This window comes from Pholcus phalangioides, unplaced genomic scaffold (genome assembly GCF_987345545.1).
Source record: "Pholcus phalangioides strain wild (caught in Gottingen) unplaced genomic scaffold, Ppha-v1.0 ptg000015l_1, whole genome shotgun sequence".
Taxonomy (NCBI): Eukaryota; Metazoa; Arthropoda; class Arachnida; order Araneae; family Pholcidae; genus Pholcus; species Pholcus phalangioides.
In genome coordinates this window covers 38,983,517-39,118,842 of record NW_028301608.1, presented here as the reverse complement: position 1 = coordinate 39,118,842, position 135,326 = coordinate 38,983,517, and the positions used below count along the sequence as shown (strand labels likewise).

General features: G+C 33.8%; 2 protein-coding genes and 1 long non-coding RNA gene across 4 annotated transcripts; 1 reads left to right on the top strand and 2 right to left on the bottom strand.

The window, feature by feature from the left end:
- Positions 1-9,069: 9,069 nt before the first annotated feature.
- LOC149075987 (uncharacterized) lies at positions 9,070-15,193 on the bottom strand. Its single transcript, XM_089245479.1, has 6 exons — positions 15,112-15,193; positions 14,588-14,651; positions 13,517-13,683; positions 12,662-12,764; positions 10,145-10,297; positions 9,070-9,371 (listed from the first exon to the last, which is right to left on the bottom strand). Exons 2-6 carry the CDS (start codon positions 14,646-14,648, stop codon positions 9,283-9,285), a joined length of 573 nt encoding a protein of 190 aa, XP_089101605.1. The 5' UTR covers positions 14,649-14,651; positions 15,112-15,193; the 3' UTR covers positions 9,070-9,282.
- Positions 15,194-25,821: 10,628 nt separating this feature from the next.
- Positions 25,822-27,067, top strand: LOC149075986 (uncharacterized). The gene is made up of 4 exons (XR_016194199.1): positions 25,822-25,885; positions 26,390-26,441; positions 26,803-26,843; positions 26,992-27,067. It is a non-coding gene; the product is annotated as an uncharacterized LOC149075986 (long non-coding RNA).
- A 5,725-nt stretch (positions 27,068-32,792) lies between these two features.
- LOC149075985 (uncharacterized) lies at positions 32,793-106,324 on the bottom strand. 2 transcript variants are annotated; one of them, XM_089243505.1, is made up of 36 exons: positions 106,269-106,324; positions 103,416-103,491; positions 99,451-99,561; positions 96,425-96,613; positions 80,181-80,264; positions 79,794-79,861; positions 78,957-79,122; positions 76,634-76,834; positions 75,525-75,619; positions 74,436-74,532; positions 71,780-71,946; positions 71,117-71,237; positions 70,261-70,391; positions 69,252-69,503; positions 68,883-69,010; positions 67,578-67,741; positions 67,090-67,332; positions 64,915-65,236; positions 64,271-64,440; positions 61,836-62,015; positions 57,493-57,689; positions 54,280-54,455; positions 53,747-53,932; positions 50,382-50,623; positions 49,813-50,092; positions 47,856-48,190; positions 46,632-46,752; positions 44,769-44,932; positions 43,087-43,266; positions 42,248-42,388; positions 40,127-40,266; positions 36,956-37,085; positions 35,737-35,937; positions 35,506-35,637; positions 35,130-35,309; positions 32,793-33,824 (listed from the first exon to the last, which is right to left on the bottom strand). In XM_089243505.1, the coding sequence occupies exons 2-36, from the start codon at positions 103,443-103,445 to the stop codon at positions 33,516-33,518; spliced, it is 6,033 nt and encodes a 2,010-aa protein (XP_089099631.1). In that variant the 5' UTR covers positions 103,446-103,491; positions 106,269-106,324; the 3' UTR covers positions 32,793-33,515. The 2 variants fall into 2 exon arrangements, with proteins under 2 accessions (XP_089099631.1, XP_089099633.1); XM_089243507.1 differs by lacking the exons at positions 96,425-96,613; positions 99,451-99,561; positions 103,416-103,491; positions 106,269-106,324 and adding an exon at positions 85,498-85,779.
- Between the last annotated feature and the right edge of the window lie 29,002 nt (positions 106,325-135,326).

Below are 135,326 nucleotides of genomic sequence, written 5' to 3'. Positions count from 1 at the left end.
ACATATATAACAGCTGTTGCAAAATTTTACAATTTAATTGCAAATTGTTGTGTATGTTTATAAAATGATTATGCAGAAATATTTTTTTTTAATCTATTTATATTGCATTGCTGTTAGCAGTTGTTGACGTCTGATGAATTTGCCTGGAAGAGTTATGTCTTATACGTGTGAAGGTGCCTTGTTCTTATACTATTTGTTGGTCGTTTGTGAGCAGTTGCAATCATGTGCTTGCCAGTGCCTTGAATTTTGATGTGCTTGCAATGATTCGTATGAATAATTACTTTGTTGAATTCTCATCTGTATTATTACTACTAACATGGGAATCAATCTTTGTTCGATGACAATAATTCCATTATTATGAATGTAGAGGTTTTGCTTGAGTATCGTATAAAAACTACAAAGCATCACTGCTAAAAATTATTAAATCAACAATGAATTGTTTTTGATAGCCATCTATTTTGTAATCTGATGTATATTGCTTCACAATTAGCATGGTTAACTCAAAGAATTATAAATTAAAATAAAAAAGTTGTTTCTGGGTTTCACCCATCAAGGTATAAAAGTTGATAATAGCTTACTAAAATTAGAGCAGTTTTGAATTTCATACAAGTACTGTAAAATTCAATATAGTATACAGGGTGGATGCTATAGATCACCTAATAATTATTACGCACACACGATTCCTTGTGAAAAACTAATATGGAAAAGTATTTTTCGTTTTTAGGATCCAATGAATATTAAGGGAGTTGAAAGTTTGGAATTTTTGTAATGGTCAGTTTTATGCACCAAACACCCAATGAAAAAAAAATTTCTCTCCATGCTGCGGGTTGTCGCTAATTTAAAATGAACTGAAATATTCAATCCTATTAGAAGCAATGAATTGTTTAGTTCTTTTCTTTCACGATTGTCACTTTTTCCTCATCGTGTAGAGTGACGTTAACCTTGTTATTACATGCTACCTTTGCCCCACTATATTGGCAAATTTATCACCATATTTGTAGTGTGTTAGCCTAACAAACTCTACTGGGAAAATTGTTTCCCCAAAATCACTTTTTTTGCCAAAATTTTTTTTTTTTCTGTGCTGTTAAATAAAATTTTTTTGAGGGAAAGGGGGGAAGAAAAAACTGGTTTGTACAGCTTTAGCTTTCTTGATTACTCTCAGGGTTACAGCACCTCTATCAGCTTAAAAAAGCTGAGTTATACATTTGATGCATGTTCAATGAATTTGGCAGGATTTAAAAGTGGCACTATAACTCCATAATTATTAGTCAAATCAAAAACTGAACATTTTTCCATAGTAGTTTCTCACAAGGAATCTTGCGTAATTATTGGGTGGTTGATACAATTCACCCCTCTTATGCAGGGTGAATACTATCATATTAAATAAATGTATGCATCTTTTAATGCATTGCAATTTTTTATATTCAGTAGACTCTCGCTAATCCAGCACATATCAGACCAGGTTGTGCCAGATTACTGGAAGTAACTATCAATTACTAAAGTAACTCAATCACTAAATTAATTGAAAAAGCTTAATGTAAATAATAAACTTCTGCACACAGACATGCAGTGAACATGTTTTCCTCTTCAATGCTTGAAGAAAGCCCACCTGAAAACGGGGCATTATTGGGCTGGCCGGATTATCAAGAGTCTGATGTATATTTTAAATATTAGAATTTAGAAATTTTGTTGATTATATATATTTTTATTCAAATTCTATTACTTGAATGTGTGTGTATGCGTATAAGCACTCTGTGTGCAGGAGTCTGTGCAACCAAAATTTGGGTCCGTTTTCCGGACCCTTCGCAAAATGCAAATTAATGAAATAAATTTGGTCTTTTATTTCTTTTGCGATTAATCAACTAGATTATTTTGCTTCTGACAAAATTGCTTATTTTCATAAAATTAATGACCCCTTTCACAAAAACAGGACCCTATAAAAAAAAAAGTCTGGACAGATCCCTATTGTGTGTATAACACTTTCAAAAACTAAGTGCCTTTAAATCTTAGACATGATTATCAAGTATTATTTTAAAAGTTTTGTTGATGAATTCTCTTCAAAATCAAAAGTTAGTCTGATTTTGTGTGTTTAATGAATCAAACTGGAAATTTTATGAGGATATCAAAATATTTGTTGGTATTGTTGTTATACTTTTTACATGAACTCAAATTTTAAATGGAAGTTAATTATTAGTTTTCATGGCTAATTCAAAAACTTTTTTTTCTCCGTTCCCTTTTTCTTTATGTGGCTGAGTATTGATGACCTTATACTAAGCAGTGGCAAAGACAAAGGAATGTTGTCATTCCAAATTGATGCATATAGCTATATAAAATAAACTCTTAAAAAAATATTATTTGAAGCGGGGATGCACTACCTTTTCCATTCTGCAGGCAAGATATGTGATATAAATATCTCTTGCTGGCTAGAAACTGCTGTATCTTTGTGTTGTGTGTATGGATACTATTCTCTTAGAAATACCTTTCATGCGCCGGATAGAACATCTTGGTGTGTTGCATTTGGTCTGTGGGTGAGAGGTTCTGCACCCCTGATTTAGAGGTTTGTACCCCACCATAAAATATGCTTGCATATAGTTTTCAATTTTGAGTATTTGTTTTTCAAGTTTTCCAAATACATGCGACGGTCTTGTGCGATTTTTTGATCAAATTATTATGCGTATGAATTTAAATAGTTACGCATGAAAAAAATTTTCTTTTGTTGCATTTAAGTGTTTTGTGTTTGTATTTTCATCGAAAAATTGACTGATTGTAGTTAGTCATCCTGAGCCAAAAATTTCATTTTTCCTTCTCATATATGCATATCTTTTTTTTAGTATCACAATGTATAATCTACGTTTAACAATGTATGGAATCTTGTAGCTGTTTTATATTTGTTGTAGTTTGTGCATCACATATTTTAGTTGCATATCATATATATATAAAACGCATACATATGTGTTTGTAGCAGTCAGTTTTTTTTTCGTTTTGTGGCAATATTATTTTTTTCTTGATACGAGCACAACATGCATGTTGGTTATGCTGAATATGTGTTCAATTGTATAATTATTTTTTATTGTATACATGATATATCTTATTTTTTTTATTATTATTTGTGCAATTGGGATTGTATTGGTTAAAACATTCTGTGAGTCTCATGCGAGAAACTATTCCTTAAAGGTTTCTTTAGTATGCTGTGGAATTTTGATGGCTTTCTTCAGTTTGGGAGTTGAAACACAATTTCTAAAGTTGTTTGCCATTCAATTTTTGGTGTTACTGAAATGCTTTTCATCATAGATTGTAAGTTCCACAGTCTGCTGTCACAATCAAATTTTTGATTCAGAAGACTGAAAATATAACCTTTACTCCAATTTTCAATATATTTTTGTTACATATCACAGATACCATCATTAATTCTGTAGAAAGTTTTATATCCATTTGTAGTGTGCCCTTGTAAATGAGGCTGCAAATGGTATGTTCTCAAAGTTATTTTGTTGAAACGATAAGGTAGAATGCGTATCCAGTTGGTGAGAATCTTATCAAGTTTACTGTGAAGTCAGTAGTTGAAATTGACAGCCTTAAATTTAAGAAATGACTTCAATTTACCTTCGCTGTGCATGCTTTTCATTAAATAGAAAGCCCTTGTATCCATATACAGGGTGATTTAAAACTCATGATCATTAAGGACTGATAGAACAAATCTAAACTAGAATTTTTGTCATACAATGCATGGTTGCAACACATAAAACACTGGTTTTGTTAATTATAGCCATTTCTATTGTAGGTTGCAGAAGGGATGGCTGGTTTCAGGAAATGCATGCAGCAGATGGGAGTGTTTTTGAAACCCAAAGACCACTGGGAATGTTTTTTTGACAAGACATGTGCTAGATCCAGAAACAGTGCGAGTGATCATACCAGTGTCTACACAAAACAGATTCCTTTGTTCTTCCCATGCAGTCTTTGGGCTTCCAAAGCATTTCTGTTCATAGCACCATACATGAAACACATTTTTGCCTTTTCTTGTTTCGTGAAACAAAACATCCCTTCTGCAATCTATGATAGAAATAATAAGTGACAAAAACCAACTCTCTATAATTTCTGACAGCGCAGTCTAGTGGTTCATTGCTTGCGGTACAGCCATGAATTGTTTGACAAAAATTGGTTAACTTAATTTGTATGACATGTTCACATCCTTTCATGTAAGCTCTGTCTTGGAAGTTATATAACTTTATACAGAGCACGTGATATTCACGTCAGCAGAATTAAAGGCCCCAGTTACAAAAGGACATGAATATCGTATAATACAAAATTTAAGTGCTGGGTCTATGCATAGAGTATTTAAATGAGAGTTGATTTGGTTAAGATGCATAATATCACTCCTTAACGTTTTGTCCATAATTACCCTGTATATTTTGTCTTTATGACTGAAATAAATAGAGCTTCTTAGTGTAAACAGAGATGATATGCACCCACCTGTACATAAGGTACAAAACATGCATTCTTCTAACACCATCAATACATTAGGACCACACACACACATTCCGACATGTACCAATTGATTAGAAATTCCACAGAGGGAATGCTTACAAAGTGCATGTATGGGTTAAGTAGTAGTAGTAATATACATAAGGCCATTATATGATCTATATTTTATAGGCCAATTATTTTTTTTATATTATTTGGCTATCTTGCCTTGATTTGTCAATTTTTAGAGAAAACTACATTATTTCAATATGAATTTTGTATCTATAAAATATCCCTCTTTTTGTATATGTGACCACCTTTCTCATATTAGCATGGAGGCAAAAAGCAGTGTGCTAATTTTGAGTCAAGTATGACCAGGGCCCGGATGGTGATTACATCTGCATTCTTTTTTCTCACTGTTAGGGTATTTTCACACTTTTAAATTTTTTGACAATGGAAAGGATTGAAAAAAAATGAATACTGATTGCATTGAAGCACTTATAAAAAAATGTGCCTCAATTTCTTGGAAAATAAAAGATGCTTTTTGGCTTCCTAGCCATAAGCATACACAGGATTGTCTCAGGAGTGGGGTTCATTTTTAGATTTTTACTGCAAACACACCTTTTCCCAGTCAGATTAATCAAGGGCCTCTCTAGTGAAAAAACAAAGAATCATCTCGGGCACCGAGACCTGTCAGCCCTAATGCCAGTGTTCCTAACCAATTCATGAATTATAATTTCTTTATCAGAAAATTTATTTTTGATCAAATCTAACTGTTGAGAAAAAAAAAATTGATTTCGATGCTGTCAAAACTTTCTCAACTAGTTTTTCAAGAGAACTTTTTATTATTTTGATGGTACTTTTTCAAGTTTTCACGGTAACAACATCTGGGCTTGACTTTATATGCCTCAAATTTTTGTATTATTAAAAACTTTGAAACATGGGTGAAAAATTGTGGCTATATGAAACTACCAAAAAATGTGTATATTCTGCTTTGGCGTCAAAATTAAAGGCTTATAAATATACAATTCTGCTATTTTATTCAGCAGACATTCTATCACAATGGTGCAAATTGTATCATTTTTTTTAAAATTATGTTCCTTTCGAGAGCTTTAGTAGCTGAAACAGTATTAAATAAAAATCACCTTATGGGGGGGGGGAAAGTTCCTCTTTATATCATTTGTTTCCAAACTGCGTTTTCAGCATGTTTCTGAAAATGCAATTCATGTTTATATGCAAGATAATTTGATAAAGTATAGTAATTGAACCCCTTTGTTTGTTTTGCATTCAAATAAAAGACATCAAGGTATATTCAGGGACCATTTTATTAAGCAAGAGACCTTTCCATTTACTTTTGGTGACAATTTGTGGCCAAATTGTTTCCCACATTTAATGTGTTTGCTAGTAAATTGGATCTTAAATATTTTGTTTATATGTATACACACCCATTATGCTTGAGCTGTTCAAGAAATATATGCATATATTATTTTGTATTTTACTGTTTATTTGTACTTGTTTAATAAAGAGCATTTGTTAAAAAAATATTCTAGTGACAAAAAAATTATCGAAAGCATAATCTTGAATGTGTTGATTTTTAAAAAATGCTGTATTTGTTGGAATTAAGTGGTTCACAATTTTCTTCCACTAGTTACAATTAATCTGACACAATGCATCACGAACAAGCTTTTGAATTAGAGGTGATTTTTCTCAGCCACAACGCATTGAACATAATTTCTGGATATTGATTTGGAAAGAAAAGTTAGCTAGCCTCTACAGAGAATGACAGTTTTCTTGCAATAAGACATAACGGTTAGGTCCCTGGTTGGAGACTAACAAACCATTCTTTGCGAGTTCATCTTGATATTAATGAACCAGAAAGTATCTGTTGTGGGCTAAAAATTTCCTATTGCTAAAGTCAAGAGGAGCTGCAATTACTTGGCATGTAAAAAAGAAATAGTCTTGATACTTTAATGTTCCGGATAGTCCAAGAGGTGCTAGAATTTTTCCAAAATCCATTTTTTGCCAAGCACAAATTGTTTACATCGCAAGAAAAATAGGACAAAAGGAATCTCACTTGAAAGGAGGTCTTGATCACCCGATCCCTTTAAAATATCGGTCCCTGTCAGCTTCACTTAACCAGAGATCTTGGCAGCTGTGTAATGAAATAAACCATTGAATGAAAAGCTAAATATGTAGGAGTAAGAACCCCCAACGCACACAAAGCTGTTTTCTATTTTTTTTTTTGGATAATTCAAGGTGGTGGTATGTTGCACCTTGTATTAATGGCCATATTCACAGACAGTTTAAACTACAATCTCAGGTTAAAGGATTAACAATCGACAGCGGATTGGTTAAAATCCCTTATTTAACCAATCTGTTTTCACCTTCAATTATAGTTTAAACTGGTCAGTGAATAAGGCCATTAGACTCCATTGTATATTGGTTAGGGGGGGGGGGGTTTCAACTACCAGCAAAACTTTTCTTTATGAAAGTTTTTCTGCATGGATGTCCCGTCTTTCAAAAACTTTGAGGCAGACGTGCCAACTTTTGGAATCCGGAGATTCTCCCGAAGGGGGGCACGGCACTAAGACTAAATGGGAAAAAAAGTTTTTTTAAATTAAAAAAGTTACATTGCCCCTGAGCAGAATATAAATCCATGTGTCTTGTCATGCAGAATAGAGAAATCACATCTACATATTGTTCATAAAACATAAGTGTTTCCTTTCGTGGATTCTCTATCAGTGATTGATAACCTTGGGTATATGAACTCTTAAAAGCTTTATATGGCTTTTAAAGTTTTATATTTTCTTTCTGAAGACATATTTAATCAGAGGAGAAACAATTAAAAAATTTCAAAATACAAAGCTGCTGGCAAATAAACTTGTGTTTACCACACTGCTGTTAATGGAATACAATAACGATTATACAGGAATTTCAGCAACCAAGGGCTTCCCCCGATAAATGATTGCCGATAAACGCTACGTAAACAGTCACGTTTTTGCCAGTTGCTTCAATGTAGTCACCAACATTTTTTTTTACGACTGCTCCATGGAAATGACCACGAATGTCCTCTATGGGTGTTTTTCCTAACGACAATGGCAGTCATTGACGTCACGGCGTGAAATCTAATTTTCTGCCAAAATCCAGAGAGTTGACAGGGCTGCTTAGAGGTTTTTGACAAATAGTGAAAGCTGATTTAAAATGTTTTGATAAATTCAAAATTATGGTCGCCGATATGTTAAGTGCAATATATATTCGAAAAAGTGATACACATATACAAAAATGCCACTATCCAGAAATCTCTCATTTGATATTTTACGTATAGGTAAAATTTAAGAAATGAAAAAAAGATGAGTAGAGCAAATTTTTTACACCTTACCCCAATTTATGGTTCGATACTATAGGGTTTTTACTTGTCAAACTAGTGGTCGACAGAAGAAAAATTAATGCCCAAGTGGCAAAGATGCTTCTTCCACTATGAAGGTTACCATCAAGGTCCATGGGTTTGAATCAGGGCATAGAACATCAGAAGCAAGTTCTTTACCTACTGAGCCTAGGGCAACCTCCGATAGACGGAGCCTTTATTTCCCACCCAACTTCACTGGTTGAAAATTGCCATATGGCGATATATGACCGGAGTTGGTGTGCGGTGTAGAAGAAAAATTAATTCCCATTCATAAGCATAGATACCTAATGCCTGAATAGGAAGAGATTATAAATTTTTTTTTACACCCTATAAAACAGACTTGAAAAACTTAGAAATAATTTACACCTAGAACAGCATGGCATACAACCCTGATAATTCCCCAAAACAAAACGAGCTTTCTTCCCAAATATTTCAAAAATTAAACCCAATTGCTGGAAAATCATTTATTCATTAAATTTACTTTTACTAATGTGCTTACAGAAAGACATTGACTTGGTCGAAGGGGGTGCAGAGAAGAGCGACCTATGCTCTTGGCACACAGGACTTAAACTATGTATAAAGAGAGACTTGATTTTAAAATGTTTACATTAGAAGAGTGCAGGTGTCTGGGAATATGATCAAAGTATAAAATTTTCAATGAGATAGAAAGAAATGGACTCACGAATTATAATACAGTCAATCAACTGGTTCAATAAGGGACACCAGTATCTATTGTTAAGGGACAATTCCAGGTTGCTGTCTTGTAGGGAGTTTTTCCCTAATAGGGTTATGAATAAATGGAACAGCTCACCTCTGGGGGTCACGAACTTGAGACGATTGGCACATCTAAAAAGGAATACGATAAACATAATGGGATGAATCAAGAAGCTATCCATATTTAGATGAGACCCATAATTTTTTTTATAGGCAGTAATGTATATTTATATTATGATTTTTTATTGCTGTATTTGATTTTATATATATTTAACAACTATATTTTTTTCAGCCGCCTCGTTGGGCACTGTCTGCTGCGATATTTGTATAATTGTAGTCAAACCATTTCGTAAGTGCTTCCCAAAGTAGACTTTTTACACAGTTATCAGAAATAATCCCAAGATAAACTTCCTGGTATTTTCATATGCTTTTAGAAAAAAAATTTTCTAGGTTAAATGTGAATAAGAACGTCTCAATCAATATTTTTTTTTCAATCAAAAAATCATTTAATACATTTCATTCCAAAAACGCAATTGAAAATCAAAGTATCTTTAAAGCAACAATTTTTTAAGTAAAATCAGAAATAAACTAAAACCAAAAGAATAATATTAAAAAAAGCAGAAGACACAAAGAAAAATCAAAATACATATATGTCGGTGAGAAGATTCATTGTGTCCCTCCTTGTCTGTAAATTACTTGATTCTTCAAATGTCATCTGGAGGCAACGGTACATCGAGTAATTCCTCATTTATAGGCTGTATAACCAGTTCAAACTCTGGTGAAATCATAAAAGCTATAAAAGGGGAAAAAATATTTGCAGCTATTGAATTGAAAATACGTCTTACCAAAATCAAATACAGGCTTCCCTCGTTTTAAGAGATTAATTGGTCTTGCAAAATAATTACATCAGACAAAATCATGTAAAGTAAGTTGAATTTAATATGGTAAAGATGGTTGGTTATCTTCAATAGGGGGAATGAGAGAATTGAATCCAATAGCAAAGGAACCTTTTTCAAATGAATTAATTATCCAAACTTATGAATAAATCCTGAGAATATAGTCAATATGAATAAATGAAATTAATACTTTTTCCATTTTCACTATTACATATCCTCAGCTTTTCTTATACATGGGTTGCTTTCGTCTATAACTCTTAATATCTTGATGCAAATTTGACCGAATGTCATTGCCACTGCTTCTGAAAAAATGATAATCCTTTATCTTTTCTATGCCAATTTTCCTGTCTCTCAGGAACTTGTACCTATTTGCATTCATATGGGACCAAGAGGGGGCAGACTTGCTGATAAGAATTAATACCAAGGGTTGAAGATTTAAAAAAAACAAATTTGCCAATAGTGAAAAACATTCATATCAGAATAGCTTCTAAAATTCACGAATAAACAAAATAATTTTGAAATATGCATTTACATGTGAAATTCAAAAAGGAATTTTCACAAAAAGTTTGAAAATAGGCAAAAAAGACATTCATAGTATTTTGCCTGAACTTCCAGGCTGTAATGAAATAACAATAAGAAAGTGTTTAATGATTAAGATAAGTAAGCTCACAGTCAAAAAGATCTTCATAATCAATCGGTGAAGAGTCTGGAATATCACTCTGTATGTTTCGCGACTCCATCTTATTTGGAACGCAATGCATTATGTATATGTAATCATCTTTAGTAAGCCTGTCACTTTTGGGAATGATTCCTTCAAAATCATCTATATAACAAGAAAACAAAATATGTGATGTGTAAAAGTGGTACTAGACATTTTCTTTCAGATATTCTGCATATAATGGAAAAAATTAAAGCTCTTGCGAAATTCACTTAGATTCATAACATATTAATACACAAAGATCTGCCCTTCCCGAATACAATGCAGATTTAATTCTCGGTTGAATTTGTGTAAAAAAAGGGGGATAGTATCGTAATTAAACTAAGTAATCAAATTTATTCATTTCCAACAGATTTAGATTCAAATTTAATTTCCAGCTAATGTGCTGCTATATTTAATTTCAAGTAGAATTATTTTGATAAAGATATCATTTGGAGGTGCTGCAAGAAGTAAGAGTAATAAATGGCGTAAATAATGTTGACAATGGTCTAGAGCAGTGGTTCTCGACCTTTGGAAGCCAGCGGCCTGGTTGAGTAATTTTTTGAGTGGAAGGCGCGATCATACACACGACTAATGGAAAATAAGAGAAAATGAAACAGTGAATCATTTAAGGAAACATTTATTTTCTGGATATTATGCCGAGATGAACTTCGGAAAGAAAAGTCATCTTGCATACCGGGCAAGCATGCTATCATCTACACCACTGGAGACACAATCCTACCTTTCCTTAGTGAATCATTTGCTGCCCTGGTTTGACTGATGGTAGCGCTCGGTACTAGGCCATGGTGCAGCAGTTTAGAAACACTGGTCTAGAGCAGGGGAGCACAAATGTGGCTTGGCAAGGGATTCCATCACGTCAGCGAAAGTTATTCTGGTAAAAAAATACCAATGCACACATGATAAAAAAGAAAATACCTAGTCTGACCATATTTCTTTCATAAAAATAAGAGATGCCAGTTACAGCAGAAAAATTATCAAAGACAAGTAAATTTGCCAAGTACCACTAAAATTTCTGAAAAATTGCCTATGACTGGAAATAAAGGGCTGCTGCAAGTCTGGATGGGTAAAAATATAATTCACCAAAAATTTACAAAAAACATGTCTGACAAATATGTTGAAAAAAATTATGAAATGCAAATAAAATTGATTTACAGCAATACCTCTGCTAAGAAAGATGATTCATTCCAGAACAGTGTTCATTAGCCCAAACACGATTTCCTGTAGGTTTCTACAAAAAACTTTAATTCGTTCCAGGTACTGCCCAAAATTCAAAAGGTAAGTTTTTAAAACACAAAGGAGCATTATAGAAAGACAAAAATTGACCAGAAACTAAAATGAACAGCTTCAAAATTGAATAAATAAGAATTTACAATAAGATGAAATACTGAACATTTTCTTTATTTAACACTACACAACCAACTAAAGCTGGCAACTACCAATTATATGAAGATGAAATCCAGACCCCATTCAATTTGATGCCGAGTCTCAGACTGAAAGAATGCAGGCTCTGAAAACACAGGCTCCCTATTTTTTTTTTTAATGTATTTTCTATCACAGCTGGATATTTCCAATTCATGAAATACAGTAGTTCAGAAAGAAGTGGATGTAGAAAGATTCAGAGTTTAACACAAGCTTATTGGGCTCAAGTGATAGCAATTTTGGTGATGATTGGCAGTAAAATTTAGTTTATGACTAGGCTGTTTTATGTTGGTGTGTGCACCAATATTAAAAAAAAAAGTTGATTAGCCGAGGCAGAAAAATCGCAAAATCTTCATTAGCCAAAACATTGTATTTGTATAAGCCGAGATATCACTGCATCACTAAAATTTCTAAAAAATATTCCATTCGCAAAAAATGATAGATATTGCAAGTCAAAATGTGACTAATAAAAAAAACTTCATTTGACAAATAGATGCTGCGAGATGAATATATTTATACAACTATTTGTAATAACTTGAGTTATAATTGCTATTATATGATTTGTAAATCATGAAAATAAAATCTTAATTCTTGACTTCAACTAAGCCTTGTCAAAAATAGGAAAAAGAATGGGGCATTTTACAGCCAAAAAATTATGGGAATGTCCCGTAAAAATACAGGTCATATGATCACTCATTATATACAAGTTTCTGGCCTGCGAGAAGCAAAAACGTATATCTGGCCCAGGTGGCAAAGGTTGTGCGCCCACTATAGTCTAGAGAACTTATTTTCAAGCTCAAGGGTCCCTAGAACATGAATATTATTTCAAACTTTTCGTGAAAGAGGACAGAAATGCTGATTTAGAACAATTCTGAAATGTCCCTGGTCCCAAGATTTAAATACTTCCTCACTACCCGTGTCTAGATTCTGTAATGCAATCTTAAATATTAACACCTACAATTACAGTGTTCAACACTGCCTATAACAAATGATTATGCATAATATTCATAAACTATTCTTGAAAGATTATAAAATTAAATCAAAACTCACCTTCAGGTTCAGGGTAGATATGCATTTCTTCAATATCTGAATACTCTCCATCACTTCCAGCATCAACAGAACTGGTACGCTGGCTCTTTGATGACCTACTCACCTATATATAAAAGAATATATATTCACAAGAAAGCTCATCGCTTCACAACGAAAACTAAAGGTCAACCACTGCAACAAATAACATTGTTTAAGTACTTGGGGAGCTAGATAATGGATGATAGCTACCGCAGCAATGACAAGATCTGGAATTGCTCTTGCTGAATGCAAATTCTGCAATAAACAAGGATTGCTAACAAACAAAAACTTACTGATAAAACTACCGAAACACCTTATTAGAGTATATGCGTGTCTATAACACCATATGGATCAGAGACCTGGACCATAAACAAGAGATACAAAATGACAAAGTAATGGAGGTGCATGGAACACATAAGCTGGTCATTGAAAAAGTCAAATTCACAAGTATTAACAGTTTGGAGAAAATTACCAAATCCTGGAAGAGATTAAAGATGCCTACCCTGGTTGAGACATTTTCTCTGGCACGGTGGATTGCTGCAAGATGTGATGGAAAGCAGGATTCAAGGGGAAAGGTCCAGTCACCTGAATCTCAACACTACCAAATGATGCAGAATGTACTAGTTACAACCAGCTAAAGAACAAAGCTCAAGACAGATGAGCAGTGGCTGCTCAACACGGAGGCAAACCAGTCTCAGGACTGATTTACCATTGATAATATATTCAAAGTGATAGTAAATGAATGACGAACTGATAATAAATAAATATTTGAAGTGATTTAGTGAGCAAAAAATAACTTGTGAGCAAACTCGACATAAATAACTAAGGTTTACATACCCTCTTTTTAGGTGTCAGTGCTTTAAATATAGGCTTCTTGAAAGCATCTGATACAAAGCCTCGTCTTGAATCAGTCTCATTACTACGAGCTTTGAGAGCAGTGTGTCTACCCCTACCAAGTATCTGCTTTCTCAACTCTTCGCCAAGCATACCAGATGGCGTTGAAGCTAGTAATAGAAAATAACGGGAACAGGTGAAAACTCAGATTTCATCCCATGGGAAGACATAACATAACGCATCAAAGTAAAGAATTTTTTAAGGGGAGTAATCCAGATTGTTTTCTCTATAGCCTTCCAACACAATCAAATTACAAAGCTTGTGTAAATAAATATATTTTTTATTTCAGTGAGTTGCAGCAGAATCAAGTGAAGAGTATGGCTGTACCAGACTGCAAAATATAAACCCGGCTAACTAATTTCCAATTTCATCGCCCTTCTTCAATTCTAATTTTTTTGACTCGTCCCTAAAATTTGACTCGGAGGGTCTGGTTCCCACCACCCCAAAATGCGAGAAAATTACTGATAAAAAGATGGCCAAATCTATTGTTCCACCTTTGGGGGTCCCTCCCTGCAAAAAAAAATTTGGGCTATGGGTTTGCTTGCCACACCGAGTTATGGCCTGCTAAGCCACCCTATAAATACGAATCTGCCTACATGGACGTTCGAACGTCTATATCGAAAAAATATTCTATTAAACAAAAGAAATGATCTAGAGGCCTGCCAGCTTCTCTTGTAGTAAGGATAATACAGAAATATTCTCGCACTGGGCCTTAAAATACTCAAGCCTGGTCATGTCAGCCCCCCCAAGGATGGGGGCTGACAGGCCCTGGGACAGTCACTACCATTTTTTTTGTTTTTTATGCTATAAACTCAATATAGAAAGGGCCTGTGGGAAGTCTGCCTTCCCCAAAAATCCCATAATAGGAGCCCTGCTCCAGGAAGTTTGGGGGGGGGGGGGGGATAATGAGCCTAGCTACACAAGTCGGAGTTAACTCATTACTTTACTATTCAATTTCCTTCTAGAAAAATCGTCTAATTAAATGATAATTAGACAAAAGTTGGACACACATACCAGATTTAGAGGTTCTTGTTGGATTTTCTTGAAAACTAGACAAATTTCTAGTCAGAGGCATGATCTAAAAAAAAAACCGTTGAAAATATAAATGAAATTACATGAACGTTATACATTGAACGTTATAGAGACGAAAAAAAGGCAACATATTGATAATAATTTAATAAAAACAAGATAAATACCTAAAATTTACCTATAGTTTAATAATTCATCGTACAAGTTAAATTAGCACTGATGTATCAGGGGAGCAAATTCAAATTAGCTTCAAAAAATAATTTGAAGCAAATTAATAATGTACGCAGTGCCGTCTTAAGGCATGGGCCCACCCGGGCACGGCCCGTGGGCCTAAAGAGAAAAGGGGGCTTCACAAAAATGGGATCTGGTTGAGATTTTCGAAAATTTGCCTACTAGGGCCTCAGAAAAATCATTTGGCCCGGGGGGGGGGCCATGATGCTCTCAAGACGGCCCTGAATGTACGCATATGACTAATGTACGAGAATATAAAAAAGCAAATCCACATTTACCAAAGGTTTGTCTCTCAACAGCAACGAAAACAGCGCAAGGAAATGAGAAACGGGACCATTTAATAAACGCGCCAATAAATAGATCAAAATTTACGATCTGTGTTGCCAGATCATAATCCAAAAAGCAGTTCATAAATAAATAAATTTACCTTACAGGAAGACTAGCGGTAAAAATAAAAAGCTTCTAAATAATGACCATTAAAAACTTTTTTCCAGAAATACTGACCATATTTTCTTGAGAAAAATGCGGGAAATCACGAAAAAAATAGTTGTCATCAGAAATGATGGGGGGGGGGGGGGAAGATAAAGTTGTCACAATCATTGCTGAATCATCGAAAGGGGGAAAGGAAGCACGATTACTAATTCCTATGGATTAAAATTAGGCTGACCTACGCTTACTTTATTTCTTCGAAGAAAAATACGAGAAATCAATATCCCAAATACGCGGGAAATTATTAATTACAAAAATGATGCCAAAGGTGAATGAATTCACATAAAATTACCGAAAACGCGCCCATCATGGAAAATGAAGCATTACCACGCAAATTCATTGCATGCTGTTTTTTAAGCAGGCATTACGCTGTAAAAGCTGTCTGATAAAACGGTGGGTAACTCTGACAAAAAAATGGGGCACCCCCGGGTCCAAACACCTATTTGGGAACCGCTGGTGTAGTCAGTAGGATAGTGACCATTATTCCACAAGTTACTCGTTGGATAGGGGCCGTTCAAGTATTACGTAAGCAAATTTTTAGCCATTTTTGACCCCCCCCCCCCACCGTCAGCAAAACACTGACCCCCCTCTCCCCCTTGTCAGCAAAATTTCGTCATCAGCTCTGCCCCTCTGAATCCTAACTCATATTTTCATAAAGAGTGGTTGATGACGTAAGCATTATCCAAACCCCCCTCCCCCCCCCCTTGTCATCAAAAGTCAGCAAATCGGAACCCTCCTCCCTCATCGATGATGACGTAATACCTGAACGGCCCCATACCAGCAGTGGTTAAAATCAATTTAATTTGTTTTCACTCCTTTTCATTGATCATTTTTGTCGCACCACGGTCATTTTCTGCACGCGAGGGCTAATTAGACCGGAACCTACAATTTATTGCCGATTCCAAACGGCAGGCTTGGTTTTTTTTCCTACTCATCGAGAGGTTGGTGCGCTAACCCCTCGATGGGGGAACTCCCTGCGGTAGAAATTTTTTTCTGCGGTCAAGTCGCCGTTTTTTGTTGTGCCCCAGTGTCAGGAAAGTTTTCTGACAAAGACGAACCGGGTATCGAAATCGCGACACCTCTAAACATCCTTTGGTACTTTAGGCGAGCATCTTATCAACCTGGGCAACCGCACCTGCCGAAGCCTGGTGTCGAGTTAATATATACACAAAGGCAACAACAGACAAATTGCTCAACGAAGCCGCTGAAAAAAGATGTCTTTAAAAATACGGATGTCAAATGTAACCAAAATACAACAATCCAATTTATAAAAACATCCTTTAGTACTTTAGGCGAATATCTTATCGATCAGGTAACCGCGCTCCTCACTCCTTTTCGTCGAATTTCTTAAAAATGCCAAATCGATCCTTTCAGGCAATATGATTTTTGTGTAAATTATGGTTCGTCTAATTTAAAAAAAAATAGTATTCTAGCGACGTGGCCAAGAAGAATTAACTACAGACACAGCCCTCTACCCCCCCCCCCCCGTAAAAAAATATTGCATACACTTTAAATTTGAAAAACAAAAGCGCATTGCATAATTGTTTCATAAATTTTTTTCTTGTTATATGCTGGTATTACTCACACTTTGTGCGTAGACATTTCTTTAATGAGCCCCCTGAATTGAGAATTATGTAGATGTAAAAATTTAGTTTCTTTCCTAAATTTTTGAAATCCTTGTTTTTCAAAAATCATATTGCGGGACAGGCCCGTCATTTGAGGGGTCGGGGGGGGGGGGCTTTTGTAATACACTAAAAAATGGTATATATATACACAAATATATATATAAAATTATAAATACATTGAGAAAACATGTTCTTTGTTCCCCCTCCCCCTCCTGGAAAAAGTTAAAATGACGGCCCTATGTGGGAGTTACCGTCAGTGTTCGCCAATACACATCTAGATGCGTGATTCACGCATCAAAATTCAATTTTACTCTTCCAAATTTCGTTGAGTGAAAATACCCGTTCACATTCTATGTAGTTTTTCATAGTAGTTATTTCCCCCTCATAGTTTCGTGTGTTCTGCCGCTGTGGTGGTCGAGTGGTTATAGTGACGGACTCGCGATGCGAGGATCCGGGTTCGAACCCCACAGTGGTGGTCGGCTGAAGTTGGTTTTCTGTGGTTCCCAACTTCAAGGCGAAAATGCGAGCCGATCTCCCCGTTAAAAAGTCTCGCCACAGAGAGCAACAGTCCTACAACGATAAATCATTCAATCATAACACTTCACTCATAGTTAGAAAAACTGGTGGCAGATGGCAGCACTACACATAACAAGCATTACAGAGAAACAACAAAACTTCACGTCAGGTTTCACTACACGTACACGCACATTCCCGCATGTACCGATTCGTTGGGGGGTTCCGCGGGGCGGGGGGGGGGATGCATGTGTGGTGTAGTAGTAGTAGGTAGGGCCTCCAAAAAAATGGTTCGGGGATGAATGATGTTCTTAAGTCAGCCACCTCGTTGGGCAATTTGCCTGTTGTGGCGTTGTATTTGTATAAGAAAACAATTATTCCCCCCCCCCCTCTTTTTACAAAAGTACTTCTTAAAATTTTGTAAAGAAGTGACATTACTCTTTAAAATTATATTTTCGGATAACACTTTCTACCATATACGAGTTACTCGGGCAACGCGTTATCATCATCGATTTTAACCGCTAGCTCTAGAGGGTTCGCGGCAGTGCCGTCAATTAACACATGGGTCTAACTGGGCATTGCACGGAGGCCTCAAGAAAATAAGAACTGGCTAAAAATTTTGAGAGTAAGCCTGTTAATTGATAGGCAGGCATTTCTTTCCAGAAGGGGGCCTCAGAAAAATCACTTTGCCCGAGTGCCCATGATGTTCTTAAGATGCCCCTGGTTTATAAATCCCGTCTTCATCTCTGGTCTGAGACTACGCATCTTAAATAAAACTATGGAATGAAGAGTAATGAATACAGAACTTTACATTAAAACTCATTGATTTTCTCGGAAACCAGATCGAGATATCAAAAGCACTAGATCTGGAAAATAAAAGAAACAGAAACATATATAGGGACGTACGATTTTCCATTAATATTTCTTCATCATAACCACGGTCACGAGAAAAAAATATTAACTATCTTAGGAGACTCGATCCATCGTTTCAGTCCATTTGTAAGACGAAGAAGAAGCGAACGAGCACTATATCCATTCCTTTCTTTTTGCAGAGTAAACACAGAGGACAGCGGCTCTTGTAGTTTTTAACTCAATCAAGATGGTCACGCAACTCCTCGAGATTGTTATTCATCAACGAGAACGTTATTATAGTCTATCTCAGTTCTGATGTCGACTGAGCTCTATTAGCAAGGAGTTGCACACTTCAATACCAATAATAAACCGCAAGGTATGTTACCGTTTAGGGTGAGTATTTGTTGTACTTGATATTTAAGATTAATTGATGAATTTTATAATTCTGAATGTAAATACTGCATGTACACTTCCCCACTTTTTATTGAAAGAATTTTTCAAGACGTATTTTAGGGAATGGAGTATTTTAGAAAGTATTGTTTTTGGCAATGAAGAATCTTTTTATTTTACATTTACACTGTGGCTCCCAGCGTATAATCCACAGACACAAATCTCGTTATTTTCTGGCGAAATATTATCGTATAGTTCGTAGCTGCGTATAATCCGCATGTAAAAATATTTCGTTCATGAACAATGAAATCTTAAGAAATGTAAGAGGTTGCTTGTCACGTTTCATGTAGAAAAAAAAGATATTTCAGACCCGTCATCATTTGGAGGAGGGGGGGGGGGCCGCTTCCCCTGACTTTAAAAAATACAATAGAAATAGGCAAACAAGGTGAATATACATATATATATATTTCACATTGATTGTCCATTTCTATTATATTGGAAAAAGTTGAAATGACGGGCCTGCGATATTTTTACTCTTATCTATTCACCCGGCCGCGGTAGCCCAGGTCGATAAAATACTCGCCTAAAGTACCAAAGGATGTTTAGAGGTGTCGTGAGTTCGATACCAGGTTCGTCCATGCCAATAACTTCCCTGACAAAGGGGACACCGAGTTTACTCTTTTTCCGTTAAAAATTAAAAAGGAGGGGGAACGCCAAAATGAATACTGGCGCTGGACGAGCAACAGTGTAAAATTTCGTTTCTAGTTGCTGCCTATATTGTTCATAGCTGCAGAAAGGGTATCGGAATTGTTTTAGGTCTGTGGGTCGCTTACGTAGGAGATTTGCATTTCTGAATTATGGGTTGCTTTACCCCGTGATACAAAATAATATGGGTGCTCGAGCATCAATTTCACACCCAGGCTACTGAATCAAGCTGGTATAGGATATCCCAAGCTACTACACTAAACGAAACCTTGAAAGCACCCACTTTTTCTGATTCTTTGTAGATATTGTAAAAAAAATGTGTTTTATGTGCCGGTATGTGAAAGCGAAATTCATTATTTTTTAGTACATCTCTGCATCGCATTTATTTAATGCCAAAAAAATATCTAATGTGTTTAGAATGTTAATTCCTTCATCGTTGGTAAATCGTTATGTTTGGTTAATCACTAGAAACCATAACCGACAGGACGTAAACGTCACGCACATTCATGCGAAGAATTAAGTTATTTATCATTATAGCAATTATGTTCTGAAAATTTTTTGTCGTCATGGTTTTTTCTTGTTTTTGAAACGGAAACAAGTATATTACAGAAATATCTTGAAAAATAAAGTATATCATTGAATGTGTGTGGACATTTTTCTTCTACTAAGGATAAAGATACGGTACCATTCGAGAGGTCTCTGAATAATGCTGAATATTTAACGTGAAATATTTCCAATAGATTTTCTACATTCTTATACCAAAAATCTGACATAAATCATGAAATCATTTGATCACGGAATTTGAACGATTTCATTGAAAGTGAATCGGGAACTATTAAGCTATTAAGTTAACTATTAAGCTATTCAGCTTTAGTTTGTTTCTCTTTTGAACTGAATTATAGCCTAATTATTCAGACATTTAATTAATTTTTCAGTTTCGTACAAAGGTATGACAAAGGAGAACAAATCGATTTCGATCGTGAGTTCTTTAATGGAGTTCTGTACTCGACCCAGACCGGAAAGGCAAGCCAGCGAAGAGGTCGGGCTTCTTTTCCTCAAGCCCTCGTGGCTTTCGGAAGCATTTTACGCCGCGTGGCCGAACTTCTGTTTGAAGAGCTTGATACGCGCGTGTGTGTCCATCTTTTGCTTCTGCGGATTCACTTTTCAGACTTGGGTCTTTCTGACTTTCTACCTGAAGTATCCGACCGTCGTCGACGTACAAGTGAAGAGGCCGGAAGAGATGGAGCTGCCGGCCGTCACGTTTTGTAGGAGGTAAGGAAAACATCAAAAGATATTTTCGCATGTAACCGTATCATCCTTATATCTTACCTTAACTTTTTGAAGCTTGAATTCAGATTAAGATTGATTTCCATAGTTTTTTTCCGTTTATTTCCCTTCTGATCCTTTAGTTTAGAGCAGTGTTTGTCAATACGCATCTAGATGCGCGATTCACGCATCAAAATTCAATTTTACTCTTCCAAATTTCGTTGAAGAGTGAAAATACCCTTCAAATTATAGATAGTTTTTTCATAATAGTTATGTCTCACTGATAGGAAAAAAACACCCCTCTTTTTACAAAAATACCCCTTATAATTTTGGAAAGGAGTGAAATTACTATTCAAAATTATATTTTCGGATAACACTGGTTCACAGATATCAATCGAAAAATTCATAAAAAATATTTTCTTGCATGTTTCCTGAACTTCCCACGCCGATACAAACAACATTAAAATTAGAAAAAAAATTTTTACTCTTGCTTAAAAATAAGTGATTTAAAAAAAATTCAAATTTATAACAGAAATGATAAAATATGAATGTTTTTTGAATTAATTTTGGAATCTCACTTCTTCAGGAAGAAAAAAATCGAGCTCTTTTTCACATGAACAAAAAAAGTTTTTTTGAAATAGGGGCCGTTCAAGTATTACGTCATCATCGATGGGAGGGGGATTTCCGATTTGCTGACTTTTGATGACAAGGGGGGAGGGGGGGTTTGGATTTTGCTTACGTCATCAACCACTCTTTATGAAAATATGAAATGTTTTTAACAGCATCTTACTCGGTGCACCAAAAACGGGAAAACCTTTTGATAGTTTGTGGGCACTTGAAGTGACATCCCCCCCATTGATAAGTGCCCTACAGAGCCACTTTAGTGATCTTTAAATTTTTCGCGGATCCAAGTGATCTGGAAATGTGTCCGGGCCGCTTAAGTGATCTGGAACTGTGCCACGCATCACTCAAGTGATACATAATTATATACCGCGGATCACTTAAATAATCTGAGAATATGCCACGGGTAACTTGAGTGATGTAGAACCGCACTGGGGGCCACTTAAGTGCTCTAAAACTACGTCACACATGTCACTCAAGGGATCTCTAAATGTGTCACGGATTGCTTAAGTGTTCTGGAACTGTGTCCCGGGTTATTCAAGTGATCATTAAGTCGTTTAAGTGTTGATGTGATCATTGTTCACATCTGAAAATGTGCCACGGGCCGTATAAATGTTCTGGAATTGTACCACGGGACACTTAAGCGATCTGTAGATGTGCCGCTTAGTTCATTTTTGTTCAGGCAAAAAAGCAATAAAAATGCTTAAAATAGGCGTTAAAAAAAAGGCATTTATAATTAATTGAAGAAAGAAAAAATAACTAAAAGAAAGATATATTAGAAGCTAAAAATTGGTTGCATTCTTCCGTCTACTGTTTCAGTTGTAGTTTACTTGTATTATAATAAATTTATTATAAATTGGTTCCATGCAAAAAATGAAGTATTTGTGGTTCCCCAGGATTAGGTCGATTCCACGGCCACCGTTATCAGACACGGAGCTTGTAGAGAATATGATCGTGGGGCTCCTTCGAGTTACGAACAATTCTCATTTATATTGTTAGTATATTATTTGGAATATTTAAAGTAAATATTAAAGTAATATGTAAAAAACTTAACTCTCTCTCGTTTTTTAAAAATTATATTAATACATATGCGGGACTCCTTCAAGCGCCGAGCCAGTGTGGTTACACCTATCGTCACCTTTGAGGGCGACTCTGCTCAATTTAATAGAATACAGAATATGTTTCTAAAAAACAAATAGCCGTGGTTGTTTGAGGTAAAAAAAAAATCAATTCAACATGGGCCCAAAGCCAGACCCTTGTCAGATCCTACCCGACCCTGGGTAAGACACGGCAACCTCTTGAGACAGTAATTGATCCGCTACCCATATAAAATGCAGCTCAATGGGTGAGCAAGGAATGTCATGTGAAACGTGTGGAGAAACAAACTTCTCATCGTCTGAAACAAAAACATTCATGTTTAATACCATCCGCCAAAAGCTAAGTTGCTAAGTAAATGCATGGCAACATCAAGTTTTCTATCTCTCAGGCGCATTCACCCATTCGCGTTTAAATGAGGCTGGATTATTAATGTATAATTCGCGTGAGGGTGGGGGCTTGTGCTTTCTGATAATAACCAATCTTAGTTGAGATTTTAAAAAGCGCAATATTCGTCTGAAGTTCCCAACGCTCAAAGTATCTAAGTTCTACATAATATGGCCTCAGAAATTCACGAATAAACTTTAAAAAAAATGTCAAAATAGGCATTTATGGCCGGAAAAGTTCAAAAAAGGCATTTTCGCTAAAAACGTTTGAATATAGGCAAAAAAAAAAAAAAAAGAAGAAGAAACAGCATTTATATATGGCATTTTGCCCGAATTTCCAGGCTCTAATTATGACCATTAATATGGACATTTTTATCACTTATTCACTATAAAAAAAAATTTTTCACCGCAAGATGGATTTTAATTCACTGCATAGAGAGAGATTTGCAGTAGTTCCCTCCCCCCCCCCCCCCCCCCACTCTATTTATCTTCCACACTGATTCTTACACAATTGAGATAATTGGTAATTCCGCCTACTAGTGGCACATTTTTTTGGTGTCCCGTATTTTCATGTATTTAGGATCAAAATATTCCATATTTTTCCTCGGAGTAGTGCATCAGCTGCCTTGTAAATCTCTTGCTACTCGATCGAAAAGTGAATTTCTAATAACACAAAACTAGCATAGTAATTTTGAATAAAATTTTGCAACATATTCTTGAGTCGTTTTAACGAACTGTTGAGAGCATTTGTACATCGTTTCAGGGTGGAGGACACCGGTGATGAATGCGGAGAATGTCAGGACAATTTTTGCTGTGGGATAAATGTACGTGGAACACATTGTTTTGCTACTACTCAACCGTGCATACACCTCGTACACATTCATAAACGGAATTTACTTCTTTTCTTTTTGCTGAATTTCATCGAGATGTCCTGCTCCTGTATGTAAAGAAGTTAAATATATGCTTTCACATTTTTAGGTAAATCGCAATCATAAAAATCATGAAAGAGACAGCCCGTGGAAATCACTGCTTCTGTCCTGCGAGACGTATTCCAAAGGTGAAACTCGTAACTGCAGGTATGAAATATTAGTGTCTAGTGACAAGCACTTGGTGCTTTTAATCCTTAGAAATCTGTAAATATGAAAAACAGAGGCTTTTTTTTCAATTAAGGTCCACGAATATATCGTTGATGACTGTCCCCGACGAATCTGGCTTGAATATTGATTGCTACACGCTATTTTCTAAAATGAACTCTTTAGAAATCTCTTCGTTAGAAATTCCTAAACGTAAGCCCTTTTCTTTAGTATTTTGTCACTTAGTATATTCTTTAGTATGATCCTGTCCCTTAGTATGATCCTGGCTGTCTGATTCATCGCATGAAAAAGCAATATGTAGTTCTTTTAATCCGTTCTGTCTCTCTAATTCACTTTTACAATGCTTGTGCCCGGAAGGTAAAAAGATGCTTCTGCAGATAACTCTCAACCTCGGAATAGACCGCAACAGAAACACCTCTGATTACGAAACATCTGCGTTGACACCTTCAGCCCAAATCGCCATCCATTCTCCTTACACGATGATCAATCCATTCAAAGATGGCTTTGAAGTTAACCCAGCACGGCTATACCTACTACAGCTATCACTGGTAAATTAAATTTAAAAACATTGCTCAAAGGGAAACTATGTTTTCATGTCCCAAAATAAATTTTATTGACCATAATTCACTTAAATACGAGTTGACCTTTGTTCATTTCTAGAAAGAGAAGAATCTTTTGAAACCTCCTTACGATACAAACTGCACGGACTACAGGAAACTCTGGCTAGAACGAGGAGGTAGCGGGCCGCTCTCACATCAGGTACCCCCCAAAAAATTAATCTGGTTTATATCGTTTCATCTTAACGAATCGTTATCAATATTTTTCCTTTTACAATAACATATTAATCTTGTCTGTCTCCTGTAGATGTGCATGGAACTATGCATATTGAACTTGACGCTGCAAAAGTACAACTGCACGTTGGAGGAAATCTTGTATCCGCACGGTATAGCTAAGATATGTACGAATGGTATGAGTGTAGCAAGTAAAAAACAAATTAAATTTTTCAAACAAGACAAAGGGGGAAAAAAATAACGGGATTAGCTGATTTTAACATGGACGAAAACTAACTTACAATCGAACTTCGATTTAACGAATCAGATAATACCGACATTTTCATTCGTTAAATCGAGGGAAATAATTTCATATCAGAGTTGAAATTAACAAAAATGTGCGCACACGGACTTCTAAAAAAAATCGTTGTATCGAAGTCTGTCACATCGGGTTCTGAGTGTGATTGCCATTTTTTTCGACAATGTATTTTAATCACATGTAGAAGCGGCTCCAGACAGCACCGCCTATTGAAGGCGATCTTTTAAAGAAGGTGTTGCTCAGCCCGGTGGCATAAGTTGCTCTAATCTTATGCCGCCGGGCTGCCGAAGTATCGCGTACTGCCCCGTAAAGATGACCCTAGTGCAGTGGTTCTTAAACGTTCGACATCCGCGGCTCCCTTTCCCAATTCATGGTTTATCTGCCGCTTCCCATAGTTTGCTAGACATTTTCCCATACAAAAGAACCACTTTAACGCATAAAGAGGTACACAAGTCAATATTTCTAGCTCGTCGTAATGCCCCTGACAAAGGTTAGTGACGACTCTAGAAGCCGTGACGCACACTTTGAGAAACACTGTCCTAAGTGAGATGCTGATAGGTTTTCAGCTTAGGCGGATCTTAGATTCAGCTTTTTAGAGCTTAAGGCCCCCAGCACTTTGGCTTACTGTACAAAAACAAAGAAGTTACACCATTCGACTGCACTCCCCCCCCCCCCCAAAAAAAAAACAATAAAATATAAAGAAATTAATATTATCTCATATTATTAGTTATTGCGCTCTAAAATACGGGAGAAATTTACTAGAGGCGAAACTGAATTAAGATTAAAAACTAAACTAAAATTAAAATGATTTTTTCCTGCAGTTTTCAAGTTAATTTTGAAGATTATGTATAAATTTTCCTCAGGCATGAAAAAGCTGAACGAGGAAAATTTCTCAGGATGCCATTTATCTTGCTCCGAAGAATGCAAGTGAGTTTCATTATTTTTAACAACATATTAAAATTAATAAATTATGTCATCATTAAATTTTTAAAATCAATACAGTGTGTTTATTATAAATATATATATTTTTTGATTTCACAAACTTTTTTTCATCAGTTATACTACGACAGTACTGAACCCCACATGCACCTCGTCCATGTTCCTCTGCAGAACTTCTAACAAATTGGTACATGTTGGAATGTGCGTGTTACAAAACTAACGTGAAGTTTATTTCTGTGTAATGTTTGTTATAGTGCTACCATCTGCTACATATTTTTCGAACTATGAGTGAACTTTAATGATTGAATATTTGTACTACTGTACGCTGAAATCAAGCATTTCGAATAGGAAATACTTTGAGGTTTCGGATAAGAATAGCACTTTTGCGCTATAGGCGTCGTAATTTAAGTGTATGAAAAATTACATAAAGTTTTATTTTTTTTTACAGAATGCGTAATTATATTTTAATTAAATAATTTTTTATTTATCCAGGCTAACCATTTATGAGTATGAGATACAACAACGCAATATGAATGCTCGAATGGTAAGTCCGAATGAAATTTTCAATTTTAAGCCATGCTTTTAGATTTAAAAAACAAAAAATATTAAGTAAAAACAAAATTTTGTCACCTTAACAAAAAACAAGTTTCATTCATTAAAAAACTTGGTTTTTTACGCTTCTCTCTAGAATGGGGGCTCTCTGGTTTACAAACTTATAGTAAAGAAAACGGCTAGATATTCATGCGCACTAGAATTAGATTAATATAAATGCATCAGAACAGGTTTATATACTCAGCATTCATAGATTACGCCTCAAGCTTTCAAAACTGAATTAATGTTTCGAAATTATCTTTGATAAGAATTTTACATATTTGATTTACTTACCTTGTTTCACTTTATTTTAGTTCAAGAAATTACTCGGCAAACTTCATAATAGTAGTTACATGTAAGTTATTTTGAATTTTTCTTCACTTATACGAGTATAATCTAATAAAGTATACGCTGAAAAGATTTAGTTTTTAAATTGAATATTATCAACCAATCAAGAAGCAGAAAACTGTATTTCATTATTAATTTCATTTTCATTATTTAAGGAACAGAACAGCAGTTCTTCAATTTTACTTGAAGCGTCCAGAAATTCTCACTTTTACATACCGCCCGCAATTTCAGGCAAGTTGATAACAAAGTTTCTGAGATAAATATGATTTATTTGTGCAAAATCGAAATTTTACTCTCGAAAAAAAAAATCGCATTGAAATTGACTGGCTTTAAAAGAAGAGATCCCATAGCTTAATCCTAGAGGTTGCCCAAAGAACAAGCATTGCTAGAGTTGGCATTCCTTTCAGCGTCTGAAACTAACCTCGGTAATTTTGGATGTTTTTGCGGGGGAGTTCCAACGAGTGGAAGTTACGGGTGGGACATGTCGGGACTATAGGTTTTGGACGTTTCAGTACTTCTGAACGAAAATTGGTTGCTTGCAGCGACATATTGAGGCTAATACTTCAACATACACAAACTCCGATCATATCACCATACAACAATTTACTACTGACCGAGTACGGGACGTTCAAATCGTGAAAATGACGAGAGAAATGTTTTTTATTACACAAAAAAATAGTGAAATTTGCGTAAAATATTTTTCAACAAACCACATTAAAATCTGTTTGCTAGTTATTTTTCTATTGCGATTTTTATAATTAAAAAATCGTGGCCGTCTACAGGAAATATTATTTGCATTTCTAATTTTTTCCGTACTTGTTTTTCGTCCTCCAAAATGTCCCTTGTGAACCACATTTCATTCAATTACTCTAAATTTTACGCACTTGTTTCTACTGACCTATTTGAGATAACTAAGCATCCATTTTTAAATCCACCAATATTTACTGCTAAAAATATAAATTGTTAAAAGGCCAAAAAAATTGTCGTTTGTTACGACTATTTCATGAATGTTTTTTCTCACATACCGTTCGACACATCATAAAACGCATGCTTACAAATGTTTGCGTGTATCTTTGGAAGTGTAAAAAATATGAATGAATTTCATCAAATTAGGAAAAGCAGGGAACAAATATAGCTCATTTCAGTTTTGCAGTTGTTTTCCAATAAATTATTCATTAAACATAAAAAATGTTCCAAATAATTTGATTAGATTCACCAAAATGCATTTTATTGTGTGTTTGTGTTTACGCTATTTAAAAACACATTAGCTGAAAAAATTAAAGAAATGTAATCTTAATTTTGAACTCTTGCCTTGCCCTTAACTAATGCTGCTCTTCAATAGAGCGACAAAGGCCTTGTAATGTCTATTGTAAACACGAATGTTATAAATTGTTTCTACAGAGTAACCTATTATATTTTGTATATATTTTTTTAGTTCTTCGAAACATTCAGTTACATCGGCGGACTTCTTGGCATATGGCTGGGAGTGTCATTCGTGGCACTTCTCGACTTTTTCGAAGCTGGCGCCAATGTGATGGTACGTGTTCGTCAGAAGCTTTCTGCCATGAAACGACAGCTTCAACGCTCTCAGAGTCAAGAAACATGAAATGATTTCATCATTAACAGTTACAAAAGAGATTCGAAAGACAGACATAAAAATGTCTCTCTTATTTGCTTTTTTTTTTTGACAAAAACTTGATGAAAGAAAATTCGTGGTATTTACGGAAAACACAGATTTTATCGGCATCCCAGTTTGTAAAAAATAATAAAAGTAGTTTAAATTGTTGCCATCATTGGATGTGAGATGCGGATCTCATATGTAGGTTTATAGAATTTCATAAACATAATTTGTATATGTGCATATATTCTTTTTCTTGTCAGACTACACAACTGTGTAGGTTACAGAACCTCGATTATCTGTGCGTGGATTGACTGGGAAGCGGATTAACCGTGCTCGGGAAATTTCAATTTTATGTTTGGCTCTTTTCTATCCGTGCTGCTATAGTTGTTTTTGTATTAGATATGTAAGATTTTATTGAAGGTTTGTCATGAAAACAAATATTTCCATTTCGTAGAACTGGATTCCTTTACAGGACCGTGCCCCCTCCCATTCTTAGAACTGCTCTCTCATGTCAATGCGTTGAAAGGATAGTCCCCAAATGCACACATAAGAACCGGACATTGTCCTGGGGCGATTGGCACTTAAAAATTTACAGCCAATTGCAGGAAATGCCAAGTTAGTCGAAATGTATTGCTTTTTTGAAACTGAAAGACAAGACACAAGAATGGTGTAACTACGGGTGTGGTCATGTGACCGTATGGCTTATTGCCTATACGAGCGCTATTTCGTTTGTCAATCTCATTCGTACATTTTATAACTGCACAGAATGACAGACAGGAAAAGGATAACCGTGCCTTTCGGTTATCCGTGATCACCTTCCCAACATTTAGCCCAGGTAATTGAGGTTCCACTGCGTTCCTGCCATCAATGAAAGCCAGTATTTTAGTGTGTGGTGTGGCTCATTCAATAACTGCAATTTTTTTTTTGATTTTTTCGCACGGATATTAATATATTCAGTAGATAATCATTTTAAATAGGTAAAAAAGCACACACACTTTCTTTTCAATTCTTTTTTTACTCCAGGCGGTTTAACCGTGTTTTTTTGGTTATCTGCGATTACCTTCCCCAACATTAGCCGGGATAATCGAGATTTCAATGTACTTAATTTGTAACCACTTTGAATTTAAATGGATGACTACTTGGTTACCCAGGGTACGAGACAAACTTCTCAAATGATCAAAAAATGGTTTTTTTTTTTTAAAATCCTGTAAAAGAACATTAATATTGGTGGTGGGAGAATGACAAAAAAGCTACAAGAAATGGAATAAAATGTAGATGTAGATAGCAATGTAGATTCAGCAATGAAAAATATGATACACATGAGAATAAAAGTAATTTTTTATTTTCCTAAAACCAGAACATCAATGAAATACATAAAATATACATTTTCTTGCTTCAATGACTAGGGACGGAAGTATTTAAAGCATGAAGTCATATACTACCATGAAGGTAGTAAGCTTCTGCTTTTTTTAAGGCATGGTGGACAGCTCTTGCTACGAACCGGGAAAATATATAAAGGAATAAAATTGAGGAACATATAAGGGAAACAAGAGAAAAAAATTGAGAAACAAACATGAAAGGAACTTTTGCTGTTATATATTAATTTAAACTTTATTGATTATAAAAAAATAAACAGCTGAAAAATAATTCAAATTCACTAATTTATTTTGGTCAATAGGTCTAATATAAATATGCAGTATGCATTTCCAACTGTTCTCACCACACAATAAATATGGAGATAATTAAAAGGTTTAGTTAAGTATCCCTAATTTTTAAAAAAGATATTAAAAATAATTTCCAAAATATTGATTATTACGAGATTTTTTTAAATTTTGAACCTTTTGAATATTTTTCTCAACACAAAATTTAAAAATTGTCACAAAAAACTTACTGGAAATCATATTAATGATAAAAAATATCTCTTCAATGAAATATCTCTCCAATACCGCATTTATAAAAGGCACATTATAAGTTAGTTAAAGCTTGAAAAATTAACTGAAAAGGAGCACAAACAATAAAAAATTGTGGTTTATACGTATGGGATCAGAGGGTAATCAAATTTTTTTAAATATAAAAAAAATGTACAAAATTCAACGATAGATGGCACCGACATGCAATACAGTGAAACCTGCACGAAATGAAATGTTGGGACTGCAAAGAGACTGAAATATTGTTTTAAACAAATTTCCATTTTATAAAGGCACAAATCAAAGCACTAATCATTAAATAGACTAAATTTTGACTCTGTTTAAGATAGGTTTCCATCTCATACAGTGTCTGTCTTAGACAGGTTTCACTGTATATGAAGATTATGCAAATCAGGCTGCTGGCACAGAAGGAAGAGTGCACAATCTCCTCTGAATATTGTATGTCAAGAGCATCTTCCATTAAAAGGAATAGAGATCAAAAGATATACCCTGTCCGTGAGGACAATGTGTAGCAATTGCCATATTGTGATGTTGCCTAGATATCTCTCAATTTATCAGCATCTTTCATTGTCTTTTAGAATTGTTTTTTATTTAAAAAATTCTGATGTGTATCTGATCCCATTCGTGCAAACTACAATTTTTTTTTAAAATCATTTGTTCATTTTCAATTAATTTCCAAAGTTTTAATTAACTATTATGTACCTTGTATAAGAAAATATATGGTATATTTTTTGTACACAAGTCAAAAATTTCATCACAAATAGCAAAATGCAATGATTAAAAAAAGAATCACATTAAAATTAAAAAACAAAACTGAAAATAAAATAGGTTGAGCTGTTCAACATACTTTATTATACATTTTCATACACATCTCAACGTTGTTCTAACACATAGAACAGGGCCAATGTGTAATCTTTGTGCTCATAAAAATCACATCTAATTTTTATTTTTTTGCAACTACTGTCATGTCTCACAAAAATTATAGGCCACTGTATTCACACATTTATTTACATAGACAAAAATAAAATTGTAAAAATATAAATATTTTGATGTAGATATAAGGTCAATTTTTGTGTGCAGTTTCAGTTTTTAGTGTGCAAAAGACATGTAAACTTTGTAAAAAAAAACGAAAAAATAAGGCACTAATAACATTTCTGTGAATTATATTACAACATTCATAACAATACTAATTAGGCAAATTTTCAAAGTAATTTGGGTGCATTCGAAATTATTTTTTTAAAAGTGAAAAAAACTTAAAGTACATAAAAAGGCAATATTTTTGTACAAAAGATATGTATCAAACAAAAAAAATCTGATAAAAGTTATGGCAATAAAAGAAATGTTATACAGGGTATCCTGTAAGTGCTAATCCAGTCTTTATCTCTTCAACTGTCTGTCGTAGATGTATCATTCAGAATTAAAAAATGCTCAAAAGGCATTCAAAAATGACCTTGTACCGGTTTTGAGAGTGAAAATGCAGAGTGTAACAAAATTAAAAAAAATCCAAATTTTTAAATTGTCTACCTGTTTTTTAACTTCCAATTAGAAAGTTGTTGCCCTGTCTCTCCCTGGGCCAACAAAAAGAATTCAAAGTTTATAAGTGTAATTCATTGAGACATTCAAATTCAAAAATTGAAGAAAAGTTGGAAAAGGACAGCATAAATGAGGGAAAAAGTCTGTTGGTTTTTTCTGTTCTTTCATAACCTTTTCCCAATTTTTGAATTCAAATATTTCAGCAAATATTGCACTTAGAAACATGAAATTTTTTCTATTGGTTTCAGGAGATAAAAGAAACGATTTTCTAATTGGAAGTTACAGACCCAGGGGGACTATATAAAAATTTAATTCTTCATTTTGAGGCACGCTGTATTTTCATTCTCAAAACTTCTACAATTCTTGAACATTTCGTAAATTGGAATCATATCTCTACGACGAACGGTTGATGAGATAAAAACCATATTAGCACTTACAAGACACCCTGTATGTATAAAAGTTCTTATTCAAATATTTTTTCCTTAAAACTATTTACGATGGTGCAAAAGTGAGATGAATTTCACAATAAATATACACAAACAGAAAATAAATCATCAAATACAATAATACTGTATCCTGAAGAACTTTTCAGTAAAAATTGGCGTTAAATTTTTGTAATTTATGCAGGACATTAAAAGTTTTTAGCATGAGGGTTCAGCTGTTCCCATAAATTCAGTGTGTAAGTTTCCATTATTTTTCTTGGTAGGCTAATAACCAAGTTTAATTTTTGATTGACTGCTCTTCACTACTTTCATTTTTTTTGAGAAAAATTTAACATTTTGCAAACCTTTAAAAAAGCAAATTTCTAAATTAAAAAAAAAAAAAGCTTAAAACTACATATAACCATTTTCTGGATAAAAATTAAAAAACCATAGCTGGTAATCAATTCTTTGATGAATTTCCCCTACAATAAAATTATTCAGATAAAAATTTGTACTTTCTAGAATAAGGCCAAAAGATAAAAACATTGAACACTCCTTAAAAACTGACCAAGCAAAAACAATCTCGTATAATTTTCTTAAAATAATACACAATAATCATTTATACACATGCAAAAACTATTTTCTTATCTAAAAAAATAATTTCACATCAAGAATCACTCATAAATTGAATTACAACTCAAATATGCAACTAAATTGTTCGTTTAACTGCATTAATTTTTTTTAAAGCCCACATCAGGGTATGAAACGAGAATGCATTCAGAAATTATGCAGGTGTATTGAACACTTCATAGAACATTCCTCTAATTTCATAAGTTTCATGAAGTGATGTTGAAGATAAATGTTCACTCACAGGTCAGATTGTGACATTCTGATGTATGTTTAAAATGAATATTTTTTCAATATAAGTTATTTTCATTTTGAAGTTGAAAAAATGCTTTGAGAAGGTCGAGCAACAAATATTTACAATAAAAAAAATTTACCACCTGAAGAGACAAAATAGTCACAAAGACTATTTGTTAATTTCCATAATGATCAAAAATGCTTCGATAAAATAATAAGTAAATGATGCTGAAAGTCACACCAATAATGCCACAAATGGAAAGGGAAAAAATAAAATCACAGTTAATAAAATAAGAACCTAATGAATTTGTTTGCTAGGAATGGAAGTTCTTGTCCAACCTCCTCCTGGCTTGGGATGCAGATGTAGATGAAGATGGTCTCTGGTTTGGTGAATTTGACTTTGGCGGGCTTTTTGGCGACTTTGAGAGAACAAGAGGACTTGTTGGCCAATTTCTCTTGCTCAACTGTGATGCTACTTTCTCTGTTTCGGTATGAATATCTAATGCACTGCGAGACATCTTATGTGAACCATCACTAAGAATATTTAAAGCATTTTGTAGACTAGATGAGGCAGTACGAGATGGGATATGCTTAGTAACCAACTGTGACTGAAGGGAGGATATCTGTCATGAAAGTGAATAAAAACGATTAGGAGAAATACAGAAATTTAGTTGAACAAAGAAAATAAACAATTGCTTCAAATGGGATGAAGAGGTACAAAGCTTAACTGCTGTATAGTCAGACAGACAAAACGATCAACATAAATTAAAAAATTGATAGAGAGCAAGCACTGTTGCCTAGCATGCATTTGCACTACTGGAACAGCAACTTTCTCAGAGGAAAGTGAGGGTGAAAATGAGATTAATAATAAAATTAATTTTATAACTTATTTAACATAAATATACAATAACACACAGATTATACAGGAAACTACAGATAAAATATATAGTAGTTTTGAAGCCAGGACAAGAGAAAACCAACAACTCAAGTTAACTATAGAGAGGCGGAGGAAATCACACAAAGAAAAAAAAAAAATACACACTACAAGATAATATCATCAACATAAGATAACATGTTACTGAAATTACAACAAATTCTATAACTAGAAAAAAAAAGCTTGAAGACACAATACTCCATGCTGGAGCTGACTGCAAAATAACATAGCTGCCAACTTTGGAGGATAAGAATTAGGGAGGTTTTTGGGCAGATCCAATTCAGTACGAAATAAAAAGTATGAATAAAATAAAATTCCGTACGAATATAAAAGGAATTTTTGTAAAAAAAATGTAGGAATTTTTTATTACTAGGATTTTCTTCTTTGCAAAAAACGTGAAATTGTGCAAGATACTACAGAGTAATGTCAAGTCACCAACCAGTGGATTAAATTATATGGACAAGGTGCATGTTTGGTTTAGTAGTGGATTAAACTATGGGCATGTCATTACTACTCTCAAATCAAATCAAGCCAACAACAGCAAAAAAAAAAAAAAAAAAAAAAAAAAAAAAAAATCACCATTGGGCCTGAAACAGGACATATGGTCAAAGCAGGAACAAGTGCTCTAGACAGGTTTGGATGTCAAAAGGCTGAACTGATGCTCGCTGGGTTGAATGGTGAATTTTGCGTTTTCGCCTACCAAAAATAATATTTTTTCCCCGATATGATGCAATGGAGACAATTTACATTAAGCTTATGACATTATTTTGGAAATTAGAAATGAAACCACTTTTTTTCCAGGTAAATTCCTTGGGAATAATTTTATCCCCCCAAAAGTTTGGATTTTTTTATACAATCACGGTCAAAATGTGGGAGATATAAGAATTTTTAAATCTGGAAAATGGAGTAGAAATTTGGGTGCTTCCCAGAAAATCTGGGAGACTTGGTAGCTATGAAATATGCCGTAAGCAATGTTTTGTATAGTATTACTTACTCTTTGTTCTAAGGAAGCAACTTTATTTCGATGGATCTTTTCTTTAGTTTCCAACATCTCTTCCATCTGTTTGTGAGTTGACTTCAATCTCTCCAATTCAAGCTTCAATTCAAACTTTTGACGCTTGTCTAAATCTTTCAATCTCTCTAAATGACGTTGTTCAGTTTCTGCAAGTTGAGCCTGAAAATATTTTATAACTAGTATATTTAATGTTTCACTGAGTACAAATAGATTCTGAATAAAAGTTTAAAAAAAGGTAAATACTACAGCAGGATGTTACATATCTGATTAGCAATTATATATGTGCATGTGTTAATAAAAAATTAAATAAAACAAATACATGGAACAATATCAATATAAAAGAACACTTAATAACCTGTAAATTCTGTACTTTGCGCATCAGTTGCTGATTTTCAATTTCCATCCCAGAGAGAGATTTCCCTAATGCAGTTCGCTCAAGCACAGATCTGGTTGCAAGCTCTTCGGTTTTTTGTCTCTCTCTTTCAACCTAATAAGAATATATGTAAAATATTTAGAGAGAAACATCTCTAATTGCAAAAGTTTTTTCACATCTGGTTTGTAGTGTTGAATCGAATAAAGTACACACCTTATCGAGAGCTTTCTTAAGGATACCAATTTCTGTATCAGCTTTAATTTTCATTTTTTCAGCATGAGTTCGCATCTCATCATTTTTCACCATACCCATCCTCAGTACAGTAAGCTGCTCTTCTAACACAATTTTTTCTCGTTCCAGTTCTTTCATGCGATCCCTGGTTTTCTTTTCTAAACCTTCACTGCAAGATATTGCCTTAAACAACGAAAACAAGATAATAATATAATACTCTACTATCTAGATAATGCCTTAAAAATGAAGCAGTGGACAAAAAATGAAATGAAAGGATATATAGTTAAACCCCTTTTATATCTCACTCCTTTCATGGTTTGTATACTATTATTTATATTCATACATATCACATTTAACTTCATGTCCAATATCTGAAAATATTTTGTAGATTAAAAGACTTTGGAAATCGATAGAAAAATTGACTTTGTTCTGGTAATACTGTTCTCCTGAAGATGCCAACTATTTCATACCATGCACCACCCAGGCTCTATCGACTACTGTTTTGTGAGCTGAATGAAATTCTTGAACAGGCCAAATCAGCCAAAAAGCTAGTGTTATAAGTGACCTTATTACTTTTCCTATGACATTTAAGTACAGATGCGTACAGTGTAGGTTACTATAGTCTTCCTCAAAAAAATTTTTTTGTAATATTTCCTAAATTTGTAAATAGTTTTCAAGTAATAGAATATAATTTAAATGGCAGGGGTTCATAATGTGTTGTTCTCTATGGACCCCTTATGTCACTAAAACGAAAGCTAAAGATTCCTTTAGAGGAAACTGCTTTTTTCATGGAATGTTTCTAAGGACCCTGTGGTTAAGAACCCCTACTTTATTGCATATGTAAGAGATCCAATACACAATAGATAAAAAATTATTTTCAAACTGGTCCTAATCTCTTGATTAGCCAGATTCTAACCTGCTTGAGACCCTTGATCACTGAAGTGGGGGATGGCGGAATTATATTATAGGAAATAATTATATTATATTAAACTATTTTCTTTGACAATTAATTGATCTGCTGGGAGCTATAAAGACAAAACTTGAAAAAAAAAGTTCATGCAACTATGCAAGAGGTTTTCAAACTGAGGCATGCCTCTCTTTGGAAGAGCAGAAGCTTCATGAGGAAGGCACAAAAAATTCCAAGTTATTAAAAGCACTTAATGGAATGCAAAATATCTACCAAAAAACATCATAAACATACCGTTTGAGATTTCATGAGCTTCAAGTCCATATCAGATATTTTCAATTCAAAACTATGAATTTGCTTGCGTAGATCACTAATTTGTTCATTATATGTTTGGTTTTTTTGCTTCAATTCATGATTATTTTTCCTGAAAAGAAAAATTGACATAAGAAAAAATTATTATTCTAAACTAGGGCTGGTCTGATGGGTTGATTAATCGATCATTTGTTAATGGCAGTCAGAAATTTTAGTTCAGTTAATCAACTTAATAAAAATTTTAATAGATTTATTTGACTAAACCAATTGAGTGTCTCCAATTATGTTACTATACATAACATTTCAGATAAGTGATCATAAATATTTGAATCAATATTTTGATCAAGTTTTTTTGACATGAAGAAACAAGTTGATTCAACAAAAACTAGAGATTTATAAATTACTGATTTAAAAAAAAAAAAAAGACAAGATCAAAGTTGAGAAATTCCAGGATATGACAAGCATGTGCAGCATATTGTGCTTTTTATGCCAGAGACATGAATGTGCAAATTTTCCCTTTTGGGTTTATTACTGGTTGGATCACTTACTTTGCTAAGTTTTGCAAGAAATGCAAATGTGTATCTTGTATTGAAACACATTTTAGAAGAACAACTTCCATAGAGTAACATGGGCAGAGTAAACATTCAAAAGCAATTTTCCAAGTTCTAGAAATTTGCATATTCATGTTTCTGGCAACGGGGGAACAATATTAAATAGCTTTAAGCAGGTGGCCTTTATTTGTTAATCTATTTCTATATTTATTTACACCCATTCAGTGGATAGATGTGTGAAATGAAAAGAATATGTTTCACAGTATCAATTAATATTACATAGTTACCAACACTACGTTTGCTATGAATGAATAACATTTGAAAACATTTTATTAAAATTTAATTAACCTATCAATTTTTTTTTTATTAACCAGTTAAAAATTTTAATGGATACCCAGCCCTGCTCTAAACATGAGAATTTCTCATTCTCAATGAGAAATGTTTGAATACATAAAACAGTTTTTTTCCTGTTAAGAAAAAAAAAAAAAAAAGACTACCATAATTTCCATATATAATGTATAATACGCAGATACACATATCTATCAATTTTCCGACAAAATATCATTGTATAGTCTGCAGCAGTGTATAATCTACATTCGAAAATTTCATTCATTAATAATGAAATCATAAGAAATAGAAGGGGTTTATTACATGTTTTTTGGAAAGAATTTGATTTTTATACCAATGTTTATACACCATTTATAAATCAAGAAATTTTTTTTTCTTCAGAAAATAGTTTTTTCAGTTATTCCAACCACACAAGAAAATAAAAATCTGTCTATAAGATGATGTGGTACATATTTTGCTTTGAGAAATTGTTTTCTTAATTTATAATCCACAGCTTATACACACGAAAATACAGTGTTAATGTTTTTATGAGCTTTAATTTTATTTGAAAATAAGTAGAAAAGAGACCAAATATGTTAACCAAATATACATTTCAAAACATAAGAGTTCACACCATCTCCTAAGCCAAATAGGTCATTCTTGTTTATCTAAATCTAGACTTGATAAGATTGCATAATGTGTGACCCCTTGCCAGCTGGGTAGCTCGTGATGCAGATCATTGAGGCCAGGAAAACTGATCAGATGCTGTGCTGAAAGCAAATCTATCATTCTAAATTTTTAGAAAATTTATTGAACTTTTCCTGAATAATGTAAATATAACATTTACTGTGTTAGCAGGTATGCCAGGAAACAGCCAGGGAGACCAGCATGCCAAGATATCTGTATTGTCTGGCATGCTGAAAAATTTGATAACAGATTCTGGGAAATTCTTATATATCTGAACTCTAAGAATCGATTAAATTGTCGGAATCAAACCTTGACCGTTCTCTGCATTTCAGAATCAAAAAATGTTTGATAGAGTGAAAACCCATTACTTTATTCATTACCTATTGAGTATTTAAAAAAAATTGTTATTAGTCTTAGTTATAAATGTATCCCATGATCTTTATCGAACTTAACTTTTCCTGGTATGCTGGGAATGGACTAGATTCCAATATTTAAAAAGCTGGTTTCCCCAGAGTTCTATGGCATGCTAGCTAATATGGGGGAGGGAGGATATGGTAAGTTAATCCCTTATTTTATAATTTACCGGTTAGAATAGTTCATTTATCAGCTGAAACCTTATTTTTTTCCTTAGTGGTTTCACTATTTTTAATTCATAGAGACTAATTCAAAACATATTACTTTAATTACATCAGGAACGATATCAACTCTGATCACAATTTATCATGAACAATTCATAGCTTATTCAGAACTCTAAAGAAGCATAATTAAAATGGGAAATAATAATTACTTGACGATAAATATATTAAAACCTGATATAACCACCTGACCATCTTGGTAAAGCATTTGCAATGCCTAACAAAAAAATACAGTCCCAAATACAAACAATGTGCATTAACCACTTTACGATTAAGGAGGACATAATATTGCATCCAAACGCCAGTAGAATAAATTCAAACAAGTTCTATGATTTCTTTCTTCTCTCCTCATCATGTGAAGCTTTGTTGTAACCCCATGATACAAAGATTTTTTTATCTCTGATTTTTTCCCCATATCTGATGTATCCTTCTACTATATGCATGTAAGAGCGAAAGAGAACAGGTAGGGTGAGGGTGAGAAGAGAAATATATACTTCGTACCAACTCCCTTATCTACTATACTGTTTCCCTTTCACTTGTTTTTTTCCTTCCTTCTCTTCCTTTTTTTACTTCTCTTTCTTTTCCTTTTCTAAACTGTGGCTAGGTTAGGACAAGGTTACAGTATTTATTGCCGATTCATGAAATAGAGATCATCCAAATTTCTTGCTAATAGCTTATAAGCTAAAGAGGTTAAGTGTGTGTTTTAGTAAGGTCACCACTTACATACAGTGACCCAACTAACTTACCTGAGTGCACTGTTTAGATTCGTTATCTCATAAGTGATTTATAATCAAAGCCAAACATAATTGAGTTTCAGTAATTTATATGCCTGAAAAGTGCTTTTGAGATAGTCAGTTTAGATGGGTTCTAATGTAAATTTGTCAAATTACAAAACTTAAAAAAATCTATCTAAGATTTCATAAATAAAACATTGTAAGGACGAGAGAACTAACTTCAATTTATCGATTGTATTTTCCAAGCGAGATTTCTCTTGCCCACACATGGAATGTGCCTTTTTTATATGAGAATAGTCTTTGCTAAGCTGCTGGATAGTTGAAGTAGATTCACTCAACAAATTCTGCAAGTCGCCAGTCTATAAGAAAAGTAAAAAATATTCACTGTTGGCATAAATTGAAAGGAAAAAAATCATGGTATACTAGAATTAAACTGCAAAGTTTTCACGTTTTTTGGCCGATGTGAAGTATATTTTTTGTCTTTCGATGTTTCGTTCCCACGAGCGGCAAACATTTTCAAGAATTACGTAATGGCGGGCAAAAGGATACTACTAATGCCTACTCCCTGCTTGAGTCTTGCTGCCTCGTCTGTATTGGTTTGTTGAGCCAGAATTTTCCCATTGGCCGAAGTTGTTTATAAGGGCTCTGGATAATGCTTAGGTTTCAATCTCATCATTTTAAAATGGGAAACCAAGCACTGTTGAGATTTTCATCCTCTTCCTTTCTGTTGAAACAGTTCTTGTGTTTTTGAATTTTAATTGCTTCTCTAAAAATACGTGGAAAATATCTAATGGATAGCAATTGGGTGTTCACGAAGAGAATTTTGTGATCCTTGGTCAGGGCATGCTCTGCTACGGCTTAGAAAAAAGATGCACACAGACAGATATCTGAACCAGATATGGAGTCTAATCACCATCCTGCCCAGAAGCAAGGAAAGCTCTGGTGGAAAGAGCAAGAAGAATCTGTAAGCCAGAACATTTTGATGAAGAAACATTACACCTGATTGTTTAGGACCTTCCAGGCCAATGGATACACTACAGGGGATGTAATGAGGGCCATTCATCCAAAAACGCCTTACAGAAAGCAGAAGAACCAGCAACTGGAAAAGCATTTCTCCCTTACATTCCTCAAGTTACGGACAGAATTGGATGACACCTGAAAAAATTTGACATCAAGACCATTTTCAAGCCAACCAAAACCTAAGTGAATGCCTCAGGTCGGCCAAAAATCAACAGAACGGGCTAAAAACAGCTGGGGTTTACCGTATTCCACGCAGTTGTGAAGAAGGGTACATATGCACTACAAAAAGATCGATATCGAGACCAGATTAGTCGAGCACAAACAAAATTGTAGACTGGGTCAGGTTGATAAGTCAGTCGTAGCAGAGCATGCGCTGACCAAGGATCACAAAATTCTTTTCGTGAACACCCAAGTTCTATCCTACAACATAAGATATTTTCCACGTATTTTTAGAAAAGCAATGAAAATTCAAAAGCACAAGAACTGTTTCAACAGCAAGGAAGAGAGGATGAAAATCAACAGTGCTTGATTTCCCATTTTAAAAATGATGAGATTGAAACCCAAGCATTATCCAGAGCCCTTAGGTACAACTTCGGCCAATGGGAAAAATCTGGCTTAACAGACCAATCCTGATGAGGCAGGAAGAAGGTGCAAGTAGTAGTTTTTTGCCCATTACGTAATTCTTGAAAATGTTTGCCACTCGTATTAACGAAACGTTGAAAGACAAAAACTACTTCACATTGGACAAAAAACCAAAAACTTTGAAATTTAATTCTAATTTACACGATGGCCAAGAAAGCCTTTTCTGTTTCGCATGGTATACTGTTGAGCCTCTAAATAATGAAGTTATATAATTCCATCAAAAAATGTATATATTTAGTAATTATCTCTATTCCAAAAAAAAAAAAAAAAACCAAACAACAACAACAAAAGAGGAAGAGGTTCAGCAGATTACTCAATCTCACAGGATACTAATATGCACCAGTGTTGCAGCATATCATCTGAAGAATTTATTTGCTGATCATGAGATGACTACTCTGAGACCCACGCATTAGGAGGTGTATGTAAGGGGACGAGAGATGATGTCACAGGAGTGTCAGAGGGTGAGCAATGATGCCACATATTATATATATGACCATTTTTACATTTACTTCTTCAGAGGTGTATATTCTAGTTTAATAACAGTTTATGAATAATGAATCGGAAAAGAGGCATAACAAGAGCAAAATGGATCAAATACAGTTATTTGAAATCAATCAGATTTAAAATGTTAAAAATATTTCATTGAGAAAATATTGATACTTCAAACAATGCACTGACTTTTTTCTCCATGACCTCCTCATTGTTTTTAAATTTTTCGACAATGGTTTTCAACCTTTCCACCAGCATATGGAGAGAGCTGCAGTTTATTTCCGACTTTGAAAGTGAACTCTTCAGTTCCTCTATTTTTGAGAGGAGTGTCTGAAAAAATACAAACATACTTTTAATTCTCATAAGTTTTCAGCAAAATCTTAAGAGAGATAACTGATTTAGAAAAGCAAATACAGGAATGGGCATTGCTGATTTAGGTTTTGATTAACCTAAGATGACTATAAAGTAAAATGGACAAATTTACCATATTGGCAATGCAACTGGCAGGAAATCTGGACATTCAGAATCATTTTTTAATACCTGAATTCACACATTTCGGGGCAGAAAAGCAAGAAATTTCCACATTTGTTCAAAAAGAAAAAAAAAAAACCGCTAATGAACAGGAAAATTGAGTAGCATTCAAAAGAAAATCTACACAGGGATAACAGTAGCAGATGTCAGATTGATCTAAAGTTCCTTGAAATGCCACACTGACCAAACTATATTTCAATACTCTAAATATTCAGTTATTTTGAAAGGCAGTGCTGTCTTAACACATGGGCCTACCCGGACACGGCCTGGGGGCCTCAAGGAAAGAGGAGCCTCAGAGAAATTAGAGAACCGGTTAAAATTTTCGAAAATTTGTCAGGTAGGGCCTCCGAAAAATCACTTGGCCCGGGGGCACATCATGCTCTTAAGATGGCCCCTGTTGGAAGGAGGTAAAAAGAAAAGCTAACCTCACCGGACAAAAATTAAATTTTTATAGAAATCATGAAGAACCTTTACTAAGATTTACTCTGGCCTTTTACCTCCATCTCAGAGTTTTTCTCAGAAATTTGTTCTTCCATTTCAGTCTTCAGACCTTCCAATTCTCGAATTACCATTTCTGCCTTGATTACCTTGGCTTCTAATATATCTTTTGCTTCAATGAGAATTCTATGCTCTTGTTTTAATTTAGCTTCATTTTTCTTTAGTTCAGATACTTTATCCTGGAATTAAAAAATATAACTCATAGTAATTATTTTATTTTTTAGCCAATTCACAGTGGCACTTGCATATTATTTTAAAAACATGAAATTTTAAAATTAATGTAGATGTTACATAAGTTTTAGCATCAGCTGGAAGTCTAAGTCTTGTCATGTATTTAATAAGTATATCTTATTGGAATATAACCTAAACATATGGATCAACTTATCTAGAGTACTAATAATAATAAGACAACATTACATTATCCTCATGAGCATTCCTTTTTAACATCCAGAATATCACAAACCTAAACCGTATGATGCTCATTCTGAGAGAGAGTTGTTTGTTTCCTCACACATAAAACTAATTTAAAGACATTTATGTATTAAAATTTTCATTTGTAACATCAGCTATTTATATTTTTAGAAATATTAATAAATATAGAATTACAATCTAAATACAATAATTTTATTTAAAAAAATCTGTGTTTAAGAAAATTCAAACGCAATCTATTTTGCCTGATGAACTTTTTACAGTGTTCAAGGAAACAAAGCTACAAACTTAATACAATAAGATTTAAGATAATGACATTTTGATTGTATAAATTTATAAAAATGTTTTATCGATGAGATCAGAAAAGTAGCTGGAGTTAACTGGATGGCTAAAGCATCAGACTGAATAACATGGAATGATTGAGAGGACACCTTCATCCAGTAGTGGATTGATGATAAAAATGCTTTTACTACAACATTCATAACACCCCCAAATAATTTTGTGCAAAGCAGTTAGCTTACTGGCCAGAAAATAAGCCAGCAACCAAAATCAGCATAACAATTTGTACAGTAGTCTAAAAAAAATATTTGTTCTATATAATTTGAGCAGCTAAATAAAATAATTGTCAGCTATATATATATAAATTTCTTAAATTGCCTTCTGAAGAGGGCCCCCCTCCTAAAAAAAAGATTACCCATTTCATTCTTACATGAATACATATATTTTCAGTTCGAAAAGGACAGACAGCAGTTTCAATTCATAATGAATTAGGCCAGTGAATCAAAAACAAAACTGATACAATTGAGTACAAAGGAAACAAGTTTGAACACACACACACAATTACTTCATAGAATATATAATATATATATTGTAAGTTCCTTTATTTCCTACAAACATTGTGAAAACAGCTAAGTCTCCAAACATTTTCCACAGTATGATAAAAAAAATAATAAAAAATTAGTGTATTTGTCATAAATAATATTTTTCTGTTTCTTTGAATTAAAAACAAGCAAAAAGTTTTTACAGTTACCTTACATAAATCTAATAAATTTTTGTACTGTTTTTTGAGTAATAAATACAAGGCCATAACAGGCAGATCTGTAATCTGAGGTGATTTTTGGTATCACTTCAGATTATTGAGACAAGACTTCATTGTAAATGGGGATAAACTACAGAAATAAAATAAAATGATATTTAAGAAAAATGACAACATTAACAAATGTTGTAGGGGAGATGTAGGAAACAAACTTACTAGAGAGTTGCTTTTAAGTGATTCAGTACATTGCAGAGATTTCAAAAGACTTGTATTTTCTTCCTTCAGCCTTTTTATCTGAAATTCAAATGTTTGAATTTTGTTTTCAAGCTCCAATATTGTGCTCTTGCAAGATGTAACTTGGTTCTCAAAATCTTTATTAGCTGAAAATAATGTATATATATGTATAGACTGTACACATATCACACATACTAGCTATGGGACGAATATTCGGCTGCTATTTGACCCTTTTTCCAAATTTAGCCAAATAATGCTTAGGTATTCAGCCAAATTTCATGTAACTCTAGATACATCAAACAAATTTTAAAAAATTATATTAATTGGAATTTTTTCCATAAATTCAAAATTTGCAAGTCTCAAAAGTTTGAAGTTTTGGATATTCTGAGGCGATTAAGAATTACTTCGCTAAATCTTCAATCTTACTGTTTTCGTCAAGAATGAGTTTTGCTTCATCCCTACACACGAGTAATTTTAGTTTGAAGAGGACTTGCCAGGCATTTGTAGACTGAGGACTTCGGTGGGTCCCCAGGCCAAAATTTTTCACAGGCTCCTCTGTAGTAAATTTATTAGTGGGAAAAAATCATTGTCATATTGAGTCCGCATAGGCTAGCAATCTCCCTGATAAAAATGTTATGGGCCTTGCCAGCTCTAATCTGTAATGAATAAAGCTTGTCTAACGAATAAAGCAAGTAAGAATACATAGCACCAAAGAAAACAAGAACATTTCTTTAAATGAGAATTCTATTTTAATGTTAACTTCAATTGAATGTCTCCATGCAAGTAAAGAACACTATCCAAGTGGGAGGCAGGACAAGTCTCCCAGGGACAGATCTTATATTTTCTTAATTTTTTACTCCACATTATATATAGTACATTTACCATTAAATAAATATATAGGGAGGCCCCCCCCCACCCGAAATACGTTTTCTATTGTTTTTTGGATAATCTGAGTTTTTGGTAATTTGAGGTAGTCTCTATCCTGTTTACCTTGGATTAGAGAGACTCTACTGTATATTTTGTGTATCCCCTTTCTGTGAAATTTCTAGGACAAGGAAAACATGAAAATGAGATCCTACTGCAATAAAGTGAAAATGAGCATGAATTACACAAGTTCACTAACTGAAGTATGTACCCAGACAAGATACGTATTGAGCCACTGAAAGAGGAAAAAAAGATAAAACATCTAAAGAGAGGAAAAAAAAGAGTAAATTTTATAATGCATCATTACTTAAAAGTGAATAGTAGTTCACATTTTCTTTCCATTGGATGCAAAATTGCAACGAGTATTAAAAAAAAGACCCTGTAAGTAATATCAAAACACGTACAATATTATATCATCACTAAATTTTTGATTGCCAGTATCATGGCAATAGAAATCTTTCAATTACCAATTTTTTAATATTCATTGTAATAATAAATTGCATAAAGGCCAATATATATAATTTGAAATGACTAATAATTTCCAATTAAAAACACAAATTTTATTTATAACTGTGATAAATTTTAAGAAAATTGATATTCGGCCAAATCACTATTCGTCCCATCCTTAATTCATATATACATCTTTGCAAATCAATTTGTGAAGAACTTCTTATAGACATTCAAAATAAACTCAGGCACACAAACGTTAATTAAATACTTTGGATATACTATAATTTATTTTAAGCAGAAAACTGATAAACAGATATTCAAATTAGTAAAGATTAAAAATGTTTAAAAAATATCTCTTTTACAAATCATTATTTATTAAAAGAAAACAAGGCTTCCGTACTCTCCTACATAAATATATAAATGCATCTTAAAATTTGGTTCTCATAATCTTGTTATATAATAATAAATCACCTTTTAGTGTTATTTCAGCTTCTCTTTGCAGAGTCTGTATCTTTATTATGCTATTTCTGTATTCTTCTTTAACTGCCTCAAGTTGTCTCTGAAGTTTTTTTACATCATCTTTTAAGTCATCCTATTTACAAGAACAATTTCTATCACTTATTTTAATTCTAAAAATAAATTTTATTCCATATATATAATAAAAATTCCTGAATTCTATGAGGAAACAAGTTACTCAGGCTTCCTACTGCACTATCTATCCCCTGATGATCAATCATATCCAGTTAAACCTCATTATCAGTTCTGTTACCTTCAATTTTATTTACAAGGTATGTTGATTCTATAAAGTCCTCAACTCAAGCTCTTCTTATTTTGCAGAAGATGAAATACCATAAGACCCTGGATACATATGTTGCTCAAACTCAGTCACAAAAAAATCTCTTAAGAAAAAAAAATCAGTCCCAAGAAGCTTTCATATATAAGATGCTTGTTTCACACTTGAAATGAATAGAAATCAACCATGTCTACCAGTGCAACTACTATGGGCTGCTGTGCAGTCACGTGGGCTGAACCCTTTGGTTTATTCATGATGAAGATCCAGATTCAAAACCAGTTGGTGAAGTAGTAATGGTTGGCTGAAGTTGGTTTTCCAACTTTGAGGCATGAATACAAGCTGGTGTCCCATTTTAAAAAGTCTCTGCAGAAAGCAGGCAGACCTTCAACGCGATACTTATATAGCATGAAAATTCTGCACATTTACCATCTTCACTTCAAAGAACACAAAACAAGCATAACTCTAACAACATAATCAATAATTACATTAGGGGCCACACATACAACTCAGAACACACATTCCGAAATGCACAGATTCATTAGAAATTCTGCAGAGGAATGTGTACAAGTTGCATGTACAGTTAAATAGTAGTACTAGTGCAACTACTAAGATTTTCAGCTCACTGCTACGCACTCAAACCCAGCCATTACACTGAGAAAAAGAAAAAAAAAATCAAATGCAATAAAACTCCTCTTAACAGACATCCCTCTTTTACAGACAAATAATAATTTCTCCTTTTATAATAGAAGCACATTTCAAACCCCTGATCAACGGTCCCTCCTGCCTTTTGTGGACAATTTTTTTTGTCTTACTTGTGTCTGCAAAAGGTTTTACTGTAAAAAGAGCACAAAAAGAGAAACAAGCACAATTTCCAAAATCCATCCACTAGAGATGTTACTTACTCGTTCTTTCTCCATGTTGTTACATTTCTGCTTGAAATCTTGCAAGGCAGATATTATCAATTCATTATTTACATCATAGGCACTCAGAGCAGTAGATGGGCGAGACATGGGTGAGTTGCTTGAAGGACGAACACGATCCATTAATGGAGTAGATTCCCCTAATGGTGGACCTACATTTTTTCCAAAGTTAGTTGGAGAGTTTGGTTTCGAAGAATATGAAAAGGGTGTCAATAAATGACTGCTGCCATGAAAGCCACTATCAGAACCAAGACCAAGGGATGAACGTAATGAGAGATGAAGAGACAATAGCCTGTTTTCAACTGCTCGTCTCTCAACTTTGTAAGAATACAAAAAAAAATCAAATTAAAAGCTTCAAGCGACGAGTTTACGACAACTTGAAATAAAAATTACACACACTTGAAATAGTTATTTTTGCATATATATATACGTGATACTTTACACATCGTGAAATCAAACTGGCCAGAACTCAGCCAACGAAAGCATTACACACTTTATATATATAATAGGAATAAAATTGTGGTGTGTGAAAAATCTAACGATACGAGGAAATAGCTAAAGTAGCTTTTTAAATGACAAAAGCGGTAGTGCTGCTCACTTGTTCATTTAAAAAATAAATATACACAAAAGGTAATTATTTGAATGAAAAAAGAACACAAGATGGAACTTATGCAGTGGGTTATCAGAGGAACCCACTGCATGGTTCGAAAAAAACAAGCGCTTCTGAAGGGTGGCTATGCCTGACTGCACTAAAAATGCTAACTCAGTAGGGAGAATAACTTCGTTATTATGATCATTAGTAACTTCAATCTACATACTGAAATTTTTTTGATCTGAATTTTTCAAGTAATTTTCAATGAAACAAATCAGCAATTGTTAGCAAAAGTTTGGTTAATACAACAATCTATTAAAGAATAAATCTTATTGTTGAATTTAAGATAAGTTCTTATACTTTCATAAGTAATGTATGCAGTAAAACCTTGCTACAACGATACTCAATAAATTTCTCAACAATATTTTTTCAAGTCTTGTTTGGAAATGCAAATGTAATCTAATGTTGAACAGCTGCGTCTCTATATAATGATATATATTTCACTGAATGCTTCGTGTTCATCAGAAAAGATCTCCGGTGATCTTTTAATGAATTCTTTTTCCATTATCATGTAACATTTCATCATGATTAATAAACTTTTTCAGTAAAAAACAACCAGATAATCTCTCTACAACAATGTAATCAATTTGCAATAAGTCAAACTTTGATAACTTGAATATCTGTTTAAGTCAAGGTTTTTATTCGGTCCCAGAAATTTTTCTGTATTTTAGTGTTAAAATTTTGAACTGAAAAGAGCTCTGAATGCATTGAGAAGAGAAAAACGCACAAAAACTTTCTTAACTCTTATCTATAAAGAAGTGACTGCAGACAGGCTGGTCACATAATAGGGTGATTTTTGTATTATGTCTATGGAGCCTATTGTCCTTTCCAAAGCAAAGAAAAACTGGCCGTGAAGATAAGTTGGCCGGGGAATAGAGGTGGCCACCTATGGAAGTTTCACTGTATTCTGTATTTCTAAATATTCTCATTCAATTAATTAAATTAGAATATTTTTCTCTCTCAAATTCTTTCATTCCCAGTAGTTTGATATATATATATATATTTTACTAATACAATATTCATTAATAGCACTGTTATCGTAATAAACTTTTTATTCCCCCTCTCTGAAATTAGATTTTCTGATAAATCGAAGTTTTTTGTCAGCTACTACACATTTGATTTATCGAGATTTGACAATTTTTTCTTGCTTCACTGAGTACTGTTATATTAAGATTTCACTGTATATATGTGCACATTGTATAAAAAATACTATATAACTGTGTAGATAAGAAAGAGGCCCATATTATATATTATACACAAATACTATAGAAAAGAAATTACACATACCATCTTGTTTATTCAACTGTGACTGCATTTCAATGACTTTTCCTTCAGATGCATTTAGTTTCATCCTTAAATCATGTCCTTCACTGACAGCTTCAGACAAAGCTTTCTCTAGGTTCAGGCGATACTCTGCTTGAGTTCTTTCTCCAGATTCTGCTTCAAGTATAGAAGCATCCAGCTCCTCACTTTGAAGTTTCAACTTGTGCTCAGATCCTTGAAGTTTTCTTTGCAAATTCATCGCTTCTTTTAAAGCAGCTTCTTTTGCAGCTTCTGCTGTTAACACCTAGTGAAAAATATTAGAAGAAACTGAATCGCATCTTCCAATTTTCATGGCATTTTGGTCATGAAATGACATTAGTGAAATAAAGCAAAATAGTTCTCATTGAATGGCTTGTTGCATTTTTGGAGTCAGATCTTTTAACCAATCTATGAATCTATCGGCCATAACATATTCATACTGATATTTTGTTTCAAACATACGAAAAAACTTTACTTAATAACACTCAATACATGAAGAGGATTTTTTTGTTTCGAGGATGAGAACTTGAAAGAACAAAGGTGATTCTTTTTACCTTTTGCTTTAGTTTAATAATTTCATTCTTTAGCTCCGTTTCATTTTCCTCCTCCTTAGCAAGAATTAATTGCATTTCATCAAGCTCACGATCTTTTGATTCATTTGTTAATTCCAGTGTTTGAATTCGTCGTCTAAGAACCTGGATCTCTCGTTTGGCCTCAAGGTGAGACTTCTCCAAAACATGCAGAGATGCTCCAATGTCTACAGCATCTTGTGGGTGGGTGATAATCTCTGCCATATCTATAAAAGTTGCACATATTCTATACATTTCCTAGCATAAATGATTCATTCATAAAGTTTTAGTTCAATGAAATTTCAAGAAAGAAAAGAAATTTGAATTAGTATTAGTGATGCATAAGACATATAAGTGTGGGTTGCATTAATGAACTTGGGGGGGGGGGTTTACAAGAGATTCTCAAAAATGAATAATGTTTGAACAAGGAATTTAATTTTCACAACATAAGTAAAAATATGTCAAAACTAAACAATACCGCAAGACTCTCTTAGCTGAACAGCTATTCACTATACATGTGTGTATATATCATAATGTAATTTTATCTAATTATACATGTGCTATAATCAATAGATGATATTATTTATACAGGGGATTCAGAAAGAATCCAACAGATTTTAAAATATTTTTAAAAATTAAAAATACAGAACGCGATGAGTAGTATGGGAATGTAAATGTTTATATTTAATATTATGAACAATGAACCAGTCAAGTGGTTATGACGGCGTTTGCTGTCGCTGCCATACGTTATGTTGGTGCCTACGACGGCATTTGCCGACGCGCAGACTTTTTTCGGTCTTTTTGACCAGTCAAGTGGTTAAGATGGCATTTGCCGTCGCTGATATACGTAATGGTGTTGCCTACGACGGCATTTGCTAACACACAGACTTTTCGGTCTTTTTCACTAGATATGACTAAATAATTTGTCATACATGTGCTGCCATTTCTGTACAGCCATCCTTCTATTTTATTATCTCATCACTAGATGGAGTTGACAATTATATTTCAAGGTCTGAGATTATTATTACTATTATCTTTGTCATGCTTTGCAAAGCTGCATCCCCATAATTTTTGTTTCAATTTCCAACTCCCTTGCGAAGATGCATCTGTTTTATTACTCATATATCTTTTAGCAAAGGTTCAACTACTATGGTTCCACATAAATCCATCAACAGCATTTCTTTTAGTCACAGGACATTATGACCGCCCCTCCCCACTTTTAGGGTGTCATATTATGTCTCGACACATTCAAGCTATAAAAAAAGATGCTATAAAAAAATATTTTAATATTTCAAACTTCCAAGAAAAGGAAAAAAAAGGGAAAAAGTGCACGCATCTTCAAAAAAAAGTGGGCACTGCGGGTAACGCTCTGAGAAATTAATTGGACAGTTGACTGGTTAATAATGCTAGCATGTCTCATTTATAAAGTTCTTTTGATGAAGTGAAGTCATTAAAAATGTCGGAAAGGCTTAAAAATATCTTATAGAGGGGAGGGTGAGGTTAAAATTATGGTGGGAGTATATTAGAAAATACTCCTGTATTTGCTAAAACAATTTTGTACAATAAAGAAAGGGTGATTGCGCCAAAAATATGAAAATATTATAATAATGCAATTCAAATAACATAACAAATCAACTAAAATTATTCTTCCAACAAAAAGAACCCGAAAATATTTCTACATTGGGTCCTGCATTTGACAATAGTGACCCTGAGTTTGGTTACCCACTTTGCACCATCAGAACGTGCAAGATAGGCATTCTGTCCTAACTTGCAGCTCTGTTGATGATGCCCTCCACAGGATTCACAGTTTGCATGTGGGTAGTTTGAAATTTTATATAATTAAAAGTTCTGCTAACTAAATATTGAAAAATAATTTGATTTCATTAAAATCAGTGTGAGTGGAAATAAAAACACATTAATTAACAAAAAAAAAATCAAGAATGTCCGTAAAAACAGGAGATATGGTCATGCTATGCAAGGGGTTCGCCGATAAAATTCTTGTCAAAAGAGGGGTCATGCTTCAAGAAGTTTGGGAACTACTGTTGTAAAACTATAAATGCTATTAACTCTCCAGCCGTGGGCGGTTTTCGAATTTCATTGTACAAAATCATGGGGCACTTCATCCGCTATGTATATAGAATGCGATAATAACATGCCCAGCAAAATTTTACACAAAATGACATTCATTTTGCCCATGGCTAAAAAATTAAAGATTAATAATGTTCTGCTGAAGATATCAGTTTCTATTTGTCTTTCCTCCTGAACCGATTAAGGGTTTTTTATACTTTCCTTCTGCTTCTTACTGCCTCTCCCCTCCATCAGATGAGAATGATACTGTAATGGTCTATACAGATTCATCAATGACAGTGGTTTTCCAGAATTATTTTGCAGATGGTAGCTAGAAACATATGAGTGGGAGCTCATGTGCAGAGTATGGTATTATATAAATTTCAGCCAGTAATTATAAAATTTTGCCCGGTGCTCAACTAATTAATTGCAGAGTGGCTCACCCAGCAAAATGGTTCAGAGGGGAACTTTGGAAAGGACTAACCCGTTATGCCTTTTACTTCCTTTAAACCAGCAATCTGGCTATCTATTTACCAGGTTTTCTAGGCAGATTTCCACAGAAAATGTCAGTTGGCAGGCATTACTAATTTGTTATACCTTTAATAGCAAAAAGGCTTCAAAACTCAATAATTTGTATTATACAATGCCAACGTGTTCTCTCATTATCATACAGCAAATACAAGGTGATTCTTATAGAACTGCTCGATGAATCTGCTAATAATTTTAGTTTATATGTAGGATTTTTAGTTATAGTTCTTTTTATTATCAGTAGATGGCGGTGTGGAATGCAGGAAAATATTAAGATTGAGAAGATTGTCAAAAGGGAGTTTGCCAGGAAAAGTTTGGTGGGAATAGCCACATTTTTTGTTATGTCTGTCTGTGATAGTCTTGCATTTTTTAGGCACGTAATAAATGTTTGGAAAATGGATGCTGTGTGTTTTTTCTTCTATGAAGAACCCACACACACAAGAGCCTTCCCACCCTTCAAGAACACTTCAATATTTCACTGAGATGGGAAGCGGGGTGTGTCCAGTCAACAAAGGTCAAAGCATAAGTATTTCCTCACCAACCATCAATTATCCATACACCATGGCCTAATGTGTTATTTTGGTGTAACATGTTACACCATGTCTTATTATATTTTCCGTGTGAGAGGTTACATATCTAATTTCAGAGTTGTAACAAACAAGTATAAGAATATGTATTACTTGATAATATCTTCATACTTTATGCTAGAAAATGTACTTATTTTATAGACACTTATAGGTCATTAAACTTCTTACTTTCACGTTTCTGTTTAATCTCTTGGAGCTCTGATCTGGCATCTGCACCCTCAGACTGCAATTTCTTCAGCCTTGATATCAGTTCATCTTGTGACTTTTTAGAAATCTCTATTTGTTGTTTTGAATGCATCAATTTTTGCTCCAGAACGGAAATTTTCTCTTCCGATTCCTCCCTTATTTTGGTGGCTTTGAAAAATAAGAATATTCTCTTTTAAGGTTCTATAGATTAAGATCTCAATAAATTAGTAAATGTTCAAATTATCTAATGTTCTATTTCATTATAACTGCAAAATGAGTATTTGAATATTTTTCAAAAACATTAGGCTCACTTTGGGTGACAATGCTCACTTAACCATGCAGTTCTAATTAAAAACAAATAAACTATAAATGCTTTTGTGTGTTACATGGATTGTTTTAATCCCTTAAAAAATTAATTGAATTAATCTTGTTAGATTATGTATAATCCCATTTCTGATAAGCAAATTTTTTATACAAATAATTTGTCAATATATATCGTGAATACATCCTCTTACCATATTCAACAATGTTAGCAAGTTCATCAATGCGGTCTTCATACTGTTTTTTCTCTCCAATGCTGTTTTCTAATTCTCCTCTCACCTGAATAACCTCTTCCACAGCAGAATCTTTCTGGCATCTTAAATCAGCTATTTCATTTTGTAGCTTTTTTACAGTATCTTCATGAACTGATCTAAAAGGATGAAGCATAATCTGATACATGTGTGATTGGGAATAAGATTGCAAATTTAATCAAAATAATTCATTTAAGTTTATTTTATTAAAATAATAAATTATAATGTAGTAAAACATGATTATTAAGTGCAGCGTGAATTTAGTTTAAGTGACATGCTGCCTAAATCCTTTGCACATCTGAGGGAGAGAGGTGGGAAGTATATATACCACATTAACATGCATGCCAGGAAAGAGCAGGGGAGACCAGAATGCCAGAAAATTAAAGTGACAGATTCTGGAAAATTCTTAAATATCTGCTCAAACAAACAATCCATTGAATTAGCTTATTTGAACCTTCTACGTTCTCTGCATTTCAAAATCCTTCATGTTTTATGAACTGCGTTCAAGACAGTTATAGATTTTGCTACTACAAATTTTTGTTTATTGCAAATTAGATACTAAGCATATTCGTTTTCATAGATTAGATGAGCCAAATGAGACAATTAGTAGACTGAAAAGTGTTTATATATTTTTTGAACAGGTATTTAAGAACAGAAGAAAAAAAATTAAAGAATTCACTACTACTAAACCAGACATGCACCTCGTCCATATTCCTCTGCGGAAATGATACATGTTGAAATGTGTGTGTGTGTGTATGTAGTGAACCCTCAGCGAAGTTTGTTTCTGTAATGCTTTTTATGTGTAGTGCTGCCATCTGCAAACAATTTTTTAAACTGTGAGTTTTCTCCTAATTCATTGTGAGTGAAGTGTAATGAATGAATAATTGTAATAAACTCAAGAACATCATGGATCCCCCGAGCCATTTTTTGGAGGCCCTACCTACTACTGCTACACCACACACCCCCGCGGAACCCCAAACAAATCGGTACATGCGAGAATGTGCGTGTACGCGTAGTGAAACCAAACGTGAAGTTTGTTTCGGTGTAGTGCTTGTTATGTGTAGTGCTGTCATCTGCCACCAGTTTTTCTAACTATGAGTGAAGTGTTATGATTGAATGATTTATCGTTGTAGGCCTGTTGCTCTCTGCGGCAAGACTTTTTAATGAGGAAATCGGCTCCCACTTGCGCCTCGAAATTGGGAACCGCTGAAAACCAACTTCAGCCGACCACCACTTTGGCGACGGTGGGGTTCGAACCCAGATCCCTGTGATGCAAGTCCGTCATTATGACCACTCGACCACCACAACGGCATATCTTGGGGGTACTCCTAAAGAATTCACTGCAAAATATATTATAATACAAAAGTGACAGCATATCTCTTCAATCTTTGAGCATGGAAAAAAAAAACCACAGTATTTGTATTTTGTATGAGGCAGGTAAAGTAGATACTTAATTTTTATTATCATTATCAAACCCCTGGACAAAACATGTTTGCAACAATGAAATGTTTTTCCAATTCATGCATTTATGCAATATTTACAGAGTAATATGGATTGATATCAATCTTATGAGTGTATCATGTGATCCTTATTGAACCTAGCTTTTTCCAGCATGCAAGGAATGTGCGAAACTCCAACATTTAAAAAGCTGATGTTCCCCAATTTTTACGTCATGTCAGCTAACATGGGGAAATACAGTATGATGAACACATTTCAATATGCTAAATTAAGGAGTAAGCACTGTATGATAATGAAATGTAAATCTTACGTATTTATCCTTTCATTAACACAGCAAAACTTAAGATGGACATTCTATGAGACAGAAACCTGTATTAAACAGAATAAAATTACAGTCCCATTTAACCCAGTCATGGTTATGATTGTTATCCATCATTAGTGCTTCTACATTTTCATACAACCTGTCTAATACGGAAAATTATTCTGGCCCTTGGTGTTTCGTTTCATACAGGTATCACTGCACATGCCATGAGTACAGACAGTGTTTTTTAATGATCTATAATTTATTGCTAATTATGCAACTGAAACAATCTATAAAAAATACAAGTTATTGTTTGCACATATTTTGATTATCAATGTTTTTGAATAGATTGAATTGTTTCAATATATTTTTGATGTTTTATATTGCATAATTTAAAATAATCTGGAGACAACGCTTATTAATGAAAATATTTGAAAAATGAAATTTATACATTTTGACTATAGATAATAATTACAAAAAAATCAAAAACAATAGAAACAGTGGTAAGGGGCGATATAAATTCAAAAAATTTCCAATTTGTCATATGCAATAATCTAAAATTTATAGATATGGTATAGAAGTAACAAATACTGGAAACTCTTAAGATCTTGATAAAGCAGAGTTTCAAAACAGTACCTAATAAACAAATTGCGGACTGTAAATACACAGGGTACATAGATAACAGGGCGTATGGTATTTTATTGGTATACCGTTGATCCTAGAGTTATACTTCCAATTAGAAAAAATATTAAAATAACACGTAGTACTTAGATATGTCATATAGTTGTTGTAAAGGGTTGTATAGTTATTAAAATAAAAAAAATTACTTTTTAGACGGTCCCAGTGTGCCTGAAAACCCAATTAGAAAGTTGTTGCGCTGTGCCTTGTCTCTTCTGAAGCCACCAAAAAAACACAATTCCACGTTTCTATGTACAACATTCACAGATATATTTGAATTAAAAAAAAGAAGGAAAGTTGAAAAAAAAAACAGCATTTAGATGCAGGTAAAACGGTTTACCTATATTTAACAGTTTTTCCCCTAACTTTCTTCCATTTTTCAAATTCAAATATCTCAGGAAATATTGCACTTAGAAAATTAGATTTTTTTGGCATCAGGAAAGACAGGGCAATAACTAATTGCGTTCTTGAGCACAGGGTGTTCGTATAAAAAGTTATTTTTATTTTAATAACCATATGACCTTTTGCAACATGAATGACATATTTGAGCACTACACGTTATTTGGATACTTTTTCTAATTGGAAGTATGTCTCTAGGATCAATGTCATTAAAATACCATATGCCCTGTTACCTATGCACCCTGTATATATAGACAATCATTTTTTTTAAAAATTGTTTTTAAAAAAATATTTCATAAAATATAAGAAAAAAATCATACTCATTTTTTTTAATCTCATCTTCCAGTCTAGTCTGCTCATTTTTCAAATCTTCAATTAATAGTCTGTAATGTTCAACAGATGCTGCAATTTTCTTTTCGACATCAACTCTTTCTAGCTCAGAGTCTGAAACTTGGCGTACCAGGTTTTGAACAACTTGTTTCACAGATGCTTTTTCAGCAACAAGATGCCTTTCTATCTAATAATTGGAATAATTAAAGATTAGTGAGCGAAATTACAAGCTATGCATCTTCAAATTCAGATTTTTTTCCCCCCTTTTTACCTTTTTCCTCATTGGTTAAGTCTGTTTTTAATGCTAAACAATTTTTTCCCCGAGATTAAATTTTAAAAGATCATGGAAATGATTGAAACTCAAACAGTAGAAATATGATAAATACCTATATTGAATAAGTCATTTATAAGTTTAAATATATAATGATTTATAGCTATGAATATGGTGGCTATAAATACATAACTTTTCATGCTACATCTATTTCAGAGTTTATACTAGTTTTCATTCTATTTCAGAGGTTATAAACTAATTTCCCTGATTTTATATTAGATATTATATAATTTGGTAGTTTGAAAAAATCTCCAGGCAGGTAATTTTTATATTTATACTGTTTATATATATTGAAACCATTGTGTTGAAATGGATGTATAAATGATGCAAACTAAAAATTATTCATGAATCCTCATTACATTTACCTACACATTTTTTTATATTGCAATTTCACAATTTTTTCTTTTTGATTTCTTGTGTGTGACTGGACATCCAACACAAAATTTCTCCTCTTCATTCTTCATTTTTTTTATCTCCAATCTTGTGCTACTCTTTTTCATATTTACTTTTTTCTTTCTCTTCCTGTCGTTTTCTTTGCTCAAAAATAAGATGACAGTGACTATAATGATTATCAACTAGTTAATTCAACTTTGAAATATTTCTGGGATAATTTAGATTGGCAACTTTTGACCACATTACATGTTGTACAAAGGGTTATATAAGCGATGCTTCATGAAGTTTACTATAAGTATATCAAAGTTTATTTGAAAAACATGAACGAGAAGGTGCATGAGCCAGAGAAAGAACTTTCTAATGCTCTCTGAATCCTCTACTACATTTGCTATTAGCAAATATCCCTTAAGACCAGGAAATTTTTAAAAACATGAAAGTTTGTTGAGTATTTCACATGCATGATCGTTTGAGGTTTGAGCTCGGGCTCAAAGGGATAAATGCATCAATATCTTGTTTAAAAACCCCAATAGCATATTTCGAATTTATATATGAAGGATATATATAAAGCCAATGCATCCTTTTCCAACAAAAAATTCCCACAACATTTTTTATACAAGGAATCACAAAAGTTATTTATCACTATCACAATATAGCGAGAAAGATCTAAACAGGTAAAATTGGAATAAAAAATTGAACAAATCCTTTTGTGATCAAGTAAACTTATTCAATGAATAATTTTTTTTATTTCATGATTTTGTTTTTTGAGTATGTTCTGTCAGTACTGGAAATGACTCAATATTCGATAGTGATTAACATGGATAGGAGAGTTATGAGTGGCACAACATAGCATTCCGCGGCTAAGATTTAATCATAGATGGATGATTTCTACAAATTATCATAATAGAAAATCAACAATTTAATATGGTGATCTACTATGATCTGATATAAAACCACCTAATGAAAAACAAATCATAATTATATCAATACGTACCACAAAAAACCAGATCGCTTTATATAAGCGTTGATACTGAGTACTATAACGAATGCCTCAAATCAATCAACAAGCAATGAATAATGAGCTGAAATCTATGGACCTACTAGAAGTGCCAGTCAAAGAACTCCATCTTTTGATAACAACAAATTTGAAGTCACCTCAAGTAACAATGGAAGATATGAATCAACATGGTGTTTTATGCCAAAGACATAATTGCTTCTGGATGACACAATATGCTATATACAAAATGATTACTTAATTTCTCCTTGCTGCATTTTACTGGTGAACAGTTGATTGAAGAGGCATACTTCAAATTAGAAAAAATATTTAAATAACACATGTGTGGAACTCAGATACATCATTCGTATTGCAAGGGGTGGTGCAGTTATTAAAATAAAAATGTTAACTTTTCATACAGCCACCCTGTGCTCAAGAACCCAGTCACAAAGTTGCTGCCCTGTCTCTCCTGATGTGAACAAAAAATTCCTTGTTTCTAAGTGCAATATTTGCAGAGATGGTTGAATTTAAAAATTTGAAGAAAGTTGGGAAAGAACAGCATAATCAATGAAAATGTTCGTAAGTTTATGCTGTTTTTTTCCTGATTTTTAAATTCAAATATATCTGTGAATATTGCACTTAAAAATGCAAAAGTCTTTTGTTGGCCTCACGAGACACAGGGCAACAACTTTGTAATTGGGTTTTTAAAGACAAGGTGCCAGTATAAAATGTTAGTTGCACCGGAGTGGTGTGGTGGTAAGATGCTCGTCTACTACCCTGAAGGTTGCTGTCAGGGTCCCAAGTTCAAACCCGAGGGAGGCTATAGGAAAGATATTTTTCCCTAATGAGCTTGAGGCAACCACCAACAGACAGTGCCTTCATTTCTGACCCATCTCATTAATGGCGGTAAATTGCAATATAGCGATTTGGTGAAGTAGTATAAAAAATTAATTTTTTTTTATTTTGATAATTATACAATCCCTTAAACATGAATGACATACCTCAGTTTAAAATATTATTTGGATGGATACTTTTTCTAACTGGAAGTATGCCTCCAGGATCAACAGTTCTCCAGTAAAATACGGCAAGTGGAATCAAGTAATCATCATGTATAGGAAAGCCAATTGATTTATAACAAGCCATTGGCAAATATACTATTGTTTTATACGACTGCCTTTTGGTGAGGCAGTAAGATGTATATATGTAACACACTGACATCAGATGTATTGTTTTTGAAAGATAAACAAAGTCATCCAGATGCATCTACCCTGAATGGAACATCTTGAAATCTCCAAAGGTTGTAGGACAAGGGGGTGCATCTGGCCTATATCTGTCAGTAACTGTATTATTAATTTTCTGTGATTTGATCAAAGACATTTATTTGCGATTTCAACAGGAGTTTGTCATCACAACAATTCCAGGATTTTTTTTTTTTAATTTTACAGGTTTTAGAACAAATATATATTTCCCTGATTTCCTTGGAATTTTCTTGAAAAAAAATCAAATTTTGTGAAAATTCCAGGTTTTGTGTGGCCAGTAAGAACCTTGAATTTCTGATTTGAACCAGGAACATTTTGCAAGAGTATCTAGATACTATACATATGATATAATAAAATATTAAAATTTTATATATCAGAATTAATAGAACATGGAAATAGAAATATTTGAATTTTTACTTAAGGGTCATTCAAGTATTACATCATCATCGATGGGAGGGAGGGTTTCAGATTTGCTGGCTTTTGATAACAAGGGGGAAGGGGGGGGGGTTTGGATAATGCTTACGTCATCAACCACTCTTTATGAAAATATGGGTTAGGATTCAGAGGGGCAGAGCTGATGACGAAATTTTGCTGACAAGGGGTGGGGGGGTCAAAAATGGCTAAAAACTTGCTTACGTAATACTCGAATGGCCCCTTACTCCTCCAAACGAATGAAAATATCAAGTATAATCAGACTTGAATGCCATTAAAAAATAAAAATATATTGCCATTTCAGTCTTTAAAAAAAGGTATTAATAAAAAAAGTTAATTAGATCAATTTCTTTCCAAACATGATTAGTTATTTAAAGACAGGTAATAATGCAATGGATGCATCCCAAACTTCTGACAAAACTTCAAACTAATTAGTGTCAAACTTTAAAGCATGCACAAAAACACACATTAGTATTCCTTTCATAATTTTTATTTACCAAATATTTATTAAATTTCATCACTTTTATAAAAAAAGTTTACAAATTCTTAACTTGACTTTTCTGAATCTAAGATGCTCCCAATTTAATTTTGTAAAGTTAATCGTGAAAGGCTGAAGAAATGGCTCTATCAAAGGAAAAACAATTACTGAAACATTCCATTCAAAATTGTCTGATTATTCCTAAAAGTGCTCATAACAAAACTAAAATTAGAAAACATTATGATCAAGAAATTACCAAAGTTGAATGTAAATCAAAAATACAATTCTGTGTTAAAATTTTAGTTTATGAAAATGCAGTTAATGCTACACAATTAACATTACTAAAACTATACTATGAAGCACAATCATTATTAATTTTTCATACACACATAATATATAAATGAGAATTGGTATAAAGGAATATAATTCTAAAAATCTATTTGAATTACTTTGAATTTTTCAGCTTCTGATTCAAATAAGCGTTCTGTAGATTCCTGCTCTCTTGCAAGCATCTGTTCTTTGAGGGTTGATATTTCATCAGAAAAACTAGAAATTAGTTCCTCTTGTTTCTTCATTAACTCTTTAACTTCATCTTCTCTAGCTTTTTCTAAACGAGCTCTCAACGACTCCTAATAAGAAGCATCACATATTCAACCCTTATAAGAAACGCATATTTTAACCTTGTGGAGACTGTTAAAGGAATGTTACAAAAAAAAAAACACTACCACCACATATAACAGAGGAACTCTGTTATGCATGGAACACTGAAGAACTGACACAAACTGCTTCCCATCTCAGAGAGATATTAAAGTGTTCCTGGAGGATGGGTTTATCCGGAAATGTATTAATTTATATGAAAATAACAAACAACGATATTTCATACATACAGGGCTCCCACTCAAAAAATTAGAAGTAAGAAAAAGCAGGACTAAAAAGGGATGGAGGAGGGTACTCCCTCCCCCCTTAGACAACATAATCATAGCATAACAAAAAAATTCCTAAATTTTTTTTTTCATTTTAAAAAAAAAACAAAATTTTCATTAATGTTTTTTTCATAGCACTATTTTAGTATCCTATAAGATTGACTCAAGTCAGTCAAAGCAAAGTGATGAAAATGACTTGGTTACAAAAACAATTTTTGGCCAAAACAGTGCACTAGCAACTACAGATAATTCTTTTCTATTCTCATAATATATGTTATATTCTTTTTTTTGGGGGCAAAATATGTAAATTACAAGCTCTGATGTAAATAAATCAAGGTGAACCAGATCATTTTACTGCATTGCCATTCCTTTTTTAAAGGGATTTGGTTAGATTTTACTGTTCAATACCTGTCTAATTGCTTTTAAAAAATGTAAAGCACTTTCATTTCAAGCTCTTTGCTGAGTATTGTAAACATTGTTTACGCCTCTACATGCCCTAAAAGTACAGAAGACAACTTAATGCTATTGAGTAGCATCAGAATCCCCAAACCTAGAATAGGCCTATGTTAAACCTAGAATTATGCCAAACCTAGAATAGGCCTCCAACTGCTTTGTTAGACAAATGCACCATAATTTTGAATGATAAATGTTAGCTACTGTCCAAGACCACGAAAAAAGTAAATATAAAATTATTTTTATCTATCCAGAGAGAAGTTTTTAATGACTACTCCACTTGTTGAATCCTCAAACTAAGCAAATGAAAAAATTAATAAACCTATAAATTTTGAGGGGCGTCCACATATGGCCCTCAAATAACCTTGAAAACGATACAATTTCTGCTTTGGCAGAATCATTAACTGTAATCTACAACATTTGTACTATTTGACAACACTAATGACTCCCTGCTAAATTAAAACCAATTACACAAATTTTGTAAATAGGATTTGGTGGAAAAGTAGGACAAAAACTAGAAAGTAGGATAAAACCGAAAAAGCAGGACAAAACCGAGAAAGTAGGACAAAAGGACATTTTACAAAAAATTATGAAAAGTAGGACAAGCCCTGCATATATACAATAAGGAATCCGGAATAAAAATTTTGTTAATCATAACATCATCCACAATCGTACCATTGTATTTATGTAGATAATCGCACAATAATCTTGTCTTACATATGATAGAATCTGGAACTGAATTTATCTAATCTAAAATATCACAATCTTCATTGATTTCTAGTATAAGCAATTAGCTGGAACAAGATATAAATTATCGTCTATATGGCTGGCGCCTCCATTTCATTCACACCCACCAGAAGTAGGAAACCCTGTTATACAACAGGTTCTGGGGGGGGGGGGGCATGATTAAATTCTGCAGTCATGTTTCAATCATCAATCTAAATCAGTCACTTTGTGCACAATATTATAACCACAATATACAAGTTAAGTAAAAGCAGCTTTTATAAAACAATGAGTGATATAATTGTGCTTGTGTGATGTTAGATTGGGAAATATTGAGTTGCAGTATAACAAGATTCTCTTATATTGCACTTAAAAAAATACAGACAAGATTAGTTATAAACTGAAGCTCTCTATGATAATTTCTTTGTAATCCAGTTTAGAGTTAAGTTGATAGATATCATCTGACCACAGTCATTCCATGCACTTTGAGACTAGTTTTAATCAAGGACATTTAAGTTGAAGCTGATTCAACTTTAAAATGCATTTGTATCTCTGCCTGCAACAGTTAATCTAATTTTAACTGATAACATGGGAGCAAATTTTAAATAAAATTAGATATTGCTGAGATGTACAAGCAGAAAGAGCATAGCAAGCCATTAACATAATTTTTCAACATTCAGACCAAGATAAATTCACAAACTTTTACATGCGGGGGAGGGAGAGCATTCCAGAGTCAGCACATACAAATTTACAACTGCATTAAAAACACTGATGGACTTAAGCACCTTTTCTTCTGCTACGTTCTCCATATCTAACTTGTGTGTCTGGCGCATGTTTTGAATAATCATATTATATTCTTCTTCCATTTGGAGCAACCTTGTACTAAGCTCATCCTTCTGAACAGCAGACATTTCAGATTCAGTTGTATTATGATGTTGGAGTCCACTAATTTGACCTGCAAGTTAAATTTTTATTTTACATTATTCCTTTGGTAAAATAATACAACATTAGAAAAAAGCAATTCCCAAGATGCAAAATAAGTACATAAAATATTGTTTACTATTATGCTTTAGTTTTGCTGCTACTTACATATATGAAGTTTATTTAAGGTATAATTAAAGTTAGCATGTTCTAAACCATCTGCATATTTTAAACTTGCAAGGTGCCTTGAAGGTTGAAAAATTATAGAAAATAAACTTCAGCCAACCACCATTATGTCCTTTGCACTGTGAGTCCATCACGGGGACCGATTAGTAGCTAGTTATTTCATAATTGCTAGGCAGTTATGAGTTTAAAACACTAACTTTCAGGTTGACAGGCCTGGGTCTGAATCTTTGGTAAGATAAGCAGGTGCTTGAGCAGCCATATAAATGATTTATGGGGAAAAAATTGCAAACACATTTTTATAATCTGGTTTTCATTGCCATACCTTGCAGTAACTCGATCTGACATTTTTTATCTTGAACTTCTTTCTCCAATTCCTGTTTCTCCTTCTGTAAAGTGACTCCAAGTTGTTGAGACTCGTAGAGCAGTTTTTCAAGCTGCTCTTTTTCATTTTTCAGAGCGGATACAAGTTCTGATGTTTTTTTAAGTTCAACTTCAGTTGTATCTAACCTAACAGAAAGTGATGCTCTTTCTCGAACCACTGTTGCTTGTTCTTGGGTCATCTTTTCACTACTTGTAAGATACAGATCCATTCCTTGCTTAGTCATATCCAATTCCTCTTCTAAGGTTTTCAACTGATTCTTCAGCTACAAAAGGACAAAAATTTGTTTTGGTTGTTTACATCTTGATTACACAGTACATTTAATATGAAACAAATAAAGGAAACTTTTATTTTCGACCAAAACAAATATTGAACTCAAGATGACTTGATTCAATATTTGATGATGATGCCACTAATTCCTCAAAGGAAATCGAAAAACAGTTAAGAAAAAGTTCAAATAAAACTTTTGGCTAGGACCGTCTCAAGGCATTGGCTTACATGGGGAAGCCTGTGATATTAAGACTTTCTTTCTTACAAATGGAGCATAATTCAGGTCTATCGCCATAGGCAATTTACTACCTGGTGAGTTGTGCCTGAAGTGTAAGTGTGTGTACTTAACAGTCTGAGTGCGTATCTAGTGTTGTGTGTGGTTTTATGATAATAAAACTAAATACTGCGACTTTTAAAAAAAGTATGTGAATTGATAGGCAGGTATTTTCAGTTAGGTACCCCCCAGAGAATCACTTTGCATGGGGGGGGGGAAGCTCTGATGATGTTAAGACGGCCCTGGTTGTGGCATATAGTTTTTCTCAAAGTGCCGAAAAACTTCGCTAATCACATGAAAGGCTTATCAAAACCTATTCTCATAGTTTATATAATTTGAATATGAATTGACATAGAAAGGACAAAGTTCCTACAAATAATCTTGAAGCAATTTTTCTTGTCACAATAAAATTGAGATATTCAATAATAATTTATTAAATTTATTTATGATCCACATGAATTTTTTTTTATATTCTAATTCTAAATATAATTTTGTATTTCTATTTCTACTATTTTGTACATCAATTTTTAATATAGAGCAAATAAAAATTTAAAGAAATGAAGAAACTAAAAAAAATAAAATAAAATACATAAATGTAGAAAAAAAGTGATAGGATTAACCCATTAAAGATGACTGATTTTTTTAAAGGAAAAAAAAAACTGAATGAAACCACTACCACCATTTTATTGGCGAAGAAAAAAAATTAAAATATCGAATGGCAAATTTTCTTACCAACTGCCATTAATAAGTTAATGACAACCCATGGTAAGCCAGGCTCGATGAAATAATTTAGACATTACAACATTCTAATGTGTATAAGGAATCCCCAGGATTTTTTGGGCTTGAAATTTAAAAAAAAAGTTGAAAGATATATCTGTAATACTATCTTTCTGTGAGAAGCCCCTCCCATTTTTAGGACTCAATTTTTGGCAAAAAAGGGTTCCTTATACACGTTAAAATACAGTAGTTAAATTTCTAAGACGCCACACATTTTTTGTTTTTGAGAAAAACAGTAAAAAATCTTCTTTTTTTTTATAATTTTCAGGGACATAGCGACTCTTTTCCTTGTTGGTAGATATGTTGACATAATTTTCAAAAATTTAGTATTGTCCTCAACATCTAATTTACTAATTATGCATATAAAGAAAGATAGACTACTTTGTCCCATCAGAGACCAGATGTGTGACTTTTCTTTTCGAGTTTACATCAGCATAATATCCAGATATATTTCCTTGATATATGCATGTAAAATTTTAATTTTAACTCTGTTAGAGAAAAGCTCCCTGCAAACTGTCCTAATCAAAACACTGGATCAACAGAGTGTTAACAATACATGATTCGTTTTATCCTATTCATCCTATTGGAAAAAATTTTAAATACACTACAATCACAATCTTTAATTTCTCATGCCTGCCTCTGTGACGTACAAAATATTTTAATTTTCCCTGTATTATTATCAATAACATTTATATTCAGAAACTAAAAAAGAAATTATATACACTTCCAAACATCAATCATAAAACCTTCACTGAAAATAAATTTTTTGCAGATGTGTATGAAAGGTGTATCCCTACCTTTATAACTGTATTATTAAGATCATCATTTTGCTGCATGATTATTTTATTTTCTTCTTCAATCTCTTGTTTTTCTTCTTCAAGAGATGTTAACTTTGTCATCAGCAAAGTTCTTTCACATTCATTTTCTTGTACCTTCTGTTGAAAATCTTCAATGCTGGACTTTAGTTCTTGTTTTTCTTTTTCCTGTTCTAGTCTTTTATCCACGTTTTTATTTTTTAATGATTCATTCTCAGCCCTTAACTGTGAAAAAAAATAAAGAATCTTATTAAAAATTAAAAGAATTTAAAATCAAATTTATGAAATTTCAAAGTTTAATTTTAAGTCATTCATTGAATAACCCTTTTTGGGACACTAATTTAAAATATGAAAGTTATTATCAAACATGCAACTTGGTGGAGGAAAATTTATTTCCTTGTGAAGTGATACGAAGAAATCACTTTTACAATATCAGTTCCCAGTGTTGGCCATTAAAGATAGGTATGTACCTCTGATATAAATTTGTTCAGCTCCTGCTTTTCCTTGTTTAGGGATTCATTGAGAGTCTCCATGGAGAGAACAGAACTCTTCAATGATTTTTCTTCGTTTATCAGTATATTCAGATGATGGTCCAAGTCAGAGCGCTGTTTCTCAAGTTTACTTATACTGTTTCCTGGTTTGGAAAACAAGAGTAGTTACCATATTTTAACATGTATAGGAGACCAACTGATATTTTGGGCAATATATCTATATATTGCCCAAAATTTGATATATTGCTTTATTCCAAAGATATACTTTGGAATAAAGTTTCTAAAGATATTTCTTATTTTAAGATATTAAAAATATACTTTTCTTTCATCACAGAACCACAAATTCCTCATCACTCTCATATAATACATCACAATATATAAGCCATGCATTAACTAGTTTATTGTCATAAAACCTTATTTAGTTCATTATCACAGAGACACTCTCATTATAAATTGCAAGGAATTGATAAATTTGTTAATATCTATAGTACTATCCATAATCCATCCATATAAGAAATTCCTTTTTTTGATCAATTTCGGCAACAAAGGATTCCATATACACATTAAAATACAGTAATTTACATTACACATTATACACATTAAATACAATAAGTACACATAAAACTGCTTGCTCTAAAGTATATAAATCCTAAATTGCTTCATCAGCTTCAACGAAAAAGGATCAAGTAAATTTCACAAAATCAAATTTAAAATTTGAGTCTGTCATAATACAGAAAAATATATTAAACTAGTGGTTCCCAACTTTGCAAGCTCTAAGCACTCCCTATAAATGCTTAGAAGGTTCATCTCTGGAGACACGTAGGATGACTGCAAATTACTAGAAATCAATTAAACTTGCTGAACTCCTAAAACATATGTACAAAAAGCTTGTATAGCTTCTCATATACAGAACCATAATTCAATGTTTCTTGCTCTTTTAATTATTTTACTCATTAAATTTCTGTTATTGTCGATTATTTTTCAAGTATCTTTTGAACGACGCATCATGTATCTATGGGGATAAGCATGCCACATGTTGGGAATCACTATATAGCCTGGATCCAAACTATCAGCCCCCATAACCCTTTATTGCCTTTTAGGGTATTTGTTTAACTACAGCAAAGAGTTTATTTTTTCAAATGGAGAAGTAAACTTTTTTTTAAGAGAGATTGAATAGTATCTTTGATATTGCACAAAAAATAAAATTTGAAAGTCATAAGGTTAGTGATGTGTGTGCAATACATATGTTAGACATTGTTTTCATTAAAAATTAAATTTTCTTACTAAATTCCTGTTTCTCTTGCTCCAAGAGCTCCTTATCTAAAGTAGCTGTTTCCAATTTTGATTGTGACTCTTGATGCAATGTCTCTAGTTCTGAACAACGCCTTTGAAGTTCACTAATATTTCTATTACTAAAATCAGATAAAACATTAGGAAGGTGCACTCAAATGAACTTGGGATGATACACAAGACAAACATTTCACATTTTCAATGATAAACATTTATTGAGAATCTATTTCTCTTGTAGGCTAAAATTCAATCATGATCTTTCAAAAGAAAACTGATTGGGTTCATTTAAAACTTAAATGCATAAAAAAAATATAATTAATATATTATATCAATATTGTTCTAATAGGTTAACAAGATACTTGCCTTCGATTTAAATCTTCTTTCAAGTTCTGCTCAGATAAGAGCAGTTTATCCCTTTCCTGTTGAAGTTGTTCAATTTTAAGATGCAGTTCCATCTGTGACTGATGCAGCTTATCATTTTCTGCATTCAAAGAATCAATTTGATCATTCAAGGATTGTTGTATTTGTTCCAAGAATGATTTATGACTTCCTGTTTCAACAAGGGTGGTTTGAATTTTCTGCATATCTTTCCTGAATCCTTCTGTGTTATATTGGCTGAAAAATAAATATCCCGAAAAAGATCAACACAAAGCACAATGCTACAACCAAAATAATTTAAAATGAATACAAAAGAAGTTCTATACAGCAAACTTATTGACGAATTATTCTTGGCAATCAAATTTGAACAGAGATGTTCATGCATTTATTAAACTAAATTGAAAATTATTTCTTAAGGAGAAAGCTCTCTATAAAAAGCTATCCTTTGATATTTTTCAAGTCCTGTTTTGTTTGTGAGAATAATTATATTCTATTGTATTGTTTCTTTATAACAAATTTTTGTATGTGACAAATTTTCTGATACTATTAAATACTAAAGAAAATTTTTTTCTTACACAGTATATCTAATTAGATAGCCATTTGGAAATTAACTAAATTCACACAATTTTAATTAGGCAGAATTAAAAAAAATGCACTGAATTTTCTCACGTTGAAATTTCATTCAACCCTGTTAATAAGTATAACATTACATTTTTCTTTTGTGTGTGTTTGTGATGAAGAAACTTAAAATCTGTGAATTTTTTTGAAGATTCCTAAAAATTAATATTTGGAAAATGATACAATACTTCAAACAAAAAAAATTATTGCAAATTTATAATTTGCAACTTTTTTTTTTGTAACAAAAATTCATACAAATAGGAAGAAATTTTAGTCCAAAAAAACAGATAAATTACAACTAGTAGAAATACCCTAAATATATACAACATTGACATACATTTAAAATACATTGACATACAAAAATACAGAGGCTTACACATTTTCCAGTTGAGTTGAAAGTTGGGAGATAAATTTTTGTAAGTTTAGCTTGTCATTTTCAAGATTTTCGATCATTTTGTGCTGAGTTCTTAATCTGTCTTCTAAAGCTTCAACTTTTAAAGTCATTTCCTAGAAAGTAAGATATAGATGTTGGAATAAAAGTTTGGAAAAAAAAAAAATGAAATAATGAACAGGTATAAGATGAACAATAATAAAAATTTTATAAACATTGATTAACTGACTATTTTGATTATTGTGACATGAGATGTACATGCCACACACAGCATTTTGTTCAATGCATGTCTATAAATTTAATTTTAATTGAATTAAATTGAAATGAAGTTTTGCAATTATTTAAATAATGACATTATTACTGTTACACCTTTCAGAACTTGCCCGCGCACACATGCACCTGTCGAATATACATTGTTACAGCCAGGATTACACTATAAAAGTTTTATAAAAATTCTTTTATAAAACTGGAAAAATTGAACCAATAAGCACATCAATTCGAGCCAATGTAACTAACAGGCTTATTGGTTTTTTTTGAAGTTTTGTGAAAGATATTTTATTAAACATTATAGTGTAATTCCAACCCAAGAAAAGCAATGAAAAAGATCCAAGAAAAGCAATGAAAAGCAAAAATAAGACAAGAAATTTGTTTTGTTACTGATGCTATTTGATATACAAGTTATGTATATAACACATATTTTCAGAAATTTATTTTTTTTCAACTAATCAATTGGCCCCACACAATGCAAGCATCAGAATTTCAAAATTTTCTTATGCATGAATATAAGAATATAAGATGGGTGAAAATAAACATGCATTTATAAAATGTAAGTGTTACATACCTCAACCTGTAAACATCTTTTCCGTAATGACATTTCAATAGTGTTCACAAGGCCCTCTTGAAATCCCAAGTTATTTGACATTTCTTCTGGAGATAGTTGTGAGCCAGATAGCAATGTTTTCCTATAAAGTGAATTTCAAATTTGTAAGTTCAATGCCAGTTTCTTGAATTTTTTTTTTTTGCAAATTTTAAGTTTATACATTATATTCTAGTTCAATACACTTTTGATAGTGTTAATCTATTCCATCTATAATGATACATTCCTTATAACAATATTTCTTTCTCCAGTTCCTAAGTATTGTTACACAGGAGTTTCACCATAATTAAATATTAATTGTAATTGAAAATTTTAAAAAAATTATGAGCTGAATTATAGAAACTTATGACACTTCAGTTTATAATCTACATTATAAGCTGAAGTGTCACTGAATACGAGTGCTATTAAGCCTTTTACAAAAATGATTATGTATAATTTGCATTTGTATAACATTCTGGACAAAGCTATGATAATCAAATTTTGTGAAGTAAATCCGGTGAAGAAGGAAAAAAAACCAACAATGGAATCCTCAGACCAATCAATATAAATTAATTTTTAAAAATATATATACTGTTCGTCATAATGATAATTTATACCCTTGAAGAAAATTTCACAAACTCTTCTTACCTGATGGGCGAGAAGCTCCTACTTTTTCCTTTAAGCCATGTCCTATGTTCTGAATCATCAATAACTATGCGAGATAAAGCTTTCAGAGTATTGCAACATCTGTTTATTGCAGCTGACTGGTCAGAAAATGCAGATTTTACTTCAGAATTTTCCTTCATATGTGTTTCCTAGCAATGTGAGAAAATATATTTAATTAGACATAAAGAGGGAGAAAAACAACTGAAAATCAATTTATTTTCTCATTTGATATTTACTCAATTTTTTAAATACCTAAAAGATTTTGCTGTAAATGTATCTTTAATATTTGACAGCTTGCAAATGTAGGTTAATGATAAATATATATATTTTAAGTTCTAACACTGAATGAAATTATTAATTCTTTACACATGGTACTTAAAATAATGTGTACATTACTTTCATTAAGTTTCAAGATGAAGCTGCACTAGAAAAAAATAATTACTTTTGGTATTTTCATACATTGATGTAAATAATTGTTATATATTTTATTAAAAATTTTAACCAACAATAAGTTTGGAATAATACTTTGGTTTACATGATTTGAAATTTTTCTTTTTCTTCTCTCTCTCTCTCTCTCTCTCTCTCTCTCTCTCTCTATATATATATATATATTTATTTATTTATTTATTTCTTTTGTCTTTTTTTTAAATCAGTTATTTATATGACTTCATGTCATGAAAGTCAGTGTCTAGGTCAGCTTTATTCAATTTTCTACAGAAATTTTTTTAAATGCAAAAATGGGAGAAATATTTTACTGACCAGCTGGGCAACTAAAACAGAAATGAAAAAACAGTATATAGATGAGGTATATAGTATAGTATATAGATCAATTATTTATTAAATTTAATGTTACTAAAACTATAATTTTTACTTATGGCAATATCTGCTGCTGCTTCTCTGCTATAAATTTGATACACAATCAAACCTTGCTATAGCACCCCCGATGTTGAGCCAATCCCACTTAGCATCAGAAATTTTCAATGAGCAAATAGTCCATTTCAAGGTATCTCATGTGTTAAACCGTGATTTGATATAATGTCAAACTCGTTAGTGCCAAGATTTTGTGAAATAAATGTGGTATTAAATTAGGGTTTGACTGTACATAGCTATATGGCTATTTTTGGGAGACTAAGCTCTTAATAAATATACATTCTATTCCTGTATTAAACTTTTAATATCACATGGCTGAAAAAATGTATTATATATACTCGTGTATAAGCAGAGTGTTTTTGTTGAAAAATTAGTTCCTTAGTTCGGGGGGGGGGGGGGGAGTTGTCTTGCTTGTACACGTGCCAGTATTTGAGGAGAAAATGAAAATATCACCCCCCCCCCAACCAAATCATATTGTTACATGGTTCTCCACGTGGCTAGCTGGAAGATATACATCATTGTACTACTTTAGATAGTAGAGTAATTGTTTTTTAGCTATGTTCAAGCCACACAGAACCAATGATGAGCCAAAACAAACAAAATCAAACACTGTTAGCTTTTATGCCCAGTGGACTAACCGCACTTTAAAGCCTTTAGATGTGAGAATCAACAAGTTTTTTATCCATTCTAAAGGAATTTATAGACAAAATGGATTTCTGAAGATAAAGGAACAACAAAAGTGGTGTCTTAAAAAAACAAAAACAAACAGACATTGGCCTAGTGTGCAAGTGGGTTCACGAGGTGTGGAATTCTGTTTTCCTTTCAAAATCATCATCAAATCCTTTAAAAAATATTGTATCTAACGTAATGGACAGAACTGAATCGGACATCCTCTTTGAAAGTGATGATGGTAATGACAGCACAGTTTAGATGAAAGCATAGATGCCTTACTGTATGGTGATTTGGCTTTTGACATATAGCTTGGAGAATCAGAAGAAATAAATCAAAGTTTTTGAATTATTTTTCATTTTTAGTTTTAATGCATGAAAATATACAAATTTTTTCTCCCTTACAAATGCGCTTATTTTGGGGGTCGGCTTATACACTTGTTTCAGGGCCATCATTTCAACTTTTTCCAGGGGGGGTTGGGCAAAGAGCAGGTACTAAAAGTATGCATATATATATATATATATATACCATTTGTAGTGTATTTTCGAAAGCCGGGGGGGGGGGGAAACATCCCCCCTTGCCCCCTCCTCTAAATGACGGGCCTGACTTGTTTTCAATTTATTGTGGTTTTGGTGATCCTGAAGTGCGGATGTCGGTTTATACATGAGTATGTACAGTAAATTTAAAATCTTCCTACTTGACGTAACAATATGGTGCTTTAACATCTACATCAGTGGTGAACAACCTCACGAGTCTGTGGCCAGATACTCAAGATGGAAACTTCTCACCAAAGTTGCAAACCAATGTATTTATGATGTTGAGTGCATCAATACTTAAAAACAATTTCAGTAAGCATGATGGAACCCATTTACAGGCCAAAGGTTGTGAACCTCTGAACTACACGACTCAAAATGTTTTATGAACTAGCATTGGTCTGAAAAACTGGGTGAAGAAAACTGCTAACAAAAATATGAACATTATACAGAAAAAAAACCCAACTAATTTAGCCAATTTTTAAAATATAGTGTTGAAAATCACACCTTATAATTAAAAACACTATTAAAAATATGATAAAGTGAAAATTTTATTTTCCACATACCAACTCGTATATTTTTTGTTGTTGTAAATCACTAAGTTTCTCCTTTTCATCAAGCAAAGTTTGTAACCTTTCTTTCATCAACATCAAGTCTTGTAAGCTGCGATATCAAAAGTAGATTCAGATTATTGCTGTGAAGATATATAGCATTAACTCTATTACAAATTTGAAAATTTTTGTAATTTTAACAGTTTTTGTTTGAAAAAAAACGATATTATGTAAACCTATAAATATACAGGATGTCCTGTAAGTCCTAATGCAGCCTTTATCTCATCATTCATTCATTGGAAAGGTACAGTTTTTATTTAAAAAATCCTCAAAATGTATCCAGAAATCACCCTGTACCAGTTTTGAGAGAAAATACACCGTCACAAAATAAAAAGAATCTCAATTTTCATATTGACATCCTGCCCTAAAAAACTCAATCGAAAGTTGCCCTGTATCTTCTTAGATTAAAAAAAAAAATCTATGTTTCTGGGTGCAATACATGCCGAGATATTTGAATTAAAAAATCGGAGGAAAGTTGGGGAAGAACAGCATAAACAAACATGCAACACTTTTCCCCCTTATTTACGCTGTTCTTTCCCAACTTTTCTCTGTTTTTCAAATTCAAATATCTCAGTTGAATATTACCATCAGAAACATGGAATTTTTTGTTGGTCTCAGAAGATACAGGGCAACAAGTTTCTAATTGGGTTTTCAGGACAGGGTGACAATACAAAAAGTTTAGGTTTTATTTTGTGAAACACTGTATTTTCACTGTCAAAACTAGTACAGGGCGAGTTCTAAAACGTTTTGAACATTTTTTAAATTGAAACAATACCTGTACAATGAAAGGCTGATGAGATAAATGGCGAACCAGGACTTACAGGCCAGCCTGTATAACGTTTTTATCACTTTTTTTTTGGTGTTGCTATAGAAATAAAATTGCACACTTTCTTTAGAATTTAGTAGGTTTATATTAGATACTTAAAAGACAATTCTGTATAGTTGAGAACATACATAACTTCCATGGTTACTTTACAAAATAAATTGAAAGAGCCAGAGAAAGATACAGAAAAATGAAAAATAATTAAAGAAGGAAAAACTTACTCTTTATTAAGAACAGACTTTTCAGATTCCCAATTTGATTTCAAAACAGAAACCTCTTCATTATACCTCTGAGACAGAGAGACATTTCCCTCTCCCTGAAGTAAAAAAAAAAATTGTTTCTTAATAAAAGCAATGTGTGTGAGAAATTTAATATTTCCAAATAATATAAAGGTAACTGATTCAGATACTTGTTTTTTAAAATTTAATAGATTTATACTTGTTAAAATTACCTATAAATAAGAGTAATGATGAAAATATATGCTTTCATTAGCTGGTTTTTCATGACTTTGTGATTGCTTTTGATTGTTTTTTGTATGAAAGGGAATGAATGCTAAGAATGTTATACTAATTCAATTTTTTTCAAATATAACTGCTGATAAGAAAGAAACCAGGAGAAGTTGGGATAGATTTTTTTTTTAATTGATTCAGAATTGATATTAGGTCAGGATTACACTATAAAAGATCTTTTACAAAACTTGAAAAAAACCAATAAGCCCATTGATTACATTTGCTCGAATGTAACCAATGCACTTATTAGTTACATTTTTCAAGTTTTATAAATGAACATTTGCAAAATTTTAATAATATAATACCAGCCTCAATATATTTTATGGCCATTTCACTAATAACAAAGAATAGTTTACACATAGGTGTAAAGTTATTGGAAATATAGGGGAGGGGTGGCCCCAAACCTAATATACAGTAAAAATCCTATTAACGGACACCCCTCAGCTGCAGTCACACCCCTTTTACAACCAAATAATAATGTCCCCTTATATAATGAAGGTATGCATTCTGAACCCCTCTTTTCATGGACAAATATTTTTGTCACCCCAGTGACCACAAAAAAGAAGTTTTACTGTATTTCCATAGGTTACTATGAAGATGGTGGCAAATGTTGGGGGAATCAGGCCCATGGGCTGGATACAAGTTTACACCAGTGTGTTTACAGTGAAATTATGTGTGCTCTTTCTCCCCCCCCCCCCTTCACCATTAAACAAACAGTGACAAGTGATTGGGGAAACTTCTTTTCACACATTTTCTTATAATATTCACAGTAATAATACACTCGTACATAATTCTGAAAGAAATAAAAAGAATATATTTACCATTGACGATGTTTGACACAGAACCACTTGCAAACAAGCATCTGTCACATCTTGAGACGTTGAATGTAACTGCATTTTAATAGAATGCAGATCTCTTTCTGTTGTTGAACGCATCTGACTGAACAGTGATCGGAAAGAAAGAATATGACGCCAAAGTGCAAGAAGCCTATGGTGTTCTTTAGTGTGATAGGCATTGAATGACTAAAGTGGAAATAAAAAAATTGAATAGAAATGAGCAGGGGTGTAGGGTAAAATCAGGAAATCTTGATAACAATATTGCATTATAAGTTTGAAGTCATAGTAATAAAATCAGGGCAATATTAATCATCTCATAAATTATAAATTGAAGAAAAATTAATTTCTCAGAAAAGAAAATGTTATTTTAATTAGATAGTTTTAATCAAAGGTCAGAGTCCTGATTAAATTATTTATTTTTTTAGTACTGAATTATTGTTGGGGATTTAAGCAGAGATATTGTTTGAAAGCATGAACTACTTATCATTATAATAACGAAATAAGTATTTCATGTAAAACACAGATGAACATGATCACATGTGAACACAACCATCACATTTCAGCAACTCAAAATCAACTATCTTGACTGGTGAAAAAACACAGCGTCTTACTTTCTCCTGCTGCTGCTGCAGCACCACCACAACTGAATTACAGAGGAGGAATGAGGGTGAAGAAAACTTTGCACCCAGGGTTGACAATTTTTCGCCACGGCTAGGATAAAAAGGAAATTCTAGCAAAAATTGGTTTTGTCAAGAGCGGCAACTGACAACTCCATTATTTATTCATGAGAAATACTGTTTTTTATATGCAAAAGAAATACACAGTACTGGAAGTTAACATGGATGAGTCCAGTAGCCAGAAACCTTTCCTAATAAAAGGCCTCTTTCTTCCTTTTTTTTTTCAGGTAACTGGAATAGATAAACTTCATGAAACTTGATGGAAGTTCTAAAATGTGCTTTTGTATTTTTTATATTGCTTAGGAATCAAGATTGGACTTCAGTGTAACGCATAGGGTGTTAAATTTGAGGCAACTCTGCCCTGGTACTTTTTCTCCTTCTATATGAAAAAAGGTACATCAATATTACTAACTCGTTTTCCCAACTTCGAGGCACGGATGAGAGCTGATCTTCTTTTTGAAAAAGTCTCTCCACAGACAGCAGGCGTACCTTCGACACAATACTCACATAACAGGAAAATTCAAGCATTTGCCATGTCCACTTCAAAATATGGAAGTTTGATGGCAGCACCAGTATACCACGAAAAAAGCCTAATTCTGTCAACATAAATACGCTGGGACACTGCATATTTAGACACACAACATGTTCTTGCATGTACAAATTCATTAGAAATTCTGTAAAGGATTTGTATGAGGTGCATGTACGGTTAAGTAGTATTGTTAGCTCTCATCAGAGTTGGTAAAAACCCACTTTTTTGGTTTAAATAGCATTTGCATTAAAAACAATGAAATTTTTTAAAAATAATTTAAACTTCTAATAATAAATGTACACAAAATGTTTATTAATGTAATTAACACTATTTCCATATTAATTTAAACTATAAATATTTCTTACAATTTATCAAAAACCAACTTTTGAAATTCAATTATTTATAGCTTAACTCAAGGAATTATTTTGCATTTGAAAATTCTCTTAATGTCATTATTAACCCAATATAATAGAAATATTTTCTCCAGTTACTTTCAATATGCTTAATTAGGAAGCTATTCAAAAAACAGACCATTTAAAAAAAAACACTTTGTTAAAACCAAACACTGGCTGTCATCATCCAAAAAGCAATCTTTTGACACCAAAGAAATAAAGGGGAGTTCAGCAACATAAGTAAGCTTAAAATACAGTGAAATCAAGGGGTAAACAACCTCTTCAGTTTGTGGGCCAGATATGCAAGATGACTATCGCTTGTGGGTCACAAATTAGCACTCATCACTGTAGTCCAAAGATGAAAACAATTTTTGGATAGTCCACCTTGTGGTCAAGAAGGACAAAGCTTGTCATCATATCAGATATAGAAAGGAAATTGAAGTACATCAGAAAGTCTGATTTCAAAGTAATGCATATATATAGGTCACTGAGCTAAAGGGAATTACCTACTAACAAGCATAAAACATACAGGAAAATGTTTTAATAAATTCATTTAAAAGTTCAGGCATCTGAAAAAAGTCAATATATGCCTTGTTTTTTGGAAGTTTCAATTGAATTATAGCTATATGCAAATTTAAAAATAAAAACTTCATTTGAAAATAAAAGTACTGAATCCAGGCATTGCAATTATTATATTGATCACTCCAAACCTCTTCTTCTTTTTTCCAATCAGCTTCCTTTAATTCTAATTCCAATCTTGTGTGTTCCCACTCTTCTGTCAAACGTTCAACATCTGCTGTAAGGGCTCTGTTGGTGTCTGTAGCTGTCTCTAGTTGCTCTCGAAGAAGATTGTTTATCTGGCTGAAGCCTTGACACCTAAAAATGTAGACATGATAGTATATATACAAATGTTTTTTAAAATTGCAAACAAAAACTAATAGGCCTACTATACAGAGCTCCAAAACAATTAAAGGAACTTTTAGATTAAAAAAATTTATACGTGTTACAATGAAAAATAAATAGGAAACTCTCCCCCAAAGGAATAAAGAAGGGGAAGAACTGGTGGAATTTCACATTAATGTACCTAGAACTGTCTTACAAAACTAATCTGAATGTGTAAAAAAAAATCACATTTATTTTCATCTTATCACTTCTGATCTTTAAGAATAATTTGAACCCACCAAAGACCAGAGCAAAATACAAATGTGGCAAGAAGTTCTCACACTATTGCAAATGTGAAAACGTTAATTTTTGATGAAATTCAATTGCTTACGTAAAAATTATGATTTTGCTAAGCTACTCTGAAATAATTTTTATTGAATTTCGCTTGAAAAATAATTAGCACTTTCACAATAAAGAAACAAACAATAGGATATACAGTGAAAGCTCCTTATAATCACCCTTACTGTTTCGATAAAAATGGACATTATAATGAAAGAAAAATAGTTGGATAGTTGTCATATGAAAATATTTGGGCATATCATATCGATTGCTGTAATGCATGGTCATTAAAATGAGCACTGGCAATAACAACGAAAACAGTTTACCTATTTCGTTCTTGCTCCAGTTTGATCAAGGTGGCTTCCAGGTCCATTCTATTGTGAGGGATTTCATCCTGTATAAAAAAAAATCAATCAATCAATTTTAGTCAAGAATCAATTTTCTATATATATATATATTTAAAGAAATGAAATATTTTCATGACATATCCCTTTCTTATTTATTGTTCAAAGCATTTAATGTAATGTCATTGCAAAAAATACAGTGCAAGAATTTTTGTATACTCATTCCTAAATAGTTTTTATGGGTGTAGTAATACATTGTGTTTCAGTATTTTTAATTTTATTCTATAATCATGTGGAGTGGTAAATGTGTATCTTTGCCCTTCCACTTCTCTTAAAACCGCTATATGAATAACAAGAAAAGTTTTTTACCCCAATTTCACCAGATGCGAGTCCTGGTGGAAAATTTCCAACTTCAGCTTCCAGTTTTGCACATTTAGCACGATATTCCTCTAACTAAAAACAAACAAGCAAAAAGATAAAAAACACATCCACAAAAAATACTTATAATTTTTTGTGTTTTGACTTTGTTATATATACATACATATTAAACCACTCCTCTGCCCAACACACTTCTACAGTGGCACCTCAACTTGCATTCAATCCAAACAAAAGTAACAAGCAAAAAAAAAAAAAAAAAAAAACACACACACCATAATAATTAGATAAAACTGTTCTACAAGAAATTGCAAGTGAACATTTGATTTATTAGCATGAGGAAGCTTTGCCACTTTGAACAATAAGATTTTTTGCTGTTGAAACCAACAGCAACATAAGACTATGCTACGTACTTATTCATGTAGAGAATGTTTTTATTCTGCATAGACTACACTCAATATACAGTGAAACCTGTCTAAGATGGACACTGTATGAGATGGAAACCTGTCTTAAACGGAACAAATATATAATCTTGTGAATATTTAATGCTTTTTCAATAATAGGAAACCTCTTTAAGATGGAAGCTGTCTAACATGGAAATGGAAGCCATATTTAGTCTATTTGTAAATACAAAACCTACTAAAATGCAAAGAATTTTTGGCCAAGTGCATGTTTTTGTCCTTTGGATGGGAAAATAGTTAAGTCGTTCTGATCCTCCTCCTTGTTAGGTGAACTCTTTCACTTCTTGGAAAAACAATGAATGTGCATATTATCTATCTCAACATGTTCGGGGGGGGGGGGGTTGAGTGGAAGAGGATTTACAGTTCAAAATTTAGTAAAAGCTTGTTTAGTGTTTCATTTACGATGGAAATGGTGACTTGTTAGAAAACACTCTTATTTCTTGGAAAAAAGTTCGATAATTTTGGGACAGTAATACCCAAGGAAGACTGAATTATTGTTCAAAATTTAACAATACATGTTTTGGCTACTGCAGAGATTTTCATTCAGTGTAGCGATGGCCACCAGCAACAAGAAATGCGTATTAAATTTGAACACAAAAATGGAGTTCCTAGAGGTGCAAAAAAGCAAAATTTAAATGTTACAGATATGTAGAATCTTTCTTTCACAAACGCTATTGGTCACTGCATTTTTTAAAAGGTATGCAATTTCTCAATTTTTATTTTAAATACAGTGAAACCTCGCTATAACGATACTCGATGTATCATTACTCGGTATATTACTCGGTATCGTATACTCGGTATCCTTTACTGCAATAAATCCCCCTATAACAATATTTTTAGGAGATTTCTGAAAATGCTATAAAAATTATATCTTTTTATATTTCGCTTAAAATCCTTTTGAATTTAATTTCAACTTCATCTCATCACTTGTTTTCCTTCTTCTGAAGGCGTCTGATAACATAAACATCTTGCACTAAAAAAATCACCAAAAGCTAAAGGAAGTTATTGATACTTTCTGTGTAAGACATGAAAGTGCAATGCGGTAAACTTCTTTACAGAGGCAATGCATTTTAGTGAATTTTTATAATAAATTAATCAATTACAATTTTTTGTGAAATTTTGCAGTGAATAAATACATAACAGCACATTTTCTGATGCTATTAATAATTTAGATGTAAAAAAGATGACAACAACAGCATAAATTTGATCCCAGGTAAGGTTAATTTTGCCTCTCGATACAATAATATTTTTTCTTGGTTAGTGGAATATCGTTATATCAAGGTTTCACTGTATTAAAAAAAATTCATTTTTGACAAAGGTGTTCATTCTATTGCTATTCAGGAGAACGTTTTTATTGAAGTTTAACTATTAGCGCATTAAATATGAAAAAAATTTCAAATGCATAGTTATTTGAAATAGCAAACATGAAAAAATTCAAAATAATAATATGCATGTCTCTGTTTAACAGTACTCGTTGGTTTATAGAAGTTACGGTGATGCTCTCAAAACAAGTTTTGTACACAATAGAAATAAATCACTGCATATATTTTTATGTGCACCTCTATAAAATGAAAACCTGTCTAAAATGGTAAAATGAAAATAATTTCAGTCTCTTGACCTTCCGTTTTATACAGGTTTCACTGTACTAGTGATTCCCAAGAGGGTGCTTTGAGATTGATGATAGGTATGATTTAGCAAAATATTTCAGGGGTAAAATTTATGTATATTGAAAGTTTTAGAAATATAAAAGTGATCGTCAAATAATGTTACATCAGTGGTTCTCAAAGTGTGCCCAAGGCTCCTTGGAGCACCGCCAACTATTGTCAGGGAAGCCGCAGTGAGCTGTAATGTATGCCTATTCAATACCATGAAGCGGTTATTAGGATACATGCCCACTAGTGCAAGCAAGCCATGGAAGACAAAAATTTGAGAACCACTGTGTTTCATCACTTTAAAATGCGACTGAAGTATCTAGAGATTAGGCATTGGTACCCAAAAAAGCTTTTATTTTGGAAATCACTCTAAAAAAGTAAAAATTTTTCAGCAAGCACATGACTTCTAAAATATTAAACTTTCACAATAAATTAACAGCGAATCATTTATGTCTTTTAGACATGAAATGCTGCCTTAAAATGCACTATAAGATTGAACTGCTGCAAACCCGTAAAATTGACTGCAATGTAACGAAAAAATATAGCACTTCAAATGCTTATATCTTAGAAAGTATTTGGTGCAGTAGAAGTCAGTTGCATTTATAGGTAGCTTTTACTTAGATGAATCTCCAACATCATCCAATTTATGTGAATGTGCCTTTAAGTATAAATACTAGACTAGTCGTTCTGTGTCGTAGCGAAAACGGATTACATTTTTAAACGTTTAGATGTAACTCCAGACATAGTTCAGATAAGTCATCCATATGCACGAGCATTTCCATGCGTAATACGCGAAAAAATAACGTAAAATAAACGTAATACGTTAAAAACATTTTAATTTCTTAATGTAGGGGTTCTAAAACTTTTTTTAGAACCCGCGGCACCCCTTTGCTAATCAACGTTTATCCGCGGCTACCCCCGAAGCTGTCTACCAAAGAACTGCTTCGAAGAACCTTTGTCAGGGCTCACTGCGGCGCACGGTTTGAGAATGTCATAATGCAAGCTGCACACCATCTGAACCTTTTTTTCGAAACGAAAATGAAAACTTTTTTTAAACTGATGGAAAATAATTTTTCTAAAAATAACAAATGATGTATGGATGAGGATCGAAGAATCAATATTTTTGATACTGATTATAATATATACAATCAAAATTATAACCAACTTCTTTTACTTCGTTGTCGGTTGATTGATGAAAAAAACCACCAGGAGAAGTTTACGTATGCGGATTATAGGATGACTTTTTTCCCTCAAAATTCGCTAGTGTGGTTATGCGCCGACACGGAAATTATACGCATAGAATTACGGCAGCATTAGAATTGAAAAATGAATACAAGAACCTACTGGTCAGCAGACGTCATGCCTGTAAGATCAGTCGTGGCCCAGGCTCTGTCCCATGAGGGATAAAAGCCTTTTACCCCCAGGGGTTAAAGACGTCATGACTGGTCCGCTAAACGAAATCTGTTAAAAAAAAATAATTTTCCCGTATACATTAGCATTTATAAAAGTGACATAATACACGAAGGATGAAAAAAAATGACATAAAAAATTGACTACGAGGGAGGGGCACACGGATTTTTTCGTTACTGGTTCTGCGTACCACATTTGTTTTTCTCGGTGGTCTGATTGTTTAATCAGTGGTCTCGGACCAGCGGACCACCAATGATTTCGAACGCTGATTACGGTATATCTCGCTTAGATGAATCAACGATACACTACTGATGTGAATACGGCGAAAATTATTTTTACGTGCATAAAATTCCAATGTTTTACGTGAATTCCGACTTTTTACTTTTAAATTTGTGGCCGTAAGGAAGACAACCCGTTATAATTTTTTTGAGTAAATCTAAAAAATTAATTTAAATTTATATGGTAGACCAAGGAAATAAAGAATGGATTTAGAGTTACGAGAAACTTGGTTTAAAACTTTATTCCCACCGTATAACCAAAAAACATTAAAAAAACTTTTATCTTTTAAATAAGATCTTCAAACTTTCGTTTTAATTGAATCTCCGAATACAAATCAAAAGAAATCTCGGGAAAATTAGAAATTTGTATACAGTCTTAAACTGAAGCTTAATCTTAGCCACACGAAGGCAAACATATAGATGGACAAAATTGCTTGCTGATAATATTTCTTGACATAATCGAGGATGATAACGGAGACGAAAACAATCTCGTCCCACAGAATCGATGCCATTATCAAAGTATTATCATTAGGTAAGAATAGCGTCTTGCAATTGACAGGGGGAAAAAACCTTTTAGAAATGTAGTACGTATATATATTCTATGCAGCAAACAAAACGTTACAAGATATTATTTATCCCCGCATTTCTCTCTTGATATCAACTTGGTGCAACCACAATCTGAAGTAAATAAAACGAAAAAATAAAAAATAAAAACGATAATCTATCATTTATTAATAACTTCAAATGAAATTCACGGAGCAGAAATTTTATCGATAACCTTTTTCTTTCCATGTTTTAAAATTAAAAAACCGAGATTTAAAATTTAAGCAATCTAACAGCTGACCCACCCTATACAAGGGAGAAAATTTCTGGCAACAGCCTTGATTCTACCCAGGTAAAATAAGCATCTCTCCAACTTTTCTTAAACGATTTTCTGTGTGTGCTACACACACACACACACGATGTGCGTTCAAAACGTATTTGTTTCGTGGATAATAGAATTGCTATTACTTTTTGCGAGTATTTTACTCTCCCATTAAATAAAAAATTCTCTTAATAAATTAAGTAAATTTTCCATGCAAAAAGAATTTAGAAACAAACTTATCGAGATAAGTTTTGCTCTGGTCGAGGTAGACAAGGCAAGAAAGTTCTTTTTCCCCTGAAAATTCAGCCGAGTGCAGAAAATATTTCTTCCCCCCAAAGTCGAAAATACGACTAGCACAAATTTAATAACATAAATTTGAAATAGCACAGCTTCATTTAAAATTTAATCAAACTCTCGTTAAAAAAAATCGTCAAAAAAAACTTTTCCAATATGAACGCGTCTGCAATAAATAATGAGCTCCGCATTTTGTTTGTGTTGGTTATATCGTTCTAGCATAATATTACAATTTGCATTAAATGGAAATAAAACACCTAAAAAAGAATTCTTTTGCTCCACTGAAATGCTAATGTTTGAAATCGAAGTAATTCAAAAGTCCCAGAATCATTCAGAATCATTTCACGATACCTTCTTTTCGGTCCTCCTGTTCATCTCCCTCTCCCACAGCCTGACACGGTCCTTGACACAAAGCCCGCAGAACTCCATTATTAGCCTGCATAGTTGTTGGTTCAATACGGAAAGTCGAACTTCGCGCCAAACACCACACAACTAAATGACGCCCTCTTCTTGAGTCGTAGGACAAACAACCCACAAGAACAAGCGGGCTCGCTCACCGAGAGAGCCTTCAACTGAGTGGAGTGAGCAGATGATCCCCAAGCACTGTCGATAACACGCGGGTCGGGTGAAGCCTTCGAAAAAAAAAAAAAACTATCACCACATGCGGGAAGGAATTGTTAAAGTGTAAAAAACAAAATCACAATCGCTCAGTTGTCATGACAACATCATGAAAACAACAGCGGAGTAAAGAGGAGAAAAGGGCAGGAGCAGAGAGAGAAAAAGAGCAGATGCATGTGAAAGACAATGGGAGTACGGGCTTTTTCCTCCTCCGTCCCCATATTACAGCGATAAGGTTTGTTCTTCCAATGCACACTTTAATTTACGAAATCCACTTCGTAATTGTACGAAAATGTACATCTTCCGATTCTGGTGAAAGTATGTACACTCGCCGAAATCGGATAGTAATAACGTGCTATGCATTTTTCGAGGGGATTTATTGGATATATGATACGATAACACACGGGCCCACAACAGACAAGAGACCAGCGGCGCAAATGAAATCATCTCTCTAAATTGAAATTTACGACCGACTTCAAGTAGTAGATTCTACCCATTAGTCACTATTTGAAAAGACATCCGTTTTGCACAGTAATCGATACACCTTTAATTAACCGATGTGAATGTTCCCTTAATCCGAAAACTTTGAGTTACGCGTATAAAGCTGCCACGATCAAAGTGCTCAAAACCCCTTAAAGCATACATGCTCAACTCATGGCCCTCAGAGTAATCTGACGTGGCAAGCGACCTCAAAACTAATTTTGTAAAAATGAAATTAGCAACACATAAACAGATCACTCGAGTGACCCAATGTACAATTCCACATCATTTGAGTGACCCAATGTGCAATTCCACATCATTTGAGTGACCCAATGTGCAATTCCACATCATTTGAGTGGCCCGCGGCATATTTACGTATCAATTGAATAACTTGCGGCACAGTTCTAGAGCACTTAAGTGAATTGAGGTACAATTTAATATCACTTTTGCTACCCGCAGCACATTTCCAGATCACTTGTGACTCGCGGCACGTTTACATATTTCTTGAACAGTGGCGTCGGAGTTGGGAGAAGGGATGGGACGAACAGTGGTTCTGCCGAATACCGAATATTTGGCGGCAGAATATCAATTTTCTTAAAATTCAACAATATAAATAAAATTGCCGTTTTTAATTGAAAATAAAATTGGTAATTTCAAATGACTGATATTGAATTCTAATTTCGAATTTATTACTTAAATAAATATTAAAAACTGATAACAGATTTGTATTGCCATGATACTGATAATCAAATTTAACAATGACACTGTATTTTAATATTACAGTGATACCTCGGCTAACGATGATGATTCGTTTCAGGATCAAGTTTATTAGCCGAAACATAATTTTCCCGAAGGTTTCTATGGAACATCGTTTAATTCGTTCCAGCTTCTGCCCAAAATTTAAAGATAAGTTTTTCAAAACACCAAGGCGAGCGGTGTAAAAAAGGCAAAAACTGACCAAAAGCTAAAATGAACAGCTTCAAAATTGAATACATGAGAATTTACAGGAAGATGACGGTACTGAAGACCTTTTTTTATTTTACGCTAAATGTACGCAAATACACAGCACAACCCAGTCGAGTTCTTATAGTTGTCCCCATCTATTTGCGATTTGGTCAGCTCATTTCTGTGTTTGATGCATGCAGTCGAGATAATGTCGAGACTGTTGAGTTTCATGCTGTCTTGCACTGAAAGAGCGCATGTTCTAAAAACAAGGGTTCTCTATTTTTTTTCCCCCAATGCGTTTTATATTTTGGTTGAATCTTTCATTTTATATGAAATGGTTCAAAGAATACAGAAAAAGAATTGCAGGTACATCTGAAAAAAGATTCGGAGGTGGACGTGAGTTAACCAGGCTGGAGTGACAGTAATTCTGATGATTGGTGAGAAATTTCAGCTCACGACGCGGCTATTTTATGTTAGTGCGTGCATTAATATTGAAAATGCCTGTTAGTTGAATTCATATTTGTTAGCCGAAACAGAAAAATAACGAAAAAATCTTCTTCACGGTAATTTTTGTCATGGGTTTGAGGATCAACTAAATTGATTAGAAATTCAAGTTCAAAACACTTCCGACGCCCCTGCACTTGGGGAAAAATTTGTGAGCCGAGGTATCACTGTACTTGCGGAATCAGTTTTTTTTTTCTTTTTTAAACACTTGTCACAATCTTACATCTAATTAAAAGAAAATGCCAACCATCCTTTTCTCAAGTATTAATGCATCATAAAATTTACGACTAATGTCTCCTCTTTAGATGTTCTTTAGCCCTTTGACTCTTTCAGTAGCTTAATATGTCTCGTCTATATAGGTACATCCTGCAGTGAATGAACATCATGCTCACTTCTCCCTTATTGCAGTAGGATTTTATTTTCAGTTTCACGTTTTACTTATCCTGGAAATTTACCCTGACATAATCTCTTTCACAGAAAGGGATATACATCACACAATAAAATATAATCAGTGAATTTTTAATTTGTGTGAAAAATTCCAATTGATACAATTTAAAAAAAAATTAGTTTGTTGTGATTTACACAGATATTCGGCCGAACCGAATATTCCGCAAAAGGGCCGAATATTCGTCCTATCTTTAGTCGGGAGTGCTGTGGGTGCTCGAGCACTCACGGTACTTTTTGACATGGGTCTGAGCAGCCACTAAATTGATTAGAAAATCAAAATTTTCTACGTGCAAAAAAAACGACCACCCACAAGTTCAAAACACTTCCGACGCCCTTGCACTTGAGTAACGTGCGGCATAGTTCCAAAGGACTTATGTGCTCCATGGTGCATTTATAGATCACTAAAATGACCCGCGATATATTTACGAATCACTTGAGCGACTCGCAGCACAAGTCCAGAATATTTCAGCGGCCCTTTCTTTTGTTTCAAACGGATCACAACTCAGGTCTATCGCCATGGGTGATTTACTACCTAGTGAATTGTGTCGGAAGTGTGAGCACCTAACAGTCTGAGTGCGTATCTATATAGTGGTGTCTGATTTTTCAGTGCTGTCATCTATATTTCAGAAGTGTAATGATTGAATATTTGTACCGTTTGCAGGTTTGTTGCTCTTTGTAGCAAGACTTTTTAACGGGGAGATCGGTTCGCATTCACGCTTCGAAAAGTTGGGAACCACAGAAAACCAACTTCAGCCGAATTACTGTGGTGGTGGAGGGTTTATATATTTTGGTTTCCCTTATCTTTCATTTTAGCGGCCTACGACACATTTACAGATGACTCAAGTAACCAGCAGCACATTTACAGATCACTACACATCGTTGTTCCAGATCATTTAATTGAGCGGCCCGCACTCATTTAAAGATTGAGCACCCTTGCCTTAAAGTATCTCGAAGACTTTATCATTTACCATATCACTGCTACCAGGGCCGCAACTAGGGTGGGGGGAGATAGGCGGATATGGTGCCCCGGGCGCGGGACCGAAGGGGGCAGAAATTTCACCCTTCAACATAACAAGAGGCATCAAAATGCGTGCTTTCCCCGCCTGACCAAGCATCTAGTTGTGGTCCTGACTACTACACCTATTTTTTCCAGCGGGGAAAAGTCCGAACGACAAAGTTTTGTAAATAAATTCGTGACATAAACGTATAAAAATTCCCGATCAATACGTAAATGACAGCAGCCAAAAATTGCCGCTGTGGTGTGGTGGTCGAGTGGTCATAGTGACGGACTTGCGTCGCGAGGTCCCGAGTTCAACCCCCCCCCCCCCGTCGCCACAGTGGTGGTTGGCTGAAGTTGGTTTTCTGTGGTTCCCAACTTCAAGGAGCGAATTCGAGCCGATCTCCCCTTTAAGAAGTCTCGCCACAGAGAGCAACAGAGCTACAAACAGTACAAAGGTAATTCAATCATAACACATCACTCACTTCACTTCTGAAATATAAATGGCAGCACTGAAAAATCAAACAATACTATGTACGCACTCAGACTGTTAGGTGCACACACAGTTACACTTCCGGCACAACTCACTATTTAGTAAATCGCCCATAGATGGTGATAGACCTGAATTGTGCTCAGTTTGAAAGAAAGTAGCCAAAAATTGCATCGTAAGAGTAGATTACACACAATCGACTTTTGGAGGAAGCACAACGGATTTGTGAGAGGAGTATAAGGAATTTCTTACACAGAAATTGAGTTACTACCTTCAAAAAATCATTTTTAAATTCAAGGAAATTGATTAATATGGCATATATTAATCAATTTCTTACAAAAATAATTGAAAATACTTTTTATTTGGGGAGGAGAGACAAGCGCAACACCCTCTCTCCCCGCGTACAACTTGAACTGAAAAAGTCAGTCGAATATTGACTATTACATTTCTGAAAAAAGAAGATGGAGGAAAAACATCACTGCTTCTATCGTAAACGATAAGTTTGTGTTAAAAAAATAATAATAATAAATAAATGTGCTAATATGCGGAAGTTTCATTGCTAATAACGGTGTATAATGAGAAACACCTTATTATATTTCTTCCCCCCCCCCCCAACACTCAATTTATTTTTTCAAGTAGCCACAGCTGAAACTATTCATCTAAATTCTAAAATCAAGGAGCGACTATTGCTGAATATAAACGTAAGTCACAGATGAATTCACGTCTTGGAGAAGAGATACGTTGGAGAGACTGCAGATAGATGATCTAATTAAAGAAAATGAGGTATTTCTTTTCTTTCCAGCCGGAATCCAGGTCCGTTTTTCGGACCGTTCACAAACTTCCAGTTCTGAAAAACGGACCCTTCACAAAATAATACAAATTAACTAAACTATATAAATTTGACACACTTTCTTTGTGATTTTTATTTCTTTTGTGATAGTTTAATAAGATTGTTTTACTTTCCACAAAATTAATGACGTTTCCCAAAAATGTAAGAAACATTTTCTCTAAAATAGGACCCTACAAAAAAAAAAGTCAGTTTCAAAAAGGTGCCTCATAAGGCGTCTGTCTGTTACGTATGTTTCCATCAAACAATGTATGTTTCCATCATTGTATAACATAACATAAAAAATACATAAAATAGATACATAGATACACTGGAGAGAACAAACCTTAAAAGCACATATGAATTCAACATGAACTTTGAATTCGAAATCAGCAATGAACAAATCGTTTCGTGATGTAACACAAATTTAATTTTTTTACACCTGACCGATGAAAATGAGTTAACAATATCGCGGACCGACGAAAATACAAATGAAGAAAATAGTAACAGAGAAGGAAAATTTCTTAAACCTTTAACGACTAAGACAGAAAAAAAAAAGCCTACAGACAGTATTTTATTTACTAACATAAAAATTAAAAAATCCCAAATGTTTTGATTAGTTAGACATTCGTTACTTCTTAGTCAGAAAATTGGATACATAAAGCTGAATTAACTGTCATTTGATTGTTTGGCTCACTGTCATAACTCACTCTTTCTCTAACATGACTGAACAATTTTTTTCACAAACAGAAATTTCAAGAGCATCCTTCTCGACTAGCAAAAATGTAGCTCTCAAGCATGTAGCAGTTAACATGAATTGGGTGAAAAAATTCGTGGATCAGAGGTTGAAGAATACTTGTCTAAAGTATTAGATCACTGCATAAATATAACATATCTAGGGAAATGTTACTCGTAAAACAAATTTTCTTACAAGGTTTTCGCTAAAATTTTTGGGACAGAAAAAAAAAGTGAACTGCACCAATGAAATTTTCATACATTTGCTTAAAAACAATAAAATAGGTCGGGAAAAAATTCATCAAATCAAAAAAATAATTAAAAGAATTTTGTTAAGCTTAATTAGTTATTAGGAAGTTAGTTCAGAAACTCTTCAAAGAAATTATATTAATGGCATTATTTCAGGGGGAAAGTCAAGAAAATTCAGATTTGTACAAGTAGTACAATGACCTCTACGAGATGCAAGCGAAACACTCAATTTCCGGAACCATATCAGCGTTGCCTCAACACAATAGCGATAAAAAAAGTATTTCTTATAGAAAAGAAATCGACACAAAATTTTTTAGCGGAAAAGTTACTATAACGACGATGGGAACCTTCGGGAACAAACACAGAAGAACGGCCGTGGTTCGTATTCACTCCTACGATAAAAGTAATTAGATCATAGTAGATACACAGAGACCCATCACTTTTTTTCAGTGCTATTTTCCACTGCCCTGCACAATATTTTATGACTACGAGATATTCAAGACTCTTTCCTATCCTCATAACATCATCCTCCCCTTATAAGAGATTAAATAATATCACGCGATATTGCATTTTGCGTGACACCAAGGAAAAGCACTACGGCTTCCACGATTTTCAAACTTACTGTAACTTACTACATTACGTTGTTTTCGAAATCAAAAAACAGTCCCACACGATTCCTATAATTCTTTTCTCATCAAAAAGCAGCCTAATTATAGTCCTGGAACGTCAATGTGTCCTACTAGTAGTCTAACCTGGAACGTAGCTTCAAACCATACTTTTCTTGCAAATTTCTAATGCATGGGAAGGAATATGGTGAACTTTATAAGGATGCTCGCAAAGCGCGAAAATCTTCCAATAATCAAGTACGGTGTACGGTAGTTTACGAAGAATGTGTGTTTGAAAGGAGGATTACCAAATGAGGGTATGCAGACTAAGCAAGCTCCGTGAGATTTTTCCTGTTCATGAGAGGCTGTACGATTTTCTGATTTCGTTTCATTTGATCATTTTTTTCTGTGGAGCCATGGGTCATCTTCATACGAAAATTAATTAGAACGGGACATACAGTCATGGCCGAAGGAAACACCAAAATATTTTACGGGCAGCGTAAAAAATATTATTTGTCTCTGGCCAACGGAATGGATCCATGTCAGCGTCCCCCATCCCCCCATTTGAGAGGGAGGCTGGTTTCGAACAAAGCCGCTTGAAAGTTCTGCTAAGTGACTCTTAATGCAGCTTTGGTTTCGAATGGCAAAGCTCAGCATTTCTTCCACGTTTCGCCAAGAGGCTGAGTACTAACACCTTGAGGTGATCTTGCAATAGCAATGCGCTCTGCTGCCGTAATTTTTGCGCACATAATCATATATATAACCATTTTTAACTATCAACAGACGTGCCAACTTTCGAAATCCAGAAATCCGGAGATTCTCCCGAGGGGAGTACCCCACCCCGACACTCATAGATTCGATCAAAAAAAAATTAATTTTTAATCAATTAAGAAAAAGTTACATGCAGAATAGAGAAATCACATCTACATGCTGTTCATAAAGTATAAGTGTTTCCTTTCGTGGATGCTATCAGTGATTGATAATCTTGGGTATATGAATTCTTAAAAGCTTTATATTTAGCTGTATATAGCTTAAAGTTTTATATTTTCTTTCTGAAGATGTTTAATTGGAAGAAACGATTTAAAAAAATTCAAATTACAAAGCTGCGGACGAAAAAACGTGTTTACCGCATGGCTGTTAATGGAATACAATAACGATTATACAGGAATTTCGGCAACCAAGGCCATGCTCCTGATAAATGATTGCCGATAAACGCTACGAAAACGAAGTGACGTCTTTGCCAGTTGCTTAAATGCGGTCACCAAGACTTTTTCACAGCTGCTCGATGGAAATGACTACGGCTGTCCTCTATGGGTGTTTCCCCTAACGACGACGGTAATCATTGACGCCATGACAACGTGAACGCTCGCGTAAAATCTAATTTTCTGCCAAAATCCGGAGTTCCCCCGCCTAAATCGGGAGAGTTGGCAGGTCTGTATTAATATACAAGGGTGTACCGAGACAAAATTATCACATATTCAAGACAGTTTCGGCTCCCCCTCTGGCGTATAAGCCGCATCAGTAAAACGACTCCGAAAACTCGAAGCTATTCCAAACTAGATGTAATGCATCAAAAAATACGGTTTTTTCCGCGAATTATTCCATTCAATTTATTCGTTGTCTGAATTTTTCAGGTAAAATATTTTTTCAGATTTTTCTATTATTTTTTTTTCTTTACCCCTGATTTGGCATCCCTCCTGTAGCGGCGGCCCAGGCAGCCACACGGATCTCACAAAACCGCACCGTCAAAGAGTATACAGAAAGAATAAAATTCTGCGGTTGATTTAAAAAATTGAAGTCCAATAGAAAGATAATCAGTAAAATAGGTTCACTCCCTTGAGAAATAATGATCAGAGGATTATTCTGCTAAAAATTAAATTCGTACACGGTTTCTAATCGAAAATAATGTCATTCAAATTTTCACCTTTATTTACCACGAAATATTTATCCTGTAACATTTATCAAAAGTGATATTTTCGATCTCAGCCACTTTTTATGACAATCTCTGCATCCCTTTTGAGATTTGGTTATTTCAGCACATAAAAAGTTACAAAAACTGAAGGAACATCATTCCCAGATGTCTAAGCAAATTTTCCTTCAAATGTTATGGAGTAAATATCTCTCTCTTCAATATTTTACAAAATATCCAATGAAATAATAAGTTAGGCAAAAGATTCAGAATAAAAATTATACCGTATATACTCGTGTATAAGCCGACCCCCACACTTAAGGATCGCCAAAACAGCAATAAATTGAAAACCCGCGTATAAGCCGACAGCAAAAAATCCGTGCATTTTAAAGAAAAAAAATTATTATATTTTTATGTAAAATGAATAACTTGCGGAAATTTACAATAGAAAACGATTCAAACTGTTTAATCCGTTTCTTTTAAATCTCCAAGCTCATGGTAATCCATCAGACCATCATAGGGGGTGTGACATCTTCGTTTTCATCTTCATCTGGATGTAATCGTCATTGTCACTTCCAAAGAGGGTATCATCTTCAGTTCCGTCCATCGCATTGCTGATGCAACATTTTTTGAACGATCGGATGATAATTTCGGCAGAAACAGAATTCTACGCCTCATGTATCCTCCTACCACGAGATGAGATTTGGCTACGGCACGTCATGTCACGTCAAACGATTCTATTTTATCCTAGAAGAACATGCCAATCGTAAAAGCTCAGTCACTGATGAACTTTTCTCGAAGTGCAATCGTTTTACCAAAAAAAAAAATTGAATAAAATCATCCGACGTGACGTGACATGACGCAGCGAAAATTCATCTCGTGGTCGGAGGACTATACCCATTGGCACACCAGGTCAATGTCAGGTTTCTTCAAGGCACCACTTTTTTGTAGTTTCTTTATAATCGGAACTCGTCCATTCGATCCACAAATTCCTCAAATAGTCTTTGAGAGGCTTGTTGATGCTAACATCTAAAGGCTGTACAATCAACGTTAGCCACCACCAGCCAATGATGTTTTCGATTTCTTTGCCTCGGCTTTGACATTATCAGTTCTGTGGGGTTTGAACATATCCTATACCAATAATGCCGGTTTCTCGAACTGCTGCAAAAATTACTGATTGCGGGGGTCGATATTTTCTCATCAAAAACTGACCCGAGTATAAGCCGACCCCCCCGCCCCACTTGGGGAACGAATTTTTCTACAAAAAAACTCGGCTTATACACGAGTATATACGGTATATTGTCACTGACAAAGAAATAATACTATCAGTAATTTCTTTACTACAATCCCATGCCATGCTATTTGATCAAAAGATACGTGATTCAATAGATAAAACAGCTGATAACAATAACTAATATAAAAAATGCCATGTATAATTCATTATCCTAATCAAGTTATTTTTTTTAAAAAACTTTTTCACATAATCAAGACAATATTTTTTTACTAATAGAACAGTCATAACTTATTGATTTTTTTTTCATTCAGCAAAATACTTGAAGCTAAATAAATTAGCAATAGATATCAAGCGTTACATGAAAAATTTAAAATTACAGCAGGAATCAACAATGATTTAGCATTTTATTAAATTGGTTTTTACAGGAAGAAAATATTTCTGTCAGAATCTGTGATATGAAGTTTAAAGTTTAAATTAGTTGGAAAAATAATTTTAAAAGCTTACAACCTTCATCAAAAATATTAATTTAATCTTTTCAAAAAATTCAATTCTTTAATCAATCATTAAAGGATTGAATTTTTTAATTCTTCAGCTGTTCAAATAAAGAACAGGTGTCATTTAATCACCTACAATATATTTCAAAAAGACATGATCTAAGAAGTGTTTCCATGCAAACTCACCAAGAGGCAGGGCCGGTGGTCAGCAACCCACTATTCAGCTCGTGAGCATTTTATTTGGAAGTTTAAAAAATTATTGATTGAAAATTAAATATTCACTGATATTACAAATATGTCTTTCAAACTCAGCACCAAAGTGCTGAAGGGTTCCCCCTACTCATGGTTCCAAGCATCCAAAAAAGTGAAGTGACAACTTTTAGAAAACAAAGACTAAATTGTTTGAAATTTTTGATTCTGGGTTTTGTGCACCATGAATACTTACTTTGAAGGACAAAGGACAACTTTGAACAGCTCAATAGAACCATTGGTTGGTAAATTAAATAAATTATTTTTCACAAACTTAGTCTTAAATTTTTTGATGGAAAGATATAAAATTTTCACTGTCGATTTACTCATTATGATTTTGTTAGGCATTCCCAGAGGCAAAGACAAAAAGTTATGTTGAAAAACTGTTTGAAACACAAGCAACCATCAACTATTATACAATGCTGATTTGTTTGAGGTTCCCTATATAGATGAGTAATTATACTTATAATAGTTTAAAAAAAGTCAATTTACTCACTCGATCTTGCAAATCTTCAATGATTTTTGCCTGCTCTCTTTGAGTGATTCGGTACGAAGCCATTCGTCCTTTATATCTTTCTAGCTCTTCCTCGAGATGACTTCTAAGTTCTTTGTGTCGATCTACATCTTCAAGAAGCTCCATAGATTCTTCTAGATCTTCTGACTGGTTTGATAATATAGTATTCAACTGGAGAGGATAGATGGGGGGGGTGGGGGAGAAGGACTATCATGATTGCTTTGTTGGTCATTAGTCATCATCATCAGTAAAAATAAATTTTTTATGATCTGTAAAGGTTATGACAAATATCCATATTCTGAGCACTTCACAAAATGCCAGACTTTAGATATTGACCCTAACGTGTAAGCAAATATAAATCACAACTTATTTCCTAAATAAAATTTGTTTATGCAGAGTAAAATAAGTTGTCTCAAGAGGTTGATTTTTAGTGTATCTTTAACCAAACTTGCTTCCCATGAGTCTCACCAAAGCTATAACATCTCCACAACTTTCCAAAAAATTGTTAATCATTCCAGTATTACTAACTTCAAAAATTGAAGATTTGGGCACTAATGAGCATCTTTTCAGATGAGAGCACTCATGAAACATAATTTCAAAAAAAATTATATGCGTTTAGCAATTCTGTGTGTAAAGTAAACTCTCGATAATCTGGCCATATGTTAGGCTAACCCCCCCCCCCTCCAGTATGCTCATGATTTTAGATCGTTTTTTTTTTCGAGTATAGAAGAGAAAAACCATGCCACTGCAAGTCTGTGTGCAGAAGTTCATATTATCAACAGGGATTTTTTCAACTAACTTCTAGTAATCCAATAATTTTGGTAATCGGACATGCTGTTGGACAGCATGCTGTTGGCATCACTTTTAATGCCCGAGTGGCACCGTGGAAAGATGCTGGTTTTCCACTATGAAGGTTATCATCAAGGTCTGTGGGTTCGAATCTGTGTGTGTAGGGCACAGAACATCGGAAACAAATTCTTAATCTACCGAGCCTGGGGTGACCACCGATAGATGGCACTTTCATTTCCTTCCCAACTCCACTGGTTGAAAATTGCCGTGTGGCAATATATGACCAAAGGTGGTGTGCGGTAAAGTAGATTAGCTAGAGTCCAGTGTATTTCTAGACAGACACTTTATGTTGGTACCAGCAAAAATGAAAAATATCAACACTGGGATAAACCTGGTGTACTGTCCATGCTTTAGTAGAACGTAGTAATAATAAAGAAATCATTTCAACTGAAAAATATGTAAATATAACACATGAAGTATTTGTTTGAAATAAATTTATTTATACTATATCTACTGCAAATACAGTCAACTCTTCACGTGTCAGTTTATGATGTTGAAAAACTGTTTGTGGAGAGAATTGTTATAGAGACATCAGTTTTCAATGTTGACAGTAAATTGACAAAACATTTTGAGCCATTAAATTTTTGTTACATAGAAAAATCAGCTACAAAGAGAATCTAATGCAACATATTCACATTCATAAAAAACTATTAAAAAAACAGTTTATATTTGCAGAAATTAAATAACTTAATTAATCAAACAAACTGCCGTTTTGAAAAATTCACAAAATTCTTATAAGGTTGTTTGTATTGTTACACAATTTCAAAAACCTCATGATTAGAGTGTGTGAATCTCAATAATTCTCAGATTAACATGATCAGGGCTGCACTAGTGAACCCAATGATCAACTGGTTGGTGGGTCAAGTAGGTAATGTGAACAAAAGTGATTAACAGGATTAACTAAGCAATCATAAAAAGAATGCAAGCTAGCTTTGCTTTTGAAATTTTTTCTCAGAGACCCACAATGTTAAAAAATTACACACATTCACTGATTTCTTATTTATAATTTGGAAGCAAAATGGCAGCACAGTATACACTATACAGTAGACTGGACTATCCAGCCAAATGTGGCAGAAGGGTGGGCCAGATAACAGAAAAGCTAGATACACCAGAGTGCTATAAATGCTCACTTCCTACCTCTATCCACATCATTAAAAACACTCTTTTTATGTCAAAACCTGCTGCTATTCATTTATTCTGACTTCTAAAAACAGGCGAGTACTTAATAGATGTGTATTATGTACTGAACTAACTGTATGTTTTAAAAATTTATTACAGAATTAATGGTACAGGAAAAAATAGATACATTTTAGGTTTTATGATAAATTATTTCATGTCTATCTTGATTGGAAGAAACGTAAAATCATGTACACTGTACAGTATGAACATATAGGCCTATCATGCACTTTTAAAATACACAGAACATTGATGTAAAATGTAAGTTTAATTTTTACAATAATTATTTAATTTATTTTAATCTTCATTGATAAACGGTAACATAAACGTCAAAAAGTAGGCTTAGGTACAAAAAACTCAGTTTTTAGTTTTTTAAAAGCCCTTGATGTAAATGACTGAGGGCTTCTCCCTTTTAGCCCTCTTCAGTGATGCAACTAGGCTCTAACTCGTGCAGAAACTGGTCCGGTTTTGAGGTGTGGTCAGTACAGCACAAGTGATTTAAACCTCTTCACGACTACGGGCATAATATGTTCAAACACCAGTGGAATAAATTCAAACAAGTTCTGTTTTCTTTCCTCTCTTCACCATTGCGAAGCTTTATCCATCATCTACAAAAGTTGAATTTTTTCCCCTCCCTTTTTTATAATGCATATCTTTCTACTATATATATATATATATGAAAGAGAGAAAAAGAACACGTAGGGTGAGGAGGACTCTAAAAACTCTTATATTCTTACTCTTTATTATATTTTTTCTTTCCCCTTCTTTTTCTCAACGTGCGGTTATGTGAGGCTACTATATTTATTGTTGATACGTTAAATAGAGATAATCCAAATTCCTTGTCAATCCTTGTAGTGCAGTGGTTATCATGTATTAATTTTTAACTAGTTTGGATAGTACAGAGACCGGATAGTTGGGAGCTGGATAGTCGAGAGTCTACTGTATATAAAAATAACAAAGAAAAGTGTACAGCACTTTCTTACTTTTTCACCAAGTTCCTTATACTTAGCTCCCATATCTGTGCATTCAGATTGGCTAGATATCAGCCGTTGCTCAAGATGCACTATTTCTTCCCTTAAGGAATTATTTTGCTCCTGAAAGATATTGAGAACACTATTTGTAAAATAGCTACAGCTTGTGATATCAGTGTAAGCTAAAGTTGATTGCTGTGTGTGGAGAAGATCAATCAATACAACAATAATCAAAAGTTGCAGTGTTTAAGTTAGATATGAAAGAGATTGGAAGAGGGAATAAATACTTTATTTTCTATTGATGCTCATGTATAGAACCTATGTTGACCCCCTTTAATGCACTGGGGCAAGATATCCCATATCCCATATCTAAAAATACATTTGTAAATAGAAGTAAATAGAAGAAATACATTTGCACTCTCTCTCCCTTTTTTCAAGACTTCATTAGTAACCCTATACACAATTTTTTTTTTAAATCAGTTTTTTTTTCCTTTCTCCCTCACTATAGTTTGCATACAGGGCACATAGCTACCAGCACACATCACATTTTACTGGCAAACTGAACTGTTGATCCTAAAAGCATATTTCCAACTAGAAACAGCAGGAGAAACCAGAGTATGTATAAAACATTAATTTTGTTTTAAATTTTAATAACTGTTGCAACAGGAATGATGCATCTGAGTTCTACGTTATTCAAATATTTTTCATTGGAAGTATGCCTCTAGAATCAACAGTACCCCTGTAAAATGTGGTGTGTTCTGGTAGCTATGCACCCGCGTATATATCATAATAATACATACATATATATAGGAAAAGGGTGACTGGGAGGAAGAGTGGAAAACCTGTGCTCTTCATCTTTTTTTCCCTTCATTTCCTATACGTTAACAATAATACCAAGTCTTAAGAGCATCATGGCTCCTGGGCCAAGTGGTTTTTCTGAGGCCCTACCTGGTAGATTTAGGAAGATTTCATTTTTGCGAACCCCCTGGGCCGTGCCCATGCGTTAAGATGGCACTGTCTGCTAATTCTAATTTTTTGCCAAAAGCCGGCATGTAAATGGGTTAATTTTTATTAAAAAAAAAAAAAACACAATTTCCAATCCGTTTATATTAAAAATATGTGTATATTAAAATGATATGTTTATTAGATCATTTTAATATACACATATTTTAATATATGAACATCATATCAACTAATGGAATTACATGTTATATATTTAGAAGATGGTTATACCATGCATTTTCTAAAACAATATTTGTTTACAGAATGTAGGGAAACTGTAATTACATGTGTTAGGCCTGTTGAGTTATACTTAAGTTGTGTGGCTTGGCTGCTGTTTAGTGTGACAACTGTAATAAACATCTTTTTGGCAGTTTCAGCAGAAGTAAAAAAATGACAATAGCCCATGCTTTTGACTATACATTGCACCCTTTTCTAAGGTCAGTGTCGAAGTTGTTGCAATAATATCTTCATCAAACAAGTAACTACAATTTTATTTGATCTTTAAGAGTGATGATGGTGTGGGGGGGGGGGCACCAGATGGGGCCGACTTGGACCTATGAGCATATACAAGTAAAATAAATTTCACTTAAGGCCCTGTCTTCTGGACCATGCAATAAAACTGTATAAAATGGGAAAGGTTTTGATGTGCAGAAAAACTTGACCCTAGAAATAAGACCTTTTAAACAGGAAACCTCCTCAAGTGGGGGACTTTTCAAATGTGGAATCCATTGTATACCCATCACATAAAAATCCAGTTAGATAATGCACATACTCTTCAGAGAGAAACTGGGCAAAATAGTCTCTCAAAATGAAATTTTACCCTCTCAGTGGCGACCATGTAATATCTCACCTCCTCAAAACCCTCTTACTCCAACAATGATGAGCCAAATATGTTACGAGTCTTATAAGAATCTGTTTCCATCTCTCCTAACCTGTAGATCAGGGGTGGCCAACTTTTTTTCCAAGCTGCGCCACAATTAAGATTGTTTTCGATGAGCATTTGCCAATCTACAAATTTTTAACATGCAGACCATGCATCCTGTTTTATGATTCAGCATCAGATGATAGTATTTTCTACTTGCGACGGTGCTGGTTTAGTGAAAAATTTATTTCTTTAACTTAGAAATTTATTACGATGACTTAAGTAGTGTTTTTCCTTGAAAGTATACTATGCAATTTCATCGGCCTTTTACAATTGATTGGATTCAATTAGAAATCCACTCAATGCCAAGTCTACTATACAGTGAAAGCTTGCTACAACGATACTCGATATAATGATAAATCCCTTTACAACTATATTTTTTCAAGTCTTGTTTGAAAATGCTTATATACTCATATACATATGCTGCTTTTCAATATAACGATAATCTTTTGAAACAAAATTTCTTTCTTGTTCCGCAGAGTATTATATCGAGATTTCACTGTATATTTCTCGATGATATAATTATATTATCCTAAAATTATATATATATAAAATAAAGCAAAGTAATAATTACCCACGTCCATCAAAATAGGCAAATGAAGGATAACAATACATTTATATTCCGATGTGAACTGAAGTAAAAAATTACTTCAGTCCGTTCCTGAACAAAAAATTCAGTAAATGTATAGTAGTAGTTGTATATCCCAAGTTTAATTTTGATTGGTCAATGGTTGATTGGCCAAAGGGAAAAATCGCTTATTCCTGTGTGGAAAGCAATTTCTTTTGATTTACCCTCTTTCATGTCACGTGACGTTAAAGAGTGAGCCTAAAAATAATTCCTTGGTACTGTTTTTCGGATTATTCTTAAAGTCATGATTATGAACCTATGCTTATAATTCGAATAGGATGAGAATAAGCACGAGCAGATAGCACAGCCACTGCGAGCTTGGGGCCATTTCCCCAATAAACGTTGTAAGAGAGCAACATTTATTGAGAGCAACCCCACAGGAATTCATCAATATCAATGAATCCCCCTCCCATGTGTACGACCCTAAATCCCAGTCCAGAAACTGTGGCTCCAAAGACAAAAATCCAAACAGAACCGTATTGAATAAAAATGAATTATTATAATTAATTAAGAATACCTACCATAATAAATATAGGTTTGGTTAGATTACAAGATTATTCGTAATCTACATTCATAAGAAAAGGATTGTTCCAAGTTGTTGAAGAGAATTTGTTCGATTAAAAATAGGATAGAATTTCTTTAATTGTTGAAAAAAATAATGCATGCATGCCAATAATTAATGTTAATATAATTAATGTTAAGCATGCCACTTGCAGCATGCGTGCAGCAGGTTGGCCACCCATGCTGTAGATCAACAGCCAGTGAGTAGAATTAACTATTGTTCAAGTCTGATAACAGAAGAAGAGAGAAACAGTGTTTGAAATAACACTTTTCCCCCTTCCCTTTAGGTAGGAAAAGAATGTGTACAATAAGAAAAATATGTGAAGAAAAGTTTTGATGCAGGAAAAAAAATTCACTCTGGAAATAAGACTTCTACAACAAGAAAACACCTTTACAAATAATAGAAAAGATGAGGTATTTCTATCCTCATTCCTTGGGTTTTTTTTAATTATTCTGAGTTTGGGGGGGGGGAAAGCACTATCACCTGCATGAAATAAAAAAAAAAATTGTCTTGAAAAATATATTACATTTTACAGAGAGCTTTGGTTATTTCTACTGTATTAGTTATAATTAATGTGTACCAGCGAAATTTATAAATCTGTTTGAAGGGTTAAACTATTACCCTTAGCATGCATAAAATGGCAGTGATGCACAAAAAATTATTTTACCTATATCAACAAGATGTTATAAAGTTAAATCACCGTACATAGATGTACGCTGATTTAACTTTATTAAGCTATCATTTACATACCTGTTAAAACTTGGAAGAAATGACATTAACTTGCATTAAAAACTTTAATTTCTCAGTACGTACCCAAATAATTTTCATATGTTCGTAAACTTTATAAATAAAGTTTTAATTACCTCTCCTGCCGATGACGATTCGTCTGCCATTCTTTTATTTCCAGCTTTCACTTAATATCCAAAAAAGAAATCATGCCTAGGGGAAATCAGTTGGAGGAAAAAAAATCAGTAAGCAAACTTTGCAACATCTAACAACATACCTTACAATTAGAAAGTGGGGGGGAAACAATTGTTTTTGTTTATACATACATATATATAAGCATCTATATAGAGAAACTGGAAATGCCTTATACACCTCCAAATGTTTTTTTTTTGTATCTCAGCACCTCTCCTCACAAAGACATCTTAATACTTAAATTTCAAATACAAGGCCACAAAAATGTCCAATGAGGTGGCTGGGGGAAAAGTTGCCCGTAACAAATATGGATATCATATATTTCTAAAATACAGCAACCCCCCCCCCCAATTAAAAAAGTAATTACAATTACATTACAAACAATATATAAACATGATAAAATATATTATACAATGCCCATAAAATATATTTATGGTTGCCTTACTCTAAGTGTGGATAGCTTCTTGATTTACTCCAACATGTTTATCGTATCTTCAACGTTACAATGATTGGAGAAAAAAAACAACCGTTTCAAGAATGAATTTATTTATTTTTTTGGAATTAATTCCTGCCCTTCAGGACTTTCAAGATTATATTGCATTGTAAGCATAATTCAAGGTGCAGAAAGGAGAGCAGATTCATTGCCCTCCATCTTTGAACAAAAAAAACTGATTTTATTACTCTAAGTGACGTTTAATTATTAAAAAAACAAAAAAACAAGATAAGAAACAGCAATTGGTTATAGCATAAGAGTAAAATTCCAGACTTGAAAAATCTGTGGTTTTGATGATGAATAAAACATATACAAAAAAGGAAATGGGGGGGGGGATTTTTGCGAGATTGTATAGGATGACCATATGATCAGATTTTTCCAGGACACTGGTATTTTTTCATAATTTTGGATGCCCAACCTTTTTAGGTAAAAAAGAAGACCCATTTTTTCCATAATGCATGAAATAATAATAAACGTGATCCTCAGTTATTCCCACGAGATTCGTAAGATCTGTCCAGAGAATTTGTTAGTGTTAGTAGACATCCATGCTGAACTGGGATTCAAACTCAGACCTGTACAGTCAGAGGACTAGCTCCCCCTAACCACTGTACAGCCGGGTGGCAATAAAGGATTAAAACAATTTTGTCAGCTTCGATTCCCACCATCAGCGATTTCAACAATCATTTGCTCACTTTCAGCATCATATTTGATGACAATTGGCAATTTCCTGTATTTGAAATCCTAATTTCCCGCATTTTCCTGGAGGAAACATGATTAGTCAGATTTTATTTAACGGGACCTGGCAGCCTGGAATTTCAGAGAACCCTAAAATAACCTATACATGTACTGTTATTATATATTTGTTGAAGAACGTTTACAATAAAAGAATAGTAAAAAAGAACTATCAAGAACATTAAACTGATATAAAAATTACAGTAAAACCATATGCCTAGTCTGAACCAGGACTTGTTCGGATCAACAGGAATTTGTGTTTTAAACAATGACTTTTTCAAACATTGAATTATAATTGATATCACTCCATGTTAGACAAGTTACATATATAATAGTTTTAATTAAAAAATGAGCAAGAGTCTATAGATGGAGTCTATAGAGTCCATCTTTCTCCCTCAGAACATAGTAGGCCTACATGTATTGAATGGATGAGCAAAAAGAAGCATCAGTCTTCTCAAAGTAAGTATATGGTCAAGCATGGCTGTGACAGCCTGTAAGGTGTCCCATTGGTCATGGGAATATGATGTTCAAGATGATAGCTGTACACGAAAGGCATAAGCATATACAGGCTCTTCAAATGGGTAAGAAGGAGGCGAGATAACAAAAGGGTGTGTATAATGAACAAGGTGAAATTGATTGTCTACCTCCACCTATGGCAATACAGTAAAACCTCTTTTTGTGGACACTGTTGGGACAAAAAATTTGACCATATCAGGGGTTCGAAAAATACATACTCTTATTAAACAAGGAGAATTATTCGGCCGTAAAAGAGGGGTGACCGCATATGAGAGGCAATCGTTAAGCGAGGATTTATTTTATCACATTTTTTTTTAATGAAAAGGGGGGGGAGCAATCGCAATTTATTCCACCTGTTTTCACTTATGATATAAAGCTGTTTTTTCTCTGGTTCTTCATGCTGGACATGTTTTTTTTCTGAGCTTTTTTTTTGGATTAGTGAAGTTCTAGTGTATATTACACAAAATACAAGATAAAACTACAGAGCAAGGATTATTAACCATAGATCCTTGACATTTCAGGGGAGTATGGGAGCTTATTTTATGAGAGAAAAACAGCTCGCATTGGTATTTACTATGCTGCATGCCGGATATTATTTTGTAAAAAGATCTGCGGCACGAATTCTATTGGCACAGGACATTGCCCCCCCCCCCCCGGGTAGGCCGCACGTACTCCGATCTAAAATACTTCCGAAGGCTCTGAAGATTTTTTATTTCCACAGAGGTAGAAAATATAACATCAACTGACCTACTTCAACTAGATAGAACATTGAATGCATTTTTAATACACATTTTATACACATATTTTCAGTAAGTAACTACGGCCACCTCGAGAAAATGACATCAACTACGAAAATTGATCGAGTCGTAAGTGAAAAATTGCATACACGTAAACATGGTGCGCAAATATAAACGGACATGATACTCAAGTATGCAACGAAAGCCACATTTCAAAGAATGTAAATCCAAATTTTTAATTAAAATTATCATTTTTTCAAAGTCTTAAAATAAGAAAAATTGCGTTCGGCACAAAGTCGTGATGCGCTAAAAACATTCACCTCAACTCTGCGTCAACTCCATCCAAAGGCCAAGACAATTTCAAAAAATGAAGCATAGTAAACAAATCGACATCATTAGTAGTTGTTGTTTTCTGTTTCGATGCTGAGGCTTTTTGTTTTTGATGACGTAACAAGTGCAGATGGAGGGCAATGTTGGAGCTCTTCGAAACACAAATTTCGGCTATGTTTATGTGGAGTGGAGTACATATTCGTGCATTCAAAATGTTGCTTTTATCCGAGTGTTGTGAATCCATTGTGTAAATCTTACACGTGAAAGCTGGAAAAATGTCTTTTTCCTTTTATTTTTAATAAATTTTCACTAGAATTTTTATCTTAACTGAAATCCAGGGTGAAAATGGCCATGTTTTTCTCCCATGAAATACATTTTAATTCACTGTAATTTGAAGTACTCTTCCACTTCCTATACATTGTTCATTTCCAGTGAATTCAGTTGTAGTTGGATGTTTTTTTTTACGTTCAGCAATTTTTTGATAAGAATTGATGGCCTTCATTTTTTGTAGGCATATGGTCAGTGCGGATATGTAAGAGATATTTTGTTGCTAACTCAATGTTTCTGCTGCCATCTATTTTTCTAATTATAATATTGAATAAAAACTATACTATTGAATAAAACTATATATACTAAACCACCGTAATAACAACGGTGGAATCTGAAACTGAACCAGCAGGACCGTTTCCAGACATTTCTCTCCTGATACTATATTATTCCACAGGTCGGTAATTTTTTCACATTTCTGGAGAGACCGGTCCGCTTCTCTCGCTACGGCCTTATTGATTCGAACGCCGTATCTTAACTTTGAAATGTTTTGATTCGTTTTGCTGCATCCCCTCTATAATTAATCGCTTGTCTACATTACAAGAATGAGCAATATTTTGGTTCCCCCCCCCCTTTGGCATACATAATGTAAATATAATTTGAGCAGCTAAATTCATATTCGTTATTGCTCATCAGTAGCGAAATGTTTGTTTGCACCTTAGAGGAGAAATATAAATTATATTTCTTCTCGATGGTCTGCACCCCTGAAACTTTCTATTCACGAGCGCCGCTGGTTCACTGCCCTGTAAACATTGAGCGTGGGATGCGAATTAAAAAAGTTCATATATGTATAAAATAACAAAAAATTGATTATCTGTCTGTCTATCTGTGTGCGTGTTTACCTGTGTGTATATGAAAAAAGTATGTTCTATGTACAAATCTACAATTTTAGACGGAACGCCGCTAAACTTTGTGTATATACGAAATGTTACCCGACGCGTAAAAAATATTCTACTTCAGAAGTTCGTCAGTGCTGGACTAACTCCCAAAACGAAACAAACGGGTTTTTTACGTTCTATGTCGCCATCAAAGGAACACAGTGTTCTCAGGAAAAAAAATGTCTATCCTCTGTAGTTTAATGACAACAAATTAATAACCCATAAAGGGAGTTTTTTTTTTTGCTATTTAACACGCATTTTTAAATCATAGCTAATATTTGACAAAAATACCTAAAAAATTAGCGTTCATTTTGCAATACTGTTTAAATACCTCAAGTTTCGTTATATATTTATATATATAATTGCTCTAAAACATTTTGAACTTTTTATTCACTTAAAATTTATACTTCCAGAGTTATAATTAGCTAGCTATAATGCCCGGCACTGCCTGGGTATTATAGCTACCCACACACATGCATGTACGCACAAAGGGGGAGAGAGAGGGTGAGGGAGAAAACTAATTTCTTGTATATATTGATTTATTCTCTGTATTAGTTGATTTTAAATTTTTAAAAATATGATTCCATACATTCTTTCTTGTTTTCCGTTTGCAAAAATCATGTATATTAAAGTAAGTATAGTAGCCAACATATAAGAAATTTGACTAATATTGAATACTGAAAGAAAAACAAGAACAGATTTGAATGAATTAGACCACAGAAAGAAACATATTTTATGATCATCAAAAAATATTGTCATCAAAAGAAAAACAAATTGAGGCAAAAAAAAAAAAAAACAACACCTGATAAGAATAGTATAGTTTATTAGAAGGATTAATAATATATATATATATATCATAGTTAGATGCACTTCTAAAACAAGGTGACTACTTAACGCTTTCTTGCATGTTCTCAAATTAGTTTTCACTGCCATCACCAAATATCATGGCAAATAGGTGATTTGAGGCCCCTTACCTGACTAGATGATGTAAAAGCCTATCAATTTACATAACTTACTCTCAGGATCTCTTAGTACCAAATATCATTACCATGAAATCTCTTTATAGAGTTGAGGTCTCCTGGTCCATGCTTAAGATGGCCATGTTGACTGCCCTGGATTTATTGCTCTGTCTCTCTGTTCAAATGGTTTCCTGGGAGTTGACTAAATAGGTATTAGTCATCTCCACGTATACAAAGGTAATTTCTCTGTACAAAGCACCATAATCGAGAGACTGAGATATCAGTTTACGGGTAAAAACCCTGAAAAGTTTAATAGGCATTCTTTGAGAGACAATCCTCCTATTTTCATATACACAAACAAGTTTATTTAGTTTTCTTTCCTTCGTTATAACTACGGAAAAATCTGCGATGAGGAATAAAAAAAATTTTCTCCTTCAATGAATTTCCGTCCTTCGGTTTCCTTATATCCTATAAGAAAGGTTTTTATGTCTTATATAGTGTTTTTATTTCTTATTTTCCTTTGCTATCGTTTTTTTGAGAGACTTTCACTGTTTTTTTTTCCTTTTAGCCCGTTGCTGCATGCTATTATCATGTCCAAGGTTGCACTTGAATGTCGTTTGTTGCTCACGGTTGGGCGATCGTAACGAATGGACGAAACAGACTACCTTGAAGATTGAGAGAGAGAGAGAGAAGAGAGAAAAGAGTCCAAAACATCCAGGCGGGACCAAAATATTTCTCTATCTTTTTCTGTATAGGCAAAACGAATAAAAAATTAAATTCGCAATCAGTCACTTCGGTAGGACTTGAACAACTCGTTTTAACACCTAGAAGATAACATGCTTACGGATAGCAGAAACAATACGTCTAAAAAGAAATCACGTGACACTTTTATTTATTTATTTTTTTATTGTAATCCCTAACAAAAAGTTCAAAGTGGGAAAAACCCTTTTTGCAAGACACTGTCATTGTATGACTTTTTCTCTTTTCATTATTAGTTTATTTCTATCATTATTATTATTATTATAACCACTTCGGAAAAGGATGTGAAAATACTTTTTTAGAGAGACTTTTTTTCCCTCTTTCATTTTCAATTTATTGTATAGTAAATATTTTGAGATTAACGTATATCATAAATCCGAGATTATACATGTATGATTTTATTTTATTTTTTGGTATCCACCTTAGTATGTGTTATATGTAGGCAAATTTAAAAAAAAAAAAAATTTCCCTTTTGGAAGAAGTACCTTGTTTTAAAATATGATATGAAATTTAAGTGGCTGCTGTGGTTGTGGTTTAGTTACAATGAAGGTAGTATTTAGTGTTCGCCAATATGCATCTAGACGCGTGATTCATGCATCAAAATTTAATTTTACTCCCCTAAATTTCGTTGAGAAGTGAAAATTCCTTCTCATATACTCTCTTTGAGAAAATACTCAAATTTTAGATAATTAATTTTTATTTTTACGTAGAGATATTTCTCACTGATAAAAAAAAACCCATCTTTTTACAAAAAGCACCCTAAAAGTTTTAGAGGGAAGTAAAATTACCCTCTTCGAAATTATTTCTTTCGGATAACACTGGTATTTTAATATTATATTGTTCATATTAAATGTGTTTTTTTTTTTACCAATTTTCGATAGCTTTTCCGCTTCTTACCCAAATTGCATACAATTTTTATGTATGATTTATTTGGTTACTTAAATAACATATTAGAAGTTTTAAAAAATTAGACATAAAATAAGTATTTTTCTTTTAAATTAATTAACTTTTTAATTAACACAAACTAATCAATTTTATCTAATTAAAGTAATAATTATTACTGATTACAGAAATCTTATTATGATTACGGGAAACCTCATGAATCAGGTAAGGCAAAAAAAACTGTTTTTTTTATTTTAAAAAAATTATTTCTGTTTATGGTCAATACAAAAAAAGATTCCTATTGAAAAATAAGAACAAAATTTATAAAAATTTAATTCTTAAAAAATCATAAACAATTGAATTTTTTCGTAAACAAAATTTTAAAAAATACTATGACATTCTATTAGACCTTTCACACAATTTCCAAAAATGATCGTTTATTACAACCATTCGTATGAAAATTACTTGAAATAGCTTTTTTAACAAAGCGTAGCGCAAACAGAACGTCAGTCAAAAATGGGCTTATATAGTTGGTATCTTAAATGTAATAGTAGAGAAAGTATATATAAAGGATGAGAAAATTAGTGAATTTTGTAAATTATAATTTTAAGTTTCGATTTCACACATATGGGCGTTTCCTCCCCCCACTATATTTCCATCACTGACAAAATAGGTTTTTTGCGAAACGTTTTTGTGGTTGCCCTAAATCCAAGAAAGGTTTCTTTTGATGACATAAGAGAGTTTATAGGACAATACACTATTGATGATTTATCTGTAAAAATGTCACGTATAAAATCTCGCAATTATTGTGATTTCCATCCACAAATTTTTTAAGCTTCTATCATTATTGAGCAATAATCATACTAGCTAGAAATAAGTTTGTGACGTCATGCTGTAGTTATTTCAAGGACGATAAATATGATTTCATTTTACGAGAAACGTGTTTGTAATCCCTTGACAATGATTAAGATTCACTCATCACATTCATATTTGAAAAAAAAAAATTGCTGCTACCACATTTATCTGAGTTGGGGTTGGCCGTACATGGCGCAGAAAACGAACTTTAAATGTTGAAAGTGCATAATTATGAAAGAGTTTCGGTTACTCAATTGACTATGTAATTTATAAAACGGATAAGCTATATGTAGCCACATTTTTACGTGGCGAAAATAAAATGAGTTATATCTTACTTTGTGCTTTTCCCTTTCACTTTCAGTTTTGATATATATTTAATCATGGGCGGAGATACGGGGGGGGGGCGGGGAGGGCATTGTCTCCCCAGCGTCAAAGGTGGAATCGACTGATCTAATGTATATATGAGCTGACATCATCGTGCCCCTCCCAGCAATAATGACCTTGTTCCCCCCAGACTTCCAAGTCAATCTCCGCCTATGTATTTATACGTTGTGTATAAAAATTAACTTTACATTATCAGGTTATTCCTGGGAATGTTGTTAGAAAATATTGTATTTCTCAACCAGATGATGCTTGATACATGGCATCAATAGTCTTGAATAGAAGAAATTTCTTTGAATGAGGATTTTTTGAAAATCACTTTGACTTCTCGTCGTGAATCCAAGTATTCGATAGCAGCAAGATTTACTTTTAAAAGTAAAGTTTGGAAGTTTAAAGTACACGCGTAAACGCATATAATCGAACATACCACTACAGTACATATGCAGGGTCGCAGCTGGATACTTTGTCAGCTGAGGCAAACAAGCATCTTGGCACCACATGTAAAGTAGAAGAATCAGTTAAAGGGTGAATTAGGCACCACCCCTTGTTCAGCCAGCGCCCGGGACATTAGATACACCTGCTCCCTCCTAGTTGCAGCCCTATACAGGTTGATTCTAAATTCATGGAACAAACTTTAAGAGGTGATATAAGACTCCTAAACAAGCATTTCTGGTCATAGAATGTGCGGTTGAATGGAAATTCCCAATGGTGGTACAAGGCGTTTTTAGGGAGTGCACAACAGTACTTCACAAAAAGCAAATACATGTATCATCATATTTTTCTGATAGATTTGCTGCAATAAATACTATGAACCATTCGAGGGTGCAGGGTAGGGAGGCCAGATGTCCCAGTTTTTCGCTATTTTTAATCCTGTCCCGAAAAAGGCTTTCGGGACGCCTGTTTGCCACAGTTTTTGCTTACGCAATGAAATAACATTGTTTTCAAAATTTTTACAATTTAATTTTTTTGCTACGTTAGATATTATGCTAGGAATTTGTTATTTCACTGTTTTATTTTTTCCTACTACATTTCTGGCAGCTCTTATGGATATGGCGGTATACTTGGTGATTATATTGATTATACTGATTGCCAGCAAGTGACTTACGGAAATATGAATTAAGTTTTGAAGGAATTGTGGCCAGATTGCTTTGCAGGCAGAGAAATTTTGAAAACTTTGACACTTAAATTATACATGATACAGTAAAATCCCCTCTAAACGGGCACCCTTCTTTTATGGATGAATTTTTTTCCTGCCAATGTCCACAAAAGAGAGATTTTACTGTGTTAAATAAACCAGACGTGGGTCCCGCTTTTTCTTCCATATGGGATATAGGCCCATTATCTCGTAAGGTTGGGATTATCTCTTATGGGGAAAGCATTTTTGTTGTTAATTTAATGATTTCAATCGGTTTTACGTTATGCACTTGAGCGCAAAGCACTGTTGTAAAAATTCACACTAAAAATATTCCGAATCCTTGGAACGAATTAATCAATTTTACAATGATTCCTATGAGGAAAAAAAAACATTTCGGTTTCTGAACAATTCGGTTTACGAACGGACGAATTACACGTAGTAAGTTCATAAACCGAGGTTTGATTGTTCGCAAAAGAATAGACGTTATAATATGATATTAAGAGCATTCAAGTCCCCCCCCCGCCCCTCAGTAATTTATTAGTTTATTAGTTTAACTTTTGTAACTCATCCCTTATCTCACCCTTCGTGGCATACGCCCGCCCTTCAATCACATATAGGGGAGAGTGGGGTAATGTCGCCACCTTAAGACAAAAACAATTCTTCTTTTATAACTTAGATAGTACTTAAAAAAGAAAAAGTTTGTGCAAAGTGGCGGATTTGCCCCATATAGTGGGAAAATTCCACCACAAGCTAAATCTATTAGACGTAGGGTTTTTTAATTAATAATATCACACATAAGTATACCGTACACCGTACATAAAACCTATGTTTATTACAAATTACAAGAAAGTTACAAACATTTATAGCCCAGCAATTAGTTTAAAGTTAAGTTGTCAAGGAGGTGACAATATAAATAGGCCTATCAAGTCATAATAAAAAGGGGAAAATGTTTATAGGCGCGTGCAAAAACTCTCCTATCCACTGTATTCAGAATGAGCACACTTTGAGCACACATGCAGCGGTACCAAAGTTCGTTATTACCAAACTCTCCACAAATCCTACACATTTCAATCTCAGGATCAAATAAACCAAAAGCGTCATCATCTTCATTACCCCATCACATCAGGTTTTCTCGTCAATATCTTTTGACGATGACAATGACTGCTGCTTCTGATCCAGACATGCACCTCGTGCATTTTGGATTCGTGCATGCATTCCTCGATGACAACGACTGATCAAAGTTGAGCTTCCTCCTGCCATAATTCTTAGCTGCTTTTTTTAAGGTTCTTGGACTGCAATTTATTGACTTTTGCGTTGAGTTTGGTTTTTTCAGTTTGAACCCTCTTTATTTTCGACTTATTTAAAAGTTCGTCGGAGCAGGGGAAATGCTCGAAATGGGCAAACACTGTGGGGCAACAATGATATCTCGGCCTCAACAATCACTTTCGGAATATTTACTTTGGTTACCGTGGTTCCCTAGCAATGCGTTTTAGACATGCACGTGCATTTACAATGGTTTGTCACTTCTTTAATCCTGCCAGTTATATGTATAAAAGTCTATTTTTTTTATAATGGTTTTTGTCACTTTTTCAATCCTCCTAGTAATTGAAGAAAACCCGGGCAGCGCCGTGTATTACAGCTAGTACAAATATAAAACCTGAAGCCACAACAGAAAAATTGCCCAACAAAGTGGCTGGAAGAAAAATAAAAAGAAAGGGCTCAGTATTTCATGCATTTATACAAAATTTTTTTTGCAATTAATTGATTGTAAAAGCACTGGCATTTATTTGGTCTGAAATACAGCTAATTTTCCATTGCCGGTTGTCGGCCATTATTTACGTCCTCTCAGTTTTTAGTAACAGGATATTGCGAAACTGTACTTAAAATCCGAACGGTTCATGATAAATATATTTTTTTCCTTTCTACCCGGAATGACCGAATTCTTTGACGGGTCGCAAAAAATCGTGAATTGTGTTGTGTGTAGTACGACGTACTTACTACCTTTTCCGCTCCTCTCGTAATCACTTGCCCTTGATTTCAAGTTCATGTCTGCGTCACTGTCTAAAAAAATTAGATTAGGTACTTGACTCCGAAAAAGATTCTAGAGCAATCTATGAAGTAAAACGACGAAGGATAATTAAAAAAAAAATGCATTTCTGTGAACGAGGGTTCCCAGTCATGGTCTCACAGGAGTGTCTCAACCTTTCCACCTAAAGTTCCTTGAAAAATCATAATGCAACTGCTTACTCATACGGGTTGGAATAAATATTGAATTATTACGAAAAAAAAAACCGGAACGAAAGGGAAAATGAAATATGCTCATTGGAATTTTGATTAATCGAGATTTTTAATGAAAATAAATCAAAGTAACAAATTTCTTTTGTGTAATTAAGGTCATTATAGAGAAAAGAGGATAGTTTGAAAACGGATCCTGTTTCAAAGTTTTGACGTAAGAGTAAAATGAAATAGTTATTGAATTACGTACAATGGATCTGTTGTATTATTATTTCTTAAATGAAGATAAATATATTTTTTACAGTAAGAAATTTCCCGTAACAGCAAAATGCCGACCATCAGAAATTCAGATAATATCACAACATATAAATCTTAAAAAAACTGATTTTATAAACTTGGGTCTGACATTGGGATAGCTGCACGGAATATTTCGAGGTACAGTAGAACCTCGCTATAAAGGACTTTTATAACGGGAAGCTATATAAAATTTAAAAAAAATTTAAAATTTTTATCACGAGTTTAAAACTCGTTTTAAAGTATCTATAAAAAGGTATTATAACTCGTTTGAAAAGCATTTTCAAGCCAGCGATTGAACATCTATCATTGCTTTGTTTTGCATAACACGGATGCGCTGCATGACTCATATCACTCGTCAGCTAGGAAAAATTAAGATTAATACAGTGTATAAGCCAGAGGGCTGGACAAATCGCAAAAAACTCTTAGCGTCAGACAAAAATTTTTACCCGAAGAAAAAGATCCAAAATAATGCTTCTTTTGACTTTTTCAGGGTATAGTGACCCTCTTTCATGTTGGCAGATATGCTGGTATACATTCGAAACATTTTGTACTGCAATTTGGTAATTACACAAGGAAAATTTTAGGCACCAATACCAATTTTTTAGTCACCATAGTGACTTGGCGCCTAGGATTTGTCCACCCCTGGTATACGTACCTTTTAAATTCCCCCCAAGTTAAAGGCTGTTTTTTATTTGATCGTATAACGAACATTCTTAAGAAAGTAATGTTATATTTAATTACGGTACTCTTTCATTTAAATGTATATACCCTGTAGCATTACAACCCAATAAGAATTATTTGTTATAAACCAGACTTTCATTATAACGGACAAACTTCATCTCCCATTAGTCCGTTATAACGAGGTTCTACTGTACATGTTACCTGAAACCTGCAGGTAAATGTGATAAATCCGGCGATGATTATACACAATCACTGGATTCATTGAGTTATTATGAAACATCATTGGTCATTATGCATAATCACTGACTATTTCGGCTCGACAACTATTTCAATTTACTCTTACATCAAAACTTTGATTGATAAGTTTGATAAATCTTGTTCACATATTGTGAATTTATCACATTTACCGATGATTATGTATAATCCGCAGCTCGTGAATATGATGAATTGTCAATGAAATTACAGTTCTCAAATTTTCCGGACATTACGCAGAAACTTCAGTCTAGGGCAGGCACATTCAACCCGTTGCTCGAGAGCACCACAGTGCTCTCTGAAACACGTGGAGTGCTCTGTGCTCGTGCCCGATTTCGTGCTCGCGAGCACTCGATCAAACACCTTGTACAAATTTCATTGAAAGATTGAAACCATCCTGATTTCATGCATGGGTATGTCAAACTTGTCGTGAGGGTGCTCTTCTTTTGATGATGGGTACAGGCAGCGCTCGCGACTAGAAAAAATTTTAAGACCTGTGGGGTCTAAAATGACGAATTCGTTCGGTAATGTTGGTTATCTTGATACATGTGAGGAAAATCATCCATTTTACAAGAGAGACATAATAGTTTTTTATTTTATTTTCTCAATATACTCGTTTTTACATAATTTTTATAGAGAAATACGTGTAGGGTATGCATCATGTACGTTCAAACTGATAAGTGATTGAATAAGTGATATTGGCACGATTTTTTGATATTTATCAAACTTCACTCGGAATTATGTATAATCGTCTGGGAAGTCTTAAATGCACTCAAATTTATCAAACTTAAGGTGACATTATCACACATTATCAATCTAAAGGTGACTGTTGGTCACAGACGGATCCCCTCCCCGATCAGTATAAAAATTGCATTATTGGCGTAGGTGGGAGGTTAAAGATGGATATTTGCCTCCCCCCCCCCATCCTGGGCCTGTATCTATTTGTTGGTGACTATGCACAACTATTGCGCAATCTTCACAGATGAATAATTCAAGACACCTAAACAAGAGAGCACTTTTGATCATAAAATGTGCTGTCGAATCGCAATGGCGATAGCCGCTATGGAGCGGTAGAGGGTGTTTTTAGAGAGTGATCAACAGGACCAAAATCAAATATATTTTTCCGACGGATTTCTGCGATATATGCTATCAACCATTCGAGGGTGCATATGCACCTTCGGATTTGATTGGGGTTTGTTTTTTAATGGTGCAAGGACCATCAAGGTTATGCTACGCCACAATGATTCAAGCGGTATAATGACTTGTGGTAGAATTTGTGCTACCAGGTTGCACCATGAGAAGGCCTAGCAAATTAAAATGCCTTGCACTAGGATAACCAGATCAGGTGCCTGCAAAATCAGGACAAATACCGGAAATTGTTGTTAAAAACCGGGACATCCATTAATAATAACCGGGACAAAACCGGGCATTTTCAAAACTCCCATTTGGTAAACACTACAGTATAAAATTGCAAACTAACAATATGTTGCGAAAATATCATCACACTTCTACACAAAGGCGCGAAAACGAGTAAAACATCGGGATAGGAGCCATGATTGTCAGACGTCCCATATAGGGGAGACACTGAAGAGAAGCTATAAGCTGAGCTATAGCTCAGTGAAGGAAAAGTGATACAAATCCGCCACCCCACTCTACTGGCTCTCGTGTTGTTGCTAGGCGCGAGCGAGTTAGCACAGACGCGTGAAGCTTCAGTCAGTACCGCCATTGCACCTGTTACATCTAGTGTGTGTGTGTGTGCTGTTTGCAAATAAGCAAATTTTCCTCATATTGTTCAATAGTTTTTATATCCGTTCAACTTGAGACATTTGTACAAAGGTGTACAATTGTACATGCAAATACAAGGCCTGTTGTGGCCTTGTATTTGTATAAGCAAAATTCAGCGACGATTGGCTTAAAGTTGTAGATTCGTATATAGAACGCAATAAAGATAGAAAATCAATTATACAGGGTGAGCAAAAAGTCCGCAGAAACTTCAAAAATTAATAAAAACCGGAAAATAAACGAAATAAAAAACGGTTTGCAGGGTTAGCACCACTAGCACACGGGAATTTTTTTATAGCCAGCATTACACTGTAAAAATTTGGTAAAAGTACTTTTATAAAACTTGAAAAATACAACCAATGAACTGATCGGTTATATTCGAGCAAATGCAACCGATCAGCTTATTGGTTCTATTTTTAAAGTTTTAATAAAAGCACTTTTACAACACTTTTATAGTGCGATCCCGGCCTGTTATAGGGGGAAAAAAAACTAAAAACAGCCGACCGATAGGTGGCGCTGGTACGAGCGATTTCAGTGGAAATATGCAAATGAGACGATTATAAGAACTTGCACTCTTAATCCACAATCAGTTCACCGTTGTAAACCGTGTACGTGAACTTGCTGCACTCTACCGTTGCTGGATTTGTGACTCGCCTGCAATGTGTTATCCCCTGTTGTGGTGGTCATGTAGAACATATACTGCTGTAATAAACGATTTGGAGGCATTCTGTTCGTTATTTGAGTATCTTTTCTTTGACTTGTGTACGTCAGTGCCACCTATCGGCTGTTTTGAGGTTTTTCCTGCCTTAAAAAAATTCCCGTGATCTCAGCGATGCTAACCGTGCAAACCGTTTTTTATTTCGGTTATTTTTCCTGTTTTTATGAATTTTTAAAGTTTCTACGGACTTTTTTGCCCACCCTGTATATATATATATAGATACCAACATATGAGCTGACCACTTACCAATTCAAAATTACTGTATTTTAAAAAGATTATATTTCCCATCGAATAAATATCATATAGCAGTGCGTTTTACTTTGAATTTCAGGAATTGAAAAGAAAACTTTATAAAAAAAAGTCTGAAAGAAAGAGCGCTTGCTTCACCAAAAATTCAAATATTTTTCATTAGATATAAAAATTATTTTACAGTCCAACCCCGATTTAACTAACCAGAAGAACCCGACATTTTTATTTGTCAAGGAAAATCGATGTATCGGGGGCTGTGATTAACGCAATAATATATATACACACACACACACATCAGGGTCCGATTGTATTATGTCCGATTGTATGTAAAAATCATTATCAAAAGAAACACAAAGGCGTTACACGAGCACACTTGGATATAAACTGTGGAGCCGCTGAGAAGAAGATATTTTTAGAAATCTGGTATAGAAGTATTTCATAGTTCACAGTGTTCAACCCTTTTACACCTGCGGACCGGAGGAAATAATTGATCAATTCCGCGGACCGCCGGAAATGGGAAAAATAATTTGCGGACTGGTGGAAGTGGGAGTCGCGGTAAATGTGCCGCGGGTTACTTAAGTGCTCTGGAACTATACAGATTATCACGGCATAGTACCAGAGCACTTAAGTGACCTGTGACATATTATACTGTGGGTCATTTGATCATTTTTGTCACACCACCGCTGTTTTCTGCACACGAGGGCTAATTAGACCGGGACCTACAATTCATTGCCGATTCCGAACGGCAGGCTTGTTCTAATACTCATCCAGAGGTTGATGCGCTAACACCTCGATGGAGGAGACTCCCTGCGGTAGCAATTTTTTCTGCGGTCATGTCGCCGTTCCTGTTGTACCCCTGTGTCAGGAAAGTACCGTCGGTCACTTGAAGGATCCGGGAATGTGTCACATGACATTTGAGTGATCTAGAACTCTGCCTCTGTAAATGTGCCAAGGACCTCTCTCAAGACCAGGAACGGTGCCGCTAGTCACTTGAGTGACCGAGAACTGTGCTGGTAGTCACTTAAGTGATCTAAAAATGTGCCGCAGGGCACTTGAGTGATCTAGAAATACGTCACGGTATACTCAAGGTGATGCATAACTGCACCCGCGGGTCGCTTAAGTGATCTGTAAAAATATGCCACCTAGTTCATTTTTACAGCATTTGCGGACCGGCAGAAATAAATAAATAGGAGAAATAATTTTTGAGGATATATCTCAGAAATAAACAAGTTTCGGAATTAATTTAATGATAAACAAAAATAAACAATCATAAGAAAGAATTCGAGGCTCCGCAAAAAATAATTATGAGAAATATTTTGAGGGGCGGTAAAAATAAGTGAATGGAAGAAATAATTTGAGGATCCGCAAAAATAAACAATTATGATAAATATTTTGTGGATACACAAAAATAAACAATATTATAAGAAAAAGTTTGAAGGACAATCCCCCAAAAGGAGAAATAATTTGCAGACCGGCTGATGTCTAAAACAGAAATAAAAACCAATAGAGACGGTATTGTTCAATAAATCTGTAGCGGTTATGAATTATTTAGTCAACATTTATCTCTCGTACCGGTGGTAAATTCAAGCGGACCAGCGGTTGAAGAACACTGTCCTAGTTGGTAACTTTCTTTGAGGGTCAAATATTTTTCCCGCAATACCGTGAACAGTAGAAATCCTTTCACTTATTTTACTTATGCCTGTGTTTGTGTGGTGTTAGATGTCCAGAAAAAAAAAGAAAAATCAAGTGAAGAAAGTGTCTCCGAGTTCCTAAAAACATCTCGCAATAAGTTGTTCCGCGGTGACCCTGCAATGTTAGTCAAGGTTCTTCCAGCAAACCCATCAGACTGAAAAATCAAGTAAATGATGAAACACAGTTGAGTAGCTGTGTTATGATTTCGTCTCAATCACATCTCGTGTGTAAACTTCCTCTGAAATTCAAATTGACTCAAGTCTTACGAAAGAACCTCCGCAAACACCAAGTTATATTAAATTGCTTCTGTGGTTTTTTGGATTCGATTCCCAGCAAACAAAAATTTCGTCAAACAATTCTAAGATATTAATACAATATTATACAGTCGAATCCCGTTTTTACGAATACCGTTATAGCCCAAAAAAAAAAATCTCGTTTTAATAAAAACTTTTCTAATCCCTCGGATAAGTTTACTTAGGAGTAATATGAAAAACCTGGAATTCCTTTATAACGAAATTTCGTTATAACGAAGTGATTTCTCTGGTCTTTTGGAGTTCGTTATAATGGGATTCGAGTGTAATTATAAATATTATAAGGTGTTCAACCTTTAGGATAGTGAGGGTCGCTACATTGATGTGAAAAATCGTGTCACGGGCCACTTGATTTAAATCTAGTACAGCGTCGCAGGTTAGCTAGCGATCCTTAAATGTGCCGTGGGTCACTCATGTGATCTGTAAACGCTCCGCATCCGCTCGAGTTGTTTTTCCCCTTGCTCTGGAACTGTGCCGTGGTGATTTGGGAATCTTCTGTGAGACACTTATATGATCTGGAACTATGCCGCGGATTATTCAAGTGATCTTTAAATGTGCCGCAGGCCGCTTGAGTGATGTATGGCAGATGGTAGCGCTACACAACAAGCATTGCACTGAAAAAAACTTCACGGTGGATTCACAACACTTAAACGCCCATTCCAGCATGTAACAATTTCTTAGAAGTTCTGCAGAGGGATATGGACCAGGTGCATGTGTGATTTAATAGTAGGCCGCTTGAGTGATCTGAAACTGTTCCACGGTGATCTGTAAATGTGTCACTGGCCACTTAAGTGATTTGGAATTGTGCCGCTAGTCACTTGAGTGATCTGGAACTGTGCCGCGGATTACCCTTAGTTATGTTACCTTAAAATGATTATTCTACGTTATCTGTAAGTGTGACGCAGGCCACTTGAGTGATCTGGAATTGTTCCGTGGATCACATAAGTGATTTGTAACTGTGCCGCGGTACACTTAAGTGATCTGAAACTGTGTCGCAGGCAGCTTGAGTGATCTAGAACTGTGTCGCAGGCAGCTTGAGTGATCTAGAACTATGCACGGTGATCTGCAAATATGCCGCGGGTCAATTAAGCGATTTGAAACTGTGTTACGGGATACTTAAGTGATCTGGAACTGTGCCACGGATTACTCAAGTGATCTGTAAATGTGCCGCAGGCCGCTTGAGTGACCTGGAACTGTGCCACGGTGATCTGTAAATACCCCGCAGGCAGCTTGAGTGATTTTTAACTGTGCCACGGATCACTTAAGTGATCTGTAAATGTGTCGCGATCTGCTTATGTGACCAGGAACTGTGCAACCGGTCACTCAATTGATCTTAAAATGCCCCACGGGGTCACTGCAGTATGATCTAGAAATATGCCGCTTAGTTTATTTTCGCAAAATTAGATTTGAAGTCACAGGCCATGGTTATAGCATGTTATCGTGTAAATTACACGAGAAAATAATTCCAAGCAGGTAGGTTGGCTCAATAGAGAAAGAGACATTCTTCCGAAGAGTGGGAAAATCGGAGAATGATTTGGCAAGGAATAAAAGAAGAATTGCTTCAGGGAACTCAATGCCCTCTCTAAGCCCGTGAATCGCCCTTTGAATGGAAAATCATTGCCATAACGCTATAAAAGGAACTAACTGAAGAAGAAAACAACTGGCATATTCTTAGGGGGTATTGCGTATTTCCAGCAACTCACGTGCATAAACCTCATTATTTGAATGACCGGCTGTAGGAATTAGGTGAAATTGTGCTCGATTATAAACCACTCGGCGAAATATTTTCTGAAATGGCAAACGGAAAACCACTTTTTAACTGTATAAGGAAAGATCTAATTCTATCTCATCAGCATATAGTCGATTACAGCCGAGTGATAACCGAATTCTCAAGAAGAAAAAAAAGTGTTTTTATTATTATTATTTTCTCTCTTTGAAGAGCTTTGCTCGCACTAATGATTTTACCGTACTATCAAATTATTCACATAGAAACCGTTACGACGTCCCACTTTCTGACCGCCTTGGGACATGCCGCGATTATCTATTCATATGTTTCCGAAGAACCACTTTTCATGCTCATGGATCACGATTAAGTGCCAATTAAGCGATTAAAAATTGCAACTCGATTACCCTGACAAAACGCTTAGAGATTAATCGAATTTGAATACTCGTTCAATCAAAAGAAGAAGAAAGAAACCGCAACGATCGTTACTTTCTATGGGTAATTGTTAGAGAAAAAAAAATTGTACAATGTTGTTGAAGTGTGTATTTTTTTGGAGTTTCGTGCTTTCGATAGTTTAACACGTTTTCAAGTACAGTGTTATTCAAAGATTTAATTTTTTTTTTGGCTGGATTCTGTCCTACTTTAAGTAGAGAATCTTCACCGTTTTTTGATAATTAAGTTTAAAATTTACATAAGCTATAGTGAAAAAATTATTCACCATTTAGCTTGCAATCTTGATCTTGCAGCCTTCAATTGCTTTTTCTTTTAATCTCAATCACTCGATCGGCAATGTGCCATGTTTTTCTTTCGCTGGAAGAGCTTTTTCCCGTAAACCGAGGTCTTAAAATGCAAAAAATTACATAGTTTACTATGCAGACCATCATAAGAGTTTTTTTCATTTACCTGAAAATTAAATTACATATTTTCAAGTACACGCAATTATATGAGCTGGATTTCTGATGGCTTCTTTGTATTTCACCTATCAGAATAAATAAAAATCCACATTAAATTCATATATGTAATGTAGAAAATATGTAAATCAAGCTTATATAAAGGTATCGGCTCCATTTTGAAAGTGAACACTTGATACTAATTTGATTAATGGAAAGATCATTACTGGTACCATATCTTTGATGTTTAAATAACACATGTTTTGATGTCAAACTATAGAAATTTCGAGAAAAAATTTCGAAAAACACCCACGATGTTGAATTTATTACGACAGTCAGAGACGAATGAATTCCTTATTTATCATGTGACTTTAATTCCTCTTGTATGAATACGGGGTCCAAAATATCTACTGCTTAAACCCTTTCAGCGGTTTTGTAAACTTCACTCATCCGCATTAAACTTACGCAGTGGGGATAACCGAACCCTCTGTAAAATTTCACATCTTTTTTCAATAAGACGTATTTTTTCCATTTTGTGTAGGTGAAAGTGCAGTGCTTCCTCCCTCCCCTCCCTCCTACAACTCCGAGAATAATAATTAAAAAGAAAAACAAAGGAAGAGAAATACTCTATATTTTTCTATTATTTATACCACACGTATAATCCTATACTACCCCGTCCCATAAAGGGAAGGGGAAAAAAGTTATATGTTAACACCGTCTTTCTCCACCCGTTATCAAAATTTGAACAAATGTCGACTCGACCCTGGCTGTTGAGCTGACAAGTTGGGGAAGAGGGAAAGGGATTTTAATGGAAAACGTGTAAACAGGAGAAAACTTACAATGGTATCTGAGTTTGCCATTGCCGCAATAAGAAGGTTTTAAAGAGATGAGATGTCTCGTAATTCCCGAAATGCAAAGCATCAAGTTGGTGAGTCAGTATCACGTAATTGCTACTGCGAGGGTTAAATACAGAATTTTATTACCATATTTACGTCGTAATGTAATATGTTACACATTCCTCAATTTTAAAAATATATATTTTCGTAATTTGACCTCCATTTCAACAGAATTCAATTGAAAAAAAATTCACTAATTTAATTTTTATATTTTTATTTGCATGCACAGTGAAAAATATTTTGGCAAAATGTTTGAATGTTTTGTTAAAGGGAACTGCCCTTATTCAAATGATGAACTTCGTCGAAATTTTCTAAATTGTTTTTATTTGTTCATTCGAAAGAACATTTATTCTAGAATCAAAAACTGTTTCGGTTTTGATCTCTTCAATAACTAGAAGCGAAGTTATTACCAATTATGTAAAACGACTTAATGATCTTAATGAAAATAAAATCTTTGAATGTATTTTCTGATGATTTGGGTTTTTTCTTTTTCACTTCACGAAAAACTTGATATCTCAAGTATTTTTCAAAATATCTCTATGAAACTTTCCTACTATATTTTAAACAGTTTTGACTGTGCAATAAACAAAACACTAAGCAATATGTTCAAAACATTTTGATTTACGTGATTTTGAATTGATATCTTTAAGTACAGTATTTTTTTAACAAAAAATGTGTATTTTTTCACGTATTTAATCATATCTCAAAAATTTGTCATATTATTCTAGAACTTTTAGTTCAGTGCATAGAAAAATGAAATAGCAATAATCTGTGTGAAGAATACGTTGGTACAAGCGGTAGTTTTTAGTGTAGTTAGCATGAAAATATGCTAATTCTACTTACAATGTAAACTTTTTTTTTCTCCAACATATTCATGAAATGACATTTATTTTCTTAATTTTATACCATATCCAAACCAAAACTCCATGCGTTTTATCCAAAATGACCTTTTACAAAAAAGTACCCCGAAGGAATGCAGTCGCCCTGAAAATCTTGAAAAACATTTTTATTCCCCCTGGCGTAACTCATTTATGTATACTGTTTTACTGATTCTAAAATATCAATTTAAAATATTGTCGGTTGCTGATTTGTGTGAGCGTTTAATCGAGTTGGTTGAAAAGTAACGTACTGCATAAAGGGTGAAATTTGATAAATGTAGGACAATAAATGTTTCATATTTAATACGGAAAAAATGAAAACATTCTAGGAAACATATATTATATACAATATGTGCTAAATTTTTATCCACATGTTCCATAAGAAAATGTATTTCCAGTCTTGCATCTTTCAGAAAGGAAAATCCAAAGCGCACATGATAAAAAAAAAAATACAGAATGTTTTCTTCTATCGAAAGGCAACTTTTCCCGAATTTCTGCGTAAAAGTAAGTAAATATTATCTTCTTTTATTTTCTATGGAAAAAGAGAAATTGCCGCACGAACTCGCGAACACGAGATGACACAAAGTAGAGAAAAAAAATAGTAATAATAATCCTCGTACGCAAAAACAGCAGCTGTACCAAAATTTACAATGCATTGTTCTTTTCTTGTACTTTCCTTCCTTCTAAGTGAGAAAAATAGTGGAAAAAAAGTAGTAACAAAATAATAATAAAAAGTTGGGAATGGTACGTAGTATAAGGTTGAAAAATAAACCTACAGACAGGCAGACAAATTGGCGAACGGGCAAATTTTTCATCTTGCCGCTCTTTACCTTGTCAAATGGACAAGTTGCTGCTGCGTTAGACATGCTATGCACGCTGCTTCCACAACGTTAACTACAATTACTACTACTAGGGATTTTCCATCCATACCCGCCGCGTACAAACATTTTGCTACCGACGACACCAAAAAAGAAAGTTTATGCGATATGCATCTCTATAGTCGAAAATACTTATACATACACATGTGTGTCTCTCCCTCTTAAAACCCCTTATTTGCTAGAAACAATTTACGGTAAAAAGCGTCCTCCAATGATTGATTCCAATATTATACGACATTATTATTATTATTATTTTTACTGCTGTGTTTGTTCAATGACACATACACAATTTTTAGAGTGCATTGCCATCACGCTTTCTCAAGTGACGCTTGAAAAATATAAAAACAAGTTTGTGAAGACGGTTTATGGCTCGTATAATCAGTTTTAGACTCATATAAGAGATCACGTTCTACTCAAAATAAGACTTTCATTTGGTCATATTTTACGTGGAATTCTGCGAAACGGAAATATTTAATTTATTTCTATAATATATAAAATTTCTATAGAAGAAGACTGTTCCTTTCCAATGGAAAACTTTAAGAAGAATCTATGGAAATAAATGTAACTTTTTTTTTAGTGTCATATGGGTGATAATTTTTTCATTTACTAAATTATCGTAGGCTGCCTACTGTATATAAATCATGTACTAGAATCAGTAAAGCATGCTGTATTATATTTATGCGTATTTTTATTTTAAAAAAATCTATGAGATTTTTTTCTATATCTAAAAATAATTTTCCTTCCTAATTTTTAAAGATCCGGCAAGACTCGAGAAAGAAAGGTTCTTTTTATACTATGCGTAGGTACAACGATTTATCCGTAGACGTGAATTTCGCTAGTTTAGGGATAAAAATGTTATCGTACAATGCGTATGTACAAATATCATTCACCACAATCTTAATTCCTTACTTGAATTGGAATCTTTTAAAGGAGTTGTTGGTCACGTTTTTTTAAATTTTTTTTGTAAAAAATGTAACCACTGAAAAATTCTTGACTCTCATCTATACGCCATCTGTAAAGATTAAAGATCTTATATATACTTTATATATTGTTAGCATTGTTTATTTAATTAATTAATGAGAACATTAAAAGTATGCGATTGATTCTTTCTCAGCAAAACATAACAATTATAATTTCCTAATCGATATGAATCATCATTGAATCATTAAAATTTTTAAGTTATTCTTATGTAAAATTTCAAGGTTAATCTTTCTTTTCATACTCCAAAAACCAAAAATTAATTAATAAATACAAACTGATAAAAGAACTTAAATTCAAAAGTCTTACATTAAAAAGTCTCCATGATAAACGGTATTACTGATTGCTCCATGCAATAGTTTGAATTTTAAAAGTTACATACATTTCTCGAGATATTTTTAGAAACAATGTGAAGTGAGCTTTATCTGTTTTAATAGCCTCAGCAACTCAGCAAATACATGCATTATTGTTTCTACGCTTGTTATTTTGACATTCGCACTGCAATAAATAGACCCTTAGAAGGAAAAGGAGCGAATGAATGATTACCAAGTCAGAAGAAAAGAGAGGTCCAGGTATTCATAATAATTGTTTCAATGGAAGCTGAGCTATTGAGGTCTAAAAGTCCGCCTATTGCCCTATCACATACACAAAACATAAGGCAGTTTAGAGCTTTCTAGAAAACGTGCTCAAAGCGACGGTACATTTTTTTTTCACTTCTCACTTATTTCTCGAGCACTCGGTCAGCAGAACTTTTTTTTAAAGGTTATAATTACCCGAGAAAAAAGAACTAGGCTTTTTTCAGTGAGTCTAATAGTGTTACATTCGGTTCAATTTTTATTATCACGGAAAAAGAAAATCTCTTCGCTATTGTGTTTACAGAACTAGGTCCTAAAGAACCCGATTATACGGTTTATCCTATGCTTTGGGCAATAAATATCGATGAATTTATTTCCGTGTCTTTTTTTTTCCTCATATCTATTTTGTCAACATGATTTCGTATTATTAAATAACACATTTCTTTCTTCTGCGAGAGAACACTTTTAAGAGAGATATCATATTTATTTCAATTATTACAATAGTTTGTAGTGTTATGTATGTCCTTATCGACTCGTCCCGATTCATAAGCCTTATATTTTTGGTATTATTCTCGCAGTTCAATGTTCGACTGACAGATCCTATTTACAATACATAAATAATTAATTTTACACAAATTTACAATCGATGATTTTCACCATTTCTAGCACATATATTTTGGCGGAGGCATTTTTAATTGACAGGAGCAGCTATGAGATTAACATAAAAAAGTTTATTTCATATTCATGTCACGGTAAATGTGATAAATCGGTTATTATGCACTTACCAATCGCTTTGGTAAGTTTGATAAATTTATCACTTTTACCGGTGAATATGCATAATACCCAAGCGGCGTGGGTAAATTTGATAAATACTTTTTGTTTCAAACCGAGCACAACTCGGGTCTATCACCATCTATGGGTGATTTACTACCTAGTGAGTTGTGCCGGAGGTGTAACTGTGTGTGTGTACCTAACAGTCTGAGTGTGTATGTAGTATTGTGTTTGATTTTTCTGTGCCGCCATCTATATTTCAGAAGTGAAGTCTTATGATTGAATTACATTTGTATTATTTGTCGGTTTGTTGCTCTCTGTGACGAGACTTTTTAGAGGGTAGATTGGCTCGCATTCGCGCCTTGTTTGATAAGTACTAACTAACCGTGTGATGGATCGGTCCATATTCTACGAACTTGGAAAAATACACGCGGAAATATACGGGAAACCTCTGGATGTCCACGACAAAAATATTGCTCAACCAAGGCACAAGAAAACGAACGTTGAAGTGCGGACTGCCACTTACGAAAAGTCTGGTAGAGTCTACACCAACACGACTTTTCTTCCTCGTAGCGTGTGGGAAAATTTCCGAAGTCACAGGAAACTGCAAAATGGTAAAGAAATCAGCGAGACGTCATCTAAGTCCGCGAAATCCGACGCAAACCCTACGCCAAAAAAGCAGAACAAACTCGGAAAAAAGGGCCGACAAAATTCGCCCAAAGAAAAAACAGAGTCCCGCTCTACGGACTTGGTGAAAAATCAATCTACGGACTCCAGGAAAAACTTAGAAAAAATTCCCTCCGATGCAGAACTGACCTCCGTCAAACCGGCAACCCAGATGCCGGCCAAGGAAGCTGACCAAGACGGCTCCACAATGATATCCTTCTCGGATGACTCGGCGGCCAGTTCAAATTCGACTTACGATATGTTTGAATTCGCTAAGTCTTGCATGGAGGACATCATGAAGTGCGCTTCAAAAAAGGATAAAAGATCAATCCTGGATAAGTTCCTGACTGAAGCAGGGAACATTCTCATAAAATAAGCGACTTCATCTCAATCTAAAAATTATTTATCGGAAAATCTTCTAATTCTTCATTTCCTTTCACCATCTTTTGCTATCAAAAAATGAAAAATTCTCTCCAAAAAAAAAAAAAAAAAAAACCCTTATTTTACTCAATTCTGAGTTGGAAAAAAAAAAAAAAAAAATTAATAATATTTTTTATTCTTCTCTTACTATCGTTTCCCAACTTTGAAATAATCGATTAACTCTATCTCTAAATTTTCCCTTCTTCTACTAATAGTATCGATTACAGGTCCAGCCAATGAGAGATGACCAGGACTCCGCAGCCAATCAGATGCGAAGCAGTGGCGTAGCTGATGAAAAATCGCCTTTCTAGCTTTCTTCACAGCAGAAAGCACTAAAATAATAATCGTACTAAAAATTGGGGTTGTGCCGGCATCTTTTCTGCAAAATTCGTTTAAATTTAACTTAATTTAAACATGACCAGGACCATTTTATTTTTACCCGAACTTGACAACTTTCTTTTTACACATGCACTTTTAATTCACACATACTCTCTTGTCTTTCCCTTCACACGTAGTCCCCGTGGCTACAGTTTGTAAGCCCGCAGATGGTTCCCTTGAACCAGGCCCGGGAGGAAAAGTTTAATTCTGGTCTGGTAATTCTGGTCTACGAGACTTCTAACTTTGATAAATACTGAAAACATTTTCACTTTTACCGGTGATTAGGCATAACAACAACCAAGTGTCGTTGGTAAATTTTAAAAGTACGTACTTGAAATTTATCACCTTTATCTGTGATTATGCGTAATACCGTAGTGCAATTGGTGAATTTGATGAATATGAAAAAAAATTCTAAATTAGAGTAGTATGCATGATGAATAAGTCGGACCCCGATATAATGATAAACAGATTTTACGATCGTACCCCGGATATAATGATACAATATATGTATGAATTACCATGCATATAGTAGTATAGATCATATAGTACGATTTATCATGTTTACATACGACACGAAGCTTGGGCATTATGCATAATCGCCGGTAAAAGTGATAATTTTATTAGTACTCATTAAATTTATCAACGACGCTTGTGTAGGTACTATGCATAATCGTTGGTAAAAGTGATTAATTTAGGGAAATTTATCAAACTTACCAAAATGCTTGGCGATTATGTATAATAATCGGATTTATCACATTTACCGCGTCGTAACATTTATAACATATTTAAAAATTCATGAAATACGGTAAGTACAGTACGCCTACTTGTAATGTTTCAAACTTTTTCTATACAGGTATCCACGAACGTAAGTAAATACATCTATGAACCGGTGTATAGGTGTGATAAAAACAAATTATCGAAATTTCCTGGCTTCTGAGATGCTTTTTTATAGCATTTTTAATGTTTCAATGGGCGATTATCAAGGCGAAAATTTCTCTTAGAAACATTGTACTTTCTCGGTTTGGTTCATATAGTGCAGAACTATCAAAGTGTAAAGTCTTATCTTTATACACCCTATATCTTTAGAACCGTTTGTAATAGAAAGCTACTTTTAATTAGAAAAACAGCGAGTCCATTTTAGGTATGTCATTTCTACTACAGTCGAATCCCGTTATAACGAACTCCAAGAGACCGGAGAAATCTCTTCGTTATAACGAAATTTCGTTATAAAAGAATTCCAGGTTTTAGTATTGCTTCTATGCAAACTTATCTGGGGATTACAAAAGTGTTCGCTAAAACGAGATTTTCACTATAACGGTATTCGTTAAAACGGGATTCGACTGTATTAAGTGCCGTATATGTACAGAGATACAAAATTTAAATTTTTTATGCAGTTCATCTGTCCTCTACCTTCCAACGAAAATCGTTGTCTTGTCGCTAAAAAAAATTCATGTTTTTAAGACCGATATCGCATAAATGTTCGGTAAAAGATCTTTTACAAAACTTGAAAAAAAACACCAATCATTAAGCCTATTAGTTACATTCGCTCGAATGTAACAAATACTCTTATTGGTTGCATCTTTCAAATTTTATTAAACAACTTTTACAAAACTTTTATAGTGTAATCTCGCCCCAAGTGCAATATTTGCTAAGATGGGCAATTTATAGGGGCATATCTTAAAATTTATGAAAGTTTTCTATAAACTGCAAGAAGAATGTTTCCGAATTTCTTCCCGAGTTTATCCCTATAGATATGTATGCTGTTCTTTTTCCTTATTTTCAGCAATTTTGAGCACGAATGTCTCGGCTAATGCTGCACTTAAAAAAACATGGGATTTTTTGGTGAGAGAGCTCATGTCAACAACTTTTTAATTTAAAGTCAGATGACAGTTCAGACCGTTTATGAAATTATATTCCATATCTCAGTATATTTCCGGCCCTAGTAAAATAAAAGACACATCTAAAATGGGGCACGGTATATGGAGTAACGAAAATCCTAATTAAAAGAATGTTTCTATCACTAACTATTCAAGATGTATGAGGATACGACTAGGTCCCGGATGTTGATGACGTTTGACGTTTGCATTTTTCTGCTCAAAGGGACTGCTCTTATTCCCCCCCCCCCTAGGACATTTTCTGGCATTTTCAGAATAGTTAATAACTTTTTAAATTTTTTGAAAATGGGGATTTAAAAAAAATAATATGAATACTGGTTGCATAATCAAAAATTATGTATGAATTTCTTCGAAAAAAAAGATGCTTTAAGGTGGTTTCCCCCTAACCATAGGCATATTTAGGAGATTTTCACGCGTTATGGGGGGGGGGGGGAGAAGAGTACTGAAAAAAAAATAATAATAAACACTACCCGTCCAGTAAATCAGTGTTCCTATGATGGAGTCTAAACGTTGAGAAAAAAAATTTACATATGATTTTAATGCTATTAAAACTTCTTTCGACTTTCGAACGTAATCGGTTTTACAAGGACTTCGTTTTATTATTGTGATGAAAATTTTTTTTTTCTAATTTTTATGACATTTCTTTCGAGTTTTGAGAATATTTTTTAAATTTCTTTTTTTAAAGTAATTTTTTTTAAGATTTTTTAGGGCAACAACATCCGGGCCTCGAATCTGACTTTACGCCCTATATAAGTCACAGAAAGGCAGTAAAAAAAAAGAAAATTTATATTCCGATTCCCTCATACAGCACCCTTTACAAAATGTAACCATTGTTTGCCCATGTATGTAATATATCTTTCTCAAGATCAATAAATGGTTAGGTTTCCCCGGAGGCACCCGAGTCCCCAGAGACAATGTGCTTATATCACTGAGTGTGACAGAGCCTGGGTGTCTCTCGGTTCCTATCACTATCACCCTTTACAAAATTAGATACATCTCTAAAAGCTATTCTGTATTTTAAATATTTTGTTGTAAATGGAAGCATGTTTCTACGATGAACGGCTTTAAAATCAAAGGGCATATAAGCCCTGTTTACCTTAAATTTTCTAATATTTATGCAAATGCATGTTGCAATATCACACTTTCACTATGAGGAAATTTCTAATGCATAATAGCAATAAGAACCGTGTGTGAATTTGTTAACCTTCGAATTTATAAATTATATTTTTAACCCCTTATTTCATAAAGAAGTTCGGGTTTGCTCGTATGACAGTGATTATGATAAATTATGTTATTGTTATTTCGAATGATATATATTTTTTCTTTAAATCTTCCACAGAATCACGAGGCGTATCGATTTCTTTAATATATTAAAAATATGGCGTTCCACTCTCTTCGTATAAAAAATATTTTATAAGAACAATTTTATTTTCCATTCAAATTATATTTTCACTTCCGCTTTTCAATCTTTTCTGTTAATCGAGGCATCTTTAGAAATGGCATTCGTTCAAGGTGTGATTCCAGTTAATGATTGCTGTGATCATTCGAATAAATTAAATGCGTAATGGTAGTGGTTTTTTTCTCACAAGTTATTACTAATTTTTTTTTTTCTACCTGGTTTTACGCACTGCTGAGAAAATTAGAAGAAACCCGGAAATTATGTTATTTTATCAGAGTTTCTATCTCTACTTTTCCATCGTATTTTTTATATTTTATTGATTTTGGTCTTTTTTTGTTTTGTTTGAGCTACACGTGAATGATTCTAGGAAATACCGTACCATATCCAGAGTTTCAGTTCTGAGGAATAGCATCATCATCAACTGTCAATCTCCTGCTGTGTTACTTGTCGATCCTACTTCAGTCCAGAAGAAAACAAAAAAAACTTTTAAAACTTTTTCTCTCTTTCTTTGATATCTTACATCATATATATATTGTCCGATTCTCCGTTGTCTTGACTTGAGTGATTCGGAATCCATTCTACGATGTACTTCTCTTTTATTCGTTCGAATTGTTTTCTTTTGTTTTGCCCTGGAAACACATTTCATTCATGTCATGTTAGCTTGGGTGATAAAAAAAACAACCTTCGATACACATTTCATGCGCAGTTGCTCATCTTTCTCAGAATTACAACCCCATGATATCGAATTTTTTTTTTTTTTTGTCTTTCTCAACTGATGTGCACAAACTTCTATGGAAAGAATTTGGAGTCCACCATAAGTCACTTTGACTGATGCTCTTCCGGAAGGCTGTCTTCCTGATTCTCGTTGTTGAGAAGATGTTCAAACATTGGGGTGAGTACGAGAGAATACTGCTTAGTTTATTAATACTGTGAATTAATTCTCTCGTCGTTACTACGCTATAATTTTGTTCAGTGAGGAGAGATCAATCGATTCAATTAAACGTTTGGGAAGCCCATCACAGTCACTGATTATATTCAATGTACCATTTCAGTGTGCGTGGGCATCCAAGTAACCATACGCGACTAAAAATTTCTAATAGGCACAGATACGCATGTGCATCCCTCGTTCTACAACGCAATTTTAAAAAATTAATTTAAGAAATCATAACTTGAAATCAATAAGAAAACAATAACTAAGAAATCATAAGTTAAATTTGCAAACTAATTTTTAGGACTAATGAAAGATTTGACATATTTAACTTGACCATATCTGTTGGATTTGAATATGTAGATGAGACAAATGCGGATGGAACGCCCAAATTGTTCCACAGCTTGCTGTTGGGCATCTTTTATTTTTTCCTGATAATGACTCTCATCTTGATATTTGCTGCATTTTAAATACATTTGACATCCATATTGCTTATGGGCATCTTTTTTTCAGCCATCTCGTTGGGCATATTGCCTGTTGTGGCCTATTTATTTATTTGTGTTTTGGCACCACTTTTGACACCCATCGGAATAGAGTTTATTGAGCTTGTCTTCTAGAGGTGCCGTCTCCAAGTCATAGGTCCTCGGGTAGAGAGACGTTCTGGGGCACCGTACTTAACTGGAAATAACATATTTGCATATTTTTTTCCAGAAAATCATAGAACTCCAGATCTCTTCATTCTACATAAAAAGGTGAATTGAGAGATGTTTCGCTCACTGTCTGGCTGAATACATATCGCTGAGGTCCCAGAGAAATATTAGAAATATTACTATTTCACCGTTCCCTAAACTCCTTACGCAATTGCTGTCCGTGGACTGACTATTACTACTTGACCGTACATGAAAAACTCAAACTCGTAAACATTCCTCTGATGAATTTCTAACGAAATGGTACATGCTGGAATGGGTTGTGTAGTATATATGCATGGCTCTAACCGTTAGGGCAATCATTTATGTTGTCAGAGTTGTGCTTGTTTCGTGTTCTACTGACGTGTTCATCTTGCTTCCATATTTTGAAGTCAAGATGGTAAATGTAGACAAAGATGTCCTCTCTACTTGTTAATACAAGAAAAAAAAGGGAAAACACTCTATGTAGCGATGCTGTTTTTTTTTTTTTTTGGAAAGACAAATTTTACTAACAATGATTGTTGTCCATCGTACAGTTCCGTTCAGCATATATACGCTCCAAAGAAGAGATTTTCTATCTGCTTTCATAGCTTAGTGGTTGAGCACTGGTCTGGGGTTCGAGTCCTCGTGAAAGCAGAGATGAATTTTTCCTCAAAAAAATAAAAATAAATAAATAAATAAAAATAAAATAAAT

Coding starts and splice junctions, on each gene's coding strand:
- LOC149075987 (XM_089245479.1), bottom strand. CDS start 14,648: ATGCCTCTGACTAGAAATTTGTCTAGTTTTCAAGAAAATCCAACAAGA. Junction 13,684..14,587: donor AACAAGAACCTCTAAATCTG/GTATGTGTGTCC, acceptor TTCTATTACTAG/CTTCAACGCCATCTGGTATG. Junction 9,372..10,144: donor TTATGAAGATCTTTTTGACT/GTGAGCTTACTT, acceptor CCCCTTTTATAG/CTTTTATGATTTCACCAGAG.
- LOC149075985 (XM_089243505.1), bottom strand. CDS start 103,445: ATGGCAGACGAATCGTCATCGGCAGGAGAG. Junction 46,753..47,855: donor ACAACATGGAGAAAGAACGA/GTAAGTAACATC, acceptor TCTTGTAAATAG/GATGACTTAAAAGATGATGT. Junction 40,267..42,247: donor AGGAGGTCATGGAGAAAAAA/GTCAGTGCATTG, acceptor CTTTTCTTATAG/ACTGGCGACTTGCAGAATTT.